Source organism: Gallinula chloropus (assembly GCF_964237585.1).
Source record: "Gallinula chloropus genome assembly, chromosome: 2".
Lineage (NCBI taxonomy): Eukaryota > Metazoa > Chordata > Aves > Gruiformes > Rallidae > Gallinula > Gallinula chloropus.
In genome coordinates, this window is record NC_140086.1 from 132,191,279 (window position 1) to 132,313,174 (window position 121,896).

The 121,896-nt window shown below is 42.0% G+C and overlaps 3 protein-coding genes across 3 annotated transcripts; 1 reads left to right on the top strand and 2 right to left on the bottom strand.

Annotated features, from left to right (window-relative positions):
* Positions 1 to 1,091: 1,091 nt before the first annotated feature.
* Positions 1,092 to 17,740, bottom strand: TSPAN13 (tetraspanin 13). The gene is made up of 6 exons (XM_084280540.1): positions 17,547 to 17,740; positions 6,523 to 6,690; positions 5,130 to 5,210; positions 3,679 to 3,792; positions 3,240 to 3,350; positions 1,092 to 2,072 (listed from the first exon to the last, which is right to left on the bottom strand). Exons 1-6 carry the CDS (start codon positions 17,607 to 17,609, stop codon positions 1,998 to 2,000), a joined length of 612 nt encoding a protein of 203 aa, XP_084136666.1. The 5' UTR covers positions 17,610 to 17,740; the 3' UTR covers positions 1,092 to 1,997.
* Positions 17,741 to 35,050: 17,310 nt separating this feature from the next.
* BZW2 (basic leucine zipper and W2 domains 2) lies at positions 35,051 to 92,695 on the bottom strand. Its single transcript, XM_084280588.1, has 12 exons — positions 92,637 to 92,695; positions 69,011 to 69,075; positions 63,789 to 63,965; positions 62,541 to 62,644; positions 59,842 to 59,907; positions 54,611 to 54,746; positions 51,028 to 51,137; positions 48,991 to 49,161; positions 48,367 to 48,513; positions 43,723 to 43,861; positions 36,949 to 37,071; positions 35,051 to 35,507 (listed from the first exon to the last, which is right to left on the bottom strand). The coding sequence occupies exons 2-12, from the start codon at positions 69,066 to 69,068 to the stop codon at positions 35,479 to 35,481; spliced, it is 1,260 nt and encodes a 419-aa protein (XP_084136714.1). The 5' UTR covers positions 69,069 to 69,075; positions 92,637 to 92,695; the 3' UTR covers positions 35,051 to 35,478.
* A 475-nt stretch (positions 92,696 to 93,170) lies between these two features.
* Positions 93,171 to 118,209, top strand: ANKMY2 (ankyrin repeat and MYND domain containing 2). Its single transcript, XM_084260566.1, has 10 exons — positions 93,171 to 93,264; positions 96,215 to 96,279; positions 105,990 to 106,128; positions 108,061 to 108,159; positions 110,186 to 110,346; positions 111,305 to 111,519; positions 112,675 to 112,810; positions 114,556 to 114,684; positions 115,098 to 115,239; positions 117,411 to 118,209. The coding sequence occupies exons 1-10, from the start codon at positions 93,198 to 93,200 to the stop codon at positions 117,632 to 117,634; spliced, it is 1,377 nt and encodes a 458-aa protein (XP_084116692.1). The 5' UTR covers positions 93,171 to 93,197; the 3' UTR covers positions 117,635 to 118,209.
* Positions 118,210 to 121,896: the final 3,687 nt, after the last annotated feature.

Below are 121,896 nucleotides of genomic sequence, written 5' to 3' on the forward strand. Positions count from 1 at the left end.
CCCACCCAAAATGAAGCACTAGAAACAATCAGGAAAAAAAGTCTAAATTTGAAGCAGCAATGTGGTTATTATTAAAGGTTCATACACCCTCTCCATAATCCTCCTTAATTTCTTACAGCAATGTACAAAATATGGAGCTCACCCATACTAAGAAAATTAAGTGTTGACTCTTGACATGTATTGAGAACAGCTGATCAGATGCTTAAACAGGAGATCACTTGGTGGGGGGAAGGGAGGGAAAGCTGCATTCATTTACATTATTCTTCAGTAATCTGGACCTCTAAGGTCTTTCAGTACAGGAGTGGGCTCTTAGGCTAAAGGTACAAGCATGTGCTTGAAAGAGACACCAGTATGAATTGGTCTGTGAATTACTGCTTCCTAACACCAGGAGATGTCGCTGAGCAGATGTTGAAGAATCAGCTACACCTTAAGAGAAGCTGCCTGTAGCAAGTTCTTGACATCCCTCTGCATTCACATTTAACTCTTCCCTTTCAAAACCTCAACAGAATTCCTTCTTTAGGAGCACTGGGATGTTTAAGTCTGAAAGTGTTCCGATGGCCATGAACTTCAACATCTTTTTGCCTCCTTTGCAGGAGTAAGGATGCATCGCCCTAGTAAAGGGAGACTACTACGAGAACTCGCTTCTGTCTGCCCCATCTTCCTTTCCACCTCCTTCAGCTGCTGGATTCCTGGGCAGATGGCTTTGATACTGTCATGGTTTAGGGTTTTAGTCACATGAATGTGTCTCTTGATACTGTCATGTTTTCCCCTTTTCTTCATCCAGAGCTCTTTCAGGCTGCAGGAGCTGAATGCAGAAAAGGTGCAGTGTGGGTCTACAATTCAGTGTGATAAGAAACAAATAGAATATTACATACCTCAGGGCTTTAGTTGTCTGATGTTCCAACACTTCCATTACAGGTTTGTAAAAGGCCTGTGCTTTCCTTCAGCTTAGACAACATTTCCTACATGCATAATGTACTGTTCTAACTTTAATGCTTTTCAAAAAACAAAAAAACCAAAAAAACCAAAAAACCCAAAAACCACTACTGGAAACCATCACTTTTTTTTTAACTTTTTTTTTTTTTTAAACACATCATTCACTCTCTCATGAAACCCAGACTTAGCTGGATGACAGAGAAATATACACTGCTGAGTTAGTACAACAATAATTTTACACCATCTGAAAAATAGCTGTACAACAACTTTCCAGACATCAAAGATGACAGACTGCTATTGATTCCAATGTGCAAATACCAAATTTCATTCACTTGTCAAAGTTTCAAGTTAATCAGCTGTGGATTACATTCTCCTGGTTTTCTTCGTTCGTTGTTCTCAGGACGAAGAGATCCATTAAAAGGTAAAGAATTACTTTTATACTCAACAAAATTCTAAAACTACCAAAATGTCAAAACAAACAGGGGAGGGGAGAGGTGAAGTCTACAGTAGTCATTAACATACACTTATGTGCACTAGAGAAAATAACATCGTTAGTTATTACCTTAACAGGAAAGTGGGAGACCGTTATGAAGACATGTCAACCAGAATTCATCCTAAAGCCTAATCAAATCATACAGTACAACCATCCACCATATATTTTTATCACTTTAATGAGAAATCATGTAATTATTGTAATCAGTGAATACAGCAGAAAATACTCTTGGGGTTTTTTGGACACCAGAGAAGCCAGTAGTGCTACAAAACTCATTGTAGAGAGAGGTCACCACACCAATTACCAAAGTCTTAACAGAGTTATTTAACCAGCTCAGAGCAGCAGTCTGACTCTGCCCAGTGACTGAATGCACCAGTCTACTTCAAGATAGAGATTTTTAGAAAGAAAAAGCGTGTGGGAAAATAAATACAAAACATACTTTTTTTAACGGAAATAGTTTTCTTTTGGGTACATGTGGAATCCCTATTATGGAGAAATACCAGTCTGTGGAGAATCAGTATTTTGAAGTAGAGGGTGCAGAACGATGATTCAGTCCTTTATAAACGTATCAAAGAAACGCACTAGGGTTTGCACGGGGATCCTTTTGGTTCCTGTATCTATATGTCAGCCAGACTCCCAGGATCTGAAAAGAAAACCCAAAGATATTATTAAGCAGCAGGTCTCCACCACATCTTTCATCAGTTTTACAAAATTAGTCTTAAACATAAAATCCTGATAATGACTTTCCAGTACACAAGTTTAAGATATTTTACTGTCACTAAAGCTGCACGACAGCATAGCAGCTTTCATTAGAAAAAAAAAATGCACCTACTCAGAAGTAATTCCTACTTAGCACCAAAGAAAAAAAGCTGAAACTGTATGCACAATGCAATGGGGAATATTTCTCATAGGTATGTCTAGCACTAAATGATTCTTCCTCCTCCCCAAACAATAAATATCCATAAGCCTGTTTGTATTGTAACAGTAAACAAATCCTCCAAAGTGTTTCATTTTACAGTTATCACTTAACTATAAGGTTATTCTTCTAGTATGTTTTCAAATCCTATTGCTCCCCCCACCCACCACCAGCTTCAGATTTTTAGTAGAGAAATCGAGGGCAAATTTCAGAGTGATTCTGTTTAAGTTGCCATAGTATCCACAAACCTGAAAACTGCCCTAAGCAGCAGGAGTATTTTCACATTCTGTACTGTGGGGTTATGAAAGACCTGCTCTGACGATTTTTAGTCACTGATCAATGACAATTTTTAGTCACTGATCAATGCAGCAAGTATATGTATCTTCTGGATACTAAAGCAAAGACCTTTTTAACTTGAGGTTTAAAATACACTTCACTCATGAAACTGTATCTTTGCACATGAAAAACAATCCTCAAACTAAAAAAACACCTGAAGAGTCTGTGTGTGCATGGGTGGAAGGAGGCAGGGAGAACAGGTGAACAAGTTAAAGCAATGGCACTCTTCTAATTACTTTTGGAGAATGGTGAACCCAAATAGTTAACATTCTGCAAAACTTAAACTTTACAGTGCTATGTTTTAATGTGGTATCCAGTTGCAGTTTGTAGTCTAAATAACACAAAGTTCTAAGAACTCCCACTGTTGATTGAAGACAAGGTCTCCTTTTGGCAGACTTAAGCAAGCTGATAGACTGGAAAAACATAATGCAATGAATTACTTGACTCCTGAGACAGCACTGAGAGTTCCTGTAACAAATCCCCTAAAATGAACTGTTTTACAAAACAATCACTTAAAAGTGGGGGAAAGAGCACTCAATTCTCTAACCTTCTACTCACCTCTGTGAAACTGAAGAACAGTCCTATGCCTCCAACAAACCTCAGCACCATTCCAGAATATTCCTCTATTATTGGTGCACATGGTTGACACTGGCGACTTCTAAAACAATCCTGCAGCAGATACAACCAGAGAACTGCACTCAGTTTTCTGATGACCATCGATGAAAAGCATCCAGCTAGCTTTCCAAGTCTGCCAGCCGTGGACAAAACTCAAGCAGTTTTAAGAGACTCCAAAAGTGCAAGTATATAAATGACAATGGAGCACAATCATTGTGGGGTGCCATGTGATTGTGTTCTAGTACTTTAAATAAAGTGCTTAATATCACTGAAACAACTGCCTTACACATTTCTTAAAGAACTTTCCGCAACTGTGAAAAGTTTTATGTATTTGGACAAACATAATGAGTTTCTAATTTTTTTTCATGCTTGAAGAACTTACAGAGGAGCAGGTTTCATTCAGATCAAAGACTCTGAATCCACAACAATTCAGATTTCTCTCAATGTCCGTTCTCGCGCTGTTAGTGTTATTCCATCCCACCTCTAGGAGTTGACTCTAGAAGGCATAAGCAAATACACATTAATTGAACTAGTTTCCATTTCATTGGAAACCAATATATGAGGCCAAGTTGATAATTCCCTAACTAAAACTGTTAGATCCTGATGTCTAACTGGGCAATATATTAAAGACTGACTTGGATCTTCATACAGCTGATGTAGTGAATGAAATAGTAGCACAGAGCAACCACACATTCACGGTCATAACTAGTGTTCTTCCTTTTTCCTAACCTGATGAAAGCACTAGTAATAGGACATGCAACTAATCTAACTGGGACTGCTCAGAGTTTAAACAAGAAGTATGCTTACACATATGCTTATATGTTGTTCAGGTTTCAGTAGGGATAGAGTTAATTTTCTTACTAGCAGATGGTATAGTGCTGTAGTTTGGATTTAGAATGAGAATAATAATGACACAAACTGATTCTTTTACTTGCTGTCAAGCAGTCAATGACTTCACAGCTTCTCCTGCAAATGAGAAGGTAGGGGTGCCTAAGAAGCTGGGAGGGGGCACAGCCAGGACAGCTGACCCAACTGGCCAAAAGGATATTCCATACCATATAACATCATGCTCCGTATATAACTGGTTGGCCAGGAGACAGGGCAGCTCAGGAACTAGCTGAGCATCTACTTCAGGTGGTGAGTGATTCATACTGTTCATCACTTGTTTTGTATATTCTTTCATCATCATCATCTTCCTTTTCTATCCTATTAAGCTGTCTTTATCTCAACCCTTTATTTATTTATTTATTCTCAATTTTCTCCCCTATTTCACTGGACGGGGGGCAGGGTAAGTGAACCGTTGTGTGGTTGTTTCAGCTGCCAGCCAGGTTAACCACGACACGTGTAAAAGCTGATTAGTTACTGTACCCTTGCCTGCTTCTTACGCAGTAACAATTAGTCTCCATACCCCACGGAAGCTGGTTTTGCTTTCACACTTAAAGGTCACCTCTGTTCCTAGTGTAGTTATGACCTTTTCAGTTACAGAAGAAAAATTCAGTTGCTTCACCAACTTTACACTATGATTATTGTAGATTTCACCAGCTTACCTGGAATTGCTGAATACATTTGTGATCATAAACCAAGACAGGAATCTTAATACCAGAACAATTTAACAAAAAAATACAGCTGAAAGTCATTTGAGAATCCATATGTATTGCTTTCTAGCTACCACAGCCAAGCACTGCCTAAAGTCTAGTCCTTAATTAAAAGGATAATGCTGATTTTCTTAAATATGCTCTCCCCATTTTGTGGAAGACTACACATATGTAGTATGTACATATATATTTATAGTATTATGCTACAGATTATCTGAGAAGTCCAAAAACTTCTTACCTGCTGTTCCTTGTTCAGTGCCAAACAGGCGCAGGAGACAGAAAACTGGACAATAAAGACTAGCAAAAGAATGATCATGTACTAGAAACAGTAGTTAAGGATAAACTCTTAAATTAATTTTGCTTTTATAACACAGATGCCTAAAGGCATTCCTTACTTCACTGGAAAACAATAGATCCTCTTAAATAAAAGAACAATAGAAGTAAATTCTGACCACGTGTGGAAAGATGACCCAAATAACGTTCCCAGAACAAAATCTCCATATATTATCTCTTTTTGGCTACTACTATACACAGCTGGCATTTCTGGGTTAGGTGCTTCTTGCCTAGTAAGACAACATGAGCAGAGAGGTTAACAGAAGAAGCTCAGAGAAAGAAAAACCTACAGCAAACTTCTCCAGCTTTAAAGACTTATGGTATCATTTCAAGACACTTCACTTAAAGAAAATACTTTTCTGGGTATTGCATATGCAGAAATTATTTTTTTTATTATTACATAGTCTTGTAATTCATTACAAAAGATAACCTTAGCCTAGAGTAAAAAAAATAAATGAGAGTTGCTTTTGGAACACAGCCTCACACACTTTTGGACTAATACATCTGAGAACAGTATAAAACAAAACCAAGCTCTGATACTAAAGATCATGTTTTGAAAGTCAGGCTCCATTTTCACAATCTGGCTGCCATGTTCAGAGGTAGATACTTATCTCACACAATTAAACTGTTTGCAAAGTGGAGGTCACTACTTAGTCATAGACCACAGCCAGAAAAATAAGCATTTTATCCAATGAATCTCTTTTCTCATCCAAACAGATCAATTTTGTTAGGAACGGCAGCACTACAGACTGTTTACAGAGTGAGCATAAAGGAGGAGCAAAGCACACTGTGAGAAGGCCCGTGCTCCTTTCTAGTCTGGGTTCACAATTAAAGACTAGGTATGAGAAGAAAGTACTTCTTGACAGCCTCTACTACCCACAATGCACTCCCCTGCCAGCTACAACCAGCTCGCTATCTGAAAGTATTACCTTTCTCTACTGTTAAACATTAATATTTCACATACTCTCAGCTGGTGTAGAGTTGGGCATGTGGTAAGTGGCATCTATGATAGAGACCCCAAAAAAAACCTCTCAAAGATTAAAATACTTTAATTTTTTTTTAAGAAGAGGAGTTGTGAATATATTTGTCTCTAGAGCACAAACAACAGAGGGGAAAAAAAGGAAGCTGGGATAAAGTTTTACCTGAAGAAAGTTTAATTATATTGTACTTGACCAAAATAGGATTGTGAATTTCTGCTCTGTTTCTGAAGCACCTTCCACATCAGTGTCAGCTGACAGAGCAGGTTACTTACACGGCTTGAACTAAGCTGCAATCTGTGCAATGCATCAGAAGGATACAAAGAATAGCAGTACTTGATGATGTTTCACTGCACCAATCAATCCAACTAAGGCAATAATGAAGAGGAAGATTCCTACTGCAATTGCCACGCCAACAACTCTGAAACTAGAGATGAGGCCAAAGCCGATTCCCCATGCCGCAATTCCAATCAGCAGCAGGCTTACCAGCTGGAGGGAAGAGAAAACAAAAGTTAGTCTGCTTATTAAGAGACCCTCAACCTACAGAGAGCTGTGTTCTTTACATTCAAGTTGTTACTAGAAAACAATTTTTTCTGTACAGGTCAAAGAGAAGCAGCACAACCCGTGACAAACCAATCTTCCACTTCATCATAGAGGTAACTTCAGTTCCAGATGTTTCCAGGGACATACATTCTTCAACACCATTGAAGAAGAGTTAACAGGGAGCTGTCACAACTTTATCTACTTACAAGTCAAGCCCTGCTGCATTATCTGTGACTGACTAGAGACAGTAAACTATAGTGTAGGTTGTAACAGAATTGACAAGCTAAAAGGCATGAGATTTAATTCACAGAATGGAAGAAGAATGAAAATTCCAGATGTTTTCTGAAACAGAGGCAATGTATTTAAAGAAAACAGGATATACAGCTCCACAGCTCTGTGCTAAAACTTACTGTAATCAGGAATAAAGCTTCATTAATTCGTTAGCTTCTACATAGTTGGTATAACACAACAGTTAAAGTCAGGAGAAATACTTTTTAGATCTGTATCTCAGGGACTTCATGTAGTAAAACAATAAAGGTGTCTTGCCTCCACCACATACTTCAAGAAGGTAGCTCTACTATGAAGTCAATCCTGTTTCAATACCCAAAACACTCATATGCTGCTTTTTTTTTTTTTTAAAGATGGTATTCAGGGAAAGCAGACAGAATCTGTCCCACTGAGCTTAGTGGGATTTATTGTTTATAGGGGCAGGAAGGTCCAGCCTTTCCTGTTTCCACGCCAGAAACACTGAACAAAAAAAACCTCTCCAACATAAAAAGCAGCAGAGAAATCTGTAACAAGGTACAGCAGGAGGGAAGCAACACACAAAGCCAACCCAGATCTCCAACACACAAGATGCCTAACTCTCCCTTGTTTGAAACAGTTAAGACTTACATGTGACATGTCGCCCATTAGATTCTCTGTTAAATAACAACTCAACATACAAGTTTTAAGTTTCCAAAACCCTGACCCCGCCAAAAAATACCCAAAAGTTATTTACCATGTTAAAAAAAAGCCCCCACAAACAACCAAACAATAAGAACTTAGCTTAGCCCAACTACTTGACTTCACTCAACAACAAATAAAAGTAAGCATTTAGACTTGCCCACTAGTTTCCATTCAAACAGGATCTCATGCTCTTTTTACTGATGTTTTCAACAGGGGTGGGGAAAAAATGTCTAAGTGGGGAAATTACCAACTTATTTCAGTATATTTACTATAGAGCAAAGCACAGGGATTTTTTTTGCTGTTTTTAATACCAAGTATGTCTGTATATTTTTCCAACTTAAGTACCTTTTAGAAGACTGTGCTACGTAATGCTGCTTTTCAGACATGGAAATCTCAGATAACATCAAGAAAGCTAGGAACAACAAGTAGTGAGCTCATCAAGATCAAAACACAGTGGGCGTGGTTTTTTGTGTGTGCACAGAGAAACATCCCCCAAAAGAAATGTTTTTATCAAAGGGCCAGAAATCCACAGGAGAAATTTAAAGGAGTCTGCAAGGAGAAAAGGAGGCTACTTTTCTTACCTTCACATCTCTCTTGCCTCATAAGGAGACAATAAAGAAAAATAAGATTCAAACAAATTGTTCAATGCCAGTACTGTTTTAAGATTAATTCACATTTGGTCTTGTTTCTCAAACAGAAAGCCTTAATCACCATGTTTAGTTAGAACCAAGACACCAGGCCAAGATGTCTTGAATCTAAATTACAGATGGGAGAGGGGAGAAATAAATAAAACAAACTGCCTTGGCTCTGCTACAAACACATTTTCTGAATGCATGCTGCACAAGGCTCTAAGCTTCCCAATGTTATTACGTTAAAAATTAGCCCTGTTAATCAGAAAGTTGAGTGCAATATTTACTTGTTCTGGTCTATACTCATTCAAATTATTTCATTGTCTCATAACACTGAGATTTATTTTTCCATGTAAGAAGTGAACAACAAAAGAAACACCATAACCCAATTTCCAACCAGAAAGTGTCAGCTGGTGTTCCATGCTCTGCATCAGCTTCGAAGCACTGAACTCACACAGCCACTACACAGCTCTTCAAAGTGTTATCTCATAAAAAAAATCTCAAAGGCAACATCAAATTTCTAATTTTTTATGAACAAAAGCAGGAGAAACTTCGCTCCTAAATTGGTGTTTTTCACCAATACTTATTTCTTCTGCCTGAGCTACAACTGCAAAACTTTATTTTCACCAATCTGCCTCCAACATACCAAAATGTGTATTTGTTCAGCTCTCTGTTCATTTCATAAGAGGTCTAAAAGAATTAGATTAAATTAGTTTCATCCTTAAGGTATCAAAACCAAAAAAGGAGACCTAAACAAAACCTGCACCTGAAGCATTGATTGGGTAAATGCAGTGCATGCTTTGCTATGTACTGGTTACTTTTTGCTGCTGTTACTCACCTCAGGCTCCATTATACTGAGGATATGTACATTAAATTAGTGTGTATGACATTAAAAGCTATTAATTATCATGACTCCTCAGCCCAAAAAGCTTTTCTAGTAGAAACAGCAATATACTGAATCAAGAACCATCATGATTTTCAAGTGGGGAAAAAAGACTCTGGCTTTTAAACCTATCGTTGAAGCCCAGATGCTTAGGAATCAGGTGACTAGCTTTGAAAAATGACACAACATCATTTAGTTAAAACTGGTTTCTAATTTTAAGGCTATCAGGCTCATTTTCAAGCTTTACCGCTTTCATCAACAACCTCTGTGATAAAACAGAATGAATCCTCAGAAAAACTGGTGTATGATACTAAATGAGGAAGAGTGACTGAACTCAGATGAACTCAAGGAGTAAGCAAACAGAAACCTCATGAAGTACAAAATTCTGCTCTAGAGATGCTTCAGTGGAGCCTGGATGTTTACTGGTCAAACAGCCACCTTACTGAGACAGACCTGGCGATCGCGCTGGTTGCCAAGGGTCTGCTCTCACTGCAAAAAGGGAAAGGAAACTCAGTGCAATGCTGGTGAAACTGCAGTGCAAATACTGTGCCCTATTTTAAGCCCCCTGGGGTCAAAAAAGAATTTGAGAACTAAACCAGCCTGCAGCCTTGAGGATGATGTTTGAGAAGCAGGTGATGGAGCTCGGTTGGCTTAGTCTGACTATGTGTCAGCCGAAGTATAATCTAATAGTAATGGAAGCTTAAGGTGCACTATAAAAACAGTGGAGGCAACCTCTTCTCAGCACTAACTGACCACAAAACAGGAGGCAACAGCCACAAGTAATGGCTTGGGAGGTTCAGACTGGGCATTAGAAAAAGCATCTGCAAGGTGGTTTGGTGCCATACTCAGGCAATCATCCCTGTTCTCAGAGCTTGCAGTAGACAAAGCCTCAGCTGGCCAGCGAGTGTGATTCGTAATCCTGCTCTGAGCAGGAGTCGTCTGATCGGATGAGCCCCAAGAGTCCCTTCCAATCAATACTACACTCACCACAGCCACCTCTTCCACCATAGAAACTCTGACACTTCCCCCCCACACACACACAAAAATAAATATCAAAGTTTTAAGTGGCACATGAGGGACACATTTAGCATTTACTAAGGACTCCTTTGTACTGTGTAGCTCATCAACGATAGACTACACCAGCTCCTAAACCCTGTATCAACAAAACATCTTCTCATAAGCAATTCTCAATTAAAGAGCAATTAATGACTCCTCAGAAGTACTTGCACAGTTTCAAAAATGCAAGTACAAGTCCAGTTCTCAGGAGTAATTTAAAAGGTTCCCCGTTCACTTAAGGCACATTTACATAGAAAGTCAACAGGCATTAAGAGCAAAGGAATTTATTGCAATCTCAAACTGGAGCAATCTGTCTCATGGAAAGATGCTACAAGCACATACATCCACAGACCAGAAAAAGCTACGGAGAGCCATGCAAAATATGTGCATGTGTTCAGGATGACAGCTAGTTTTTTAAATTTAACACCCTAATTTACTTTATACTATTTTCTTCATCAACATAAACTCTAGCAACCTTATGTAAAAAGCAGACAAGACACAAACTCATCTATTTGACATTAACACTTTACCAGAACAAACCTACAGGCAGCACAAATCCTAAGTGAAGATCAGTAGATTTCACTATGCTATCCAGCACTTTTTCTGTGGAGTAAAAAAAAAAAAAAGGAAAAAAGAAAAGAAAAGAAAATGAAGCACATTGCCACTAGATAAAATGTTACTCCAATGTCAGCATCTCCACAGGAAAAATTTTAGGGACTACAAGTTCAAGATCAGTGGAATGGATCAGACTCCACTTTAAGTGACTTCTATTGTATGTTTTTATATATATATATATATAAACACATATGAACTTCAAAGATGTTTCAAAAATAACAATTTTCTAGACAAAGAATTTCCTTGGCACAGAGGTAAAGTCATCACAACTTTGATTATCGTGTTCTCCAATTAACTTCTTAACAACATGATTAAAGTGTTAGCCTTCACAGTACTTGCTGTGATTTTCTTTCTCCTTACTGCTGCATAAATTATCACTTCCACAAAAAAAAAAAAAACAACAAACAAACTCTCCTAATATTCTCTCTTCTCTGAATCCAAGCTCTGTGCACTGAGCTGCTTATTTTCCTCACTCCTGGAGAAATCCATTCCTCTTCACGCTTACCCCTTGTGTACTTATCCACATGCTTACGTCTACATTACAAAAAGGAACCAAGATACAGATAAATCATTTCTCTAGACAATGCCACTGGCAAACAATTAAAATGCCAAAACCAGTTCCTCCTTCCTTCAACAGCAAGCTACAAACACATCTGCTGTTTTGACTAACACACAACTTTTCAGCATTTCAGCTAGCTTAGACTGCTCGCTAAGAGGGAAGTCGTACGCAGGAATCAGTGTTCCCACTGTTTTCTTGTGGTTTCAGCCCAAAAAGGAGAGAGCAAAAACTACATTTCAGAACTTACATTTCAAGAAATACAGACTTGCTATTCCTGGGGTAAGAGATTATACAGCATTTGCACTGGTATCAGCAAAGGAAATATTTACAGAATGGCTGTCAGGCTGGATATGGAACAGGAACTAAAACCAGAGAGATTACCACATGATGAAATACATTCTCCCTAACCTCTCTCCCCACATACAGTTCCATATTCCACTTCCTTTAAGGGGGCTTTAAAATTTAAACCTCAAATAGTCTAGATTTTGAAGCTAAGAGATTTTTACCACTGTCCCCTTCAAATTAGCCAACAATTTCTGCACAGCTATAGGTAATCTAGAAGACAATTCTTCTGGTCCCCCACACATCATCTAAAACCACCACATTAAACCAGCAGGCATTACACAGTGGTGCACCTTTAGCAAGCTAAAGCTGAGTTAAATTGATTTTTATCACAGCTGTAGGCTAGCCAACTTGTAAGCAATTTTATCTCCTTATAGTACACTTCTTCAGCTTTACTGAGAGTAAAGGAAAGGCTGAGCAGGTACCTTTGTGTACTTCTAACAGAAAACAGAATCTTCTACCTTTAGGTGACGTTTAAATGAGGAGAGATGAGTAGTCTGGTTGCTGAACAGCCTTGAGACACATGATGTGGAACAAGCAATTTATGTGAAAGGCAGCATTCCCCTCTCTTATCACAAAAGCCAGTTCTTTCAGTTTGTTGGGAGTTCAGAGTTCTTCATGTTATTGGTGAATAATTAGGTTTGAGTTGTTTCTGATATGTAACAAGCTTCTTTCACATTAAAATGGCAGTGACATTTAACCCCTTTTTCTTCTCCCTGGTATTTAGAAATGCAAGCTTTTTGCTATGTAGCAGGAACAACAATCTTCTGAAATGTTACTTTTGCTTACCTGTTCATTGTTTTCTAAGAAGTTGTGAGACCTTTTCAGGAAGTGTGGTGATCCCACAGATCCTTTTTCCACACATATACCTCCTTCAACACGAAAACAGTAGAAAGAACATAACTAATCATCTTAGATACAAGGCTACTACAGGGCATTCAAAGGGCTTCTCGATAATTGTGCAGGTTTTACAGTATCCACCTGCAGTGCCAGGATGGCTGAAAACATCACTAATATCAAAACACACAGTCTCCTACTCCTGCACCCTGTTCTCCAGTGTTTTGACTAAGCACCATCTGCCTTCCCAGCTCCAAATGCCACTGTGCATTCTGCACTGGTGCTGATCTACAGACCCAGCACATGTCTCCATTCTGACCTGCTACCACAAGCTGCTGGCAATTTGCCTGTAAGCTGACACAGAGTAGCTGAGAGCATTCCCAAGCACCGACAGAGTGTCTTACAACATATATTTTTGCTGTAGTTACTCCTCTGTGTTCTCAAGTGTATAGAAACCTTCCCAAAAAGCCAATTAACAAACAGAAAATGCCACCAAAAAACTCCCTAAATTGACATGACCAACATTAACCTTCCCTGCCACATACCTGCGAGCTTCTCTCCCACATAGCATAGTCTACATAGCACAGCTTACACTGCTACCTTCAAAATGTCTGTGAGAATGACAGAGAGGGCTCCAAGGCAGCCTGTCCCATCTGCTGAGCATCCAGTTAGGACCCCAGGCCAGCTTGTACACAAACTTGTGCAAACCAAAATGGAATTGATCTCAGAGATCCCAGGTTCATTCACCACTGTAGAAGAAACTGCTGCATGGGACAAGAACCGTGTTTCTCCAGCTCCTGTCTGCTTGCACCTGCCTCCACATAACCCCTGCAGCACTTGGGAATTATCAAAAAAATCACAGAAAACAGTTACACTCCTTTTTTCCAGGTAAATCCAGATATCCACTCTGCCTCAAGCACCAGTTTTCCCCTATGCAGAAAGAAGGGAGATGGAGCTAGGAGATCTGCACAGATGTAACATGACCCCTCTGCATCAGGAATGCTGCAACTACGACAAACATTACCAAAAACCCCACCATGCCAAACGTGCTATCCCAATCTGAGACTTTCTGTCCTCATCATTGTATGCTTCTGTAATACAGGAAAAGCAATTTTGATAAAGGGGGCAGAAATGCAGTAATTACATTTTCAATTAATACTGAGAACAACAGCAAAGGAATAAAACCAAAAAACAAAACCCTCCCTCTCAGTATTTTGGAAAGTGATAAAAAAAAAAAAACAGGACTCTCAATAGGCAGCCCAGAAAACAAGTTCAGGGAGCAAAGTATTAAGAAAAGAAAATTATTTTGACAAAAGTACTTTCTAGTGTGTTAAGAGGAAAAAATGGATACCCCTGTTGAATGAAGTCTGTGCTACCAAAACACACACACTTGTAATAGTAAAGCTGCCATATGTTTTACTTCCAATCAAATGGCCCTCCAGGAGTAAGAAAAACTGAAAGCCTGCTTACCAAAACAAAGGCAATTTATTTACTTACTGACAACAAACAGTTCACATTTGCTGCTGCAGCAATTATTAAGTAGCTGCTCGGGTGACAAAACCAGCACACACCATCCAAATGAAAGGTCAGTATTTTTATGTTTTTTTAACATTTAATCTTGTAGCCCAGATATCACTTCAATCTTCCATCACTAGCCAGAACTCAGGAATTTTGCTTTCCTGAGAATCTGATTTGAAATAAGGTATCAACTATTCGCACTTGAACACAATTACTCAAGACTTCCTTGGAAGGAACACAGTCTACCTAAGGAAATCCTTGTCTGGTTAAAGTGAGCAAATATTGGTGGAGCCAGAATTTAGGGTTCTCATACCTGGAAGATTAAAAGTCTCAAGTTACATCCACAACCTTGAATTCAGCTGAAATCTGCAGATGGGCATTTTAAACAGCCAGTATGACTCTACCATTGGATGGGAAATGTAAATATGTTTAAATAGATTAATAAATGAATTGGTCAGATACTCAAAACCAGTATTTTAAAGGCCCTTGTATGCAGACAGTTTTACTGTGTAAGACTTTATTCCACCGATATGCATCATTACATACAAACTGAGTCAACAGTCTCAATTATTTTTCTCTACTCTTACAGCATCCGTAAGGAACCATACTGAAGTCAGCAAGACTCAGCAAAGATGCCAGAATTACTCATATAAAATAAATTTTAAAATAGAATCAGGGCCTAAGGACATTAACTTAGCCCAGAGAAGCACCAAAAGTCATCAGCAAAGTACCATCTGAATTGAACGTTAAGTGAGCAATTAGGTTAGTGGGTTTCTGGCTTCTTGCCTTATACCAGTAACTGAATTTTTCCTGCCAGGACATACATCTTCCTTGCTGTACTGCCTTAAAAAGCCAAATGAGATAGCATTGAGGAAAAAAAAAAAAAAAAGAATAAAAAATCAGGCTCCACTATCCTATTCTGGAAGTGTTTTCAAGAAAAGCAGAATACAAACCTAACCTCCAACATACAGTTCTGAGGGTTAATTCATTCCAAGTGTGCGATGCAGACATAGCAATGCTGGCTAAAAAATATTCAAGAACTGTTGCCGACCGGAGTTTATATCCCATCTTACCCCCACCACTCCCTTCCCACCAATTGTTACATGAATTAACATTATTTTAAGAAAGAATGGTGTTCTTGCTCTGGTTATCTTCAGGATTCTTTTCCAGCCTGGAAAAAATAAGCCCATAATTCACTGTGTTGCAGCAATTTAAGTGTTGCATTGTCAAGCTTTTTTCTAACCAAGTAATGCAGAAGCCCACACATTTTGTGGTATTAACTCCACCAGGCCAACCAAACACTTTAAATGTTCTTTCTGCAACTCAGAATTTAAAAGCATTAGTCTTGCAACTTGCTTATAATTAATAAGCAACACAAGCAGTAACAATTGGATATTCCAGTTACTATAACTCAAAGAAGTCATTCCTTCAACAAAAATGTATGTTCTGCATTGGTGAGGTGAAACAATTCTCAGTGACACCTGCAAAGTAAATAGTACTCAAAGAGACATCAGAACAAAATTAAGGTCAAAGGTGAGTAGTACAAGCATCACAGCCATCAAGCTGCTCTTGCTGAGGCCAAATATGCCAGAAAGACCTACCAGACCCCTTAGATCTAGTTAACACATGGCTGCAGGAATGAGTGCTGGTATCTTCAGAAAAAAACCCACCTGCTGTCCACATGACATAAAATTATTTGCCCACGTATTATGTCAGAAAGACCCATACATCTCACTCTTCCCTCACACAAGAGATAATAATGTCTTCCATTAACCTCTGGTTCACTTTAAGGAGAAATCAGGATGGGGCAATCAGTCTACTACCACACATTGGGATGGGGCAATCACACCAAAGGCTAGCCTAGATGATCTTTTGAGGTCCTTTCCCACTTGGGCCATTCTATGATTCCAACTTACCTTCATTGTGAGAGTCTACATATACTAAACTTACCTCAGAGTATAGATGCCAAACAAAGCAATGCCTACCTGCTCCCCTCTATTCTGGTTGTGGGTGCATGGGCAGGCCATAATACTGCATGGATCCCAGACAACTTTCACAGCAAGTAGGCTGGGCTCCCCAAGAATGCTTCAGAGACTCTTTCAGGGACATACTCCACAAGCTCCTCTAAAGAAGCATTAACAATAGTGCAGCCTCTCCTAAATTAAGGTCTTTTTTCCACTCTTTTCCAAAGGAATGAGGATCTCCTCAGGCTCCCAACAATATAATTACAAAAACCTCTGCCTTCAGCACAGGTAGCTTCTACATTCATTTGTGCTCTGGGCTGGCAATTACCATCAGGTCCAGCAACCACCAGCTATAAGCACTGCTTCTTCTGATGAACAGCATTAGACCTGTTTGTCCTCCTGTCTCGCCTTCAGTGCGAGATCAGGCAGCGCTATTATAAAACCACTGATACAACTGCCCTCAAGCTCTGGCTGACCCGATTTCAGTCTGCCAAAAGTCATCCCCAAACACGGTTGTTAACATGAAACATTAGAGGACATAGTACCTCTCTAGATGTGCGTGAGAGGAAGCCATTTCACAGTCCTGTTTCTTCCTGTTTCTGTATCATTTTAAAGTAGATAACGAGGGAAAAAAAAACAACCATAGCTATAGAGATTGTATTTTCTCTGTTGAAAATAGGTTCTCCAACTTGCCAGAACAAGAGCAGGCACCTGCCTGGAGCTCCCCATCAAGTCAGCTGTTACAGCTCAGCACACTACACGCTCCCATCGCCCCGAAGCAGTCAGACTTTGTAACTCGCTGGTCCATTCCAGGGAAGAGCAGGAAAGCTCGCTTACCAGGGGGCTGGGGCGTCCCCCCGCTCTCTCTCGGGTCTGCTTGGACCCGTACAGATCTCGTAGGGCTCAATGCACCGGCACGGCGCTCGCCACTCAACCGAAGCGCACTTCTTTCGGCGCTGCTCCTCGGCTGAGGAACAACGAGATCAACCCTTCCTCATTCACGCCCGGGTTGGCGCATCGACCTTTCCAGACATGGAAAGAAAGGGCACCGGCGGGCCGGGCGCCCCCTCGCCACGGGGCCACCGCCCCCCCACTCGCAGCCTGGCCCCCCACAGGGGATGCAGGAGATCAGACGCCTCTCCCCTTTCCCCGGGCAGGCAGCGCTCGCCGTACCGCTCGCTCCGGGGCTGCCCTGGATTTTGATCCCGGGAGCGTCCCGGCGGTGACAAAGCCCGGCCTGACCGCTGCCGCCCTCGCCCCAGACAGAGGCCGCGACCGCGCGGCTGTCCCGGCTCGGAGCCCCCTGATCACCAGCCCGCCGAGAAGAGGCCGCCTCAGGCCGGAGCCAGCCCCGCCACCTCCCCTGCCCGCCCCTGCGGCTGAACCTGGGGACCCCGCCGCGCCAGCCCGCGCCCTTCCCGCCGCCCCGCCTCAGCGTGGCGGCTACGTACCGTGTAGAGCAGGTTGAGGGCGCAGAGGCAGTTCTTGGAGCAGGCGAAACCCCCGCACACCATCGCGCCGCCGCTGCCACCGCCACTGCTGGGAAACCGCGCAGCAGGAGGCTGCCGGGGAACCGCGCAGCAGGAGGCCGCCGCCCCGCCCCCCGCCAGCCGCCAGCGAGAGGGCGCGGTCGCAGCAGGTGAGCGGCGCCCGCCGCCGCGCCCGCTGATTGGCCGCTCCCGGGAGCCAAGGTAAAAGCATGCAAATGAGGGGCCGCGGGGGGGGGCTGGGAGGGGTTGTGGTGGGTCCGGTTGTCGGGCCTGTCACCCGTTATCTGCGGGCACCGGCGGGCCGGGCCTTACCCGAGCCTCGCCGCAGGGACCTGGCTCGGTCTCCCGAGCGGTTGTCATCGGGGGCAGCCTCACACCCCATTCGTCCCCCTCTACCGTTATGAAAGGCCGTTGGTCCCGGGCCGGTGGAGCGCGGCCTGCCCGCGGGGAGCCGCCTGCGGCTCAGGCCGGCCCCAGGGCACCGCCAGTCCTTGGGGCTGGCAGCGCCACCTGTCCCTCCGCCGGAGGCGGCCGTCGGGTGGTGCCCGGCTGTGTGCTCTGCCCGCGGGGTGGGCTGGGGGGAGGGAAGCGTGGTGGCCCCTTGCTGGGGGTGGCTGGAGGAGATTGGGCATCTCCTCGGCCATTTTGTCGTCTAGGGAACGAGGGGTACTTCCCCGTGCCTCTGCCTGGTGCATGTCTGCAAGCGACGGCTTAATCCCTCGTGCAACCAGAAGGAAACATCGAGGGATTCGCTTTGCCTGGGCATTAAAGTACTTGGAGCACACAGTTTTACCAGCTATTATCCCTCTGCATGTTTATTTCTCTTTTAATTTTTTTGTTTACAGTCTCATTTCCACCGAGCTGCATACATATTTACATCTGTATGTTGCCCTGCTTTGGGGGTTAAATGTTTTTACTTGCAGGTAATAGTCAAAATCATCCACCTCTATCTATAATTCCAAGTCAGTATCAAGTTTTTTGTTGCTGTTTTAACGTGGACTGAACGGTGTCTCAGTTGACCAGCGCCCTCCAAAATCCCACCTCTACAGTTGCTATGGGCTGGACTCTGCTCCACGATAGTTTGTAACAACTACAATAAATGTAATAACTGTGCGCTGCTTTGGTGTGTGCATGTGTTGCAGGGTTAGTGTCCAAGATACTTCATCTTCTTGCTCCACAAAGACAAGCGTTCCTCCCATGGGATGCCTGTAAGGGTAAGTAGCACAGTAGTTCTGCTTCATCAGGGTTTGGTGCCAGAGAAATTGTGATGGTCAGTTCCTAGTAAGCAGAGGAAGCTGTATCTACTTTCTGATGAATTCACAACAATTCTTAATAGGAGCTTGTCATCAAAACAATTTAAAAAGGAAATTCCAAAAGCATTTTGGTTTATGTAATTTGGCTGGCTTCCGTCTGCTCAGGGAAGCCGCAGCAGGCTAACAGTCCTTGCCAGCAGTGAGGCAGAGAGAGACTGAACAGCAGCAGAGCAGCAGGCTTTGCCTTTCCTGGTCTGTCACTCAGATCTTTAGATTTTTAATTTTTTTTTAACATCTTCTTTCCATACTCTTTGATATTTTGACAGAACTCTGTAACTATATATAATACTTTTTTTTTCCTCTCATGCAATAATGAAGAGTCATTGCTTTTTTAATGGTGTACATCTACCTCTCAGCTGCTAGCCAAATTAAAATTCTCCAATATTTGTGACCACAAATTGAATCTGAATGCTTCAACAGCTGCTAAAGCTTTCTTGTTTGTTTGTTTGTTTCTAAACTTGACAGGCACAAACTATTCCTGCTGCTGGAGTTTTGTGAAGTGACAGAATGAGTGAAAAATGTGGTGGTTTTTCTTTTTCCCCTTGCTAATTAAACTGTGGCTAATTTGGTCTATTGGGGAATGTAGATTTGCTGACTGGAGCTACTGCCTTTACTAGGCCACGTTTCTGCTCCTTTGTACCCAAATCTGTCAAGAGCATAAGCCTGGTATAAAGTCGTGCCTTTCAGTGCAATTTTACCAGCTGCTTTTAATTTTGTTGTAAAGATTGTTTTCAGAAATTGTTTGATGTCCCTTTGCTAGGAAAGAGTATCTTCAGTGTATACCCTTTCCTGAACACAAGAAGCCATCAGCATATCAAATGTATTTTGTTGCAAATGCTGACATATAAAGTTACTGAACCATTGTTCCTTTGGTTATAGTGCTGAATTATTCAATATTATCATCCACTGCTGCCTCTCCCAGATCTCTTTCACTATTAATTATTAAAAGATGTACCTCCACTTTCTTAATTAATACTGGTGTTTCTTCTTTAGGTGCTTCTTCAGTCCTTTGTGGGTGAGAAGTACCTATTACAGTTTCACTTCACATTCAGTAGGCATCTAACCATGACTAATACAACTTGGTTTGTACTTGCTGCTGACCATAAACTCAGGGGCACAGTTCAGCTGATAGAAATAATCAGAGGCTTCAATTAAGTAAATAGAGCTATGACAAATGACTGTAGCTGAGACCCCTCCCCCACCCACTTCTGTTCACAAGTTACAGTACAAACTTGGAACAATGTGGTTTAGATTTAGAGTGATACTTTTGCTGTGACAGCATTTGGCTGTGCTGACTGCTTTAATTTCTGGTAGTGGTCAGGAGCTCTGTGCTCCTCTTCCCCATCAGGCTGCAGCACTTAGCGTGTATTTCGGCCAGAACTAAGTTGGCTTAATTCTTCTAAATGGATAATTACAAATTGTTAGCTATAAAAAGCATGTCTTGCAGTTGGAGGCAAGTCTTTCCTTTTCTCTAGGGAAAGCACAGACAGTGTTTATTATTTATTTTAAAGGTTATTTAAATAGCTGGTCCAAGTGAGGATCCTAAATGTTTGTCTCCTCACCCTTTGTCTCTAAAGGGGACAAATTCTGCCCTCCCATCTGTTACATGAATCCACGGCCGCCAGACATAACCAAGAGCAGAATGTGCCTTTTCCTTTTCTTCTCTCACTTTTTCTGATGCTTATTCTCCGCTTCCCTGCACAGTCTTTGTTCTCCCGCCCTCCTTTGGTGTCTTTCAATGGCACTACTGGCAAGAGGAGGAGCTGTGAACAGCATGAATTAGCCGTTTTTTCATGGGAAACTACTGAGAGAAGAGTACGCTGGGCACTTGTAATGCTGCTGACGTGCTCTTACAGACGGTGCTGAAGTCTGCAAGGAGAGAGGGGATGGAACGCACAGAGTGACTGGTGTTTGGTGCCGGCAGGCTTCTTACTAGATGGAAGAGCCTCAAATGGAGCTGTTTGGGTAGTTTGCTCTTAGTTTCCCTGTGACGCTCGTATCAGCTGCGTCATGGTAGGAGCTTTTCTTCCTGGATCCTTCTGCTAAAACAATGCAAACTCAGCTCGTGGGCAAATCTCGCCTGTTTCAGTAGGCTGAAGTCCCACGTTGTTGCTGCTGGCTTATGTTACATATTGTTGTGTGCCTGAAATCTAAAGGTCTATGTCACTTCTGAGGCACCGATTTGAAATGTGAAGGCTCAAGTATATACAACGTTCTCTTAAACTATATACTGTTGTCTTAAAATGAAGACAGTGTGACCTTTTTTCTTACTCTCTACTGTTATAAAGTGTCTAAAACACTGTAAGTGAAACATTGTTTGCAGAAATTGATTTTTATCACTTGTTTTTTTCCCAGGTTTTCAATGAGCCACCAACAACACTTTGAGTATTTTGTTTCACTCTTTGTTCTAAAGTCATTTTTCTTCTCCTGTTGTTTGTACAAAGTCGCTCATGCACATCAAAATTGGGGCGGGGAAAAACAGGGTTTAAAAGAAGCCAGGTGTTTCCAGGAGTAGCAATGCCACCTGCAATCTTTGTACTTGTAATGATTAAAGTTAGACTTTAATTTGACTTTCTCTTCTTAAATGTGTAAGCAAAATGCTTGTGGTAGTAGGAAAAAAATACTCTAAATTGTATGGATTTCAAGACAATTAGGCCTGTTAAAAACAGTGTTAATTCCATTAGGATTTGAAAGAGACTTGAAACGCACCTTGCCTTGCACTATGTTCTTCTCTAGACTTGGCTGGCCCTGTGTGGAGCCAGGAGTTGGGCTTGATGATCCTTATGGGTCCCTTCCAACTCAGGATATTGTATGATTCTATATTTGTCTTGGTGTTTCTGTTTGCTTTCTTGTTTTTTTTAAAGTCTAGCACCTGTCTTTTTGCTTCCTTTAGGCACTGTAAGAAAGCTGCAAATGACAGCGTTAAAATCAGTAATTTCACACTTGTTGCTATGATGGTGCAACATCTAGGGAATTTCATCTTCCTCTTATATAAAAGTCCCATAGGATATTTTTTAAAGCTTGCTGCCTCAGCCCTAAAAAAACAAGCCAAACATCTGCTGTCCAAATTGGTTTCAGAGTATTGATTGTGTACAGTTGACATTTTTGGATGTTAGTGTTGAGGTAGTGTATATGCACAAAGTGTGAAGGTTTCAGCTGGCTTAACTTGGAGTGAATAAAGGGCTTATCCTATCTTGGCAGCTGAACAGTAAAGGATCTCTCTGTGCTTGGGCCTGTAAGTGTGTCTGAAGTTTGATGATGGCTGTAGGATCTGAGTCAGGGTCAACAAAATCTGTGAAGTAAAATACAGGTTATGATCTCCATGGAAAGTAGAGGTTTCAACGTCCAGTCATTTCTTGTGTCACTGAAAAGGGAAATCTGAGTCATGTCTGTCACCTGAACCGCCTCAGTTACTCAGTCATGTCAATTAGTCACCCTCATTATCAGTAAGGCAGCAGGTAGGATGTATGGAGTCAAAACATACACTTAATAATGCTGATTGTTGCTGCTGATAGCGTTTTATTTGTAAAGCTGAACTCAGCACAAACATCCTGTGGATATACCCCCGTTATACACTGGCTTGTTCAGTAATGACTTGGCTGTGGCATGGCATTTGGCTGCAGCCACGAACTTCCTGGAACAAAATCGGTTCCCCAGCACTGCTCTTGAGCTTGGGTTGTTCCAGCCCCAGGCTGAAAGAAGCCCATTCTGGCACCAGGCAGCGAGGAATGGCATGGGTAGGTGTAGCTGTTGCTTTGGTCTTTGCTGTCTCACAGGGTAGACAGGCAAGGTGTTGTGGTGGTGTTTCATGTTGATGGTTGTTACCAACCAGACATGAGGGAGAGCACATTCTGGCATACAGAATAAACTTGCCTGTGATGTTTGGATCAGAGAGGCTTCTCTGCAGGGAAGAAAGTGTCCAGAACTATTCAGTGCTTCTATTTATTTATCTGTCTTTAATGAAGTGGAGCACTGGTGATTGAGAAAGGGAAATTAGCACAGGAAAATAGGACATTTAAGTACAGTGGCTAGAGCATCCCACAACGAGGTCAGAAATTGGCTCCTCCAAAAGCACAAAGACATAGTGAATGTTCAGTTTAATAAACCAAACAAATGGTTACAATTGTCTACAGAAGAAATAATGGTTTGTTCATCTTTGCTCTTGGAAAGACAGATGCTGAATGTATTCTTTGACAGACTTTATGATCAAAATGGCATGAAGTTCTTGGATTAAGTCTGGAAATTTAAATTGCTGTTAGACAGCTACCTAGACAAGAGGTTCTTTTCAAGCAAAAACAGCTATAGGCAAGCAGGAAGCTGTGGTTCTGGATGGAGCAGCTGGATGTCCAGCCTTGCTTTTTAAGCCATTTTTCATAATGCCCACCGGTTCTACCATGCAGCAGTGAAAAGAACACGGGAGTGTAACAATAGCATGTCTGCTTGTTAATTCAGTTGATGCCCATGTCTTTTGAATCAACCCACAAATAGAGGCAGACAGACAAAAGATAGGCTTGGTGAAGCCTGTCCCTCTAATGTTTATAGACAGATGAGGGGAAAAAAAAAACAACTGAACAAAACCTGAAGTGGTAAAATAGCACCAGGACAATGACTCTAAAGGGAAAGTCTATTTCAGAGCTCAACCTTCTAAAAATAGTAAGAGGCAAATACTTATAGGTTCAGAAGCTAGTTCTTGGGCTTTTCTGAAGAATTTATTTTAAGAATTGCCTTTCAGCACATTTAAAATCCATTTTGAAGTAAGCTGATAGAAGATTAGGATAAGGAGAGTTTGTTGCATCTAGTGTGTTAAAGAAACAACTGGAGGCTGAAAATAGCAGTATAATGGTATTTTGACTAGGGGGACATGAGAGGCTTGACCCAAAGCCCAGTCCTTCTGTTTGACACCAGGATTTGGGGATGTCCTGGAACTGGGCTGATTTTAATTAAGTCTAGAAGATAAAAAGGTTAAATCCTAGATCCAGGCAGCAAAGTGTTCATATGCTTCTGCAGCCAAATCCAGAAGTGGAGCTGCTAGGTTTCAGGCATTTGCTTGTGTCTGTGGGGAGGGGGATAACTGCTGGGAAGGCAGCCTCTCCGGGATCGCGCTTATCGTACCCCATGCTTGTGGGAAGCAGATCAGTGCAGCGTGTTGCCATGTGATCCACTGTCACATCTGTTCTTCAGGTCTGAAATAAAACCAGCAAACTTCAGCACTAAATATAAGTTAAGACAGTAACTCTGTGATTAACAGGACATGTTAATGCCTCTGGACTAACAGTAAGGTGGGAGAGTTAATAGTGGTCAGATTAATTGCAGGTTTTATTGGTCTTACGTTATGACCACTGCAGGTTCTTGTTACCATCACATCACAAAGTTTTCCTCTTTATCAAGTTCAGGTGGAAACCATCACCATTTTCTTTTGGTTTGAAGGAAAAATGGATACCATCCACTGAATGCCCTTCCCAGGTGATTCCCAGAGAGTCTTCCAAGAAATAATGAGTTAAACAGGCATCATATGCTAAGAAACAGAAATCCAAAGTGTTTACAAGTACGGGGAAGAGCAGTTGAGGATGGTCTGAGCAAGACTTTTTACTGTGGGAGTGGAAGGATGGGGGGAAAAGCTGTGCATCACAAAGGAAAATTCAAACACCAAGGTTCTGATGTAAGTTTCTTAGCTAAGTACTTGTAACCAGGTCTGTCTGTTGGCTATTTGTGTTGTGGATGTGAGCTGTGTGGTAGGTTCAGTTGTGCTGTCACAGAACCATGGAGAATGGCTTAGAAGGCATCCCTCCTGATCAGAGCAAGGCTAGGTTCTGAGCCAAAGCAGTTGGCTCAGGGACATGTCCAGTCCAGTTTTGAACCAGATGGAGGGCACAGCCCACTGGGGCAACTTGTTCTAGTGCTTGAGTACTCTCATTGTGAACATTTTTCTGTTATCAGAATTAACCTTGTAGCAACATATGGCCATTACCTTGTTCTTGTTCTGTGTCCCTCTGAGTTTGTCTTCACTCTAAGTCCTTTTACACAGTTGGAATCCTGCAGTCAGATCTGCTCCCATCCTTTTTTAATCTAGGTTAAATAAACATGGCCCGTTGTCATACCTACATAATTTGTTCAGGATCTAGAGCAGTCCATTGTTCTTGATGACATCATGAACTGATGACAGCTTTGCCCTTTGTCTTCCTGCTAAAGAGGAATAGATCACTTGTGAGAGATGTGAGAATCTTTCAGGAATGGACAGTTTAGTTGTGAGCAAAACTTTAAACACATGAGCAGCAAATTACTCAAAATTCAGAAGGTGAATTTAAAGAACCCAGTTTCTCTCCTAATACCAAATCTTAAACCAGCATCATTACTAATTTAGACACCTGAGTTACAGTTTGAAGCAGTTGGCTCAGGAATAATACTCTGTGCCCCTAGCAATTCATCTTTCTTTAAAATACCTCATTAGTAGAACAGCCTGGTTTCTTTTTCTTGCAAAAAAATGATGACCTGCAGCCATGAGCTGCTAGAAATGTGAATGCAGTACTTTTGAGTGTGCATGAGGAGCACAGAGAAAAAGCTGTGACTCTTTAGTTAGAAAAATAACCTGCTGCTGCCAGACAGTTCTGCTGTATCACCACCATCACCTGTGCACAAGCTGGGGACAAGTGGGAAAACAGTTTCATGGTTTGGCCTTTTCCCCTGAAAGCATTTGAAGGAGTACTGAGCCCTTGCATAGAAATGTAAAGTGCCATGAGTACGTTCATCTACAAGCACAGCTCTTGACTTTTCCAGTAGTCTTCTTTCAAGCAGATGACAGTAACAGTGGAATAGGTACCTAGTAACAAATAGAAGAAACAAACATTGTTTGTTACTTGGAGAGTCAGGTGATACCCAGAGTTTGACAGCAAAACACTAAATTCTCATGCTTATTCCTAGATGTCCCCCTCAAGTACTGTAGCAGACATGTCACTGTGAATGTCAGCCTGTTTGTCTTGGTGTAGAGAGCGTTTCTGACTTTAGGCAAGCTAAGCAACACACAGGCTTACCCACTTTAACTTAGCTTCATCTTCTGTCCTGCAGATGAGCTGCTCATGGAGTCTACTCTCAGTGCTTTCTGCTATCAGTGCCTGAACATCTGCATAAGGGACAGTCAGATACTGAGACCTGCAATAAGTAATTAATCCCTTAAGCACACAGGAATTTTCTGTCAGGTGAACTTGCTTTGTACAATTGCCCTAAAAGGAAGATAAAGATGGTAGGGCATGGCCTGTCTTTCACAGAAGTTTCTTCTCAGAGTCCCAAAAGTTGCCTCTTGCTGTTGTCTGGCTTGCCAGCCAGTATTCTTGATTTAGGGGTCACCTTTTTAAAGCTCTGCTTTTCCATGTTTCTAGTTTGTGCTGGTTGAGAGAGTCATCAGTCAAAAATGGTTTGATATGGACCAGCCATTTATTATTTTTTTTGTTCTTTTTTTCGTGAAGTTGCTTCTTTCTGTACAGTCAAAGTGTGTTCTGCCAGTGTGTCAATATGGTTTCCATTTACTTATGTACTTTCACATGGGTCTAGAACTGTTGTGCAAGAGAGTGAGAGAAGCAGACAGTAAGAGATGAAGGAAGGACATAGCAGGTTTTATGCTGGTTTGGGTTTTTTTTAAGAAAGTAAGTGAAGAATCCCAAAATGAGAGAAAATGTGTAGTGACTGTGCTTCACAGAAAGTACACTGGATTCCAAGCAAATGTAAAGGTAAATCTAAACTTTATTTTGCAGATAATTTTAAATTATGGTGGCTTTTCAAGTTAAAAATAATTAGTTTATTTGCCAGAATGGGCTAGAAAGTGTGTTTGACACCCTCTTGTGTTTTATTTCCACCTTCTATGTGTGAGTGCAAGATGTCAGCTCTGGAAGCTGCTGCCTGTCACCACAGGAGTGGCTTTTCTTCTGGAAGTGTAGTGGAACTTGGTGGCACAGTTTGTGTAGAGCAGCCCAAGTTGTGGCAGCTGAGGATGTTCTTTGTGCTGCTTGCCTTGTCGGTGCCACTGAGACACACACACAGCAGCTGAGGAAGCGATAACTGGGTTCCTGCTGAAAAACAAGGCTGTTTCAGCAGGAGCAAGCCACTTTAAATATGAACCTACCTTTTAAAGGATCCAGCCTTAAATGAATATGATGTGCTCAAAGTGAAGTGCTCTTGAAGGGCTGCTCTTCACCAGGAAACATTCCTTCCCATAATTTGGGTAGAACAAGCAATCAGTCGTGTAAGGAGCAGGCAGGTCTGGAGCACTGACCGCCTGTGAGTGCACTGCGGTGCTGCTTTGCAGCCACTCGGTGGGACAGTAGGTATGGTGAGTGCTATGATTTATTACAAGGGATATCACAATAGGAGCAGGCCAGGAAAAGCCAGGCAGGCTTTATGGCCCTCTTCTGTCAACAGCAAGCTGGTGTTTGTTGCCTGTGTCGATTCTGACTGTTAGTGCTAAGAAGCTTTTGTCTGAGGTGACCAAGAGGAGTGAAATTCAGGTCTCTCTCATCTCTTTCTCACTGCTGTGCTGAGGCTGAGACTCCACCATTTCATCCCCTAAGTCTCTACTGTCAGAATCCACACAGCATTTGCCAGGTCTGTCTTGAGCATTATCTGCTTCTCTGAACTAAGGGATAGGAAGGTCACAGATCAGATGGAATGAAGCAGAAGATCCCTCAAAAGTACAGGGTTTACTCCAAACTCTGGGTAAATCCTTAACTATGGAAGCTGCAAAGACAGTTCTTTTAAATAGTATGTTTATTTTATTTGACATGCCTGTGTCAAAGGCATGTGCCCTGCACTAACCCACTGATAGAGGCACCTCTGTGTTTGGGAAATAGAGCACGTTTATTTGATGCATTTGGCCAATAGTTGTTGGGGTTTTTCCACAGTGATCTATCAGATCCATTTAATGTTATTTTACTGAGCTAGGTGATTTCTGGTGTTGGTGTCTGGGTTTTGATTGTTTTTGTTTGCCTATGAAGAAGGATGTATTTCTGCACATTACTGACCAGTGAAAGATGGCTGGTGAGAGCAGGGTCAGTACCATAATTCTAGTTTCAATGTATTCTCCAAAACTGGAAGGAGTTTCTGCTCATGATGCCTGCCTCTTGGGGGAATATCTAGCTTTCCAACATTTCTGTGTTATGGGGTGAAGGAAGGGCCCTTGGGAATTCCAGAAAATGTCTGGGTTCTTGATATTTTAAGTGACTTCTTATGAGAACAGTTAGCCTGAATTTCATCATGGAAACAAATTTCCAGCTTAAATGTCTACAGCATGGCTCTGACCCTCCTGCTGTTGCAGGACTTCAGCTGGCAGGTTGTTGCTCTGCTGTCCCGCTCTGGTTAATGTTTATAGAAGGCAGTGGCTTTGTGCTTTTCCTCTTGCTTTTCGCTTCCCATCCGTACTACTGAAGTGGTCCCTGGTGGATTCTTCCCTTGCTGTGGGAAGAAGTCCTTTTCTTCCTCTCTGAGGAGGAGGAGCATGGCTATGCTTTGCCTCTGTGCTTTTTTCATGTTAAATGTTCAGGGTTGCTTTGCAACATCAGCACCACCATGTGTTCCTCCTCAGTCAGTTGTTCGTATCCACTTAGAGCTTTCAGATCTCTCCCAGACCCTATGGGAACCACTTGGAGTTTAGGGTCTGGAGAACCAGTTACTTATGGACTTCTTTAGTAGATGTTTTAATGTGTCTTTGATTTATCCATGCTGTTTCTTGCTTGCATCTGATTCTTGATTTCATCTATTCTGCTCCCATTTAGTAATGTATAAAGGGGAGTTTCTGCACAGGCAGAGCATATACAAGTGGCTATTTGCTTTTCTGGTCCTTGAAGGGAGAATTTTATTAATTAAATTTAAATTAATCATCCAGATGTGTGGTTTTATCATTTGGGCTGCATTTTGACCTGAGAATTCTTCACCGTAAGCTGCTGCTTCAGGAAGGTTTCCTTGAAAATAAAAGACATGTCAGTGGCTGTGACAGCCACTAAATTGTAACAAATGTGACATAGATGTTACATAAATCACTGAAGTGTAACCAGTTGCTATAAAAATAATAGAACCCACCCCTACAAATAGAACTACAAAAACGTGTAAAAGAAACTGCAAATGGGAATCTGCACAAAATGTAGTTGAAAGTGGAAATAAAAGGAAAGAAACTGAAATAAAGCAATCTCTGCTCATTGGTAACAGGAGCCTTGGTGTGACTGGAAGAGGAACAGCTTGTGGGAGAGCTACATGCTATTTGGTGCAAAAGTGACAGCACACGACCTTGATTCGTAGAGTTATTCTCAATTATCTTTCTGTCCTATTTTTTTTACCCTGTACTTCTCTGTGTGTGTCTCTGCAGTGTTTCCAGGTGCTGGCATTTCCCCTGACAAGCTGCTGGCCTATTTGGGGTCCCTAGAGACTGCATCCCTGTGAATCTGGCTGCTGTGATTATTTTAGGGCTCTCTGCAGCTTTCCCTGAGGAGCGGAGGAACTGTGCCAGCTGATGCGGTGAGGACAGGGAGGCTGAGCACAGGCTGGAGGGACACCAAGGGGGGTCTGAAGCGTTGGTGCTTGGTCTCTGCCTCAGCCCCCAGGGAAGGGGCAGCTCACCCTTCCCTTCCCCAGGTGAGGGGCTGCCTGAGGTGCTGCTGCACAGGCGCTTCGACACCCAGCAGCATGGGAAGGCAGATGGCTCTGATTGCAGGTCCAGAATTTGAGCTGAAGGTGCCAAAATGTTTTCCCAATCTTTTTGGAAACCTGGGCCAACCTGTGAGGGAGAGGAGGGTGAGATAACGTGGTGAGAGGTGATCTGTTTGAGAGTAGAGGTGTTTCCCTGTTGGATTTATTGAATTATGTGTTTTATGAAGGGAAAGAGAATGTGGGACGCTGCTGGCTGGGTACAGGATGAGATACCCTTGCATTTGAAATAAGCCTTTCATGGTTTCTTCTGGAACAGCTTTATAGGTCCAGAGGTTTCTGGATTCACTACTGTCTTAAGCTCAACGCAAAATGCAGCAGATAGAGGAAGTCTGTGATGGTAAGAAGAAATGTAAAGTTGTTTCTGTTAACCCCAGAATCCCAGTGTCTTGATAAAACCACAGAACAATGTTTTTGTTTTCAAAAGGTGGTGAAAGTATAATATTCCAGGCCTATCCTTACACTGCTGCCCTCTATTGATAGGAGAAAAATTTCTGGTTGTGGAAGTATAGTCTCGTCTCCAGGCTCTGTCAGTGGATATCTTTGCACTGGTGTTATCCCAAGGGCCTGGATCCTGGGGACAGATGTAGGGATGGGCACCCAGCCACATGGTAAATACCATTTTTTTCCCAGCTAGCCTGCTGCTGTCTGTGACCCTTGAGCAAAAGTGGAAAAGTCAGTCTCTCCTATATTTGAACTTCTTTAGGTCATCAGCATCATAAAAGAGAGAGCTTCCATGACATCTTTTAACCTTTTCTTCCACTGACATGTCCTACTTGTTCCACAAGCTATAAATTATCTGCCTGCCTGCTTCCCTTTAGAATATCCTTCAGTATCACAGATCCCATCTATTTTCTCTCTGGTGGACTTATTGATACAGATATAACTAAATTGTAGGGCAGTGGTTCTCAATTGATTTTTATTTTCCAAGGCTGCTGCTTCTATTTTGGAGCTGGAGGAGGACTGATGTACTCGAGAGATTATTGATTTTTCCCAGCTAGACTAGTGAGCCTAATAACGTAGGTCTGCCTATGAACCTTATTTTGGTCATATCCTTGGATACAGCAACAATACTGTTTTGTCTTTTCTTCTGGTGTAATGTTTGGCTGCCAGGATTATGCAAATATTCCAGCAATAACTGGTAATGATATGGAGAGAGTTACATTGGCCTGTCAGCAATGTTCCTCAACTTCATCAGAGAAAAATAAACTGAAGATCTCAGGTAAGTGATGTACTGGCAGAGACTGCAATCCAAATGCATCTTACCATTCTGAAGTTACCATGATATGGTCATTTGTTGATGCTGGGTGGAATCTTTCCATTTTTATTCCTGTATATTCTGAATTCAGAGAAATTTGGTGTTCATGTGTGTGTTTCTCCATGTTACTGGAATTCCAGAGCACTTTGCAGATACTTGGGTCTTACAATGCCATCAGTAGAAGTGCTGGTGACGAGTGTAGGAGGCAGATCCAAGTACCACAATGTTACCTGTCAGTCTGCAGCTCTGTCACATCAGCAGTTCCAGCACTGGCCTCTTTCCTCATGCTGGCTGGGAGAAGGTGGTGGATCTTGGCACATCCAGTCCAGCAATGCCTCTGCAGTGAGTAGGGAACATGTCCTGTCTGTCGGGAGGATGGAGCCACCCTGCTCAGTGATGGCTGAGACCAACAGGTGCATTTCTCTCTCGCATCCCTCATGGGAGAGGCAGCAGGAGAGCAAGCACGTACTCTTCACTTGTCTGGATCACTTCAGATGAGTACTAAGGACACAGCTCTCCCAGCACAGCCCCTGCAGGGTGCAGCAGGGAGCAGTGGTGAGGTGAGACTCCAACCTGCACAGCTCCCACCGAGGCTCCTGAGTTCCCTTGTAAGCTCAGGACTTCTTTCTTGTTGGAGAATAATGTGGGTAAAGAGGAAAGGAGAAACCCAGAAGGGGCTGAGCACCTGAAAGCTTTGCTAATGCATGGGATGACTTGAGTGACCAGACTTCCGTGGGAGGGAACCGTGGCCACCGTCATGCTGGTGATCGGATTCCTGACAGGAAAAAATAGCAAGAGAGCAGGTCATCCAGGACACCAAGGCAGCAGCTCTGTGCCAGGGGCCAAATATAGGTCCAGCACACAGCCTGGCAGTGCTTGCCTGCCTGAATGGCATCTTCTGCAGGTGTCGGCGTAACTTCCCCTCCTCGGATTTGTTTCCCTTCCCATGAAGCTCTAAGGGTCCACGTGGCTGTTAAGGAGCAGGAATTAACTTTTCCCTGATATAGCACACAACAAAAGGCCTGGTGGAGAAGCCGAAGGAGCCAACCCTGCTGTCAGGTAAGTAAGAGGGATGCTGGTGTGATAGGTTGTCACCATGTGTTCCAGGGGTAAATCTCTATCAGCCAGAACGTAGCAAAGGTGAAAGCAGGATTGCGGGGGAAAACACTGAACAGTGTTGGGCTGGTGATGGTTTGTGCTCTGTAGGATTACTAGCTGACTGCTTGAGGGGTGGAAGCCCCTTTGTACAGGGCCTGACACACAGGTAGGTAAGCCTGAAATGTCACTAGGTTATCACAGTGGTAAGGAACAGGAACTGTATCAACACTTTTCAGACTTCTCCTTAACCAGGGAGACCCTAAAACCTACCTCAATGTTGCACCCCAAGGAGAACGCGGTGTCTTTCCTGGAGAGCTCCTGCACGCTAGGAGATTGTTTTAAAGCAATACAAATGGCACTCTCAATTAAAACCTCAGCATGATTTCAGAAGGGAGCAGTCACCTTCAGATTCAGTAATCCCCATTTTAAAGCACATCCTATTGCAGTGTATTGAGTGGAAGAGGTACGTATGGTCCTGACATTGAGATTCCACCACTGTTTCAAAATTAAATGCAGGATGTTATGTGAGGTGTGTTTTCTGTGAAGCATCTTTTTATTTTTTATAAACCAACTGATTCCATAGTGGAGGAATATACTGAGTGTTGACTGTGACTTTCCTTTCTCTAGCGGAGACACTAATTTCAGTGTTGTATTAAAGAAATGCTTTGGGTTGGGGGTATTTTTAACTGAAATGCAGACTCAGTGAAGGCTTCCAAGGAAAGGTACTTTGCCTGAAGAGAGTCCTATCAAAAGTCCTGTCCATCTTCTAAACCACAGGTTGCTTGAAAAGCCTAATCATTACATACAGATGTACTGGAATTCACTCTGCTGCAAGTTGGGTCTATTTGTATTGGTGCCCCCACCAATTGCCAGCATATGTGTGAAATGCCGGATGAAGGTATGTGTGTGTGTGAGAAGTCCCCATCTGAACTAATCTCAGAGATTAAGAAGGGAAAGTTCCTGTGAAAACTAGATTGAGGAGCACTTTGTGCCTAAGGAAAATAGCAAATCATTTTACTGGAGAAGGGCAAGCTGAGAGGGGTTCCCAGGAGCTGAGCATTGGACACAATACAAACACAGAAGATGTTGGGTTTGGGGAGTTGTGTGACTGAAAACTGGACAACTACCCCAGTCCAGAATGCAAGTCCTCACCCTGCTCAGAATCACAGGGCACAAACAGGCTGGTGGCCCTGTCCTAAAAACCCGTTTCTCTCCAACACAGCAACGCTGAAGGGAGCCTGGGACAGCTGTGTCTGCAATGGGTGCCTGGCTGGTAAGTACCTGTACTTCAGAGCAGGGGACCCTGCCAAGCAGGACTGCTTTGCTTCTCTCTGCTGTGCACTGAGGGCACAGGTGTGCAGCTTGCTGCCTTTCACCAGGATGTGTCCCCTTCCTGCCTGTGTCCAGCATCTGGCCCAGCCAGCCCTGTCTCACCCTGAGTGTGTTTCACGGTGTCCTCCGCACCTCTAAAATCAGTTTTAGTTTTAGATCATATAAAGTTTTACATACATCCCCCTGAATATTTGTTAGTACCTTAGAGAACTGCAATTTCAAAATTGAACTGTTTCTTACAAGAGGGTCCACGTCAATAGATGATGACTCAGTACTACCCCTTCACAGCTGAGGAGTTTGTGAGCAGAGGGTTGCAGGTCATTACTGCCTGGCAAACTTGTTTTCTGTAGAAACCACGACTGCAGTGGAAAGCATGTGGCTAATTCATCGATGTTGCTCTTATTATGACTGTCTTAGTGTCTCCTCTCAGCTACTGGAAACATCCACATTATATATTTCTCCTTTCAAAGATCAATACCTGCTACAAAAATAAATGCTGTTGGAGCTGGAGAGCTGGCATTCAGCAGCTCCTGATTTCCGTTTGCTCTTGGCTGTTTCCAGTAAAACTCAGCATGTAGCAAGGCAAGACTTTACAGTCATATGACCTGGGGCTTGCATGAAGTGTTGACTTTTCCACTGAAAATTCTGTAATACCCATTTAATTATTGCTTTCTAATGGCAAAATACAGCACTTCATTAGTTATTGATGCTGCTTCATGTTTTTTCCTCTGTAAGAATGCAAGTCTCTCTTTTCAAAACCTTACTAATGCAATCACTCGTATTTCATGTGGCTTTGACTCTGTGCTTAAAGGGAAAGGTGCGGGGTGTTTAAGTACCCCATTCTTAAAGAGATGACAGACCAAAATGGTGTGAGGTATGGGCAAGTTGACTTCTTGCCCTAGTGATTCTGGGCCACCAGCACGGTCAGAGGCAGGGGCAGCAAAGGGGGAAGTGAAGCAGGAGAAGACTACTTCCCTGGGAGAAAGGACAGCAACTGTTACCTGACCCATTGCCATGTGAAAAAAGTGGGGCTGAGGAGATGGTGCCGCACAGGACCTTTGCGGTTGAGTTCAAGGCACAACACAGGATTCCAGGAATTGAGATCCCAAGTGCTGGCTTAGTATTCCCAGTGTCAAACCTGTAGCTCTGGGCTCAGGTTTTGAGATGTGTGCACATAGAAACCTGAGCATTGGGTCTGTCTATGCAATGCCCTTGTCAGGTCCCAGGTGCCAGAATTGTGAGTGGCATCACATCAAGGCACAAGGTGAGTACTAAGGAAAGTAGGACGGGTCTTGAGAAGTTTCTGTATTTATGTTCTTCACTCAAACATCCCATTGTACCGTCATGCCGATGTAAATATGTTTCAGATTTCACAAGGAATGACTTTAGTCATGCCTGGTTTGAAGCTAATGCTTGTAAAGTGAGACTTTTTTCCTTGCAAAATTTAGCCCTGGCCAGTAACTGTGTGTAGTTTGCATTGAGGCCAGCGTCTCATTCTAGGTACATACAAACTGGGGTCTCTGCAGATTTGTTCCCATGCATTTTCTCTGAATTAATTAATGGAATGAATCAACATTTGCAATGGAATCTGGTTAATCAGTCCAAAGTTACACAGAAACATGGGAATAAAGATCAGAGAGGATCCAAATTAACTACAGCTGCTGTTTTTTGAGTAAGAAGTATAAAAACATTCTCTTTACGTTCTTGTGTGATTTTCGCTTAGACTCGGGCAACCCAAATTCAGGAAGCACGTGCACAGACAGACACACCCCCCACACAGCTAAGATATAAAAGCCATTTATTCAAAAAAATGTGGTGGTGTCAAATCACATACACAAGCCAATATTGAGCTACAAACACAGACCAAACAGTTCTATAAACAGAAATTGGAGTGTTCATATACCATAGTACCTGAAAAAGACCATTAATAAAAAGGAGTCCATAAGTATTTCATTTCACTTTTTCTATATGGCTCCTTGCTGAATGTCTTTGCCTAAGTTAGTGTACAATGAGCCAGAGGTAGAGTCCCAAGTAAAGCATCTAATGCCTCAGGGCTCCATTAAAAACCTTTATTCTTCTAAACAAAAGGAAAGCCTAGCCTATAGTTTTCTGTATGACACTGAAGTAAAGCCTCTTTGCTTGGACAGTGCGGCACTCCCAAGCGCTTTTGGCATTAACCCAGATTGAGACTGTGCTTTGTTGAACCGTCTCAGTTCTCCTCCCCTTCAGACTCGGACTCTAGAAGAGAAGAAGGTAAAACACTTCAGGTAGGTTGCACAAGGGCAGTGATGTGATTCTATAAACATAACAAGACACCCTTCCAAACTTCAGCTGGAAATTTTCACCGTGCCTAGTACTTCCTAGGAAAGGCTGGCGCATGAAACAGAGCAAAGCAGAGAGAAACCTGCAGCCTTCAGAAGATGAAGCTCTTCTCTGCTGCCCTCCACTGCGGAGGTCTTTGGTTACGGATCTGTTGCCAGAATTTTAACTGGATCACCATGAATTACTCTAGTCCTCATCTACAGAGCCAAGCACTGCGTATCTGAGTTTAATACAGGACCAGCATTACTTGCTCGCTCTTCTAACCTCTGAGTAGGCTGCACCACTGCCATCCCGGAAGCACCCTTTTCACTATTTGCTCTGCAAATACCAATCCTCATCTTGACCTGCCTACCTAGAATGGTGTATGTGGTGAGACCCTACAGCAGGTGTAAAATTTCATCACACTTTTTTTTATGATTTGTATAGTGTATAGGCAATTTAGAAAAAGAAGTAATTTAAAAGGAATACACAAAGTGTTTCTGTAAGCTAAAGCGACTTTGCCTCATACTGTATTTCTGTCAGTGTTCACCTGACAGGAAAGGGCATGCTGCCAACAAATACCACACAGTAGATCAGACTTCTGAGAGCAAACAGTCTGCCTGTTCTTACACAACATTCTGTCCCCCTCTGCACTGGACTTTGTATTAAGGACATCTGGCAGAGGGGACATGCAGGAAGGATGAAGAGCAACAAAGCAGCACACAAGCAGAAGATTAAAAGGGGAAAGAAATGCTTCATTAAGCCAAGGTTGCTACTCCATCCCCTCAAGCGTGAAAGAAAGTACCAGTTTTATACCCTGCCTGCAGATGGGACTCGGTGCAGAGTCTCACCTGCTCCTTGGCATTACTACATATTCCCTCCAAGTTTCTAAAATCCATTCCATTAAAGGGATGGAAATGAACACTGATAATTACATTCATATTTGGCACACGTAGATTGACCTTTCCAACTGGTTTGGAATTCCTTTTTGTGACAAAAAAGGTAACTTATTTATTCAGTACAAACCGAAGTATTTTCCTATGCAGAGGATGAGAAAAAAAAAGGGACTAAAGAAAGTGGTTCCCCTCTCCAGTAACTGTCTTAAACAGTAGGAAACACTGACCCTGTATCTTAGCCTCATCATTCAGCTAAAAGCAGTTTCAGCTGCAGGGGCACAGGCAGGCTTATGCTCTGGTTGTGTGCCTAGTACAGATGATCAAAGCAGCACGTGGGTGTCAGGCTCGGGCAGGACAGTTTGGTGTGGTCACACTGGCTGCTTTCTAAGTTTGTATACTTTGTATGCCCAGTACAACCAAAATCTGGGAAAATAAACTTCATTTCCCAAGAGACCACCATATTTCTTGAAATGAATCCATACCTTCTTCAGCGTTTTGCAGCCACTCCACAAATTTCTTCATCTGGTCAAGGAAAACACTTTTGCCTTTAGCAACATGCGCTTCTTTATACCACTTGAGGATGGCTTCTTCGCTCAGAACGTCAGCTGGAAAACAGATGGGTGTTTGTAAAAACCCACTTCTTACAGGTTAGAAAGCTTTGAACACAAAGGAAGACTGGCATTTTGTAAAGGCAGCATAAAGTAAGTTAATGCCATCTCAGTGAACAAGCTTTGCAGGAACTATGATAGGCTACAAACATACAGTATCTGAAGTGTATAAGAGATTCCAGATGCAATAAAACATGTGATGCATTAGGCTTAAAATAAAGTACCAAATACTGTGCTTCTGAAGTAAAGGGTAGTTCTCTATTCATCTGCTTTAAATATACCATGTGAGATGGTTGACTAAATAGAATTAACTAGGTACACCTCAGAAGTGTACAATACCCCATGCTGCTTCTTGCTTTAGCCTCACAGCACTGTGCGTGGTTCTAGACATCTCCTGACCAAACACCGAACAGACAGTCGGGATTTTTCACAATCATTTCTCCCCTAAAAGCTTTTCTATTGTTTTTAGCTAATAAGTTTTAAGGCCACTATTCAGACCACCCATTTTAAGGGACCAGCCCAGATGGACAGCATGGCTGACATTTTTGTGTCAAGCATCAAGAACAAAATAGCTGTCAGTGAGGGAATGTGAGGCTGAGCGAGATTCAGACCAAAGAAATCCTAATGAACAGCAAGGACACTCATTGTTTCTAACAGATGCAAATTTAGGTCTAGCAACAGACCTCTAGCCCCAGGAACAAAGCTCCTGTGATCTGGCCAAGCCAAATATCTCAGTAATTGATGGCTGTGGAGGCAAAATCTGGGATCCACAATGGCATTTCAGCAGTTACATAATACAAGAGACAAGAAGAAAGCAAAAAAAGAAAAACAAAAAAAACCCCAAACTGTATTTGTTCTATAAAAAGACTAAAGACAGCTTCCTACATCTCATTAAAATTTCCATTCTTTTTGGCTTTGAACAAACTACCCCCCCTTCGGTCTGCAAAATCAACACATTTGTGTGAAGTTCTTGGTGGCTTCTGTGAGCTCCCTGGTGCCATCCCACCCACTGGGTAGTTGCTTCCCGAAGTGCCAACCCTGACGATCACCTTACTGCTTCAGCCTAAAGGGTTCAGCAGATGTGGCAGGGGAAGGAAGGCAGCAAACTGATATAAATGACACCAAAACCCCAAAGCATTGGATCAGATGAGACAGAGTAGCCACATTTCACATATGCTGTTGAATAATAAGCAGATGGAAGCAACCAGGGATACATTTGAACTTAATCAAAACTATCCCACTACACCCAACAGTAACTGAATGTGAAGCCTCCCTAAACATTTGGAATGTACTGAGTGTGTGTGGCTGGAAGTCACCTTGTATCTCTGACAGTTTTCCAAAATAAAACCTCTTCCTGCGATTTGCTGCGACTGACAGTAATGAAAACACAGGGAAAACAGGACTGGGCTGGCTCTGGGCTTTTTTCAGTACAGACAAAGTTGCACTTAGTGAACTCTGAGAGTAGCATGTAAAGCTGTATCTTCCTGAGATCACAGCCCACCACAATGAACTTGTTCTCCAATGCAACAGAAACACGGGAGCTAAGAAAGAGGCGTCAGGCATGTTGCAGTGAGTACTTGCCAGCAGCCCCTAGCAGCAGCTCCCAGGCATTGCAGCATTTAACAGATCAGGATTTTCATTTAGCAAACCTGGAAATATTTCACATGGACTCTCAGGAAAATTCAATTTAATCTCTGCATGTAAAAAACCTTCCATCCACCAGAGTCCTGAAGTTCACACAACTATATCTGCAGAATTACTCAGGGTGGGACACACACACACATAATCCTTAGGGACATGCAAAGAAAATCAGGAAAGATTTCAGGAAAAATGAAAAATAAAAAATGAGTAGAACAACTCATTCCAGGGCTCTAGCTGGCCCTTGGGTGCTGTGAACATTTAAAAACACAAAGCTGCTGTACAGAAGCAGCTGCAGAAGCTGTTGCTTCATCACTGTCCGTGTGATGATACTGTACAAGGCAGCATACCAAGGTAGCACCTGAGCATGCACATATCTCAGTCCAACAGTAACAGCATTTCAGTTGCTTTTTTTTGCAGAACTTTAAGCTTGAGGGGATTGTTGTCCCAGAGGAAGGGGAAACTTTTCCCTCCCTCCCCAGACCCCCAAACCTGATAGTATCAGCATGCAATCTCACTGTGTGCCTTGGAGATTAAAACATTCTCAAGACAGGTGGATGAAACTTTTGCCTGTGTTTAACTCCATAGCAATAAGCCTCCCACACCATATGAGAGAAGAACAAGATGCCTTCAACTACAAAAAGGACAATTGCAACCCTCCTTTCATTTCTGAGCAGTATTACCCATAATATATTCATGCCTCCAGAGCTCACAGAGATGATACTCTCCTGTCAGCATGGAGATGCTCAATTAAACAATCATGCAGGACAGGGTGTAGTTAATCATACCTCTACATTGCTTTGAAGCAATGGGAACATTGAGGGGGGATGGGAGGAGGAAGGGAATGATTCATTTTATATATGGTTATTATTCATTTTATATATGATTCATTTTATATATGGTTATTATTCCTCATTAAATTTGATTATAGATGGATGTTAATGGCTGAAGCTGAACGCTGTGGTTTGTGGGTGTGTGCACATCACTTTCTCTGCAGTCCCAGGTGATGCCAGCCCAAGAGAGCTGGTTTTCCTGCAGGTGCAGCCAACTCCCACTCAAACCACCCACGGCCAGAGCCTCTGGGGACATCCCTCACAGAAGGGAGAAGCTGCAGAGCAGAGACACTGAAGAGCCCTGTGTCTCCACTGCAGGGTTAACTGGAGTTACTTGAAGCTCAGGTACTAAATCACCCAGTCTGAATTAATTTTGCTTTCATCTCAAGCCGCAGGGCCACCAGTGGTGCAGGGAAAAGCACCCCTGGAGCTGCCACCACAGTCAGTAAGGCTGCAAAACACAACTCTACTGCAGCTACCTCAGTAGGGAGGACAGAGCCTGAAGGCAAGAGCCCTTTCCATGCAGGGAATTGCACCCACATTAGTTACAGTCTTTATGCTATAGTCTTTTTTTTTTCTGGGAAAATTTTGCATCCAGTACCAAAAGAGGGTACAAGAATAACAAAGATGTTTAAAGATAATTAAGTTCCATCAAAACTCAAAACCCGTGTACCAAGCAGAACTTGAAAATTCGGTGCTCGTAAGCACAGGGTTCCCACCGTATTTGAGCAGCCAGGCTGCAGCATCTGGTTACATGGTCTCCATACTGCAGAAGTTGCCTCCAAGGCATAAATCATGCTGCTGCAAGCTGGAGTGCCACCTATTGTGTGCTGGTGTTTTGTCCCCCCAATACCCCCTGTGTTTTGTACATGTTGCTTTGACTTCCAATGCAAGAGTACGCAGGGACAGGTTCTGGTGGAGAAGGGGGTCTGCAGGGGTGGTTAGAAGCTCTCTGCAGGCCTGCCAGAGTAAACACCAGCCGGCTCAAGGCTGACCAAGGCCAAGCCCATCAGCCATGGTCACAGCACCTCTGGGAATCACATTTCGGAGGAAAAAAAACACAAGCAGCTGCAATGTGCCACTAGAGAAAGGAGTGAGAAGATGTAAGGAGCTGTGCAGACAGCAAGGCCAGGGAAGTGGGGGAGGAGGCACCCCAGGTTCTGGAGAGCAAGATGCCCCAGCAGCCTGTGGAGAAACCCATGGTGGAGTGGGTGTCCCCCCACAGCCCATGGAAAAGGCCTAAACCCCACCTGCAGCCTGAGGAGAGGCCCCACGCTGGAGCAGGTGGAGACATACAGGAGATGCTGTGACTTGTATTGGAGCAAGCCCCTGCCAGCACTTGCAGCCCATGGAGAGAGACAGAGACACAGAGATGAGTGAGAGAGAGAGACCCATGCCAGAGCAGGTTTGCTGGGGTGGGGCTTGTGACTCCATGGATGATCAGGCTGGAGCAGTATGGGCCTGAGAGACATTCTACGATTTATGACTGTGCTCCATAGAAGTGACCCACCCTGGGACCAGGGGGTCAGTACAGAACAGGACAGCTTGTTTTTTTCTATGCTGTACCAGATGCTCAAAGATGTAGAAGTAGTAGTAATATTAATAAAACAACAACATCAACAAACTGTAACTGACTACAGAACTGCTTTTGCAAATTATACCTGCAAGCTGGTAAGAAGCTGCTATCGCATAAGGGGAAACAGGGCTTGGTCTTTCCCTAGGGAAAATATGGGTATTCTCCCTGTGTAGTGACAGAATAAAAAACAACACCACAGGCTTACAGGCTTCTAGATGCTTATAAGCTGAGCCATTCCTGTTATGTTTGGGTATTTCCACTTAATTCCCAGGAACGGCATCCAAGGCCTGTTTTATGATGGAAACATGGGAAGTATTTGAAAGCAAGATGTTGGACACACCCATGAGAGCTGTCACACAACGACATTTGGCAAAGCATGGGTGGCATTTGGTGCTTATCATCACTGGTGACTGCCTCCATGCCCAGGAAGCAGTCCCTCATAATGAGTGGAAGTGAATAAACTGTCCAAGTAGATAGCTGCAGTTCTGTCTGCCATCCACAGATACTTCAGATGCCTGTGTGTCACTAGAAAGTGTTCATTAGGTACACTGAAAAACCTCTCCAGATCCTGTGCAGGTTAGACTCCAGGCACAACAGAAAGGGGGAACGTGGGCATCTGCTGTTCATTCACCACCAATGTAGCCGCTAGTAACTTCTGGGAGCTGTTCCACTCAATCAGGAAATGGAAGATAAGTTGTCATCAGCAACTTCTCTACAATGAAGCATATGTCATTAAAAAGATGTGATGACTTGTTTCTAGTGAGCAGGTATGAGCTGGGGAGAAGGAAAGGGTGGGATCCTCCAGCACTGAAATGAAGCAGGCAGTACTTCTTCCCTAACTTAGGCTGGTGTCTTCCTCACAGCTCTGAACAAGCCAAAGCCACGTGCAGTTAAAGCATGATAATATCATGTGGGAGAAAGAGGAATGGGAAGTCTTATGCTCCCAGAATCAGCTGTTTGACTCCAGGGCTGCTTTAAACAGATGGAGCTGATGGCTTCCTCACTGTGTCCAGCTCTCAGAAGGGCCCTATGGCCAGTGGCCACAAAGTCAGGCAAGCAGTTACTAGTAGGCAGCATCTGTCTGCCAAACCGGTCAGGTCCAGCTTCAGCCTAAAAGGCACCAGGAGGGGCTGGGAGCTGTGCCACTACAGGACTGCATCAGATGGCAAGAGGCAGTGCTCCTGCACACCCACCCAAGATATCCCGGGCAAGAACACAGGCACAGCAAGTATCACACATGCCAGACTCAGTGAACTTGTTTTCTGCTGACAGCCTGTGCAGTAGCTCCAAACACTCCTTCAGACATGATGCAAATCCTAAATAGCATTGTGGCACCTGGCGTGCTGAGGCTAAAGTCTTCTCCTAGCAAGCCTGCCAAGTACATCTCTGGAATCAGAACAAGAGGCTTTTGGGGTGAGTAGTGTAGATGGGAACTGTGTTCTTGGACCGTGTTAGGTTTAACATGTAATTTTTTGGTTGTGTTTTGTTTTGGTTGGTTGTTTTTTTAATACTTTGGAATGTCAGGGTTGCTCTTGCAGGTTAATACAATAATGACTTTACAAAGATTGTGAAGGGAGTTCTACACAAAACTGTTTCTGGTATAACCATCACTTTCTGCCCAATTGCACAGCAGCTATGGCACTCATTACTCATTTCCAAAGTGAATTTCCTTCTTCAAAGAGAACTGAATGAAGTGTTTGCTTCAGGTTGCAGCTTCAAGTTTGTCCTCAGTCACTAACAGTCTTTGCAAACTAGGATTTGAAGGCAGCAGGACAACGTGTGCCATGTTTTCATTCGACCACTGAGGCCATGATATATTGACACAAGTATGGAAATAAATCCATCTCATTCACTTACTTCCACGCTATGAAGCCAGGAAATTATTTTAAACAATCTGAACCTGTTTGCCTGGAAGATGTATCTGGACACAACAGGATGAACAGAGATCAATACTGGGTTTCTACTCCTGCTGATTTTTCTCCTTCAACTATTTATAGCAAGAATGTCAGAACAAACTGCTTGGCACTAACCCATGGCATGCAGTGCAAGCCCATTAGTCTCTATGACAACCCGATCAGAACAAACTTGCAGAGAAGTCAACTTCACATAAAAATTAAACCCCTCAAACTATGGCACCCGCAGGAAACTGGCAGAGAAAGGAAAAGGGAAAGAAGAATAAGGAAAGCTCCTTCTGGCAGAGAGGGAGTGACAAAAAACCCCAAACAACCCAAAGTCCCTGAAAAGCCTTCCTGCCAAGAGGATCTGCACTTTCAAGGTTTCATAAAACCAAGCTCCAGGGACTGAGAGAAAAGACTTCCTAGAATCAGATTTATTCAAGGGCTAAACAGACTGGGGATGGTGCTTGGATCCTGTCTCGTACTTCTTGACTACGGGATAAACACAACACAGAGAGAAAGCCTTGTTTCAGCTTTTCCTGCTGCACACACTCCTCTGACCTACCAAAGCATAAGGTATTTCAGAGTTCAACACAACCTTCTCATATGCAATACCCAGAGAACATTTGTTCCCTATTGCATCGTGGGTGAGTGGCTGGCACAGAGAATCCCCATGCGGTGTAAAACAACAGGTCTGGGCTTTTACCTTTATAAAATAGTACCACTATCTTCTGAAAGGCTTTCATGAAGTGGATGTTGTCATAACAGTACTCCTGCACCTTCTGGAGAAGAATCAACTCTGACTGGCCCTGAGTGCTGAAGACAGCAAGCAGGGGGGCATATTGCTGCACAGGAGAGGGGAAGAAACAAAATGCATGTCAGTATGCTGAAAATAAAAGCAAACAAATAGAAAATCTGTAATGTATGCAGCATGAATTGCACCCTTGAAAATCTGCTTCATTGAAACTTTGGATTTACTTGCCAGTTGCATTTACTTGAACACATACAATGCACATACATAAATACCCATGAGCTTTTGCACGATGTACTGCATGCTGTGAGCTACAATTCAGCATCGATTTTAGAGATTTAATTTTGTAAAATCAGTGCATGAAGTCCATCCATATCTTGGGAGCACTGCTGTCTGTACACTTCACAAGGCTGATTCAGGAGCAATGCTTTATTGACATTTGTAACTTAAGACATCCAAGGATGAAGTGCATGAAAATACTGATCTCTACTTTCACAGGGTTTTCAGCAGTCCCAGGAAACTAAATTAAGTTAGATTATTCCAGGTTAAGTGTGAAGTGTCATTATTTTTTCTCATTATCACTGTATCATGACCACCTTTCCTTTGGCAAACAGCAATGTTTTCAAAGCACAGCACTAACTGCTAATGTTATTCTGACATTAGCAGTATATCCCATTACCTTTCTTTGAGTTTATTAATATAATAAAAGACAATGCAAAAACTTTATTGTGCATTTTTCCCCTCATTTCAGATTTTAAAGTTTAAAAGTATGTTAAGACCATATCCTGTTTGGGGGGTTGGACCCAATGATCTCTTGTGGTCCCTTCCAACCCCTAAGATTCTGTGACTCTGTTCACTCTTTCCTTTAAAACTACAGTGTTTCTATCCATCTCTCTCCTACTTCCTTTCCTTTTGGCCTGTGATGAGCCCAGCTAAGACTCCAATCTTAAATTTAAGGTAATATTAAAAGCATTTTTCAGAGCTGAAGGGAAGACAAATTATCCTTGATCTTCAGAGTCCCTGGCCAAATGTACGTTAAGATTACTATCTAAATTGTTCTTGCACTGCTCAGTTCAGCCTTTCTTCAATCATTTCCAGTAACAGTGTCAGTTTGACATTTTTCAACTGGATTTGCAATGGCCTGATATATCAGTTCTGGTCTGTGGGACTGGGGTTGCTGATGGACAGGTACCAAACCACCCATCACCAGCAGCACTGATGGACACTTTCAGAAGTACTTACACTTCAGGACTTCTTTACAAGGGGCAAAAATCCTGACTGTTTTACTCAGCACAATCGACAGAAAAGATTGCTAAAATATATGAAAATCAACTAATAGTTGAGAAGTCCAGGATGTCTCTTGCAAAATCATTCTCAGCTGTTAATTTAAAAAAAGAACAAGAAATAGGATGAGAGGACATGACCTCAAGTTGCCCCAGAGGATTAGATTGGATATTGGGAAAAATTTCTTCACTGAAAGTGCTGTCAATCACTGGAACTGGTTGCCCAGGGAAGCAGTTCAGTCACTGTCCCTGCAGGTATTTAAAAGACATGTCGATGTGGTGCTTAGGGTTAGTGGTGGACTTGGCAGTGCTGCCTTAACTATTGAACTTGATGATCTTAAAAGGTCTTTTCCATCCTAAATGATTCTGTGATTCCTCAGAATCACACAGCAACTGCAAGTAGAGCAGGTAGGCAGGCAGGCACTTATTTGTTTTGGAAAAAAGCTCATTTACAAAGTAACTGTGAGAAATTATTGAGCTGTAGCTAAAACCAGAGGGTACAGCCACATCTCCAGAAACAATGTTACTGTCACAATAACAGCACTGCAATATCTGTGCAGATGACTTCAGGTACTGAGACTCTCTTTTTCCCCTTTTGGCCCTTGAAACACCCAGCTGGTATCTCACAAGTTTCAGGGAGGCAGGGCAATATAGGCTGCAGTTTGTTTATTGAACAGCATCAGCAGAACCCCCTCCAATCCACCTGTTTGTGGAGTGCTGCTGTCTGTAAGCATAAACTGTGTTATAATAATGATAATAATCATATCTGCTCAGTTTAGAAGCAAGAGAACTTAATTTTGCTGCATCTGCCTGACTCTTTCTGTTTTCCTCTCCACAAATGGTACAGACTTATCATTACCAGCTTCCCAAGTGTCTAACTGACTCAGGAACTGTTAAAATGAGCTTCCTCGTTGCTGGCTGAGCCAAGTGGCATTATTTTCCATTTGCCTCAGGTTAGGTAGCAGCGGGTCAGCAGCTGCAGTGTCATGAAGCTCACACCACAGCCTTGCTCACAAGGCCCAAATTGCCTGGAGAATTCTCCCACCCACAGGGAACAACTCTCCTCTGCACTAGAGGTGGCCTAAGACTAAGCCCCAGTGTCATGGTAAGGTTACTGGGACAATGAGGAGCTTATCCTGTAAGATGCAGAGTTCAACAGCTTGCCCCATCAACCCCGAGTTCAGCTCCTGCCAGTCCTGCTGTGTGGATGGCACATACTGGTTCATGGCTGCCCACCACCTCCTTTAGGAAGTCACCCATCCAGTATAGCCTGGTAAGAACTGGAAACTAGGCTAATATTAGTGCCTTGACACATGTTTTCAGGGGTCCTTTGTACACAGCTGACTAAAAGAAGTCTAATAAATTCAAGAGACTGGTCCCCAGATGTCAAAGCTTTGGGAACTGCTTTATGAACGTTATCTGTCAGGTCCAGCCACAGAGAAATAAATCCAACCACCTGGTGTGTCCCACATTAAATATATATATTGATATACATCCTGACTCATGCCACCAGGGCAAAACAGCTCCATGACTGTTTCAGGGCAAGTCAATGCAGAGGAAGGCACAGGAACTAGGCTCTGCATCAGCATTAATCTGATTTCTGGAGCTGGATCACACTTTGGGTCAGTTGAGAGCCCAAAGAGAAGAATCCAAGATCTGTCTCTACCTATCCATAGAGTAAGGATGTGAAACAAATGCTGTTCATTTTTGAAGCAGCTAGCAAAATCTAAATTTCTATTTCTAGCACTTCTGCTAAAATGTTATCTTTATGTGCCAATAATAAATACCCCATATGAATTTGTCCTCTGTTTAGAGACAGCAGATGTAGCTAGAAAGATGCTTATCTCATACAGGCAAGATAAGATGTCTTACCTAATTTAGTGGAGTTACACCCATAGCTGACAGCTTGGGTCAGTGAGATTCATAGGACTAAGCATCTGGACAACAACATTTGCACAGAGCCAGCTATGTTTCTCTTTTTCCAATGTTCAAATATTCCAAAAGTATTTGTTAATTTGCCCTGCAGTGTTATACAATAAAGCTCAATGGATACTCTGTTACAACTCAAAGAGATAGGATCATTTTTTACATCAAAAGAACAAGAAAAATGAAGTTTCTCCTCCTTCTGGAAGCTCTCTCATCTTTCTATTGCTGCTTGGGTCACTTCAGAAGACTTCAAGGCATTAATTTTTACCAAAGGCTACACAAGATCCCAAGCAACCACATTTCTAGGATGACTGATGTTGCTCTTGGGAAACCAAACTCAGATGAATTTAGTAGTAGGAGCTAAACCAGTGTGACAGCTCCAGACATGGAGAAGTACCCAATATGAAGGAATCCAAATCAAGCTTAATATCCATTTTACCATAAAGAATAAGATTTCTTCCATCCCAGGGCAAATTTTTGCAGCCCTGGCTATGAGGGAGTATCCTCTTGCTCATGGTTTACCAGCTTAAGACTAATTCTGCTGAGAAGCCTCTTGCCTCTGTTCTCAGTTCAGCTGTCTTGCAGTGCAGTTTCTTCAGAGGTAAATGAGGAATACTGACCACTGCCACAACTCTGATGCCTCTGCATTGTTTTCAGGTTTTGGGTTCTTTTTCCCACTCTGAGGTCATAAGTTTTTGTGCTAACATGCAACTGTCACACTGCAATCTGTCAACACTTCCCTAACTATAGCCACCTTTCTGTGCATCCATTTCTCTTACCCACAAGGACAGCACCTGGATCAGACAGTAACCACTCTATACACTGCTCTCAAACCAGCTCCTGGCTATACTAGTTGACAAGTTGCCAAGTGTCTGGCTCCACAGTCAACAAAAACAACTACAATTTCACAGAGTCTGAGCTCAGCAGTACTGCCTGCATCTAACCATCCCTGTGCAAAGTCAGCACAGGTGCCACCTCACCATGCTCCCAGAACTTCTTTGCTTCTGGCAAAGACATTGCAAAGGCAGTTCCTACAGGTTTACTGGTCAGACCTGAGCAGAGCCGGGTCTCAGCATTTGCTTAGCACTGTCCCCAAGGCAAGGAGCCTCTCAGGATCCAGCACACTTGGAAAGCCAATGCAGAGTGCCACCTCAATCCGTCCCAGTTCTCTGCACTGTATGCCTCAGGGCATTCAATAATCTGAACTACCTCGATTTTGCATTCACCTGACTAAAGGAGAAAGGAGTATACACAAGATGCTCCAACATTTGTTGTACTCAGTGTCAGCCCTCAAGATTCAAACTCCTGGATTTAATCAAGTAAAAACCTGACAGCTATACAACGGATTCTGTTAATTCACCACAGTCCTTGTCTTCACCCAAGCACGAACCTTTAGATGTTTAAGGGCTTGCTCTGCAACCAGCTCTTCCTTCTTGTTCCATTCCACAGCATTCATGACACAGGTCCACAGGAGACCGATCACTGCTGGCTCTGGCAGCTCATTTCTTTTCATTTCCTCTTTTACATAAAGCACTACCTGAAGCAGGAAAGAAACTGCTGTCTTAAGCAACATTTCCAATCAAGCAGAAATGATGCTGACTTACAAAATACTTGCAGTCATTTACAAGTAACACCACTGTATAAAAGTAATAATAATAATAAAAAAACAGAACAAGCATAACAAAAAGGAAGCATTTAGCAACGTTGCTATTACTGGACTCCCCTCCAACATAACAGTTAATGTAGTTAAATGAAATACATTCTCCTCAAGCATAACTGAACAAATCCAAAAAAAAAAAACCCACCCTAGTCAGCTGCACTTGCAAATCCAGATGATGTTTTTTTGCTTTAGACTTAAGCACAGAGCGAACTGATGAATAAATTAAAACAACTTAAAGAAAAACAGAGGCAATCTGAGGCACTCCTATCTGTTCCTCTGTACCTACTGTTGATTTAAGCCTTTGACTGTGATTATATAAACAGAAATTGGAAAAAAACCCAAACCACTCTTTACCTCTTTAATTGGGCATTCCTGAGAGAGACGTTCTTGTAGCTCCTTTTGAAGTTCTTTACGAGTCCCCAGTGACTGCTGAACTCTAAGGAAATCTGAGAGCTCTTTTAGACCTGCTTCAGTAAAATACTTGGCAAAATGGTCCACATTCTGCCGGTTGGCTGGAAATAGTTCCTAAAAAGACAGGAATGCTCTTCATTAAATAAATAAAAAAACCCTAGGATTCTTGACAGAATGGAATGAACGTTTTCCAAGAATTAACAATGGGAATTACCTGGTATCATACTTTTAAAAAAAAAATCAATGCTTGTATTAAGACTTAAAAAAAAATAAATCAACATTTCATTGCTAATGGTGTTATAGTGGAGACAAAAATGATGGTGAGTTACACAAGAAAACTAACATCCTCTGAACACAAAGTGCATGAACTCATGAATAGCTGTGAGCTCAAAATGTCGCTCAGCAAAAGCCTCAGAGAAACGATGCATCTTCCAGATCCCAACTGTCTTGCAGGAGAAAGCCGTGACATGCAGAGAACATTTACCATGCCCTCCAGCATGTCCACACATTGACCTCTCACTAAAAACCTACTGAGCAGTATGTGCACAGCCCAGGCACCCTGACCTGACCTCACAACTCTACTGAGCAACGATTACCACTAATGCATCGTTCAAGAAAAATCACAAAATCCACTACATACTGTTAACTTTAATTCTTCTAAGCAATTCTAATCCCAAGTCACTGCCTACCTACGATTTATGCAAGTCTGGCTAATTAGAAAAGTTTAAATTATTCTTAAAAATTACTACAGCAAATGCCACATCTTGGCAAGGATTCAATGGCATTTGTTTACCATCCAGCTTGTGGTGTCTAACAACGATTTGTGGGATGGATAGCACTATTTAATTTTTTTTTTACAAAGAAGCTAGAACCCTTCAATAATCTGTTTGCTTACTTACTAAAAGTGAGATGAAGCAGAAACTTTTATGAAGACATCTATGTTAGGCAACATCATCTGATACTTTATAGTTCTTTACCATAGCAGCATAATGAGAGCCAACAGCTGAACGTATAAGTCAGTCAAGCTTGAAATAAAAGGCGGTTTGCTCCCCCCTCCTAATAAACAGCATAATGAACCCATTTCCCAGCTTTATGACAAATTATTTATGACTTGGACTATTAAAATCAAATATAAATTGAAGAGATGAAGGAGTGTGGGAGGTTGCTTCACTTTTGAAGAATTCTTGCCTAATCATAAATTATTGAGGCAGAGACAGGAAACACTGCTGAAATTCTCCAGGCAGCGCTGCACAGGATGTAGTGCATTTGATTGGATTATCGCAGCAGCAATCTTTCAGGATTAAAAAAGCCCCTATTTATCTTCAGAAAGACACTGGGAGAGAAAGGCGTATGACATTGCTGCTATATTAATAGATACCCTAAACACCTCAGGCCGTTGCTACAAACCCAGAACTCAAATTTTGAGTCCAAAGGCTGAAAGCCTTCCTGCATTGCTCCTACTGGGTCTGCTGTTATCACTGCAGGATCAGTTATGCTATGCAGATGGCTACTGCTGAAGAAAATTAGTTTATCGTGCTTTTGCCACACTATTTAAACACTGTTGCTTTGGAAACATATTCTAATCATAGCCCTTTATATGTTAGTTATTATCTACAGAAGTAAAATAAGATTCTCAAAAAAATAAAAGTAATCACGCACAGTTGCTGGTGGCGTGTGTTTGGTTAGCACTGCTAAGGGAAAAACATTTAATTAAATCCCAAGTCCTACATGTATAGTCTTTCAGAAGGCATTCAACTACAGGAAAAATAGAGACAGAATGTAAAAGTGTGTGATATTTAATATTCCTAAACCAGTATCAATGCTACAGCCATAACAATATTGCACTGATTCAAAATATTTAAAAACCAGTATGGGAGTCTGAGGGGGAGTTAAAATGCTTACAGCAAACTACCATCTGCATTTTGCTTCCTTCTCTTTTCCAAGGAGAAATAAAGATTACTGAAAATACATCATACTTACTAGCAATCTCTTATCAAGGTTGGCTTTTCTTAAAGCAGAGGTAACAGAATTGGCATCTTTCTCTGCCATCCATGCTTTAAAAAGCTTTACAGCAAAAGAGGCTGCAATCCCTGTTTGAGAAAAAGAAAAAATCAACAAAAAAACGCTTCAGAAACTCCCAGCATGAATTAGAAATAGTTATAAGAATTACAAAGTTACAAAATAGTTAGAAGAATAGGGAATGAAAATACGTTTCTGACAATGGGACCACACACGTAGCGCTGAAATGCTCATTTTTTCTCTTTAATGCAGATTTGATTTTCTGAAGTATGCTAGGCTGTTTGAAAATCTCTTCACTGTGTATTGCTCGTCTCTATTCAATTGTTCATAGATTTTATTTGCAATTATTTCTCCTACCTCCCCAAGCTACAGACCAGTTCTAATGGAAAAGGAAAAATTACACATGAAACTGGTTAGGAAATGAAGGCACAAAATAATAAAGGATAGTCAGGAATAAGGACTGAAAAATGTATCTTTAAAGGGCTTTTAGCAGGTCCTTGAACAGGGTTAAATAACTTTCCAACTTCAAGGTAACTGACTGTATTGCGTCCTCCTAGGAGGCATTCAGTAGCTGGTAGGACCAAGCACAAATACTATTTTAAGTGGAAAAATTCTTTCCTCGAGGCGCAACTTAGTATTTTCTGCATTAAATCAAAAGAACTCTGCCTCCACTGTAGCTTTCCCAGTGGATCTGAGAAGCCCTTAGCCCCACACCTCCTATTTCCTCCAGCACATGTTCCTCAAGCAGCACTGCCACGGATCTGCTTCAGCTTCGGCCACAAGTGGTGAGTGCAGGGAGCTGAAGGAAGATGAAAGGTCTCAGAGATGGAGACCAAGCTCATCCTCAAGGAAGGTCCTCTGAGGGCCAGTAATGCTTCTCCTTACTGCACTCATATCAACATTTACAGTGCCACTGAGGGTGGTGATAACGGTGATATTGTTAGATACACCCTGCTACAGCCAGTCGCTATAATTCTGTGTTTCACTTCCGAACAGTCCTGAAGCTCTAAGAACTAGATGCGACCTACTGGTAGGAAGTACCTTCGTCATTCTCAGCCATTTTATAGACAGATATCCATTCTTTTTAGTTCCAGGATACATTGACTTAATGACTCACCAAACAAGAACAGAAAAGATTATTCCTGGAGCAGTGTAAACTTCATTAACATCCATTACAGATCTTGACTGTTATGACAGTTTTGGCAACCTTATTTCAAGAGCTTAGTCATAAAGCACAGTCCTTAGAGAAGTACCTCATGTAACTAGGGATGTGCAATGCCATGCAAGAGAGACCTATAAATACTACCCTGTTTTCAGTGTTGTACAGCAGGTTCCAAGCGAGAATGATGCAGTGACCCTAAGTACCGTATGCTGACTGGTCAGGACTGACAAAGCCTGGTCAACTAAGAGAGGACCAGGGTGTAGTGTCCACTTGTTATTTCTGAACCTGAAAAGACAGTTCAGTATATCTGATGTGCTTATGAGTTTGAATGGACATTGAACTTTTGAGTTCGAATGGTATTATGATAGAACTCTTCAGCCTCTGTCACCAAGTGCTGTCCCCAGTACCCACGTCCTAATCCCTTTTCAAGTTTTAGATTAAAACAAAACAAGTTTTATGCCGGTTTAGAGGGAGGTTGTTCTAGGGCTTCACTACTCACTACTCACACTACTTCACTACTCAAGCTTAATTACTGCAGCCTAAATTTATCATTGACAAGTTCCTACACTCTATTCGTGTGCTGCCACTGTCTTTTCCTTTAAATAGCTCTTTCCCACCCCCATTTGCAGAAAGCAACTTCAACTATTCATTTATTGATTAACCCCATTAGCTGCTCTTTGCATTTGCTCTGTTTTTTCAGCATGGGTGACAATAAAGTACACTTAAGCCCGATGAGATTTCACCACTGCCTAGATCTTTCTCCCTCTCTGCTAGAAATATTTGCCTACCTCAAAAGACATTTTTTCCCATTTACACAACACAGTAAAAGTAATGACAGCAATGAAAAGGGTAATCCTAAAATGAATTAGGTATTTGTCCTCAAACTTGATAGATTTCCTATTAGCACAATCTATCCTCTCTTTTTTAGCCAACTCTTTGCCCATGTTACAATTGCCATGCTGATCAACACCACCCTCAGATAATTTTTCCTCAGATATTTTAACCTCACTTGCCTGCAGTATTTTTTTTGTAAATCAAAAAAATGATCAAGTTTAATTTTATATTATCTACCTGCTTTAAGCCTTGATCTTCCTCCTGCTTCCCATTTATCTTTGCACCTATAGTTATTCTTCTATAAAACAGCTATTCAAACACTGCTCTTTTCCTCAAATGCTGACACAGGTACATTTTTAGTATATATAAACCAAGAACCAAAAATATATGCAAGCTCCTGATAAAGGTTTAGAGCTCCTAGAAGCTTGTGTTTAGAATGCAAATGGAATTTGTTTTAGGATTTGCAAGTAACAATTGTATTCTTAAAATGTTAAATTAAACAAATAACTTGAGTTTTAAAAATCTGCATTTTCAGATGCTTCTAGTTTTCCCATAATAAGGAATAGACTTCAATTTAGAAACATTTCAGGCTATCACCCTAAGACACAGATTAGTGCTTCTGTCTGAATTTTCTCCCAGTTTGATTTTGATTCCAAAAGCTGTGGGTGATGACAGAGCAAAGCTGCAGCTGTGGCTTTTCTTTCTGCAGCATTCAGAAAACAAATGTAGTGGTTAGCGTGCTGCAAATGAGAACATGAAGTTAGAATACTTTTTCTTTTCTAAAAAGAAGTTAGAAGACATTTTAGCTAATATATAGCTCTTTAATGAAAACAAAAAGACTTCATGACCTCATGAAAACTGTTCCACACGGACAGTGCATATACAATTATTCCAGGTAGTCAGCAACTGGTAGAGAAAGACATTGTTTGGAAAATCAGGACTTCAAAGGCCGATGGCTATAAATAAAAAACTAAATAAAAGCCCTCACTCTTGGGGGTGGGGAGAGTAATCTCAAAAGGCATTATATGCTAAGATCGAAAGAACGGTTACTCATCATACAGTAAATCCAGCCCATGGTAAAGTGGATCAAACACTGATCATTACTGGTACAAAGGCAAAGTGAAGGTTTGAATTTTGTTTTTTCTTCCTTTCTGTAATATCCAGTTTGCTTGCATGGGCTCTCTGTCCCACCTCCCACTCCCATGCACAAGATACTGGCAACACTTGACAAAACGCTAGCAGGCATGTCTCGGGAAGAGATGCTACACTTTGCACTTTCATAGTATCACAGTAGTACATGTATCCTACAGTTCTGCACACACACGTAAAACAGAAATCCCGTGGGTTTTGTTTTTGGGTTTGCTACTCTTTTCCTATGTTTGTCTGCTCTTGAAGCATATGTCTGCTGTTGCCATCTATGCGAAGTTCTGCTTTAAAATACTCATTTTTGTTGCACAGTTACAGGCTTCCAACACACAGAATACATTGCAAAAAACACATCTCTGATTAAAGCTAATGTAAGAAAAAAAAGATCCTATAGAAAATTACCTTCTTTGACTATATTGTCAGTGAAGAGGCTTGTTAAAATTGTAGCAGGAAGAGTCCCGTTGGCTAACAGGATGCCAGAAAGCATTGCCAGCTTTGTCTGTTCCGTCTCAGTAAAGGCTTTAAGAAACAGCAGAAGCTGTGGGTCAGATAAGAAAAAAAATTTTAATAAATTTGGGCCACAGGCAATGATAAGAGGCAGAGACAAATGTTAGCAGACAGTTTAATTGCTTATTTCTCAGTAACTCCCACTGTAATTAATAGCAATTGCATCAAAACCTGTCCTGAAGCATGGCAGTGCCACTTCACTGATTGCCTATAATTTCACTTTCTGTAAGGATGCAAGCATGTGCAATCCAGCCTTACTCAGGGAGGCCAGGTCTGTCTTCTCCAAATACATGAATACACATGTGAAAAGTGCTTGTTAAAGGCTTGAGGCCCCTGAAAATTACAGGATCACAGGCTTGGTGATTTCAACAGGCTGACAGGAGCCTGCCATTCGCATCTTCAGACTAAGCCCCACACAGTTCCTTTTCTAGCTCACAAAAACTATTACTTGTGTGAACAATAAAAGGATGAGAAAGTTTCCTGTTTTCCTTTTGGGGAAGGGAACACAGCACAATTACAACAGATTTTCTATTGGCTAAATATATTTCAAGTTCAGACATTCTTGATAAAGCTGACAAAGACAGGAACAAAAGCTGCTTTAAGACCTTGCCATTCTCACTACAATTACAAGAGGAAACAACTAGCTTGAGGAAAAAAACCCTGCAAATCTCACCATCTTATGCACTAGAAAGTCTGAACGACATATTTACCTATTAAGGTCTAAAAATAGCAATTGAGTCTATTTAAGTATCATAATTTCATACATTAAAACAAAACAAGTTGAAAACATTGTTAAAGTACATTAGGCTTTTCTTTTACATCAGGAAAAAAGTGATGCAAAATGAGATATCGTTGATAGCATTATGCTGTTAACAATGATGTTTTCTTAACATGCTGTTAGCAGTCACAATATGGGTGGTGGAAAAAGGAGGCTAGACAGCAAAGGGCAGCTTCATTGCAAAAAGCTGCTGACTTTACCAGAGGCTCACTTACAAATTTACCATCACCACAAAAAAGGAAAAAAAAAAAAAGTTAGAAGGGAATTCTTATTTGCTTCTTCAGCTTCCAGCACTATATTCAGCCACCTTCTGCTGTCCTGATGCCCTTTTTCCTTCTCCAAAGGAGCAATAGATGCAATCGAGGCAGAACAGCTCATTCTGATGGAAAAATCCCACCCAGTTTCCCAATTAAGGGTATTTCTTAATTACCAAAACCTACTCACATCCCAAGGGACAGAATATCAGACATGCCCCTATGCCTGCTTGTTACCATGGGCAGCGAGAACTCTTCTCCAAGACATCTAAGGAGTTTATCATTAACTGTCTATCTGTCTGAATGCAGTGATATTTTAAAAACCCAGATAACCAATGAAATAAATTGTTAAAGCTCATACAGTGCTTTATGAATAGCTCTGCTCTGTGTCAGTGAACAGAACTGAAAAACCCACATTCATATGGTAGTACTTACATAATAACATTGACTTTAAATTACAGCTTACACAGGGCTGAATGATTCAGCCAGAGACAAATCATTTGGGCTTTTTTTTTTTTAAGTGGGCTTCAGCCAAATGATTGCAACATGCAGCTTTAGCTTAAAAGAGAAAATACGAAACTGTAAAATCTCAAGTTGTAATTTTATTTCAACAAACTGTGACTCACAACCTAAAAATGTATGAAAATTTGGGCTGCGGATGAATGGAATTATTATTTCTAAATATATGGGTGAGAAACAAGTGGTGTGCTGTATTTCCAAACGCAGCAATTAACTGCTGTATATATAACAGCGCAGGTAAATGAACTCCAGGGCCACATTTAATGGGAAAACTGAGAACACACAGAATTTCAATATAAGCCTAGCCTAAAATGGAGGCCTGGGGATTTAAAGTTTTCCTTATATGAGCTTCATCAACAATGCCACACCTAAATGAGATCTGCACAAGAAAAAATTAGAATTAATTTTAAGTTAGTCTACTTAACTCTCTTCCCTTCTTTTCCCATATAAGCAACTGGTGAGGATTTTTATTAGAAAGTGGTCACACTGACTACTTTAATATGACAATGTTTTGACACACTTCTGAGCTGTAACCTCCATTAGGTTTTGTCAATAACAAGTAGAACATAGACAGCTACACCCATTCATGGCAGATTTGAGTCATGAAAGCAACAACAGCCTTAGTTAAATCCAACTGCAGAGCCAGAGTTATGCAGTCTAAGGTAGAGAAGGATTCTAAGAGAAGAATATCCAAATATTTATCAACTCTGTTTCTGAGAAGTTTGAATGTGTTCAAATATTTCAGAAGATCTGAAATGATGTATCTATGAAGCTCTCAGTCTCATTCTGTTCCCTTTCCTTTGAAACATACTTCTTGCAAGCCTGTTGTAATGAATCTGAGTTACGGTGTTCGAGTAGTGCCCCACTGTAGTATGTTCTGAGAAGGAATCTATCCTTCCTCTGCTTAAAGTACTGCTGCTGCTACTAGCATAATATTTGTTTTACAGCTCCAGTAAACTTATACAAGTCATTTTCTGTTGTTCTGTATATTAGCCAATACTTTCAAGCAATTGTGAAATGGATGAATTTAGGGGGAGACTATGTGCTAGGAAGAATCAAAATCTTTAATAAACCCACTTAAAAGCCATGAAAAAAGAACAAAATGTTTAGTTCAAAGCAGTCATTTCAGATTTTTATTGCCGATTACTTTAAGAGCTCTTCTTTCACCATCACTATTACAAACCTCAGCAGGGAAGTCACAAAATGTCCAAGTCATTTCAGAATAGTACCAAACCACCCACAGAAACTTCTCCAAGCTGATGCTTCCCTGCTGTGAGCCAAGCACTGGCATTACTGCTTTTGTTACCAATACAGGCTGATTCCAGGCATAAAATGCGCAGTTCTGGCTCACAATTTTCTACCTCTATCATTGCTATAAGAACTCCCACCTATTTAAGTGGGAGTTCAGAATGCCTAATAAGCACAAGATCAGACCTAATGTGCTGTTCCATACTATTTTTGTCTTTAAAGAAGTCATCTTTTAGGCACAAATCCTGGGCATAAAGGACATGTGTAAGTAAAGACACGATTCAACACTAAAAAAAAAATAAATCCAAGAACAAGAAGCGCTTCCGCTCTCCTCTTGTGATCTGGAAACCTTAACAGTGAAACTTCAGGAATTTTATCTACACTGGGAGTGTGGTGTCTTTTTATATCTTCATTATCTGAAGCGGACTGTTGCTTTAGCATCTGTCATATCTATAGACAGCACTGAACAGTCAGCAACAGAGAAGGCAGCTAACCTAAGAGAGACTCGCTGACTGATTCCCGCCTTTCATTTAGCTGACTTAAAGTGTCTCTGTTCACTTCCCATTTGATCTCAGAATGTTAGCCTTCTCTTATTTCATAATTCCCAGCCTGATTTAGGGCTCTCTCATGAGGAAAACAGGAACAGAGGACCTCATACCATCTCTCAGTACTTCACACGTCCTCACATGTCTCAGTAATACTTACCAGGGTTAAGACCAAAAAAACACTTATTTGTACTTTATCCTATTTTTTGTAGTAAAAAGCTATACAGAATGCTACTTAAACTTACAAACATTCTACATATACAAAATATACATATACATTTGTGTATGTATATTCTACATATACAAAAAGCATGTACATAAAACTGAGATTTGCAGTCTGCAAGGTGAATAAGCCCACTCTGATCCCATGCTGCCATGGCTAGCATGCTTCCAATGGCTTTAAACGAGTAGCATGACTCCAGTCACCCTGTTCCTTAAGTGACTGCTTTCTTTGAAGCTACTGCAGAGTTAATCTTTGCATCAGAGGCACTTGTACCTCAACTGAAGAGTCAACATTATTATACATTAACCATAGCCTTATCCTGTCACTGAGCATGCAAGGTGAATTCTTAGAAACTTAGAGGACTCAAAACCAAGCAAGCTGCAGAAGAGAGAGGAGGCGGTGTGAATTGACACGGCATTTGCTTAATATGCTGAGCACTCTCTGAAACTTGAATGCTGTGAGTCAGCGCTTCTCATGTCAGTGATTATAGTAATTAACAGCAAGAACACTAGATTTGTGTAGGGACAGAGGTAAATTTAGGTCTTTAGAAGGATGTACTGAGCAATCAGCACCAGTTAATAGGCATGCTGGCCACCAAGTCCAAAAATAATTTCCTATATGAGCAAGAATGTATAAATCAGAGCCAAATATACTCAGAGGTGGTGGTGAGGCATCATGCTCCAGACTATCCTCACTTGAACTTTGCAGCAATCTTTCTAATGTTTAAATAATATGGAAACACACTTTTAACAAACATGGCATTTTAGTCACAGGACAGGTTTTGCCATTATCAGCATGCCAGTTAATTTACAGCACAGCAGTGTGTGTTATGTGTTCAGGGTATTAGAAAAAGATATTTACATCTGTTACTAGGAACTAAAAATAGACAAAATAAATCTGTGGGGTTTTGTTTTGTTGGCTTTTTTGTTTGGGTTGGTGCTTTGATTTTGGGTTTTTTTCTTTCCAAAGTTTCTACTCCTATTTCCCTGTATCCTTAGAAGTCAGTATCACAAAACAAAACCATATCCACAAATACCCACTACAGTCTTAACAGGCAAATCCTGAGCACTCTGCCAGTGGTTGTGACTTTTTCTTCCACCTATCTATGACCTTGAACACAAAAACTTCTGCTGAGGACTCATTCCACAATGCAGGAGCAGTTTAATTTTCATACATCACATGACATTCTGCAAAGCAGATCTGCATTTATTCTATGGAAGAAAAAAAAATAATCAGAGAGTGCTGTTCTACATTAGGATAGCAACATCTCCCTGTCATTATGAGCTATACTCCCCAGAGCACACTGAAGTTCTGAACAGAAAAGCCTGGGATAAGAAGGTGAGTTTGGTCAAAGGAAATACTAATTCAGAATTACTCTATATCAAGTGCTGCCAGCAGAGCTAAATTTGCTCACTACAGTTGCCACCTGTAGATTCCATCCTCTTTTCCAGCAGAGCTAAATAAAATACATAACAGCACAGCATTTATACATATACAATTATATTAGACATAGGGTAAAAAAATAGTAATGCTTAAGAGGAGACTGCCACCAACATTACCTTTTTGATTTCATCTTCAAATGCTTTCTCCAGATATTTGTATCTCCTGATAAGTTTATTGAAGACCTAAAGAAACAGAGGTTAACAAAAAAAGGCAAAGGGAAACATGATTACCACTGCTGAAGGCATGAAGAATATAGTTGATTAAGCTATAAGACAAAACATTTTTTCCTTTTTTTAGTATCCCCACAGCAGGAAAGAAAAAGCAGGAAGTACTGCTGCCTTCTCCAACTCTAATACTCACTCCACTGCATGGTTTTCCCTTAGATATTGTTTCCAGGAAATAAGCAGCCAGCAGAATGATACTTCTGCAGTTATATGCTGTGTTGTCTGTCTCATGGCAGATCATGGAACATCCTTCTCTATCAGTGTGCTCATGAGTGAAAAAATACAAGTTTTGCTATTCTTGCTTTATAGAGCAAGGGATGAGATGTTACGGCAGTTTGGTTTCTTTTTTGTACTTCTCAAAACGTGTTCCTACTCTGCTTTTCACCCTGTCTGTAGATGAAAAGCAGGGGAAGGGAGGAGGGGAAGGAGGTTACGTTCTTCCCCTTCCCTGGCAAAGCAGCTTTCTGGGGAAGCTGTCAGGTGCAAGCAGATGGGAGCAAGGCACTCAGGTAGCACTGCTGGGCATCTCCAATAGGTGCAGGATCTTGGTCAAACCCATTAACATGAATGCTTATAAAAGCACACTACTGCAAGGGAAAGAGGAAGAACATTTGAGAAAGCTTTCTGACCAAGTGTGTTCTACAAAACAACTGATTTTCAATTTTCATCACTTTTTTCCCATCATACGACCACAGATGATGAAAGCAGAAGCAGCACAGGTGCAGAGTGCACTCAAATGGAAGAAGGGAACAGTAAAAAATTGAGCAAACAAAGCACTGCTCTCACTACTGCACAAAGGGCACAAAAGAGATCACTGAAAGTCACAGGTAAAAAGGTTTACGTGGAGAATAAATGACATCATTGTCAGGTTGGATGGGTGTGTGTCTGTGTGTGAGAGAGAGAAATTAAATTTAGAAAGTATCAATCAGCTTTTCAGAGAATGTAAAATATATCCAAACATCCCAAATGGCAGGATTTTGGCACAGAACAAACAAAAACCAAGTTGTGGCCACACACCAAATTCTAATAAAATAAGGCTTAAAATAAGGTATAAAATGAAAGCATCAGCTAGCATCTTGTTCGTATTTTTGTAAGTCCCTGTAAATGACAGAAATATAAGCAAAAAATCTGCTAAGTTATTGACAGCAGCTTTAGTCTTTTTTCTTAAAGACTTTTCACTCTTTGAATTGTGTCCATAACTAAGCCCACAAAAAACCCCAAACAAACAAACAAACCACTCTACTGGTTCATTTGGGACTCAGAGTAAGAAATCATTTAGAAGACAAGGAAGATCTAAACACTGTTTTAGCCTAACTCCACTTCTCCATAACACAGTAAAAGCTCTATTTCCCATTATGCACAAAACCCCCCCAGTGAGGTCTATAGAAGAATATATTCCTTCAGGCATTAACTACAAAATGTTGACAATTCCACTGCTTCAAATCCTGAAATCTTCCTCTCCATTTTCCAAAATGCAACCTTTTATTTTAAAGTACTTGGTACTGCCAAGTTTTATTATCAAACCATTAAAGTTGAAGACGACAGATTCAATGCTTTCACCAGTAACAAGCTTTCCCGAAGCAGAATACACCAGTTTTAAGAGATGATAAAACTGAAGCACACAAGATAGATTTAGACTCCCTTTCCAGAAATAAGTATATTTCACTTCCTCACATTATCAAACATGCTTTTTTTTTAAAGGAGCTTTCTGCTATTTAGCAAACATTTCTTACCAAGGCAGACTCTTATCCCAGCATCCATTAAATCAACCGTGCACCATTTCAGCAACTTACCACTCTCAACACCTTAGCAGGGGCAGTGATGCCTCCAATTACTCTCTCCAGTAATATTAACTACTTATTTAAATAGTTAAATATGTTACTTAAGTAACAATAGACTTTTGAAACGTGGGAGTTCCAACAGTATTGTGTTTTTACACAACCCTACTAGCATCCAGAATTGCATGCTGGCTTTGAACTTTCCATAGAGTTCTTATTTTCATACAATTATTATCTTCCATTAAGGAGTTATGCAACATTAGCTTCTCTTTGATAACATTTTAGGGTTTCATTGCTTTTTTGTGCTAATTTCACATAGGCCTATTTGTGCAAGCCTTGTTCCTGCAAGAAGAAATCATGTTTCACTTACGAAGGAGGAATGAAAGCTCCCAGAATATATGCCCAATTCCTAACAAGTTATACAACTAAAGGCTGGAGGCGTGAGCTGTGTATTTTTTGTCATTCATATACTTCATGTGTTTCTAAAAATATATTCATACAAATCGTTCAGGCTGCATACAGAAAAGGTCAACAAAAATAATAAGGATGGTGTCTAAATATACCGAACCAACAGCAGACTCAAATAAGTAAGACTGCTGTCTGTAAAAGAAAGAGTTGCTAGCTGCAACCAGATCATTTTAGACATTCTATTTTCTTACCTAAACCTTAAAGGTTAGGGCAGATTACTGGTTAACTGGATTTTTCAGTTACCCTCCAACTAGCCTACTGTAGCCTAGATAGTCTACAGATGTTCCACTGTAATCCTTTTTGATATATAAAAGGAAAACAGTAATCAACCATGCTTTTACTGACCTGAGCATAATTTCGGATGGCATCATGATCTTCATCTGCAAAAAATACACAGTGGTTGGTCATCTTGGTCTTGTCATTGTCATCTATGCGTGTGCCTCCAGGAGCTAACAGAAAGCAGAAAAAAAAGGAAAAAAAAAGGAAGAAACGATTTCTCACTTTAGAAAACATTCTGTAAATTTTAATAAGCTTCCTATGCTTGTCATTAGTATCACTGAGACACAAAGCAAGGGTAAGACCTAGCAAGGGAGAGGGGGGAACAGAGAGAGATGGAGCTTTGCAAGGCTGTGGTGGCATGGAGAGAAGGGACAGCTGGCTGATAGGCTGCACCTTACATCACACAGACCTCACAAGACTGACAGTCAGGTGACAGGAAGGAATCTCAGCTGTTTCTGAGAACACAGAGTGGTAAGTATGGGTTGGAGCATAACTCCATATTTTAACTACTATTTTAAACACCACAATAATGTAACTCCTTTCCAAAGAGAAAAGTATTAGCGCTCTGTTACTAATTTGAGGACTTGGAACATCCTCCTAACCTCTCTAATGCTTACCAGGCCCATGTAAACATTCAAAGCAGTGCTGCAGAAGTTTTCTCCTGGCTTATTTCATTGAGATCTTTATTCCTACATATTTCCACTGGCTTTTGTCTCCTGCATTACGTCAAACCTTACAAAAACCTCCTTCTTACATGCCAAAGAACAAGAAGCAGGAATCAAACCAATGTGACCAGTAAAGAGAGCCAACTTAGCCAAAACACAAAAGGTGAAAGGCATGTTTTTGCCCAAGCTGCCACTGATACATGGGAGAAATGCCCCATGAGCATCCACAAAGAACTCCTTATTATCCTTTTAGCTAGGCTTTGCTGCAACATCTACAAAGCAACCTTTGCAACAGCTAATAACCCCGAGTGCTCAATTACACTTTTTCATGCTAATAAATTCCTGTTTCCCCCAGTTAGTATCTCTCATTTTTTTTTGCTGTTGCATTTATATACTGTTTCACCTCAGACTGAAGCCTTCCCAGAGCAGCATCTATTTTTTTATGGCATTTGCAGAACACTTCACCAATTAAATTCCCTAGGTATTTACTGTGCTACAAACAATAAACAGTGCTATGAGATGGAATAAGTATCTAGTTAAGTGAAACTGTAACACAGTTTATAATTTCCACTCTGTAGAGGAAGACAAGCATCTAAAAAGAAGCAAGGCTGATCATCAAAAACTCTGCCTCAGGTACACTGCTGGTTACCTAGCATGCTGCCAGCAACCAAAATATCAAAGAGCGTGTCGGCATAGCGGCGATAGTCAAGCCGCGAGCCTGTTGCATCCAGAAACTTGGCTATAGCCTCCAGGTCACTCCCAGCTTCATTGAGGCCTTGGACAATTGTATCCCTGAAGACTGTGGGTTCAAATTTCTCCTTTTCATCTGGAACAGAGATAAAGGAGAAGGAAAAGGAGAGAGTGTCAGTTTTAAAACCTTCTGTTAAAATCCCATGTCAGCCAGCAATTGAAATGACTATGGCACCTAAAGATATTCTTCCCAACCTGGCCAATACAAAAACTGATCGTTAGGCTTTTAATGCCTGATAGAAATTTTGCAGTGTTTACCCTCCCTTCCCCCTTGTCCTCATCCCCCCAACACCAAAACACATACCAACATACAGGAAATAAATAAAAGGAAGGAAAAACAATGGTTAAAACTGTTTTCAAATGTCATACTCTTACTTTTCTTGTTGAAGATATTATTGAATATGTGCATCATTAAGCATTGCTAAATCTCATAGCAGAACAAAGGGAATGTCAGTCACGGATACCTAATTTCACTGTAGGAACACTCCACCTTTACTTCTTGTTTTTCTTTAAATAACTATGGTCACATATCGAAAATGTTTTTAAAAAGACAACTTGTCAGGAAAAGAGAAGATCAAGGTGTTCATAAAAATAGTTTTTTGCATAAACATTTAGGACCAGGCAACACAGTGTAACCAAGAACTCATCTTTCAAATTCACAGACCTAAGCAGCAGTAGGAATACAGAAATGCAGGGCTCACATTGCATTTTCTACAGCTGTTTCTGGTTGAAGTCCATTAAGTTAGCCTGACCCCCAGACAGCATTAGCCACAACAGATGTAACTTCAGCCTCCAGATAAATCCAGGTGGATTTACCCATCCCTCCTGCTGCTTTTTCTTGCAGGCTGTTGACAGCTTACCACAGACACTTGAAGCTTCTTAACAAAACAAGCCCTGGCTTTATATAAGGACACATATGAAATGCTTGTTCCCATCAAAATAATTCTGAAATTCAGAACCAGAACTGTGAGTTGTTTGTTCTGTAACACTCAACCCAAAAATAGCTTGTTACCACCTGCTGACATAAATGTTGATACAAGTTCTTAAAAAACTGCACATACTCTACCCAGGACGCAAGTCCAGAGATGTGTAGTTACTGAGGCGAATGAGAATTGGTAGGACTCCTGTCTAAATGTGTGATAAACCAGTCTGAAATGTGCCAGCTGCAACTCTCCCAGCCTTTTTGAGAGAAGAGACTCTGGATGTTGCACATCCTCTGGCTGCAAGTTTCCTTTCCCTTCGACTCAGGGAAACATACTTTTTATCCCAAGTACAAATCAAAAACAACCTCCAAAAGACCTTGTTTTCTCATAATGTTTCTTCCCCCAATCTTTTTCCTCCTGCCACAATAGCCTTAAGACAAACTACTCTTTTACACACAATGCCTACTTTTATCAGCTTTATTATTTTTAATACAGAAACCTTTCTTTCTCCTCTCATTCCCCTGCACATACCTGGGGTGCACTCATTCTACCATCCTCAGGCCATCATTTGCCCATAGTCCCCCTCTTCCAATGCCTGTCCTTACCTCAAATCAATCACATCTGGAAAGCATAAGCGATCCCTCCTCCCACTCAGTGTCCCAGCCCACAGGGAATCTCAGTGAACTGGTCAGCTGGTCTTTCCGAGCCTCCTGGCAGCATGCAGCTAACAGCAGCTCCACAGCTGTCTGGTCAAGCCCTCAGAAGCACTGGAAAACTGATCCAGTGCTTATTTTCCAGAAACTCCCTGCTACACTTAGCTTTTTGGTGGCTTGTTGACCCTATTGCCTATCTCCAAATGACTTGCTGGCCCATCCTCTGAAGCTGTGGATTATTCCATGTCATGAATACCCACATACACACACAGGAAGCCCCCTGTTCCCAACCTCAGCTGGTCCCAAAGTGATGCACACATAGTGCCATCCTAGCTTCTCCCCTATCACACTTAACCAATAAACTATGCAGAAACCCTCACCCTTGCATGGAAATTACTTCTTCCTAGGCTTTTACTTCACCTCAGAGATATTCAGGTTTTTGGTTGTGTTCCCTCAACTTGCAGCTGTGGTGAGAGTGTGCTGTTTAAGGAATCACCTCACATTTCTGCAGCACATGCTCTCTACCAGAGAGTGTCGAGGGGAAACTGCAGTACATGTTTTTGCTCTGGGAAATGCCTCCAGAGAAGCATACCACTGGAATCTTACCTGAGGTATCAAACCCTTTACCAAAAACTCTGTTGCAGCACTCTTCTAACTAAATACTAAGACAAACCAAAACAAGCAACAAACTTGCCCACAAATAAGCCTGGTACTGAAGTGTAAGTATTTCAGTATGTGCACATCAGGCAGTTTTATCTGAACACCAGAAACACAGTTCCATCCATAAACAAGTTTGGGTTGCCAAATAAGTACGCATTATTTGCAGGAGTAAAAAAAATAAGTGCTTGAGGACTCATTAACCAATAATAAGACAGAGGTCTGTCTTAAGAGATGACTTAAAAAAAATCCAATTTTACTTTTTCAACTATATCTTGTCTAAAAATTTAAGATGTTCCCATCTAAACTGAAAAGTGTTATGCGGTCGGTATCATGGGTATACAGTGCTTCATACAAACACAAACACCATGATTAATATTTCCTAGCTATTTTAAACAGATTCTTCCCCTGCCCCAGAAGTCCTCTGCTCATCTGGAGTACCCTACAATCTTCTTGTCTGTCACAATCTAAAAATTTACACAGGAAGAGGAGGTAAACTCATTGCATGAAAAAGGCTTTTTAATTTTATTGAAACATTTTCCTACCAAGCTAATGTACTGAAGAGGAATATGCTGATGTAGTACAACAGGGTGAATAAGAAGCCATCATCAAGAAGTGGTGACAGTATGTTGAGCTGTCAAGTGCATAATTACTAAACAAGCACAGTTTCAATCACGGGCTAGCGGAGGCAGGTGTAGCTTGCAGATATGATGCATACAATATCCAACGCTGCAGTGCTATACCCAGCTTTTCATTTTCATCATGTTCCCGGATCCTTATTTCCTTTCTTTTGCTTCTAAGGAAGTCACGAAGTACATTTATACACCCCTCCTTCAAAATTAACCTTAACTCTGCAACAGAAGGTCCACAGCCGTATTTCTGCAGAAAAACAATCAGCTGCCCAGTTTGGGCCCTCTTCTGATTTCATGTTAATGCAAGCATATTAATAATCACTTCCACTAGATAAATTTTCTTCCTGAAAGTAACATGCATCATGTTGCTTGGCTTCTTTTTAAGCTGCCATTTACCTTTTTGCACAAGTTTTTAAGCAGACATTAGCTATATGTTATCTATACCATGGGAACAAACTTGGGTCTCAGGTATTGCCTGCCAGCGTAGTTTAAACAATATGCCCTGTTTGCACCTGTCAAGGCTTCAGGAAGCTTTTTGTCCTGTAGGCATTTGTCAACTGTCTGCTGCAGCATTTGTGAAATCTGCTGCTCCTGTTTCCTCCTTTTCCATTTCAGAAGAGACAAAGACACCAACTTGCACACGTGCAAGTACAGCAGAGTCAACGTTCTCCACATCCCACATCTCTGCACCATAAGCACAAATCCTGGCCAGATGCCAACTACTGCTGACCCTCACCCAAAATGCCCACTCAACAGAAAAATATTTTCTTTGCCCAAACTGCTAAAAACTTGATATGGAACTGTGAGATGCCTCCTCCCATTGGAAGTTCTTCCTTTTACATCATTTTTCTTCCCTCAAAATCTTTTCAAAGCTATTTTAACACCTGCCACTATACGTGCTGGAGGCAAGGTTTATACCTTTTATTAGGTCAACTAATAAAACTAATAACTACCCCACCTGAGTGAAATTAAATGACTCCCTGATACACTGAAAGTCAGGATATAGAAAACCTAGTTGTATCTTCTAGTCAAAGTCCAAGACATGGCAGTCTCTGACACTGCTACATACACAGAAGGGAATAAACATGCTAGGAAGCCATTTCTCTTCCTCAAGCCCTCTGGCTGTAGAAAGGCAATGGGCATCTCCTGTATTTCTAAGCAGGATCCTCCAATATATTAAGGAAACCAGAATCCCACCATTTTCAAAGAATGAATTTTATGCTTTAAGCACATAAAGAAGTGTTTGCATGTTAAGATTCCTGTATTAAAGCCATTTAATATCCCAAACCCCATGTGAATAATCTCTCAAAACACCCCCCACCCTATCTTCTGCTGCCCTCCACAAGTCTTTTCCTTCTTCCACATAGTCAACAAGTATCTAGTCCAATTCCTGCAACAGAAATTCAAGAAACTGGCATAGAATTACAAATAACAAGTTCTTTATTTATTCTAATTATTACTTGCATTAAATAAGATCCAAAAACTCAATCCTTATTAGGACCCATTATGCCAGATACATTGCAAAACATGGACTGGAAAGAAAGTCTCTGAGGAAGAGAACATTTTCTAAGACAATTTTAGCAAATAACATACATACCATTACTGAATAATACACTGGATCAGTCTAGCAGTGTGTGTATCTGAAGGTTTTTACTGGTTGTTCTGAGATACTTCTTTTGGGATTGTTAATTCCTACAACATCTGCCGTTACAAAAAGCAAGGCCAACAAGATGATTTGACCATCTCATGGAGAAGGAAGGTGAGAGCGTTCCTTTCTACATGTGAAAGTTTCACTTATGGAAATGACATTGATTTGAGTCAAAGAAATAAAAACAAAAATCAAAACCAAAAGACCAGATAATTTTCTTTGTTGCAGCCTCTAATTAAAAGCTCGTATTTTGCTTCTTTCGTTGAAAGGGACACTTCAGGAAACACCTGAAACAAGCATCTCAAGTTTTCTTCCTTGTATGTAAATATACTATAAACTCAGCTAGAATCTATTTTTTAATTGAGGCTTCTACAAGACTTAATAGAAAACATACCCAAATTTTACAGAAAGTGCTAAGATGTATAGAGAAAACAATAAAATTCATTGAGCTTTGTTAAAAATAACATCTGCATTCTTAACATGGCTGAAGAGAAGGGAAGGAAAAAAAAACTTTAACACATTGAACTTTCAGTTATTCCACCTGCACTGTTTCTAGTCATTTTAACCAAGAGGAAACTAAAGTAAAAAAAAAAAGTAACATAACCTACCCCTCTTCCTAGTTTTGAACCGCTGGCCTGTTAGCACCGGCTTCTGATTCTTATTCATAAAATTTCTGGAGAAGAAAAAAAAAGAGGTTTATTTTTACTTTGGCATTTACAGACAACAGTTTAACCTAAAGGCAAAATAAAACATTCAGTGTAGTAAACATGCAAACGTTCTTGAGGTATAGTCAAAGAATAGTTGCAGAATCACATAATTCACATTAGCTTAAAGATGAAGAACCCTATGATCCAAGAGTAACTTTGATGAAATGTGCTTCTCTAAAACCCCAGCTCTTAGCATCCCTGTAAATAACCCTGAAAGTCCAAACCCAAGCAGGAAGGCAACAGACTCCTTGCCCTTACTGCAGAGGTAGGGGTACAGCAGCTCACAGGGGTGCTCAGGGACACAGCACCCACAAGGACACAGGACCAGGAACCATCCTGGTGGGGCTGAGGATGACAGCAGAGGTCTCTGCCTCTGGCACGTTCACTGGCAGACGGACTCCCAGGGCTACACACCATCCTGCTGAAGACATGACTGCAGTCTAACCACAAAGACTATGTCTTAACCATCAAATCCCACCCAAATGTTTCTTCCAAGCATCACTATCTCTTAGCAACTTTTATTTCCTAAAAACATGTAGTTGGTGTAAAAATAAAAAAGATAACCAAATCTCTCCCCCTATCAATTTTGTGTATAAACACACAGTTAAGGACCTACATGACACATCATATAAAAACAACAGTAAAAAATATCAGGCTTATATTACTTCAGACCTTAATGGAAAATCTCAACATGCAACATTAAAAAATTTGGGATTGTATGTTAATGCCAGTTTAGCTAAAGAAAACAAAACTATTTTTCAGCTGGGCATAGAATTAGTCCCACAAGATGCAGCTTGCACAATGAGCAGCTCAAATGACATCTGACTGCAAACAGCAGCGAATACAAGGAAGCTCTGTAGCACATGGCAATCATCATGGGTCATCCCCCTGTTCTGCCAACAGCAAGCACCAGCACTGAGACTTACAGACCACCTATTTCCCACTCTGCAGGCCATTAGGTCACTGTTAATGTACAGTTTGCTCATCGGGAATTAAGCCTTACCATGCAACATGCTTTGTCCTTTGGGCATGTTCTTCTAACAACTTTAGTTTCAATTAAAAATATTATTTGTATTTCTTCACTGGGGACTCTGCAAATCTGGTTTAAAAGTACACACCTTTGACAACACTTCTGCCTACCATGAGCAAAGAGAAACTCAAGCTCCATGGCTAGAAAGACACCAGTCACAAATTACTATCCCAGTCAATGCTCTCCCCACCCTGAAAGTTCACTTGACAACTGCGTTAGCAATGCTCCAGAGCTATACAGTATGTTCCCGTTGACCACAGTAACTCTTCTAGTTGCAGCATCACGAGCTGGCTGTTTCTGCAGCATTTCAGATGTTTAACTTGGCAAGCCACTGCTTTCTGGGCTAGGTCTGCTATTTATCCGCAGTCAAAAACTGCCTGCATGCACTGGAAACAGCCAGCGCAGTTCGGAGTCAAGGCTGGTTTTGCTTCCTGCAAGTCACAAAAAAAAAAATACAAGGATGCAACAAGCACTTAAACTGAGAGCTTCACATTCATCGCTGAGATTTAAAGCTAGGGTTTTAGCAGACCAAGGAGGATTTCAAAACAACTGTAACACTAAATAGCCTTCTGGAAAAAATGATTTGCCCAACTGCAAATAGAGTTAAAAATGGCAAACTGTATCACAAGATCTTTTAAAGAGCTGCAGGACATAAGCCTCCCTTCACAGCACAGCTCGAAAGTCTCCTTCCCCCACTTAACTGCCTCAGTGGCAGAACAGGAGGTGTTTTGCACATAAATTACGTGGATAATCTAGTGGTCAGCAGGGATCAGCAACAACCAGGCCTCTGCCCAGCCACCGGCCAGACCTGACGTATTTATCTGGTTTGTCTTTCTGACCTTCAGCTTTTCATAAGAGACTGATCTATAAAATATAACATTCACTCAAGTATTTCTGATTGTTCTTATGCTTGGCCCTGATACCTTCCCCCTTCTTCTGGGTATGAAAACTGTTCACTTCAACAGACTGAAGGAGGAGCCTGTGAGGTTTGAAAGGAAATTATCAAGTGAGCTACGCAGCAGGTAAGAATGAATCCTCTTGTCAGATCTCTTCCAGAGCACAAACATGTCCTCAGGCTGGGATCAATCCTGCCCACTTCCTTAATGAATTCCTTGGGGGAAAAGAAATGAATGACACCTGACACAACCCAGACATACCAGTACAGTTTCCCAGTTGCTATTAAAGATATAAATGCTACATTTCCAGCATTAGATTTCTCCTTTCCTTTGACACAGTGCCATTTCGCACTGCAAAAAGAACTGCTCCTACCTGAAGCTTGACTATAGGATTTTAAAACTGTTCCCATATAAATTATGCCTTTTAGGACAGCCAGGAACAAGATTTAAAAAAAACCAACAAACCCAAAACCAAACAACAGTTTAAGTAAGACTCTCAAATACTTAATTGCTAGGAACACTGATCTTTCTCCTTCTATATTTAGCTTTAAATGCACTGCGCCCTAATCTGCTGGAGCAAGGGTCAGGCTTTGTAAGGTGCTCCCTCTCAAGTGCAGGCCCAGGGAGAGGACAAGGCGCTTTCATCAAGAAACAGCAGCACAAGCCTGAGCAAAACCAACCCAGTGATCTATATACATCATCAGCCCAGGATGTCTCTACACTACAACAGAGTACTGTGTGGGAGATTTTAAAGTGCTGATGACACCACAATAGGCACATGGATTACAGTTTAAGATTTATAAAAGAACATGAAATGCAGAAACTTTTTGGCTTTTTTAAAATCAAGAACTCGCTGACAATAGCACGGAAGTGATGGCTGAAGGCTGTAAATTCAGGGTGGCAACACATAAACTTGCACAGCACGTTTGATTGCATTGCAGTGCAGCCTGCCTCTCAGGTGGCAAGTAGCTATAAAGCCTTGAAATCATAAAAGGCCTTGAACTATTACATATATTTTCCTTTTCGAGAGGTACAGGACCTGGGTTGGTCAAAGCCAAAGGCAAATTTTGAAATGCCAGCTTGAGAAATCATAATGGTTTCGGATGAGTAAAGATCTTACAGATGAATATGTGTAGAAAGGAAAGTGCCTCAAAAAGAAAACCCAAACCACCAGTAAAACTTTTATCTTTTATAGCCCAACATCCTCCAGGATTCTTATGAACTGCAAGCAGGAAAGAGAGCAAGAGATTTAGAAATGATAGCTCCTTAGCACAGTCCTTTCACAGACTTCACTCTTCTACAGAAGACAGGAGCAGCTCAGCTTTTCTTTTGATTCTCCCTTTAGGATCCAGAACACCTCTTGTAGAAAACTCATGTGTTAAAATTCCATACCCAAGTGCTTTTTACTTTCTAGCAGTTAAGTCAGTCTGACTCAAGATGTCAGACAGCCATACAGAACCAGGCACCACATGCCACAACAGGCTCATTTTCCAGAAAAAACTCAAAGTGTCTAAGCTGGCTGATAACTAACTTGCAGCTACAAAATTCACTGGAAAAATAAAAACATGCATGACAAAACAGTTCCCCAAATTCCACTCCCACTCTTGCTAACAAGCTTCTATGAAAGATTCATAGTTCTAAATTACGTAAGTCGAATTGGTACATTCTCCTAAAACTAGCTGAACTTGTGGACTTCAGACTTCTCAACTGCTGCTTCTCATTTACATGCTAAAGATCCTAAACAATGAAAATAAAACTGAAGTACATCTACAGTTGTAGTTATCTGGACATATCTGATATAGCAGGATATCGACCAAGTCTTGTCACACAGCTAATAAAAAGTGTAACAGAATTAATAAAAACAGTGTTAATTAATAAGATTAATTTAATTAATTTGTAAAACTAGCAACAGATGAAGTAAAAGTTACTTCAGAGCTTCAGCAAGATTGAACTTGTTAAGCAACTTAGAAAAATGCAGTCTTTTATCCATACCACAGGGAAAGTCTTATGATGATTAACTCCTAAATTACTGAAAGTCTTACTGAAGTTCCTGCCAAGCTAAAATACTGGAAACATTTGATCTTGGAAACATATAGGTCAAATTGAAAAAAAAAACCCAAACAAAATAAAACCTGAAAACCTTTCTCCAAACCAAAACTATTTTTCTAAGCATAATTTTACATTTCTTTTAACTGAAATCTCAGAATCTTCTGAGATTCTTCAAAAATTAACATGCTCATGATGAATTCAAGAACAGTTCCTTCACAGCAGTGAAACTTTACTGCCCTAGTTACAGAGAGAGGGAAATCAATGCCAGACAACACCAAAAAAAGAACAACCATTTAATAAAACGCCCTACGAAAATACAATGACTCAGGGCGCTAACAGCAGCGATGGAGCCCATGGGGGGGGAGGCAGTGACCATTTGGGTAGCCAGCTGGTGGGCTTCAGCAGCACTGCTCTAGGGAATGCTGATGCTATTGCAGGGACTCATGCTCACTGCGTATTTGATTGACAGGGTGCTGAAGAAAGCTGCCAGAACACCACCAACACAGCACCACCAGCTTTCACAGGAACGGATGCTTGGCAGGAATTATTTCCATCTCCTTCCCTTGCTCAGACATCATGCAAGACAGGAGCACTTATCACAAAGTCAAATAAAATCAAAGCATAGACAGGGAGAGTTTGTATGAAGGAAAAACCCCAACCCACATGTCAAGGTCGATCTTTTTTGCCCTTAAGAAGTGAAATATCCAGAACATTTGACCTACAGAAAAGCTGGAGAGCAACTGTTTGTAAGGGCATGTAGTAACAGGACAAATGGCGATGGGCGTAAGCTGAAGGAGCAGAGATTTAGATTTGATATTAAGAAGTTCTTCTTTACTGAGGGCGGTGAGGCCTTGGCACAGGTTGCCCAGAGAAGCTGTGGCTGCCCGCTCCCTGACAGTGTTCAAGGCCAAGCTGGATGGGGCTTTGGGTAACCTGGTCTAGTGGAGCGTGTCCCAGCCCACAACAGGGGGGATGGAGGTCACTTCCAACCCAAACCTTTCTGTGATTCTATGATTCAAAGGCTTTATTGGTTCTTATTTGTCCCACAATCTTACTAGGCATTTTCATCCTCTCACTGTTACAGTTTCAGGCTTAGGATTAAAACCTAGCAAGGCTTCCTCTTCTTTCAGCAACAAGCTAAGGAGTTATGTTAAAAGCAAATTACTGAACTCAAGCAGCATGGAGGAAGAGCTGCCCTTGCACTTCTGCTGGAAAGGAAACATGTCAACACACAGCTAGCAGCTGTCTCTGCTCCCCAGTAAGGCACCAGACAGATAGATTATGAGCTAACAAAATCTGTAGGTGTAAAACTCCTAAATGGTTACCAGTACAGAGGAACAGAGCGATGTAGGGCGATGACAGGACAGAGCAGATGCAATGGAGCTGCTGCTTCTTGCCAAATCCTCATCAGACTTCCCAATTTCCACCCAGACACCAAGACCCTGCAGGGACTCTCACAGCTCCTCCTTTTCCTCAGGCACTTCCCAACAGCTGGCTGTGGTGAGAGGCAAGTGACCAGTGCACACACCGGTCCCGCAGCCTGCTCGGCTGCTGCGGCCTTCACCGCCACGACACCCGTGAGGCGTCTTCTGCTTTAACACGGAGCTCGCAGCCTGTAGGGCTGTGAAATCCACCTTGCCTGCCGCCATTCCCCAGGTTCGGTCAGCGTGAAAGGAAAGTGCTTCATTATTCCACATCCAAGGTGGTACAGTGCCTAAGCCTGCAATGCGGAGAGCGGGGGCCATGTTCCCTACCTCCTCCCAAAGCTCACTGTGACACCGCTGAAAAATAAGGAAATAAGAAATTCTATTTGCTGCTTTCCCAAGTGCTGAGGCCAGGCCCAGAGCCACACAACAAGAAGCCACCTCTCCTCTCTCCTTCATTGTATGTCTGGGGAGCCGGCAAGACCAAGCCTGCACACTGGGTGAGGCATGACAGGTTGACTTGGGCTATTTCATCAGCGTTTTCCAACTCTTGCCCCCTGTTGCTAAAACACAGTGACCTCTAACAGCCACCAGGGTACAAATCAGCAGGAAGGGCAGCACCAGCAGCCGGAAGGTTTATCTCACTATTCTGCCCACAGAGGCCAGCAGCAGAGTGACAATGTCCATCATGAAACCTTTATCCCAAAGGTCCCACTCATTAAAAACAGTAAAGCCAGAGCCAGGCTCGTGCCATATTAAAATGCCATCACTGCTTTTATTGCACAAACAACGTCAATGGCAACACACAGGGACTAAACAGTCACATAAGGAAGCATAGTGTAAATACAACTGACCTTGTGTTTTAATGTTTACATGAAAAAAGGACACTGCTAACATGTGTTTATTGCTGAAAAATACATCTTCTGTTATGGACTAATTTTGCCTATGACATTACAGTACATAAAGCAACTAGATACCGACCTTTGATTTTCATACTTGGAAGGATGCCCTAGTCAGCAGTGGCTATCAAGTGTAGTATCTTAAGATAGTGTTATGGCAGGTTTTTGACATGCAAAGAATGCCCTGTCTTTCCCAAAAGAGCCTCCCAGAAGCTCTTAAAGCACCTAATTATTTTTTCCTTTATTAAAAAAAAAAAATAAAATCACAGGACAGTGGTGTTTTTTTTTTAAAGAGTAAGTGTCCATGACAATAAAAGCACTTGTCGTTTACTAGTATGCCTACTGGAAGAGAAAACAAAGAGATGCAACAAGTTGAATTGGTTTCAATCTGCAGCATTTAAACAACTACCAAAACAGAATTAAACTTGCCACACTCCAACCAAGAACTGTGCATGCAACCTGTGAGTAGTTTTCCAGCTGGGAAATTAGTAATCCCATACAAAAATGAGAAGACAAACTCACCAAAGTTTGCACCACAAATTTCACCACCTAACTGCTCAAGTAGGATGCACGGGAAGAGGTTTCTTGAAAGAGAGTCAAAAGCCCCAATGCCACCAATTAATGTACGATCACATGCTGCACTACAGATCCAGCTTGCTGCATGTATTTCTGGACAGTGGGTATTTCTGAGGTCACTGACCAAGAGTTTCTACAGAAGTGGGTCAGCTGAATAACATGGTAAAAACAAGACAGAAACCTCCCACGACCAAAGCACTCCAGATGCACTTCACAGAGTCAAGAGAACCGTAAACTGAACCACTGAGGCAATGGACTTCTGTGCCTTGTAATCAGCAACCATATGAAATAGGCATGAGTCAGGGCACAGTCAGAGAGAAAGAAAAAAGAGAAAAAAAATCTTAAAAATTGACAGGTAAAAACGCAGGTCAAGAAAATTAAATCATACACTTGGGTTGACACATACAAAAAGGTTGTGTTTTGGTAGCAAGGTTTCTTTCAGCAGCTAAGAGCAGGAATTAGATATAATTCTTCAAGGACAACATATTCGCAGGAGCTTTTCTCAGACTGCTGAGTGCTCTCTTCAGCTGCTATGCTCCTAACTGAAGTACCCTGAAATAATGGATATGATGTATTGCTACACATCAGTTCATACCCAATTAACATTCATTTTAAGGTGATGGCCAGTCATCCAACTGCAAGCTTTGCATGCCTTGCCAGCATGAAAACCTCTTAGAAAGAGAAGGGGACAAAAAGGATTGGCAGAGATCAGGGTCAGGTGAACTTAGAAAACAAGCAGAAGATGGTACTCTAATTAAAGTTTTTTTCCTTATGCAAGACACCACTTTCAATGGACTGTGTATTTTGAATTTGCGGGGGTGCAGTAGATGTGCTGTTTATCCTTACAAATACAACCAATCTCAGCAATCACTGTGAGAGATGATGTTGCTAAAGGAAAAATGGTGCAGTTGATATTCTGGAAAAAAAAAAAAAGTTATAAAGGTACTGCGACAATTTAGCTCATTCCTTGATTAATGTTTGGCAGAGAGTTGGATTAGCCACTGTTCACAGCACACTTGGAAGAAATCATTAATGGAGTTACGTTGTAGGGCCTCCCTGAACCTGGTCTCCAATAAAAAAAATATAAATCTATTTGGAAGAAAATTGTTAAAAAAACCCAAAACCTGAGAAGCTTCATTCCTAGTAAAGAAGACTGTCAGAAACAACACAACACAGGAGTGAAGTAATGAAGGCCTTGCTAGCTCAAAGCTCTGAGCAGCAGCAAAAGCACAGGAGATCAGCAGTGTCTCCAGGTGATCTGGAGACATCTGAAAGACCGCAGCATTTGAAAAACCATAAATTGTCTTCAAATTTACAAGAGCTAAGCTTAAAAATAAAAAATAAATCCTGTACTCTCCAGAAGCAATGCCTCCCAGTTGCTAACACTTTATTATTTCATGAACTGAACACAGTAATCGGAGGAGGGATGTATTAATAGCCAGCACCTCTTTCAGCCTTGCAAGCAGTAAAGGCCTTGGCTTTAACAAAACCACTGTGGTAAGCAGTTAAGCAAGCTTTAACTTAGAACTCCCTCATTATTTTTTCAAAGCATGTGTAAGAGAAAGGAGTTCACCAAGTTAACACTTGGCTTTTTACCTGCAGGACAGTCAATCAGCTTCCAGATACCTGAATTCTGGTATTTCTGTCTAAAAAGAGATGGCACAAAGAGCCCTCAGTGGAAATGCAAAGCGCTTTGCACCATGTCAGCTATTCCAAACACAGCAGCTAACACTGATTATGCTGTTAGCAGCATTCACTTGGACAGGGACAGAGTCCGTAAGGGACTCGTACCACCCTGCGTCCCACAAGCAGTCCGGTGCTCCCTGCAGCTGCTTCCTCCTCAGAGCCAGTTGAGTGTTTTGACAGAACACACAGCAGTTTTGGCAAACAACTTCTTGGAGTGGGGGATGAAAGTTGTCAACGGTCAGCCAGTTTCAACATGCAAACAGTTATTTCCAAGGCAGCGATGGATACAAACCCTCTCAGACCAACCTGAGATAATTCCATGGCAGAACATACTGATTCATATCTACAAGTTGGCCATTACAAACAACAAAACAAAATGAGAACTCACACGATAGTTTATGTCACAGGGTGCCTACACAATCAACTACTAACCTGGGTGAGTCAGAAAAGTAGCTATTACCAACTGAACATGCAGAGAGGGGGCAGGCACTTGCTATCCTACCCACAGCTCAGCAGCTCACATACCCACATTCTCAGTCTGACTTGAGGAAGCAATTTCTTCACCTCTGTGAGGAAACCTGAGAGCTTGTAGATGAATTAATGGAAGAAGAGTCTATCAAGGGCTGTTAAACACATCATACAACCTTCTAAGCTGAAAATTGGTTAAGTATGACGAGAGCATGAAAGGAAGAGAAATGTAACACTTCATCTATCTGCATTTTTATATCACCACATCTTTTTTTGTTTACATCTACCTAACTCTACAGGCATTTTCAGAGAGCAGACTCTGGACTAAAGGCCAGTTTTTCCCAGTAACTCAAGCTTTGGTTGTAGGTCAGATAACTTGTAGGCAGAATGTAACCCATGTAGCTCCTTCTCACCCTGTACTTCAAGAAACGCTGCCTCTCAAATCTACCAACATGCAGAACAAGCATTACTCACCCGTGACAGCATATTCCACTTGGGAGGACTACAACAGCACTGAGCCAGGAAGCAACTCAGCAGGGACAGGTGAGAAGGAAAGGTCAACATAATCCCTAGATCAGCATGTTTATCACTAACTTTGTTGGAGGACTTTAGATTGCTTCTTTTGAGACTGGGGATAACATTCAAACTAGTTGTCTTCAGTTATGAAAACAAAAAGCTTTAAGCCAGTCTGTACAGAATATTGTGAATCAACCCACCTATTTCTTCCCAGCATTGTGATGGGGAGCATACTGTAGAGACTGGTAATAGGAATCACACTGGTATTGTGATTGAACTGTGCATTGCAATCACTTTCTTATGTGTAATTTACATTTGTATTGTGTTTTCAGTATATTTGTATCATTAAGCTAGATCAGAAATCCCATGTAAATCAACTACCTTCACATAAGTGAACGAAGCATTAAACATCACGCTTTCCACGTGTGGAATACCTGAAAGAAGTTGAGGACTCTGATGATATCCACACATCACAACAAACCAGGAGATCAGTCTTGGTTTGGTAACTAAAAATCTCAACTATTAAACACTCATTTATCACAGAATCAGGTTGGAAAAGACCCTCAAGATCATCCAGTCCAACCATTCCCAACCTATGCTAAACCATAACCCTGAGTACCTGATCTACCCTTTTCTAAACACATCCAGGGACAGTAGTTCAACCACCTCCCTGGGCAGCCTGTTCCAGGCCCTGATAACTCCTTCAGTGAAAAATGTTTTTCTAACACCTAATCTGAACCTGAAACATCTAATTTGAACCTGACAAAGTTTCCTCTATTTTGATACACCACGCACAATGTCATGGAATTGGTCAAAACATCACAATCATCTTTCAATTTCAGCAGTTCAGCTTGCCTTAATCTTCTTCCGTGCTGCATCTGGGCATAAATTGCATTAAATGCAACACTTCCCTGAAAATATCAATGCAAAAATAAAGAATATGTATTTGTTGGCAACCCAGACTCAGAAGACTCTTAAGTCCATCAAACTAACCCAAAGAATAGTCTATCTATAATCACAGCACCACAAGCAATGGCTATTGTGAATCCTATGAATGCATCTACGTAGTTTTGCTGCTCCAGAAAGATACATATGTAAGCAACCTCGATTATAATTTCAATCAGATGAAAACTCAGTTCTCAAAAACATATGTTTATATACTCAGGTGGACAGAATCTCAGAATCAAGACACACTGCCACAGAAGGAAGTCAGATACAATAACAATATAAATCACTCAAGCTAGAAAAAATAATTAGGCTGCTGCTTCACTAATTTGCATCAATTTTTCAATATTAGTGCCATGCGCTAACAGCATAATCACATTACAAAAAGCTTGTGGAAGTTACTGAGGGAGAGACATCTGCTTCACCCAGATGTAGACCCACGCAGGTATATACATAATGTTTTACCCCACACCATCACAGAGGCAGTAAATCCCACATGCAGACAGTACAGTTTACTGCAGCTGTTCCTGAAGCACTTCATGCCCAAGCACTGGCAACGGACAGATGTCAGTCAGCTCAGTGCAAAACCCAACAATTTATTGGGCAATATTAGTTTTGAGGACCACTACCAATTTCCCAGTTGATCACTTTGGGAGGCAATCAGCTAAGCCAAAACACATATCCACTTTTCCAGACTGAGCAGCCAACTGTGAGAACCCAGAAAAGGGGTGCATTTGACCTAAGTTTGAAAATGAATTATGGCAGACACCTAAGCCTGACCCTGCAACCCTTGCCTCTTTCCACAATAAGTGGAGAAAAGCAAACATTTCCAGAAAATAGCTTATCTAAAACATTGTGCTTGACTGGTGAGCTCTCAAGGGAGTCACCTGTGAACAGTTTCACTGCTTCAGCTTTTGGCACTTTTTTAGATATTTAAGATAGATCAAAGTTTCCTCCATAAGTTTCCAAAAGACCACAACAGAAATCTATACCTGCAGACTGGCAATCTGTGTGAAAGCCCATGTAGCTCAGTGACACCTAAAAACATCTCAGGCATAGTTAAGATTTTAATGCTGCAGACAAAACTAATAATAGGACAATTACTAATGGTACGTTATTTGGTTCTATAGTTAATTCTGTGGACCTACTTGTTTATCTTACTGAAATAATTCATAGAATTTCCATTGTTGGCTGAAAAACTCCAAAATCTAGCACAGCACAAATAATCTGAGAGAACAGCTTTAGTGTCAAACCCCAACAACCCACCCTCACCCAACCCAGTTTGTGAAGCCAAGCGTTACCACATGAATTATGGATTTCTTTTTGGAAGAGGTTTAATATCTTTTAAAATGAGCATAAAACTTCACTACACCAGCCAGTCTGGCTTCCTTCAGCAGAAAGAAAACATACATCTGCTTTGTGATTGTTTGGGCTGTATCAATGTCAGCTCAGCACAATGATATTTGACACTATTAAAAGGAAAATCTATTTTCTTGTTTACAGCATCATTGTTCATGCACTGGAAAGAGCAATATCAGCGACATGCAGATAAGCTAATAAAGGTCCCAGGGGATGTACACCTGCAGGTGTATGTATACATATGCACATCTAAGTGTAAGAATGCCAATAAAAGCTACCTTAGATTTCAACTCACTTCCTACAAGGATGCAAGACAAAGATTTTAAAAGGTTTATTAATGAGACAGCTATTTTCTGGGCTGAGAAAATACAATGAAAGCCTTGGCTGATTTCTCTGAGGACTTCAGAAAGACATGCTAGTTAACCTAGGGCTCTTGAATCTTGAGGATTCTATGAAACACATTAACTTCCAGTGAAAAGGGAGGTATACCTTTCACTACCACACCTCCTGTCCTTTTCAAAGAAAAAGAAGCTTTTCATAAGCAAAAGGACTGTTAATAATAGTCTAATTCTAAGAAGCGAACTGATGCAAAATCTCAAAATGCAGATCTCTTCAGTCATGGATATGGCCAAACTCTCAAAAATAAATGAACTGTTAAAGCCCAAGCAGACCAATGCATTCGCATACCACCTCCAACCTGCTCTGCCTAATTTGATATGCTCTGTAGAGCTGAAAAAGTAGAAAGCCTGGCATATGTTCCTTGTTAATAGAAGATAAAACGCGAAGGTAGCAGAGGTGCCAAGACAACATTCCTTTTTTTTTTAAATTAAAATAAAAAGAAAGCAGATATTCAATATGACTCTCACTCAGGGGCTTTGCAACAGGCATTCATTTTCCTCTGTTCTTGACAATGCTGCAAAATCAGAGTTATTTTAGTACGAGTATGTTGATATGAACCTTTATTAATTATTGCTGTCAACAATTGGTTAAGGTAGCTATTCAGTAATCTTATTAACAGGAGCTATGTAATTTATACTGGGATTACAAAAAAAATATGTTGAAAAGAACACATGGGGAACATTGTGGTCTATCTACACCAGGAAGAATGTGCTCTTTCCCCAATCACCAACATTTTGCTCTCCCTCGGTTTCAAAGGATTTTTGTGTTGCCTCCTCATACTGTAACACTGCTTTTCCCATGCTGACACCTACCATGTCAGACTGAAAAGGTCAACAACTGCTTAAACTGACAAGATAAGGGAAATGGGGAAAGAATCAGGCCTTCCTACAGGCAAGAAGCAAGGGCAATTCAGAGAAGGCACTAAACTATCAAACTAATCCTAGCATCAAACAGACTACCCATGAAATGCTTTGACTTGACACATTTGGCTTCAGAGAGCTGTAGACCACTGTTCACAGATGAAAGTTCAAGAATTGCCCAACTTCATCAAAGGAGAGACCTGACAGTCTAGTCTGATGCTTTGATGACTGGGCAGAGCAGGTCACCAAACAACCAGTCTGCTCTGGTAAGACAGAATCTTTGAGGCGCTACAGCAACAGCAATGCAAGTAAATTGGCATACTGATGGCAGGGCACATTGGGAAGAAGGCACCATGGTTTTCCAGCATACACCAATAAGCATTTTTACAGGAATAAAAGAACAGAAAAGATAAAGTCCTTCCTTTGACTCCACTGGAAAAGTAAATTATGTTTTCCTTTCTGTAATTCCATGGGAAGTCTTCTAATAAAGTTCAGCAAACCAAGATGGTCAAGCTCAAAACCCAGCAGAAGACCTCTTCTGTGTACCTTAGGTCAGGAGAAGCAGGTGTTTGCCTGTGCTTGGAAGGAAGCTGAGACTGATGCACAGGACAATGAATCTCAAGGGCAGAGCCAAGGATTTGGGTGCAAAAAAAAAAAAATAGGAAAACAATCAACATCTTGGACAGAATATAGGATTCAACAGCACACCACCAGGCTTGCAAAGCACTGGCTGAAGGTTTGGGGATCCTCAAATCCTAGTCCCAGAAAACCATGCATTAAGATAATATAGTCAAAGCAGACCTAAGACAGAAGGGAGGCTACCAGCACTGGCTACTGGAGTAACCTCAGAGAGGTGCAGTGACACAGGACAAAAACAGCAACAAGGCTCTAACCAAACTCTTATTAATACTGGCTCTCACAGAGAAGGTTACAGATCCCCTCTTCTTTTTAGAGAGTTGACTTCTCCTTGAGTATTTAAAACAAATAACATCCTTTGCTTTTCTCATTTCCTATTACTTGACACATGAAATAGTAGTGAAAATAAGTGACTGGCCCTGCATCTGCTAATGCTCAGTAACACGTTCCCAAGATCTCACTTCCGGCACCCTGTCAGAAGAGAAACGACTAATGTGTAACTGGAATGCCCTGAAAATTTCTTTTTAAAAAAAACATTTCCAGAGAAGTAGGGGATTTTATTTATGGAAACAAAACCTAAAATGAAAGGATTGCTTAAATTGCAAACAACAAACTCTTGAACTGCTTGGACTTCTTTTTCTACATCAAAACTCATTTAAGGAAAATGCATGAAATAGTAGTTATTACAATGAAGTACAACCTCAAGGCCATATTTAATTGTTCTGCCTGCAGTAGTTGAAGGAGTTGTAGAAGGGTGTAACTCACTGGAATTCAAGACATCACAGGAGGTGCTTCCTTCCTGTGTCCCTGCCCAACCCCTCTGTCCCAGACTCTGTCTAGCATTTTCCTTGTCTGACCTGACTGTCTTCAATTCTAATTCTCACCAGAGGTAATCCATCCTTCTTATGGGATGACTAAAAGCAATCATCTTTGTCTGCTACCTTAGGTCTGACAACTGCAAGCAATCACTACAAAAAACTTCTCCATCTGACCTAAGAATAACTCATTTTATGGAGCAAACCCTTATATTGGCATCCATAAACATGGCTATGTACGAAGTACTCAATGAATTTTAAAATTCCTACAGAAAACTCTACGCAAATTCTACAGCAAAAACACATTTCAAATTTTAAAAGGTCTGAGATGCTATATTGGTTTTGTGTGGCAAGATTTTGGTAGTGGGGGGAGGGGGACAGCTACAGGTCTGGCTTCTGCTAGAAGCTTCCTCCATGTCTGACAGATCTAATGCCAGATTGCTCCAAGACAGACCTGCTGCTAGCCTAGACTGAGCCCAGCAGCCATGGCAGTGGTGCCTCTGGGATAACACAGTTAAAAAGAGGAAAACCGGCTGTGCAACAGCAGCTGGAGAGAGAAGTGAGAAGATGTGATAGGAACAACTTTGCAGACACCAAGGTCAGTGAATAAGGAGAGGCAGGAGATGCTCCAGGCGCTGCAGTAGAGATTTCCCTGTAACCTGTGGAGAAGACCATGGTGAGGCAGGCTGTCAGCCTGTGGCCCGTGAAGGATGATGGTGGAGTAGATAGATATCCACCTGCAGCCCACTGGAGGACCCCACACCTGAGCAGGTGGACATACCAAAGGAGGCTGTGACACTGTGAGAAGCCCATGCTGGAGCAGATTTGCTGGCAGGACTTGTGACCCTATGGGGGACCCACACTGGAGCAGTCTGATCCTGAAGGTCTGCACTCTGTGGACCCACAGTGGAGCAGCTGGTGAAGAACTGCAACCTGTGGGAAGAACTCAGGTTGGAATTTGTGAAGGACTGTCCCTCATGAGAGAGACCCCATGCTAGAGCAGGGGAAGAGCATGAGGAGTCCTTCCTCAAGGAGAAAGGAGTGGCACTGACAGCACGTGATGAACGACCACAACTCCCATTCCCTGTGCCCCTATGCTCCCAGAGGGTAAAAGGGAGCAAAATCAGGAGTGAAGTTGAGTCTGTGAAGAAGGAAGGTGTGGGGAAGGGATTTTTAAGATTTAGTTTTATGTCTCATTATTCTTTTATGATTTCATTGGTAATAGACTATTTTTCTTTAGTTGAATCTGTTTAACCTCTAACAGTAATCACAGAATCATACCATCTCCTGAGCTGGAAGGCACCCATAAGGATCATCAGGTCCAACTCCTGGCTCCACACAGGGCCAGCCAAGTCAGGGTGTGGGACTGAGTGCATCGTCCAGACCCTTCTTTAACTCAGTCAAGCTCAGTGCTGTGACCACATCCCTGGGGAGCCTGTTCCAGTGCCTGATCACCCTCTCAGTAAAGAATCTCTTCCTAATACCCAGCTCCCTCGAGTTCTATCACAGGCCACCAAAGAGGAGATTAGCGCCTGTCCCTTTGCTCCCCCTCATCAGGAAGCCATAGACCATAATGATGTCTCCCCTCAGTCTCCTCTTCTCCAGGCTGAACAAACCAAGGGACTTCAGCCTCTCCTCATATTGCTTCCCCTCCAGACCCTTCACCACCCTTGTTGTAGTTGGCAAGTGACCTCTCCCTGTCCTTATCCTGACTCAGGAGCCTTTCAATATATTTTCTCTCCCTTGTTTTGCTGAGGAGGGCAGTGATAGAGCCACTTTGGTGAGCACCTGGCCTCCAGCAAGGGACAGCCCATCATAGCAACACATAGCAACAAACAGCTCTTATAGACAAAGTCACTATTATGGTAGGAATTACTACTCATTTACTTCCTGGAAATGTTTTCCTGACTTCTGGGAATTTAAAAACCAGAATACATAACTGGACAAACAATGATTTGTTTTATATAGTACACGTGAAGGAATTTTTTTTACTATATTAAAATGTACTTAGTGATAAAAAAACATATCAAAGATGGAGTGGGCACAATACTGGACAGGCAAAAAAACCCAAACTCACATGGCATGTATCAGTCCCCACCCAGGTTTAAGCTTCTGTATGGACTCATGAGCAGCTTACCTCTTAACTACTTTCCCTTGGCTAGGGAAGATGCATCAAGCACCTCCTAGTCTTGCAATCTGGTCTACATGAGCTGCTGCTTGCACCTACCCAACCTCATTTCACAACAGAGAGCCAAGTTGGAAGGTTTACCAGCAGTATGTTGCAAATACACGATTTCCCTTTATTGTACTTACATACTTTACAGAAGACAAAGGCTGTTAAACACTGAAACTCGAGTGTTTCATTCCGCTCTCAGCTTTTACAGCACTTAAGACCCTTGAGGAGAACAATGCTGCCCTAAATATTGCCTCTGCACCCATCCCTTTGGTCACTGGGCTCACCATTTAGGACTAGGTTTTATTTTGACTTTGGCTGTCTCTTACGAGATCTACGGCTAGATTAAGAAGTACAATATACAAAGTTCAAAAGGGTTTTCAGGCACAGCTCAACATCACTGTGCTCCAGAGACTTCTCTTTAGGGAGAAGAGATAGACTTTTTCCATTTGACAATTTTCCTCTCACACATCAGCGTTACCTCTGAGCGATCCCTCTGTATTTTAGTTATCTTTGAACAGATAATGATGATTTTAAATTAACAAGTACTGCTGCAGTTGAGCTCAGGGCTCAGCCACGGATAGGAGCTCATGGGTGAAATTTATTGCATGTGACATATCAGAATGGGATTACTTTACCTGCAGGTTCAGGCAGTAGACAGATATAGGTAACAGTGTATTGCCTGCTGTGCAACACAGGCACGAGGATTCTTGAATTTGAACAGGAGGAATGGAAACAAAAAGTAAACTGAGGAGTAAAAAATTACATCTCAAAGCAACCCAAACTTAATAGTACATATCCTTTCCACACATAATCTTACCCCTCTGTCCTAAGCAATCCCCTTAAGTCTGCAAACAGGTATTTCTAGATGGTTATTACTAAGCAGTTTGAACAAAAATCTTACATTAAAAATTACTCACAGATCAGTTCTGATTAGATATGCTTAACCCAACAGGCTCTGCCATTCTTCCTAAGATAAAAGGTCTGACTGTCACTAACTGCTGCTAACACGTAACGCTCACAGGGACTTAATTTTTCCCAGGATAGCACTCGTGATTCCCAAAAGGTGGAGTGGGGTCTAAACATGCTGTAAAATTTTCCGGTGTCCTTCTACATGGCAATGTTTCCTTGACAGCTTTATGCAATCTTATTTACTTTACAACACTGAAGTTTTGAATTTATTTAAGCAACACCTGTCTGAAAAGCCACTGCAAATCAACTCCTACAGAAGCCATGCCAACACATGATCGGGTTATTGCCACCACTTGCAAAGCTTAAGTGGGAAAGAATTTAGCCTTGCAGTCACACTCAGATGGCCCTCAGCTGATACAGACTGCTCTGTAGTCACTAAACACTTCTGTCCTTTACCAGCAAAAAAAGCTGCTTATTTTATTAGACTTACAGAAAAAAAAGTAGTACCTACCCTACACGGTATTCATATGCAGTTTGTTTAAAGCTTGAATTTTTCTTAATCTGAAAGAATCAGTGACTTAAGCAAGTTGTTCCTATCAGGACCATCCAGAACCATAAGATAAGAAAGCATAAAAACAACCTCCAAAGAAGATTTAATTTTTTTTTCCTCCCTAAACCATCTGATGTTAAGTATATAATCAGAGCAAAGGTTACCTATATCTGGTTTTGTTATGAGTAACACTGGTTGGTTGGAGTTTGGGGGTTTTTTGAAGAAGCAGCAGCTCTTAAACAGGTTGAACAACGCATATTTACCTACATGTCCTGGTTTTCAGCTGGAATAGAGTTGATTTTCACAGGATGCTGTGAGGGCACACAGCCAGGAATGCTGACCCAAACTATCCAAAGAACTACTCCATACCGTATGACATCATGATTAGTATATAAAGGGGGCTGGCCAAGGAGAAAGGGTCACTGCTTAGGGACAGGATGGGCATCAGGTTCCTGGTGATGAGAAAATTGCATTGTGTACCACCCACTCTCTGTATTCTTTTATTAGCATTCTTGCTATTATCCTCTCCCTTTGTTGTCCCAGTAAACTGTCCTTATCCCAACCCAAGAGTTTCACCTTTTTCTTCCGATTCTCCTCTCCACCCCACTGCAGGGGCGAGGAGTGAGTGAGCAGCTGTGTGATGCTGAGCTGCCAGCTGGGGCTAAACCATGACACAAAGGCACTCACACTGTTCTCATCACCACAATACCAGAGCAGTGCAAAATTCCTTCTTTGCACTGTTACCCCTCACTGTCTGTGGGAAGGGTACGTGGGCTGCCTTTGCATGATTACTAGTGAAAGATACACACAAAAATAAACACATATAATCAAAAGTGTACTTTGCAGCCTGTAGAATTAAACTTGTGAATCCTCTTCTCTAAAGAAACCTCGACAGGTGGCAACTACACTGGCTATGTTTTGGATGCAGAAACACCAAGGTTGGCTCTGCTTGGTCAGACCAGTTCTAGGAACAAACCACCAATGCTCCTGCTAAATCTGACTCATAAGCCCTGTCAGGATGACTATACCATTATGTGAACCTTCAAGTCCTAAACCAGTGCTTTGGCACAGCTCTGTCCTGTATTTCCTACTGGAGAACACTGCTCACCTCAGCCCTGGCTACTCAACAGTCTGAACCAAACCATTTTCTGGAGGATACTTCGGTGTCTTTCTGTCCTGTACACTTGAGAATCCTTCAAGTAAGGTTTCAAGAGAAGAGGAAGTGGGCACAGGTCTTGCCTGGCCAGGCTTTGGATACAGATAAGAGCCAAGTGTTGGGATTCGCTCCTAAATTTCGGAGTGCAGAGAAAGCCCAACTTTGTGCAAGATCCCGCAGGGACCTGGTATCTGATGGAGATCTCTAACCATGCCTCAGGTGAGCACTTTGTCATTCAAAGACACACCTCCTGTGCTCACACACATATCACGCTCACCAGTCCATGACTGCTTTCAGTTACTCTTTGGCAGTGTTTTTTATAATCTACCTTCTGGTGCAAAACACGATTTAGCAACGTTGACAGACTGTATTATAGATCCAGTGTCTGTCTTGAGATCCCAGAACAGAAGAAAAGTAAAAAAAGCCACTTACAATAAAATAAAAATACTCACTGAGGTCAAAGAGTTACACAATGCAAATCAGCTGGGAAGAAAATAGTAACCTATCCACAGATTAGGATCTGTGAGATCTGAGAGGAAAAAACAAAGGATGTTTCTGACAATGAAAAAAAAAACCTTGAACCAGCATGAACTTGAATCAATCTAAATAAATAATCCTATTAGAATCTCCTCATTTTGGCCAGGATATAATTATCAGGATTGGAGACAACAGGACCAAAACCCAGCAAAGATCTGTCTGAAAGGCTCAGCTCCATATGAAGGAGATTTCCCATAGGCCAGGCCATGCAGACGACAGAACCATTTTACAAAACCACTCTCAAAACCCACATGAAATTGCTTTTGTATAGGACATAAAACTTTGGTTTGGCAAAAAGACCATGGCAGGGAATAACACACATCCATCAAGGCATAACTGCACATGATAGAATGGGCTGCCCAGGGAACTAGTTGAGTCTCCATCCCTACAGGCATTCAAAAGATGGTTAGATGTGGTGCTGAGGGACATGGTTTAGTAGCGGATGGCAGGTTAGGCTCATGGTTGACCTTGATGATCTAAAGAGTCCCTTCCAACCAAGGCAATTCTATGATTCTATGATCAAGGGTGAACAGGGGACAATTCTTCACCATCTCCCAAAACGCTAACTGGGGCTTGAGGGTGGGGACTCAAATGAAACCATGAAGTAGCAGGTTCAAAAACAAATAGAGAGGTTGTTTTTTTCAAGCAGCGGGGGGAGGTTATAACCACAGGATGCTGTAGACACCGAGATCACCTAAACTCAAAAAACCCACCGCAGGCAATACAAAGGGAAGTCCTTAGCCACGACCAGTGGGATGGGAGCTAGAAGAGTAAGTTATAGAAATATCAGTACTTGTTTGACCGGGTATTTTATTTTTCCCTAGATAAAATGCAGGGGGTCAGACCACGTTTCTGGTCATGTTAAGCCCCGGCATAGCAAGAGGCTACAGGATCTCTGACCCATGCTACCACTAGCAGAGCAGCAAAGAACATGGCAGTAATTGAAGCCGGCTCCAAGATACAAGTGAAGGTTAGTCACTTGACAGAAAACAGCTTTAAATCAGCAAAACCAGTTCAGAATCTCCTTTTCCTCTTTTCCACATCCAAAGGCATGTCTTCATGCTGCATTCTCCAAAGCATAAGGCAGTCTATTCTCCCCTACTTTGACCAAAGAAAAGGCACTTATTATACTGCATGTTGTAGTACTAATAATTAAAATTATTTTCTTGCACAGACAGACAGCTCTCAACAGCTGCAGAAAACATCAATAGTTCAAGATCACCTACACATGGATTACAGTGGCCATCATAAATTTACTGGAACAGAACCGCACACACTAAACCCAGCAAACTGGAGAGGAAAAGTATGTCACCACTTGTACCTGCCTTACAAATCCAAAGTATCAGCTGTATAACCTGATGGGAAAATAAAGTGGTTTTTAATATGTGATACTTACAATTTGAAATCTAAACAATATTGAGTCACAGTGCAGTGAACACATCCTTTTCTCTCTGCAATACCCTCAACTTCAGTTATTAATTACCACACAGTAATAACCACAACTTAAATATGTGCAACAACCAGATACAGTAGATAAACGAAAATACATTAAAGGGCAAGACACAGAAGTACAGAACCTACATTTTCATATTCCAGTTCGCTGCCCTGACAGACTCCCTATGCCACCTTAGAAAAATCACTTTCTGCCTCCAGGCTTCAAATTCTGTACATAAAATGGAGGCGATGCCACTTCATTACCTCATCACGATCTCGCAACGATAAACTGGATTGTGAAATGTCTGCAAACTACTGGACTGAAGGTCATAGAGAAGCCTTCTCCAGGTAACAGCAAGAAGCATTTAGCTAGTGTTAAAGTGTTTTAGCACCCTTACAGATGGAGCCGTCCTTCAACCTTAAGTCACCATGAGAGCTCCAGGGAGGCTGCCAAGGAAAAATCGTGTCTGCCCGTTTACACTGTGAACTAGAGTGCAGTGACAGCACTGACATTCTCAGATTTTAAAAGAAGGAATATAGTACACATCTTTTTGTACACTGAATGCCTGACAGGTTTTTTAATATGAAAAGAAGCTTGTAGGATCCTATTATTTAATAGTGCCACAGAGATTATCAGCATACCATTATATCACAAAATTTACTCGCAGCGGGTAAAATTCACACCCTGCAGTGAACCAACAAAAAACCACTTAAACCCTAATTTCAACCTTCACAGCTGGGCTAGTGACAGATTTCTGTCAGCACTGCATGGGGATAACTTTCTGGGCCAGAATATAAAAAGCATTTTTGTCTCCAGGGCATTTCCTTCCAGGCATTTTTGCTTCCCCCAAAAACAGACAAGGGAATCTGCTACAATCCCAAGTCCAACTCGACCTCTCTTACTTACACTTGTTGATTCCAGTAAAATGAGATGGTGGCACATCCCTGTATTTCTTGGCTGGTTTTGTTTATTCCCTCAACAAAATACTCTGGGTTTGTACCCAAACAGTCACAAAGACAGGCCCGGCGCCGGGAGCGTGCTCTGCTGTGAGCCAGGGGAGCGCAACGCGGGACTTCTCCATTTCTGAGAAGTCAGTTGGGCAATTAACAAACGTGAGAACAGAAAACGAGATTAGTGTTTGAGAGAGAGATTCCAAGGCCTAAGTAGCCATGAGATGACCTGTAAGCATTAAGGTGGGGAGGTAGGGGGGGGGAGGCGAAGAATTCAGCTTGCCGATAAAGCTATGCCTTTAAAAATTAGCTACAGGAAAAAATAGGTTCCTTGAAAGAAAAGACACAAAAATTGCACACCGAAGAGCAGGACAAAGGAGGGCAAAAAGCCACCGCCGACTACCGGGTTGCTACTTTCGCCTCTCGTACAAACACGCGCGGAGATCAAGACGGCCAAGCCCGAGCCCCTGCCCCTCGCCGGGGACCCGCGGGATCGCCCCCGCGCCTTCCGAGCTTCAACTCGAGGAGCGGAAAGTTGGATCCGTAACAAAGATCGTTTTTCCACCGGCGGTTTAATTTTAGAAAGGCGCTAACAAAAGGCACCGTTCTGAATACCCCAAACGCGTGGCTCCCCCCGCCGCCTCCCTCAGCCCCAGCGCACCAAAACCGCCTTCCCGTAGGGGACAGGACACCGTGACACCGCCAGGCCGCTTCAGCCGAACAAACGGCTGTTCCTGCCCGGGAACTAACACCCTGCAAGCCCCTACCGTGAGGAGACAAGAAAGCAGCCCCTGCAGAAAGACCGCCGAGCACCGGGGCCGGCCGGCCGCAGGTGCCAGCCCGCCCCGCCGCCCGTCTTCCCGCCAGCAGACCCGGCGCCGCCCGTTACGGGGAGGGTGGGGGGGTCTCGGGGCTTCCAGCGCTCTCCCCCGAGGCAGGCGCCCAGGAGCTTCGCCCCCCGCAGCGGCCGGGACGCGGAAACCCGCGCGCGGTGGCATTTCGGCGGGCGGGCTTCTTCCGCGGGTACCCGGTCTCCCCCGCCAGGGCGCACGCACGGCCCCGCGATGGCCGCCGCGCCCAGGCCTCGCTCCTTTTACCCCCCCGCCCGCCCGCTTGCCGGTGCCCCGCCGCTGCCCGCGGACACCGCCCGCCCGGGCAGCGCCGTCGCGGGGTTGAGGCGCCTCTCCCGCCCGGCGGCCGGCAGCACTTTCCGCGGGGCGGCCCAGCCGTGAAGGGCGCCCGCTCGCCCGCCGCACCTGTCGGGTGGTTGCGCGGTCCGGCGAGGGGAGAGTAAGCTCAGCGGCAGCGGCGGCAGCAGACAATGGAGGAGTGAAGGACAGACACATTGACACACGGGCGCCTCTGCGACCACCCCCTCCGCCGGGCCACACCACTCCCGGAGAATTTCTTGGGGGGAAGACAGAGGAGCAGCCACAGGGAAATCAGAAAAAAAGGGGCAAAATAAAAGAAAACCCCATTTCTTAATTTTAAGAAGAGGGAAAAAGGGGTCCGATCTCCTTCTCTGCTCCAGCACCGAGCTCAGAAGTCGGCGGAAGAGTACAGACGACATCCGACCCCCCCACGCCTCGGCAGGAATGGTTTAACCCCACGGCCGGCCCCTTGAGAGGCGGGGCTGTGGGAGGAAGTCGCCATGCGGAGTGGGGCGGGGGAGGGTGCTGCCGGGTTCGCCGCAGGGAGGGGGTGCTTGGGGGGCGCTGCCGGGCCCGGGCAGTCGCTGAGCCCAGGCTGAGCTCGCTGTAGCGGGCGGCAGCGTTCCGAGTGTCTGCCTTGCCGTCGGGAGGAGGCAGGGGGGCGCGATGGCTCCTCCTCGGAGAGGTGACCTGAGCCCGGAGGAGAAGGACTTGCTGGGAGTGATCGCCACAGGTGAGCCCGGCGCGGCCCTCGCCCCTCCGCGGCCGTGGGCGGTAGTGCAGCTCCGTCGGGCCTCGGCGTGCCCGGGCGGCCCCCCCACCGGTTGTGCCCGAGCAGGGTTTGCTTTCGCACTCGCCGTCGGGGCCCTTGGCGGCGGCGGGCGAAGAGTGGGCCGCGGCCCCTCGTCGGGGAGCTGGAGCCGTTACTGGGCGTGCTGGCGCCAGCCGCGGGCTGCGCTCGGCCCCGGGTACAGTGGGGCTCCTCGGGGCGCCGCTTGGTACGGGCCGGGCTGCCTTCCAGCCCCCACCTTTGGGCCCCGCTGCCGTTCTCCTGGCGGGGAAAGCGGCTGTTTCCCCGGGAGCGGCAGCAGGCTTCTCTCTCACGCTGCCCGTACGTAGGCCAGGCCTGTGCGTCCAGGGAGCGCGAAGGGGGCCGCTTGCCCGACGTGGAGTTCAGGCCGTGCAGTTCAGGCTGGGGGGAGCTCAGCTGTGAGGATCTTACTCTGCCAGGGAAAGCTTATGTCTTCCTTGTGTGTGCTCGCATTAGCCATGGGCGTTGACGTTTACCTGTTGACTTCTGTTAATATGCTTGGGGGAATTTTATTTTTCTTTAATTGGGAATAATCCAGTTCTCTAGGCTGTTACAGGTTTCTCTGTGTGTTCTTGCCAGACTAGGGTGTCCTTGCAGGCAGGATGTTCTTAAATTAACAGAATCTGAGCTTGTCCAGGATATCGTGCTGCTCTTATCCCTTTTACTTTTTTATTTTGCATTTCATGTAAGTATTGCACCTTCAACATGTTATGAGGCAAGTATGCTTATTGCTGGCAGGCTTTCTGTCCTGCTTGTCACAATAGTTGTGATTTCACAGCCCAGCAATGTAAATTTCACAGTCCTATCTAAATAGTTATACTCCAAATTGTATTTTGAAAGTTCTGAGTTGGTGGAGTTTTTGTTCGTTGGGGGTAAACCAAACCCCCTGATGTGCTCCACATATTTCTGTATGCAATTTTGAGGCAATTTGATCTCATATAAAATTAAACTTTTAGTTTTTGGGCTTCACTCTTCCTTATGTTGAAGAGTTTCCTGGTGTCAGAGACACAAGGATGGGACAGTTGGCAAAGAATTTAGTTTGGATCAGAATTGGTTTGATTGAGTCACTTCAACCAGGTTTCAGGCCTTCATCTTGCAAATATTTCTAACTTCTCTCATGCTTCTTGTTAGCATCATGGAATGATTCAGGTTGGAAGAGACCTCAGGAGGTCTCTAGGTCAACCTCCTGCTCAAAACAGGTCAGCTGTGAGGTCAAATGAGGTTGCTCAGGTCTTTATCCAATCTAGCCATGAAAACCTCCAAGGATGGAGACTGCAGTGTCTCTTGGCAACCTATTGGGCTCATGGAGAAAATGTATTTCCTTATGTGAAGTCTGAAGCTTCTTTTTCTCTCAACTTCTGCCTGTTGTCTCTTGGCTTTGTACTGCATACCACTACAAACACCTTGGCACCATCTTTAAGCTCTAGCCAGTTACAGAAGTCTGACTTCTGTCAGTTTAGTGTCTCCTTTGGAAATCCTTCAGTGTTTTTTCATACAGAAATCTAAAGTTGTAGATGCAACTTTGCTTCACTTGCATTAAAATTTTCTTTGAAGATCACCGCTTGAAGACTTATTCCTTTTGATGTTGGTTCTTTTGCTGGGATGTTCTGAAAACTGCTTCAGAACCTAAGAAGCTTCTCACATATTTTTTAAAAATAAATTTATGTATTTGGGGGAGTAGGCTAGTTGACAGTGCCCTGACTGTGCATTTTACTAGGTCTTTATCAGATGTGTGAGATGACTTGGGTACTTGGGTGACAGGCATTAAATTTTTTTTTTTAAAGGTTATAGATGCCTCTTCATTATAGTTAAACTACACCAAAAACTTTATGAAAATAAATGATTTCTCGTATTTGTAATGCTTTTTGAAAGAAAATGAGCCACAAGTTACAAGAGCTGCTTTGTGGAAAATTTGTAGGAGGAGTACCTCCTAGTGATATAACGAAGATGAACGTGAAGCCTGTCATGAAAATGGGGGGGAATCTAATGCTTATTTTTAGTAAGCACATCACTGCTGAAAAAGCTATGCTTATGGTTGTATTACTGATCAGAAATTTCTGTTAATGTACAGTTACAATAAATTTAATTAACCTAGCTTAGACTTGAATGTTCTTTTATTTCTATTTGTTTGAATGTCTGTTGATGTTATATTGACATTGCTGAATAGGCTTCCAGTGGTCTTTAAAACAGGTTCTTAGATCTTAGCTGAAGGGATTCTTGTAGCAAATTGAAAAATACAAAGCCATGGCCTGTTTTTCCTTGTATGGATTTTTTCCCCCCCCCAACTTCAGCCTACTTATGCTTTTGGCAGATGTCAGTGGTCAACATACCTCAGTTCCCTTATTACCAAAAGCAGATTCCTTCCACTTCCTGGACCTGGAAGGTAAAATGTTGCAAATTTGGGATTTGAACAGGAAGTGGATGCAAGTAAACTACAGCATGTTTCACTCAGACCAGAAGAGTCTTAGACATAAGGTGCTCAAACAGAGGTCAAAGTACTGAATGTGTTAAAGTGCTCAGTGTCATTTTACTTACTCAGAATTGTTCTGATGCAGTTTATGAAGAGACCTATTAGGGTTCTGTTCTTGTGTGTGTACATGTAGATTGTTTACTTCACAAAAATGGCTGTTTGCTTCTAGCGCAAACAGAGGTCTCAGACTACTCTTTGATGTTGTGACTGCTTGTCTTTTAGCTTCTAGAACACAACACTCTTCATTCTTGATTTATTGTTGGATAATCTACACTCAAGTGGTTAATATACAAAGATTTTGATTCTTATCTGGAATGGAATTGATCTTTTTCCATTTGATTCTCAATTTATTCCCTTTCTTACCCCCATTTCTCTCTCTGTTTCTCTTTTTTTTAATTAAAGGAAACACCGAAGAGGCTGGAAGGCTACTGGCCAGCAAGAATGTCCGTGTCAATTGCTTGGATGAGGTACAGAAAAACTGTACAAGTATTATGCTGGGTTTAGCAATGAAGATAGTAGGTCTGGAGGCCTTCTTAGTGTTCAGTAACATTACTATACAGGCTCCTGGAAATCAGAGTTACTCAGAAGATACTTCCAGCTTGCAGCTGAATAACAAACGCTTGAAGAGCTCTTGTTTTTTGTTTTTAAGGAAGTTACTTTAAGTTATTTAAAGTTCTACACTGTTAGTATTTTCTCCAGCGTGAGCTTTGGTGCCTGCAAGGTAAGAGGAAAACTGCGTCAAGGCATGTAGGGGTGTTCCCTGACTTCTTGTCACTTCTGCCAAACTGTAGTCCCTCTGCTAGCAGCAGACAGTGTGGATAAAGAATACCTGTTCCCATCTCACACTTGCATCTCATCACCCAGAGCCTTATCTTTGTAGAACCATGAACTTATTCAGTGAGCATTCAGGTCAGAAGTGGAAAACACACTGTCTTTTGCAGAGGCAAATATGATGGATGTGTAGAAAGTAAAATCCTTAAGTGCTACCTGAAGGTGAGAGGAAGTTCATGGAGAAAGGAACTTTGTGTGATGTTTATATTTGTTTGCCCTTTTTCTTTTTCCATTGCTTTTCTAAAGTATGCAATGTTAATATGAAGTGTAATCTAGAAGCAAAACTGGCTTGCATGTTAGATCAATGTGTAATTTATTAATCTGAGTGTCAGTTTCTGTTTTATTCTCAGCTTTATAATTTCATAGTATCACTGGGAAATCAGGCTAGAAGGGACCCCAGAAGGTCTCTAGTTCAGCCTCCTCTTCAAGGCAGCTTCAGCTCAAAGGCCAGATGAGGTTGCTCTGAGCTTTATCCTGTCTGGCCTTTGAAGTCTCAAGGGATGGGGACTGCACAGTCTTTCTGGGCAACTTGTTCCTCTGCCTTGCTGTACTTACAGACAAAGTGTTTTTCCCTCATGTCTGAACCTCTATTTCAACTTATGCTCATTGTCTCTTGCCCTTCTGCTGCCATAAGTGAAGATATTGGCTCTGTCTTCTCCAGCATCTTCTTGTAGGCACTGGCAGGCTGCTCCTGGGTCCCACCAAAGCCTATTGCCCTGTAGGCTGAACAAGCCAAGTTCCTGCAGCCTCCTTTAGATGTGCAAGTGCTAAAGTTCCCACCATGTCCTGGTGGCACTCTGCTGAACTTGCTACAGTTTATCCATGTCTTTGTTCTGGAAGGCCTGAAATTGGGCCTTCAGAATTGGTACATGTGGTCTCATAAATGCTGAATGGAGGAAAATTATCACTTCATCTACTGGTTATGTTCCTGGAATATTGTTAGCCTTTTTTGTACCACCAACATATCCCTTTTCTAATTGCTTTTTAATACGGTTGAACATTTAAACCTTAGTTTATAATGCATGAATTTCAACAAGCTTCTGACAAACTAGATTCAAGAGGCCTTTTTGAGTGAGGATGTGTCATGTCACTGCTTTTTTTTGCTTTTTAGGCTTTGCACAGCACTGAGAGTACATTCTTACATCCTACCCTGACAAACTGGTCAGAGATTAAAGTGGCATGTGTTGAAACACAATGAACTATCAAATTTAGAACAGATCTTTAAAGAATTTAACATAGGGGGAACAAAGTCACTATGTAACTCTTAACAGAAAATATAACGTGAGTTAAACCACCAGTTTGCTTTCTCACCATTTGTGATCCACATCTTGGATCATTAATAACATGCTCATCTCCTTTCTTCTCAACCTTTGTTTCCATACCAGCCACATCAGACCCTGCTCCAAGCTCTGTTGCACAGTAAGCCTAAAAGAAAACAAAATGCAAAATCTTGAGGAATAAAAGTTCTATTTTTCAGGCATCCACAAATTATTGCAGACTATGTGCATCAAACTGGAGGTTTACCTGAACTGCATGGTAAACCCCCAGAAAAACCCCAAACCCACACCAAAACCCCCCACAACAGCTGTCTGAGCAAGAATCCAAACATATGTGGGTTAAATTTCTTTTTAAATCCATAATAATACATAAAAATATCTTTTAATCAAACAACTGTTCTGCAGCCCTTAAGACATTACTACCTCAGGCTTAACCCAAGCTCTTTGACACTAGTCAAGCTAAGCTTGAAGTACACTGTAGCAACCCAAGATACAATGTAATTAAGTTTGCAACTGTATTTTATTTTATGGCCTTTTAAGAAGTACAGTTGCAAGTGTGTTTCATTGAACAGACTTTGAAACCTTGTAGTGCAGTTACTGAACTAGCGCTGAAGCATTACACCCTTGATGCAATATTAGTGCAATATGCAGGGTTTCTGTTGAAACGAGGTGGTTTATTAATAGAAACCAAAGTTGAGTTATGCCTCGGGCTATTGTTGAAGAAGTAGTATTAGCAATACTTGTCTAATGCTCACATCTGACTAAATACACCCCAGGCACATAAGGCTTAAAAAGTTCATGCAATGGCCTTCATGCAGGCTCTTTTCTATCCCCAAGAGCAGTGTGTAATGATGTATATTGAACAGGAAAGGGCTCAGATTTGTTTAGGATTCTTAATCCATCAGCCACTTCATGTCAGCTATTAGAATTTTTCTATTATAAACCATTTTCCCTTTAATGTGTTATTTTAGTACCTATACATAAATAGAGTGTGTGAAACCCCAGTGAAACATTAGCTTCATCTGTTATTCAGCATCACCACAACTGGAGACTGATTTGAATGCATCAGATCTCATTTTCTTCCGCTGTTTATCCTGAAATTCACATTATTATTTATATTACTACTGTTACTTATTAATCTTAAGAAATGAAGAAACAGCCCTGAAAAATGAATGCTTAGATATTGCAAAGGGAGCACAGTTCAGTTGGGAGCTAAGAACTCATTTCCTTCCTTAAGGGCTTTTTTACATGTGAGAATCCACAGAATGAGCACAGGTTTAATGTAATTCTCTCCTCTGTTTGTGCTACAGAAAACATGCCCTTACAATGTAATAATTTCCACAGCCAGGAGAATCCACATCATCCAGCATCAGGCTGCTACATATTGCACTTCCTAATTGTAAAAAAATAAACGCACAGTCCCTTTATTTTTTTTCTTTGACCATTTAGATCTGTTTTCTTCTACATTAAAAACTACTGACAACCAACAATCTTTTTCTATGTAAATTTAGACCAGGACCAAGTCACATTCTGACATCTTCCAACGGTGTTGACTTTTTAAGCATCATGTCTAAATTTATGTTCCTCAGTAACTGAGCCATAATCATGGCCCTTTTCCAAATCCTTTCCAGTTGTTTTAGCATCTTCAAAAATGTGGGTATGACCTGGACACAGTATTTCAGCTTTGCTCCTGCTGTTGATGCATGTATTTAAAAAATAAAAACAATTCTTCTCTGAGTCTTATTTGCTTCTCCTGCCCATGTGTCACCTCTTCCTACCTGCAGTGCTTTACTGGAAACGGTAGGTCACTTGGAAGCAGAGTAAGACCCCTTCATTCAAACTTGTGTCACAGATGCCCATCTTCCACAAGGTTGTAGATAACCAGATGAGATTGTCCTGGTTTTTTTTTCTCAGCATCCTTTTCAACCTAATACTTTTTTTTGTTGTTTCTATCTGGGTTCAGGTAATTGAAGAAAGGAGAGATATTTAGGTTCAGTCACTGTCTCTGAAAACAAAGGAAACAACAGCTCTTCCACAAAACTTGTCTTCAGCAGTTTGATTCTGGCAACTTTAAAACTTCAGGGGCATTTGCGCTCAGGTGACCCTAATATTTTATATTAGGACAAGTAGATTGGCAAGGGAAGTGGATGCAAAATATATGTCATTTAAATGCACACTGCCTGGTAATTTTCTGTCCTATTTTAGATGGAGTGGCTGCTAATTTGGAAACATAGTGTGGAAGAAAGTGCTCAGGAACTTTCTTTCCCCTGGGAGCACAGAGCTTGTAAATAATGTTGTGACTTCATGTTGGCAGTTTGCTGACTTCAACTCCATCCACTTGCAGGGTGTGGTGAAGATCTTTCAGATTGTTGTGGAAAGGCAGCCTAGAGGAACTGCATGGGTTTTCTAGCTGTGGATGTTTCCTCCAGCCATGTTGGTAGTTAAGTGTGTGAAGGAGCACTGTATATAATACAAGCCTATATTTTTCTGTAAATCAAGCAAAGTGACTTCCCCTGAAAAGGCTTCATAGTTTTTCTGTATTTAAAGTATTTTTAAGGTCGTTTATAATCTTCTTATATACAGAACTATCATTTGGCATTAGCAGCGTTTATTTTTTTCCTGTGGTAATTCAGCTGTTCACTTCTGTAATAAAATACTTTTTAGAAACAGTCTGCTTCTGTATGCTAATTACAGAACTGAGTGCTTTCTGGGAATTACAGCAGCAGCCTGCTTATTAGTGTATGAGATACGTGTAGCTTTACTCAGACTGATTATGTTCGGTGGAGGGTTTTTCAGTTAATCTGTTTTGCTATTCCAGTATGAACTCCCTGTGCTGGCAGAAAATGCCCAGATCCTTGGCCTTTACTGAGGAGAAAGTTCTGTCTTGATGCTTTTTACATGGTATTTCAAAATACACAAACCAAAGAAAATTCACCAGCTATTAAAAATTATCTGGTTTCAATTCAGGTTGCTGACTGATGTAGACTAACTTTTCATCCCTGGAAATGAACAGAAGGGCTGTCAAGGGAATCTAATGTGTTACATATGTGAAATCAACAGCTCATCAGGATGGTCAAATCCAGAGGGTGGTGGTCAATGGCTCAATGTGCAGGTGGAGAGGGGTGACAAATGGTGTCCCTCAGGGACCAGTGTTGTTTAATATCTGTATCAATGACAGATGGTGAGATCGAGTGCACCCTGAGCAAGTTGCAGATGATACCAAGCTGAGTGGTATGGTTGATGTGCCAGAGGGATGGGTTGTCATTCAGAGGACCTGGACAAGCTAGAGAGGTGGCCCTGTGCAAACCTCCTTTAAGTTCAACAAGGACAAATGCAAGGTCCTGCACTGGGTTGGGACAGTCCTCGTTACCGATACAGGCTGGGGGAAGGTGTGATGGAGAGCGGCCCTGCAGAAAAGGACTTGGGGGTATTGATGAATGAAAAGCTGGACATGAGCCAATAATGTGCACTCACAGCCCAGAAATCCCATCGCATCCTGGATAACTAGTAGACTGAGAGAGGTGATTATTCCCCTCTACTCTCATGGGACCCTACCTGGTCCAGCTCTGGTGCCCTCAACAGAAGAAGGACGTGGACCACTTGGAGTAGAGCCAAAGGAAGGCCATGAGGATGATCAGACTCCTATGAAGACAGGCTGAGAGAGTTGGGGTTGTTCAGCCTGGAGAAGAAAAGACTCTAGGGAGACCTTATAGCAGCCTTCCAGTGCCTGAAGGGGTTTACAGGAAAGCTGGGGAGGGACTGTAGGGGCCAGTAGTGATAGGATGAGGGGCAGTGTCATTAAACCAGAGCAGGGTAGGTTTAGATTAGACATTAGGAAGAAGTGCTTCACTATGAGGGTGGTGAGACTGGAACAGGTTGCCCAGGAACGTAATAGAGTTCCCATCCTTGGAGACATGCAAGGTCAGGTGTGATGGGGCTCTTAGCAACCTGATCTAGTTAAAGGTGTCCCTGCTTACTGCAGGAGTCTTGGACTAGATGACTTTTAAAGGTCCCTTCCAAACGAATGCTTTCTGTGACTATAACGGAGGAGAGCTATCAATCTCTAGCTATGATCAACACTCATTGCACAGTATTTCATATTCTCAGTAGCTAATACTTAGCTATCCATGCATGTACCTGTTGACTGCCTTCCAAATCCTGCTTACAGTAAGTTTAAGCTAAGGGCAGTTTTACTGAGAAGCTTTAAGGGTGAAATTTCTAAAGGTTTTCATCCAGTGAAAATCAGGACATGTATTTCTAGACCAGCAGCTTTCAGTACCATTTCTGTGGAAACTCAGAGACATTTTTACAGTCCAGATCCAAATAGCTGCCTGAACCAGTCTTAGTCAGCTGGTCTAATTTCAGCAGCACTCTTCCCTTTTTTTGTCTCTCTTTTTAGGAAAGCTGATTTCAAAGACATTGCACAATTGGTGTTTCTGTGTTCCCTGTGGCACCTGCTCTTTTTGCATCATTTGTTTCTTTCTTAGCAGCTTCCCCAATATTGTCTCAAATAAAAGCCAAACCTACAGTATATGTTTTTCACTTACAATTTTCCAAATAAATAGAACTGGTATAGTTGCCTGAATCTAAAGAATAAATTAAGGCACTGTTTCCATATTAATGTGGGGCTGGGTTCCTCATTGCAAAATGAGCTGGGAGAGAGGGAGAGGTGGATGATTTAATGTTCTCAGCATACAAGTGTTTCTCAACTAGGATTTTAACAGCCCCCTCCCGCTCTATTTCAGTAGCTGGTATTCACACATGCAGAGCTGTGGTGTACCCCGCTATCTGCCGCTCCAAAGTGCTCCAGCCTCTCTGTGCCACATCTTGAACAAGTTTCCACAGTTGAGAGGCAGGAGGAAGTGAGCATGTGAAGTCTAAAACACTGGGCATGTTTGGACCACTTTGATGCCTCTTTTCTCCAGTAACTCGAGTCCAGGTGGCTACTTGAATAGCAAATCATGGGCACGTTATCCAGAATACAGTAGCGTTTAAAAATATCCATGTACCATGTCTGAGTTCTCACAGAGTAGAACGAGTGTTCAAATGCTCACAACGGTTTTTGTGCCACATACACACAGGATGCAAGATGGTGTGTGTTTTTGTTTTTTTTTTTTTTTTTTGTCCCCTTGCCACTGCCACTCCCCAGTTCCTCTGGTCAACACAAGTTGACAAACAGTGTTGTTGAAAACTTCCTCCATAGTTCCTAGAAAGCAGAAGGTTGCATTTCCAGTTTATTCTGTTTATAAATGTGGTTTTATTTATCCTGTGGAGGCATATGTCTCCTAGCCTGCTGCTTCTTCTGGTGGTGCACCTCAACCCCTCCCTGGTTGGGGGACTCACCTGCCCCTCCTGCCTCCCTGTGCATGCTTTTCTTCCCTGATTCAGCCCAGTGACCTCACAGTGTGATGTGGTTTTTTTATTCAGTTAGCTCCCCTACTGTGGCAGCGTTAGTTCAGTTTAGCTCATGGAATTTCATCCCTCACCCTGCTTTGGGTATATGTTCAACACCAGGAACTGGGAAGGGTTTTGTGTAATGGCTGAGCTGGCTGTGTTGTGAGGAATAGCCCTGTTGTGCCAGGCAGCCCTTTTTTAGTTGATGAGCTGAAGGACCCGGTCAAGGGAGGTGCCAGGCAATTTCTAGAGGTACTACAAACTGTTCCCCTTGTATAGCCAGACATGCAGGCAATACTTGCAGCCCTGCAGAAGATGGAAGATGTTAATTTTGCTCCCTGTAAGCCATGTAACATCCCTGCAAAGTAAACAAGAAACTAGGAAAGATTAGTTTTTGTTCTGGGGAATGAGGTTAAAAGACTGGATTTTTGGACAGGGGAATGTTATGTAGTAGCTGGTAGAAAATGGTTTCTTCATCCTGTGTTCAATAGTGGAAGAATAAATTGCTTCATCTGTATGCTTCTGCTGGTTTATTCTTTTAAATAAGTTCTATTGACAATCCAAATGTCATCTGTCAGAAAACAGACTGTTGCTGGACCTGTCTTTGATATTCAGCCCGAGAAGAGTATTTGCAGTCATTTCAGGTGCTGCATAGGGCCAGAGTGCAGGATACCAAGCTTTTCCAGATAAGCTTGTGTCTAAGCTTGTGTCTAGCCTGTCCCTTTTTGTTTGCTGTGAGTGTGAAAGCCACATTAGTATGTGGCTTTACGTCCGATTTTTGTAACAACTGTCCATGTGTTTTCTGCCTGATATGTTGGTTTTTGATCCACACCACAGCCTGACGCTTTCAAGATCTAATCAAAGGCTTTCAAAAAAAAAAAAGGTTTCCCAGGAGGAAGGGATGACAAAAAACCTCCAACCCTTTCTTTTGTCCTATAATCTTCAGACAGATTTTTAAATTGAAAAAACTGGCATTCAAGACAACATCAAACATAAAGTCATTGTTCATTCCTTCTCCAGTCCCAAACCTCACGGTGTTCGTGTCCCCTCACAGTGGTACTTCCCTGCACTGATGAAGGGGGCAAACCTACACTGTGCCTCCCAGACTGGGGCTGACCCCTACAAGTGGCTGTCAGTATAACATAGTGTAGCTTGGGTATTAGGATAGAAACCCTTTGCTTGCTGTTATAGGGCCACAAATGAAACCTAGGAAAAAACAGTCACAAATTTATTTCGTGTTTGTGCAGTGAGCTCTCCTGGTCTTTTTTTTTTTCTTTAATGGCATTTTATATTGCAGTTTACCAAAATATTTTGAATTGCGAAAATACACTGAATCAAATAATCATTTTTTTATTCTTTTCAGTTAGGATGGGGAGTATTGAGAATATACTACTTTAAAATTATTTTAACTTACCATATTTCCTCACTTGGGGATTTTTTTCTTTAATTACACTGGTAAATTTAACTGAATTAGGTTTTAACTATCATAATCTGAAACAAATATATATTAAGGCTCAAACTGATAATTAGGTTATTTCAGAGTATTCCATTGCCGTGCATTTAGGAAGCTGCATCAATGGCATACATGAGTAAATTCAGGCACACAGCCTTAAGCTGAAAAAAAAGAAGGAAGAAAATGCTATTTTGATTTCCTTCAGGGACAAGCTAAAGCACATTCCCTTGTATTCAGTGCTGGAGAATGTTCTTGGGCAATTATTATGCCTTGGCTGATAGTGTGAATCCTGACTTGATGTTAAGTGAAAATAAACAGCATATTGGAAAAAGAGTATCAAATTCTAAAACCAGAATGTCATGCAATTTTCTCAAACAGAAATGTGCTTCTCCGTGCCCTTGGAGAGGGAAAGAGCCTGCACTAACAGTTCACCCTAGTTCTGAAAATCCCCCCCAGGCTTTGCCCAGGTTTGCTTTTATAACCACACCAGTGCAACTCTAATAATAACTCTGTGCCTCCCTTGCTGCACCTAATGCTTTTCGTACTGGTGCAGTTTATCAAATGCCAGGCTATAGACTGCATGGTTGTTAAAGCTAGTTGGAGCTCTGTGTCTTCACAAGGGCTGTCAGAGCTCTGGCTGGTGTAAGATCACAGACACAACACGAAGAAGGTGGATAAATGGAGGAGAGAAGGATAGCAGAATTATTAGTAATCATGACTAAAAAGGAGCAAGATGAGTTTCAGAAACCGCAGATCTTCGTAATGGCAAAACTGACAACAGCCTATTCCCAATTTTCTTGTTGCTTATCGTATAATGCACGGGTGAAATAACTTAGGAACCTGACAAATTTTACAAAACACTCTTCTCCTGCTAGCAGAAGCATTAGTTCTCTAACACTAATGTCTTACACAAAAGGCTAATGACAAATTCTCATTAAATGGGCTTTAGTTCTTCACCGCTGGTCTGTTTTCATAGATACAGCACAGCGTAATCAGAAAAGTGACGTGGAAATGATGGAAATGTAAAATCTGCACTTTAATAGCCATATTTTTTCATCACTATTTTGTGACCTTTTTTGTTGTTACTAACCTAAATATATGAGACTTTGGTAGTTATACTGAATATGTGTGTGCTATCAGAAATTATCAAGTGTATGGATGAGATCAAGACATTTAACAAACTCCTTTTTGTCTGCCTCTTCCTTCGTCTGTCTTTGGCTAGCATGGCATGACCCCCCTAATGCACGCAGCCTACAAAGGGAAAGTGGACATGTGCAGGTTGCTCTTGAGACATGGAGCTGATGTCAACTGCAATGAACATGAGCACGGATACACGGCCTTGATGTTTGCTGGGCTTTCAGGTAACTTCTTACTGTACTTAGGTCACTGATTTTTTATGACATTGATAGGTACAGTTTATCATAAATTAATATGAAAAATGTTGATGTATTTTTATTAGTCAGGTTTACCGTTACTTAACCGAACCATGCAAGTATTTCAAGACCAGTTGAATCACCAGGACAGTGGACAGGAGAGCTACTGTTAGGCTTGGGATCTTTTTTCATGTAAAAACTGCTTTCTTCAGCATTTTGAGGCATATTTTCTATCTGTACTTTGTCCTGTTTGTTACAGGGCTCAAAATTCAGTCTCCTTTGACAGTTTTCTTGTGCAGTGGGACACATTCTCTTTGATAATATTTGAATATATATTATGCTGAAAAAGATGCTGCACCAAACCCCTCTAGGACTACAGAGCGGTAGCTTTTAGTAATATTTGAGGCTTGTCAAATCAATCCAGTATTTTTCAAATTTTGCCTTTCTCCTACATTGTTTCTGCAATTATCATGTGGGCTTTCAAAAATGTATTTAGTAAGTTTTGAAAACACACTTTCTCACATTGATTTCCCCTCTCTTTTTGCATTTGTTTTGTTTCGGGTTTGTTTCTTTTTATGAGAGTACTTACAGCTGTATATGTATCTCCTGTCTCAGGTGGTGGTTTGCAGCTTTCCTCTGGCTATTCCTTTTCCCTGATGAAAGGAAAAAATATTTCTTTGAGTGACAAAAAGACACTACACAAAAAAAAAACCAAAACACCAAACCCATTATTTCTTCTGGGGAAAAGACAAGATTTGGGAATATTTGGTTATTTTAATTGTTGTCTTTACTAGGTCACTTAAGCATTACCAAAAAGGAGATTCTAGGGAAGCACAGTTTCTTAGCAGGTAGAGTTTAAACCCTGCCTTCTTTCATCCTAAGTATATAAAAAGGTAAGGCTTAGGTGTGTGTACAACCCTTAGCTGGATCAATCAGATTGCTTTTTTGCTGAAACTTGTGTCAAAAAGATATGTGAAGTTTCTGTGTTCCATGGCATTAAGCAATATCAGAACTGCAGCAGGTAGAGGGGAACAAACTCTTAGAGGATGTTAAATGACTGCAGCTTTATGGAAAAAGCTGGATTTTTACCATTTTCTTGCAGCTGAGCTTTTAACCTGTCATCTTGGGTTTGAATGCTACTGAATGTTGACTTTAAGGTCTGTTATCTGTGAGTGCAAAAGCTACGTGAGCAGCACTGACGCAAGGCCTTTGTTTTCAAATCAGGAACATTAATTTCCATCAAACACCCCCTTTTTTTATGTTCACTTTTCTGTACTTAGTGTATGTACAAAATCTGATAAAGTAAGAATACCTCTGAAAGCAGAACCAGCACGAGTGGTGACAAGTGTCCTTATTAGCCTCTGAAGGGCACCAATTAAGTCATCTAATCTTCCCATCAAATTTTAGCTTCATTTTACTTGGTATTTAGCCCAGTCTGAACACCCAGTTCCCGCTGTGGAGAAAGGAACAATCTGTTCTCTTCTCTATGCTCCTGCTACATAATAGTGCTGGATTTGTTTTTCTTCTTAGAATAGCAAATGTTGTAGTTGAACTGTCAAACTAGATTAGTAGAATTTGCTTCTATACCACTATCCAGAGGGACCAAGCTCTAGTGTATTTATATGCATATGACTCCCATAAGCTCCACAGGGAGCTGAATGTACATTGCAGAGAGCAGAGTTATATATACCCTGCCAGAATTTGGTTTGTACTTTGTTGGACCCTCTGGAGCCATAAATAAGGAGGCAGCACCGTGCCTTTCTCTTAATCCATCCTCAGAATAATTACATTAAGAACATTCACTTCCCTCGGTGTTATTCCTGGCCGTTAAGAAATTCACTTGTTGGTTTTCTACAACATAAAGAATTAAAAGTTCTGGTTTGTTCTCTCTCATTTGACTTATCTTCCCCCCAAATTTAGGAAACAAAGAAATCACCTGGATGATGTTAGAGGCTGGAGCAGAGACTGATGTTGTCAACTCTGTGGGAAGGACAGCAGCTCAGATGGCTGCTTTTGTAGGTAAGGTGAAAGTCTGTTCCTAAAAGTAAAAGCATTAAGTTCTGAGGCTTTTCACTGGAGAAACATCATTTAACTGCCTGCTCTGAAATGACACAGCCGTTCAACTTCTGTTCCGTATCTCATCCTGTAACAGAGTCAATTCAAGTTCTGTTCCATAACAGCACAAATGATCTTACCAGTAAGAATTGATGCTGCTGCTCTCCAAGAGGGCAGGCTTTTGTCACGTCGTCCCTTTTCAGACAGGAAGCTGGTAACGTTTGAGGGGCCTGAAGCGTGGGACAAAGCGCATGATGGGCACTTCTTAGAGGGAAGGAATGGACGTAGCAGTAGGAGCCAGGAGAGTCAGGAACTCTCACCTGAGCTCTGCCCCCAGCATGCTGTGTGCTTGCTGCCCCTGCCTTCGCCCTCTGCATCTGGGAGAGGGAGAGGTCTGGGAACCTGCTCTGGGGTAGTCACTACTCAGTGACCTGAGCTTGACTAGAACAAGAGAAAAGTAATGTCATTCCAGTGTGCTGTGGGATCCCGGGCAAAACATGCAACTAGGCTTTTTCCTGTTGTTATGTTTCTTTTACTTGTCTTTTTTTTTTTTTTCCTAAACCCTCTTTACTTCTTTACCCATCTTGACAGTGCTGGGGGAGTCCTGGATTAACATTCCCAAATACACCACTTGATTTCTAGCACAGACTTGTGAGAACATACTGCCAGCAAAAGCAGTCATTTTAATGACTCCGCTATCGCTGTCCAGGTGACCTTCCCAAAAACCGAACATGGGGACCTGTATTTTCACTTTACTATATTTCTTCTCATACCATTTCAGTGGCTGAGAACTCTCTTGTGGATATGTTAGGTGTTTAGGATTCAAGAGCCTCCCTTGAGTAGTGAGTTAGTGCAGTTTCCATTTCAACTGTATCCCATTCTGGTCTTTTAAAGAGGAAAAGATTGACATTGCTCACTTGAGATTCAAGCAGAAAAACGTAATCTTTTCACTCAGTATGTCAGAGAAGCCCACTCCTATTAATTATACATTGTGTTTGGAGAATCTTTTCCAATGTGATGCTGAATTACTAGTCAATGGGGAATGTTATCTCCAACATAGTTCTTGAGAATTCTTTAAAATCTCATCATGTCACTAGGATAGAATAAACATTTTCAGGCATACTGACATAAGCTGCTCTGTAAAAGTCTGAACGTTGGAATCCATTCCTGTTCTTTTTGTGCTCTGTCCAAGCAACATTAATTCATCTGTCTGTGTGTGGGAAGTGAGGATACTTCTTCCCCTGTCATTTGTCTTACGCCACTCTCTATCAGCTTAGAACAGTCTCTCCTAAAACTGTGGAGGGTTTTAAATGCTAGAATTTGGTTGGCTGTGTTATCTTCTGCTGATTAATAGGATTAGTGCCAAGATAAATCAATCAGTTTAAAGGATGTGGTCCTGAACTAGAGAAGCTAAATTTTACTTTCCCTTTAGCCAAGTAATCCATCACATTGTCAAATCCAGAAAACAAGGAGGAGATGGAAATTCTCTCATCTTGTTACTTTCATCACAGTTCTCTTTTTTTTTTTCTTTTTTAATTTTTAAGCATGTTCTGTTCTTACAGTTTCCCCTGCTTTAGGTCAGTACAACACTATCTGCTTCAGGTCTGAAAACTTCCAAGTTTTCAGTGCAAACATCACAAATTTTTGAAAGTGGAGTGAACTTACCTTGAGAAATTTTAACTCCAGTACGTGACTACTAGTATAGTGTAACTCTGGGGAGAAATACTTCCTCTCTTAGTTTTGGCTTACCAGGGAAGGGGATAGAGTGCTCACAATGAAATTTCATTAAGTCATTCCCTGTTGGGCATCAGTGTGTTACACCTACTGCATGTAAAAGAATGGCAAGTCTTAGCTGTCCCTGCTGTGAAGCACATCACACTAAGGTCCTTTGTGGGTAATTCTCACCTGTGTTGCATGTATTAGATTTGGGGTTTGCTTTTTGGTTTTATTATTTCATGTCATTGGTGATACTTTTCTTCTTTCCCTTTAGGTCAACATGACTGTGTGACCGTCATCAACAACTTCTTTCCACGTGAAAGGCTGGACTACTACACTAAGCCACAGGGCTTAGATAAAGAACCAAAACTGCCAGTAAAATTAGCTGGGCCTCTACATAAGATTATTACTACTACCAACATGCATCCTGTTAAGGTGGAGTAATTTGTAAATTGTGTGTGTTTGTTGGCATGGAAACTGCATTAGGCTCTATTTTTTGGCCCCACTTGAAGTGGAAACATAAACCAATTTCTGATCTTAACAAAGTCGTCTTGTTCTCTCAGTGCTTGTCTCAGCAGGTATCATCTTCCCTTCATCACTGGTTCACCATAGTAACATCTGCTGCTCCTGCTTCTGGAAGTATGGGCAAGAGATGTTTATTTTTGCCTACCAGTGTATTTGCTGAAAATAATGTCTGTCATTGTTTGAGAAATTAATATACTTAAATTCAGAGACAAGTTCCTTAGGCTGAATTTGTCAGTGCTTACCAACCAGGTATCTGTGGCACATACAAATGGTAAGGTACCACTGGCAGCTAATTTACTGAGTAAGTAGAGTATACTGTTTCCTCTTCAAATGGTTAGTTCAGAGCTTTACTACTCCACTTGAAGAATCACAGAATCACAAGGTTGGAAAAGACCTTTAAGATCATCAAGTCCAACCATTCCCGTCCTAAGCTAAACCATTCCCTCATGTAACTCCAAGGGTACGTGGGTTTGCTGTGTCCTGTGAAGCTGCTTAAATCACATGCAACCATTTTAATTTAGGTGTTCAAAGGAAAGAGATTTTAGACAGCGTGTGGTTGTTTCTGTATCTGTTTTCACACTGCTTTGGTTCTTCAGGTTCTTATTCTGAAAAAATCCTTATTATTTCTGATACCAGTCTTAATTTTAAATGTTTCTTGCATGGGAACTGTGAATTGCAGTATACTAAATAATAATACCAAGTAATGACTGAAAAAAGAAGGGGAAGACTGCTCAAGATGGAAGGAAAGGACTATTAGGAACTCCACAGAAATTTGGTCAGAGTGAGCTATATAACCTGTGTTGCTAATGCACAAGTTTAAAGTTATTAGTTCCTAACCAGATTATATTTTCTTCAATCTTCCTCATAGATTGTGTTGCTGGTAAAAGAGAACCCTCTGTTGGCTGAAGTAGAAGCACTGCAGAAATGTTACAGGGTTCTGGATCTAATTTGTGAGAAATGCATGAAGCAGAAAGACATGAATGAAGTGCTTGCTATGAAAATGCACTACATCAGCTGCATCTTCCAGAAATGTATTACTTTCTTAAAAGAGAGAGAGGATAAACTAGATGGATTTATCAAAAGGTATGTATTTCTGCTGAGAGGTCTGAAGACATATATATATATTTATATACATATATATGAACCAGCTTTACAGATAACAGAAAAAAAACAGCTGTAGTAATAGATTGGGTTGTGTTGGCTGAAGGCTATGTCAAGCAAATTTTGAAACAATCCCAGCTGCAGTCACTTTGGGGCGGCATTGACTCCCTTTTCTCTGAAGTGGCATTGTCCTTTCCTGGGGTACAGAGGCAACTCCTGGAGTTTCAGCTCCCTGCTGGGGCTGGTCAGAGCTTGGCAATCACACCTTCACTATGAAGCAGCAGAGAGCAATGTGATGGAGGAAAAGGGGAGTGAGAGGCTTGAAAAAGGAATTTCTCAGAGTGCAATATAGATCATCTGGGAACATTTCTCTTGCTGTTTTACTCTCCAGCCATCATATGGGGGAGATTTTTTTAAAAAAATGCTTCAGTGACTAAGAACTGCAAATGCCTCTGGCTCTGGATGACACTTGGGCTCTTAAATCACTTAGATCTTCAGAACCTACTCGGAATTACAAAGCCACCTGCCTGATCTTAAGTATCAAAGGAAGTGGCCTGACTTTGAGGGGGATCACTTTCCCCAGAGACCTCCATGGAGTTCTGTGTGATGTGGAAAATAAATTACAAAGTCAGCTTTCACATACTGAAATCAAATAGTTTGTCAGTGGACCCCATAAAAAGTAGAAGCCAGCTGGATAGACAAGACAGGCATCAGGACTTAATGGTATTAAACATAAGTAAAGCAGAATTTTTAAAGTATTGAGAGATTCTTCAGGGTTTATTTTTACAACGTTCATTTTTAAACACAACGAAGCATTTTGCTGCTTCAGTGGGGTGTAGACACTACTCTACCTGCGGATGATTCTTATGCTCTGTGTGGTTGAATTTGTAAGTGTGGTTGAATCAGTAAGCAGTGGTTTCAGAGCATTTACTTACTTTATATTTCATAATGATCATGCATTAGAGTAAAAATTCATTCCATTTGCATTTTAAACACTTTACCATGTGAAGTTGCTTAATTATTTTGAGCGTTAATCCTTCTCTAACATTTGAAAGAGGACAGAGTACAGCATGCTTTGTATTTGTTCTTGAACATTTCCTATGTGATTTCTTATTGATTTTGGTTTTAAAAATTTAGTCTCTTGAAAGGGAGAGATAAAGATGGTTTCCCTGTGTATCAAGAGAAGTTAATTCGAGAAAGTATCCGAAAGTTTCCCTACTGTGAAGCTACGTTGCTCCAGCAGCTCGTGAGAAGTATCGCTCCTGTTGAAATAGTAAGTTTTTTCCTATCAAGAAAATACTTTCTAAGCAACTTGCATAGTAAATTCAGATTAAATGAGGCCACCTTTCTGTGCTCAGCTTCTGCAATGTGTTATATTAAGCAAAGGTTTTCAGTGTCCCTGAACTCCTTGAAAAACTGGAATTTTATTTTACATATCTCAGGAAAAGGCTGTAAAATACTTCAGCAAGTATATACCAAGTAAATACCTCAGCTTTTAAAGAACACTGAAACAATTTGCTTCTGTGTCAGAGCTCTCTTTTCCTACTCTGGATGTCCATTCACTTTCTCTTTGTCAGTTCACTGCTGTAGACACAGACGAAACCCGAAACCCTTTTTGCACTCTTTTTTCAGTGTCTAAATTCAGTTGAACATGAGATAATTTAATGCATTATTTCCAGTGTACACAAGAAGTTTGTAATATATAATGGTAGAAAAAGGAAAAGCAGCTCTTTTTGTCACAGAGAGAGGCAAGATGATGTAACACACAGCAAAATGTGTGTCTAAATTAGGAAATCAAATTTGCAGATAAAAACTCTGACCTTAGTTTTCGTCATACACCTTTGCTTTTGCACTCTTCATTGGAGTACTATTAGTTGGTTCATAATAAATCTTACACCAGAGCTTTTATTCTTTTTTGAGAATGTTCTCTCTGGTCCCTGGGAGCTAAACGTTATATATGCACCAACGCTGGGAAGCAGAACTATTTTGTGACGTGTTTGGATTATACTGAGTGAATTAAAAATAGCCTCCATCTTAAGTGGCTCCAGTCTACTAAGAAGTCCTGAGGCTTAATGCAATCCCTACTGTTTGTCTAAGCTAGAAAAATAAACACAGTGTGAAAACATAAACCATTGCGATGCATTAAGACTTGCTTCAGAGTAAACATTTCCCTTCCTGTCCCTTTTTTCTTAGAAGAACTTGCAGTCTTTTCTGCCTTCTCCCTCCAAATAAACCTTGGATTTCTGTCCATTACGCAGAACTGGGAGGGAGAAGATGCTATAAATTTTTAATTGCCCGGAAGCCCTTTGGCATGCACAGTTACTGGGGTTCAGTCAGGGCATCTCCGCGGAGTTGTAGTAGTTAGGATCGTGCAGATTCCATGGCAGTCTAACACTTTAAAGATTTACTGAGATCTGGAGCAACTTGGCATTGTTTTCTCTCATTGCCCAGAATAACATAATCTTAATCAATGGGTACCAATAAAATCTACTAAACCTCACTGCTTGAATGGCATGGGAAAAAGCCTGCAAACAGTGTCTCGCCAGTAATGTGCCAGTGACTGTTTTGAAGATTCCGAGGCCAGACATTTGGCCTGTCGTGTCTGAGCACACTGAGCACAGTGGTATTTCAGTGACAAGTATCTTCCTGTGTGCCACCATGGAAACTCCTCTGCAAAAAACAGCTGCAGGTGACAGTGCATAAAGAACTTTGAGTTCATTAGAAGTAGTGCTAATAATTTACAGAGTAAAAAATGCTCTATGTTATCCTCCCCTCTACAGAAGCTAAGGACTAAGTTAACTTTACATATATGTAACTCCAGTGAAGCACATAAGGTAAAGTTGTGCATCCTAGTTGAAATTCAGGAATTTGTGTTCTTGCTGCTACAGGATCTCCAGTGAGACTGCAGCTGGCCGCTTGGAAGCTTGCACTGCTGCTTTTGTTTTTCTCTTGCATGTGTCCCTCTTCATGACAACGTTGTTTTTTAACCTCATTGCCACCTCTTGTCTTACCTTGCAGGGTTCTGACCCTACAGCCTTTTCTGTACTCACACAAGCTATTACTGGCCAAGTGGGTTTTGTGGATGCTGAATTCTGTACAACCTGTGGGGGGAAGGGAGCAGACAAAAGATGTTCCGTGTGTAAAATGGTAAGAATCCATAAACTGTCATCATGAATCACAAAAACTAGAGCCACTGAGGTGCTGAGTTTTTTGAATGCCTGGCTATTCACTGCATGGACTTGGGAGGAATGGAATGTGTGCCTGCACTGAAAACTTGCAGGCCCTCTGCTTCTGGGAGGGATGCCTGAAATTCATGAGTTGGAGTACTTGAATCTCCAAGTTTAAGAATTAAGAAAGAGTAAAATTGCTGTATGTCTAGAGTTAACAAAACAAACTATTCTCTGTAGGGTTTTATATAGGTTAGAATCACTCCATATGACCTTACAAATTGCTTAAAAATACCATTAAGTAATATATGCACTTGGTCCACTAAGCAATACAAAACTACTGTATATTTGTTTGGTATGTAAAGATGAATTGATAGCTCTGGTGACTTTCAGGTGATGTACTGCGACCAGAACTGCCAGAAAACACACTGGTTCACCCACAAAAAAGTCTGCAAGACCCTGAAGGAAATTCATGAGAAACAAGAACTAGAGGCTGCCAAAGAAAAAAGGAAACAAGAAAAAAACCAAAAGAAAGGTTAGGATCTGTAATTTTACTTCCTTGAAGTAGTACTGCATTAACTGCACCTCAAGGAGCAAGAGCAACAGGTCTTAGGATCTGCACCAGCTGACTGGGGTTGAAGAAAGTCTCTGTTGTAACATAACAGTGTAGCTGCAGGTGTTGGAAGTCCAGTATTTCAATTCACAAATGCTGCATCCTCCCTAAAGTCTGGGGTTTAATGCCAGAGCTACATGGGTTTCAAACTATCACTACAGCATTCTGAATTATGCTGCACTGTCTCAAAATCCAAATCTTTACAGTCAGAACCATGCAGATGTTTTGTGCTGCTCTGCCTTTCCTCTGAGGTGGTAGGACAAGTTGGGTAACAGGAAAGCAGCCCACTCCTTCCAATTGCAAAGGTTAATGTAGATGTAAATAATCCTTCAATACTTTCTTCTTCATGATCACAGCATCAAGTTAATTGAGTTGTGTACTTCGAATGTGAAGAAAGTAGCACTACTCTTTAAACTGTTAGTGGTGTTATTAATCTGTTCCCTTCAATAAGCAAATAATTAATACATGACAGAAGAAAAACTACTGTATCTCACCCACACACACACTTCCCTTAACTGATACAATGTTTCTGTGGGTGAAATAATAGGGAAATTGGGGGTGGAGTCACTTTTTCCTCTTTTACAATTCATTGGATTCCCCTTGGTTTAGGGATTGTAGAATTGCACTGGACAAATCACGCTTGTCTTACAACGGGAGTGTTCTTTGCTTCAGCTGGGCTGTTAAACTATAGGAGGATATAAACTGGTAATCACTTAGTGAAGTTTCCAACAGCTTCCTGTGATGATCCTGTTGCAAAAGTGTCCTGGGTGGCTGTTGCATGGGACCAAGGCGACAGTGGAAGTTGGAGGTGAGGGTACTAGAAATCCCTGAGTGTACTGCATAGCAAATGAGCAGTGAACAGTGTGATCCCTCACGGGGATCCTACACACACTTGCAGGTTCATGTTAACTGCACAAGTCAGTGGCCAGGTGCTGTCCTCTTCAAGAGAAGAGATGGGATGTTCTTCTTCCCTTCCTCAAAACAGAACTGGACATTTTTGATGTGTTCCTACTGCCCTGTCTATGCATTAATCTTCATTACATGGCCAACACACTATAGGCCTTAGCAGATGAGGCATTGTTAGCCTGGCAGTGAATTCACCCTAGCTTCAAGTCACCTTGTGAACAGTGGTGTATCAAAACTCTTGTATCAACAGCAGTTTCATTTCAAAAAGCTAATGACACTCCCCAGAAATCCTCTACATTATGGGAAAAAAGCCCACAGATGCAACTACAAGCCAAAGCAAGAGTTAAAGAGTTTGCACTGTCCGGGTGTGAGTCTGGGCTTCAGCCTGTGCTTAAGGCAGCTGGCTCCATGGGCACAAGACCTTGGCAGGGCTTTGGCAGTGTTGTGGCTTGCTATGACAGTGTTTTCAGCTGGCTGTCAGTCATAGTAGAGTCCAGGAAACCACGATGAACTACTTCTGGTGGTATCTGGGCCCCCAGTTAGGCTTTTCTCCCTCTCCCCTCGGCATCACTACCTCACTACTTAGCAGAATCAGGGCAAAACCTTTAGGGCTTTTTTCCCACCTCCATTACCACTGCTTGAGAAGTAAAGGTGCAATAGCTGATTCCTCTCTGTGCAGTCAGGTTGTACCTTTCAGGGTGACTCCCTTCCTCCAGAGTTCGTTGTGGTCAGCTGTTCATTTTCAAAGAATGTCTTCAGCCTGTTACATGCACAAATGCTCCCTCTGTAATCACGCTCAGGCATCTTTGTTTCCTTTTTTTTTAAAGAAAAACCCCCAAACCGCCTGTACCGCAGGTTTAACTGGCCTGCAGCTGTTCTTTGAAAGGCTGACTGTAGGGGTAGTGTCAGTAAAGGATGTCTGCATGGGCAGTTCCAGTAGCTGTAGCGTCCTACTCTGCTCCTCTGTATTAAAACCTGTGGCAAAATGGAAGTTAATATGGTCAGTTTCAGAGCAACCTTGCACCAGCACAGGCAGAACTCTGTGTCTTAGCTCTTTTTGATGCAGCTTGGTGAAATTTGTAATTGATGCAACATTTCCTAGTGTTTATTATTCTTCAGTAAAAAAAAAAGGTTTGCTTGCAGATGAGTTCAGTGTTTACTGATGATGCAATTTCTCTTTTGTTTAGATGAAGTGCAACTAGTAGAGGGTAGTTCTACAAGTGAAGAACAGTCAGATCCTGGTCCAGATGCCACCCAAGAAGCAAATCCAAATCATGCTGCTGACGGAACAAAAGAACCTGAATTTACCAAAGAGACAGAGGCACCAGCCCTGCAGCCTGAAAGTCCGCTGGGAAGTGAGACTGGCTTAGCTGACATTGCTCTTGAAAAGGTTCAAGACTTTGAGGAGTAAGAAGAGGGTAGGAAGGGACCAAGAGTTCTGGCTGCATCCCCGCAGCCCCTTAAGGTCCTAAAGAATTTTTTTATGCTGCCCATGAGTTCTCACAGCACGGCTTATGCAAGGCTCCCTCTGAAAGACAGCATGTCTCTCTCCATCACGAGATGGAATGCTGGCTAATTTGTCTAGAAATACTTCCAGTTCTGTTGTAGATTCTCAGAATAGGTATTTATTTTCTGATAAAAACTAGAGTGGCATAGATCCATCTGTCTGTGTACCAACAGCAAGCACAGTAAAAGTCTCGGAGTGTCTGTGGTTCATCAGCCACTTAGTGGGAAATTTGAGTTTGGATTACTCATGTTTCCAGAATCTCAAATCTATTTGAATTGTAAGTTTGCTATTTTTTCCTGCAGGCTCACAGAACTGTAGCTAAAAGCAAAGGGAAGCCAACTGTTAAATTGCTTTTGTACGCCCGTTACGAAGCTTTACTGGAGGAACTGAGTAGCAGTTAGGAATGTGAAGACACTCGTCTGAATTCTCAACTTCTCATGGCATTAAATATTTTTGACTAGTGAGTGCACAACAATAATGTCTAGTTAGTGGCAATTTTATTAACTGATACTGCTGTTTCTGATGTCTCAAGCTAACTGTGAAATGTGTGTTTCAACAGAATCACTTCGCTGTTGGTTTGGTCAAAAATACTCTAAGTTTGTCAAAGTCTAATGAAGGGAAGAGGACAGTGATTTAAAACACTTTGACAAGAACAATGGTCTCTCGACCTCAGCTTTCAGGTACAGGTGCCTTAGAGCACACTGGGATGCTGCTTATGAATTATTTCATGAGCACAGAAGATGCTTAATATTGCTACTGCTGAACCTGGTCACAGGCAGGTAAATGGGAAAAGTCACATGGGGCTCAGTTAAACACCACGTCTAGAAAACAGCTTCCCTCAGCTGCGCTGCTGTCACTCGGGATCACTGCCGCCTCTCCCAAAACCACTAGGAATGCCACAACCAAAAATGCCGCTTGCTGCATAAGGATGACAAAATCTGGGATTCTCTCATTGCAGAATGAGTAACTGGGGGTTTGAACATGGCAATATCCTCCATGTTGCAGAATAAGGACCATCCCCAAAGCCCAGGAAAAATACTATTATTTTTTTACTATTTAATGTGTGGAAAGTTTTTGTTGAATATTCTGAAAACTCTATGAGCGAGAATACAGAAATGCACTTGTGCAGAGAACATACCTGTGGGTTTATTTCAAGGATTAGAGGAATAAATTACAGAGAATTAAGGGAAGTTATTTAAAAGGGAGCTAAGTGGCAATTCTTGTTTACTGAATCTGTTAGTACCTGTCAGGACATTCCATGACATTCTCACAAAGGCCTCCTGTAGCTCATGTGGGCAAGTTTGATCCCATGACAGTTGGCAAGCAAGAGATGCATGCCTAGAATGTAGATGTGGAGTCATGACATGGTCACTGTCCACTCTTGAATCTGGGAATCATAGAATGTGTAAGGTTGGAAGGGACCTTTGGAGGTCATCTAGTCCAACCCCCCTGAAGTAAGCAGGGACATCTTCACTAGATCAGGTCACTCAGAGCCCTATCAAGCCTGACCTTGAATATCCCCAGGGATGGGGCCTCCACTACCTCTCTGGGCAACCTGTTCCAGTGATGCACCAAATGCAGAAGTGCTGCTGGCTCCCGGTTCCACATGTAGTGTTTGGGGCTCACTGGAACACGTTGCTCTTCAAGGTTACTCTGAAAAGCGATTCACGACTTCAGGAGTGTGCTAAAACTCAACAGCACAAATCCTGCCTTCATTCTGCCAGCCGTCGCTTTTTCTTGGTAAAGAAAACAAGCCCAGACAATAGGAGAAAGAATGAACACTGGAGCCAGGTGTGAGCTGTGGGAATGTTGGTGTGGATTATGTAGTTCCAAGGCAGCATGAGCAGAGGCTGCCACACTTCCCTCTCTTTGCACCGCATCTTGGAGGAGAGCCGCTGCAACCCGAGTTAAGGTCTCGGTGTGCACTGTCGCTCTGCAGCTCCTGCTGCCTTCCTCACTGCAGCTCCTGCTGCCTTCCTCACTGCAGCTCTGCCGTTGGACGCGCGTGGTCAACAGGTCCTGCGTGAACTTGGGATAATGACCAGCTCTTGCATAACCCTGAGAGGGAAGAAAGGTCTCGTGTCACATTGGATGGGGCCCTGGGCAACCTTGTGTAGATCCAGGCCTGGAGATTGGTGTCCCTGCCTGTGGCAGGGGGGTTGGAACTCTGTGATCCTTGGAGTCCCTTCCAACCCAGACCATTCTATGATTCTGTGATTGCTTACGAGGCACTTAAAGCAGAATGAAAACTCACGTACACTTGACTGACTCCTTAAGCAAGGCTTTGAGTGAGAAGACAGCTGTGGCAGGCAAAGCTGACAGGCACTCTCGCACCTTCAAGGGTGTGTGAGTGTCCCCCCTCCAGGAAACAGGGAGTTCTCACCTCTCCAGCTGTTTTGCTAGCTGTAGGAACACGGCAGCTGTGAATCTGTCTAGCCCGCATCGGCACAGCCCTCGCTCCCATTTGCTTTTAGGCTAAGTGTTTTTCCATAGCTACCCTCTCTTCTGCTGTTTTCTTCACTTTGGGAAATCTCATTGAATTCAGAATATAGAAAAGCTTCTAAAACTATCTGAGTATATCTTCTAGTGAGCCAAATACTGCGTGTTCCAATCACTTCAGGTTTTTGATGCAGGTACAAGGGTTTTCTTCATCTAACTAAAGGGAATTCTCAGCAAAAGCTGACGGGACCTTTGTAGTTCAGGTATTTTCCTCGTGTGTAAGTTGCTGCTGTTACTCCTTTTCCACAAATGGCTGTAAAAGAGACCGAAACCTTTTGCCAAAGCTCAAAGGGATGAGTGTGGAAAGGCCTGCCTCCTCAATGCAGTGGCTGTCAGTGATTCTGCTGACCTCCTGCCTGTTGGTCAGCATCCAACATTTACAAACAGCAAATGGGAACAGGTCACAAATGTGACAATGGAAAGCTGGATGCCATGGTAAGGTTTTTTGGTTTAATCGATGCATTCCTGGGACACTTGTGTGCAACAGTGGGAAGGCCACACAATGTAAGAGGTTTTCATGGCCTTTTCACCATCAGAGATTCCGTATGTATGAATTCAGTGTCTTCTCTGAGCCCATCTGTACGCTCAAAAAGATGATAAAAAGTCGTGTTGAAATTCTTTACCAGCTACTCTTGTAAAATGTATATGTTCATTTCAAAATCTGTATTCCTTGGGGGAAATGCTGAACTAGTTGTTCAAAAGGATTCTGTAATAAAAGTCTTTATGTTGAAACATTGCATTGCAGCATTCTCTGAGCAGAAAACCAAAGCAATTCTTCTTCCCATGTTAATTTTTCTTTAACCAAAAGAAGACAGAGGTAGAAAAGTATTCCAGGCCAGAAGTACCGTGCCTCTGCTTTGGTCCCAAAAACCTGAAATCATGAGATTTACTTTGCTTACTACCTGAGTCTAGTTCCAAGTGGGATACAGTCTGCTTTCAGAGACACTCTCTTAAATCCAGCCTTTTCTGTCTATTACATGTAAAATCTACAGATTCTGTGATTGTGACATTTCTGCTTTGAATGATTTGAAATGATCATAGCCTACATCCATGAGCACTGTCAGCTGTGAGGAGTTCAAAAGATTCAAACTGTGGATTACACTTAACCCTAACAGATTTAATGTCCTTAAAAGGATCTATTTAAGAAAACGGGTTAGCTGAAGCTGTACACTGATTCAATTTGAGAACTTACACAGCCTATCACAACCAAGGTGTTGATTTACCTTTTAAAACCACAAAGATGAGGCCAATTTAAGAGCATTTATAACATGCATGGAACTTCAAGCAAGAAAAATGGGAATATTTGAATTGAAAAGGAAGGAATCTAATGGCAAAAAGGTGAAAGGAATGGCGAGATCTGACAGAGTCCTGAATATGGGAAGGAGTAACCCCACACACGAGTACAGACTGGGCTGTGTCTGGGCCTGCTGAAAAGGTTCTGGGGGTCCTGGTGGGCAGCAAGGTCACCTGGAGCCAGCAGTATGCCTTGGCAGCATTGAAGGTAAACAGTGCCATGCATTGATGAAGACATTAGCGTAGCCAGCAGATGGAAAGTGTAACTATTCCACTTCACTTGGTAGTTGCTGGGCCACATCTGGAATAGTGTATCCCATTTCAGTCAACTTGGCTCAAGAGAGACATTAAAAAAACAGAGAGACAGCAAGGGT

What these genes read in the sequence shown, in the direction of transcription:
- TSPAN13 (XM_084280540.1), bottom strand. Translation starts at nt 17,609, where the DNA reads ATGGTGTGCGGGGGTTTCGCCTGCTCCAAGAACTGCCTCTGCGCCCTC. An exon ending in CACTGAACAAGGAACAGCAG is followed by an intron (nt 3,793 to 5,129) that starts GTAAGAAGTTTT and finishes TATGCCTTCTAG; the next exon opens with AGTCAACTCCTAGAGGTGGG. An exon ending in TGAATGAAACCTGCTCCTCT is followed by an intron (nt 3,351 to 3,678) that starts GTAAGTTCTTCA and finishes TATCTGCTGCAG; the next exon opens with GATTGTTTTAGAAGTCGCCA.
- BZW2 (XM_084280588.1), bottom strand. Translation starts at nt 69,068, where the DNA reads ATGAATAAGAATCAGAAGCCGGTGCTAACAGGCCAGCGGTTCAAAACT. An exon ending in TTGAAGATGAAATCAAAAAG is followed by an intron (nt 54,747 to 59,841) that starts GTAATGTTGGTG and finishes TCTGACCCACAG; the next exon opens with CTTCTGCTGTTTCTTAAAGC. An exon ending in GCTGCAAAACGCTGAAGAAG is followed by an intron (nt 35,508 to 36,948) that starts GTATGGATTCAT and finishes CTTCTCTTCTAG; the next exon opens with AGTCCGAGTCTGAAGGGGAG.
- ANKMY2 (XM_084260566.1), top strand. Translation starts at nt 93,198, where the DNA reads ATGGCTCCTCCTCGGAGAGGTGACCTGAGCCCGGAGGAGAAGGACTTG. An exon ending in GATGTTTGCTGGGCTTTCAG is followed by an intron (nt 106,129 to 108,060) that starts GTAACTTCTTAC and finishes CCCCAAATTTAG; the next exon opens with GAAACAAAGAAATCACCTGG. An exon ending in TCAGATGGCTGCTTTTGTAG is followed by an intron (nt 108,160 to 110,185) that starts GTAAGGTGAAAG and finishes CTTTCCCTTTAG; the next exon opens with GTCAACATGACTGTGTGACC.